The sequence below is a fragment of the Stenella coeruleoalba genome, assembly GCF_951394435.1.
Source record: "Stenella coeruleoalba genome assembly, chromosome: 13".
In the NCBI taxonomy this organism is placed as follows: Eukaryota; Metazoa; Chordata; class Mammalia; order Artiodactyla; family Delphinidae; genus Stenella; species Stenella coeruleoalba.
In genome coordinates this window covers 88,869,359-89,007,610 of record NC_137159.1, presented here as the reverse complement: position 1 = coordinate 89,007,610, position 138,252 = coordinate 88,869,359, and the positions used below count along the sequence as shown (strand labels likewise).

General features: G+C 55.5%; 2 protein-coding genes across 4 annotated transcripts; one reads left to right on the top strand and one right to left on the bottom strand.

Annotated features, from left to right (window-relative positions):
- Positions 1–7,051: 7,051 nt before the first annotated feature.
- TPO (thyroid peroxidase) lies at positions 7,052–44,900 on the top strand (the record flags this gene model as incomplete). Its single annotated transcript, XM_079940789.1, has 16 exons — positions 7,052–7,145; positions 12,306–12,390; positions 15,852–16,021; positions 18,473–18,605; positions 22,342–22,471; positions 23,965–24,171; positions 25,266–25,781; positions 29,650–29,902; positions 30,443–30,613; positions 31,999–32,236; positions 32,751–32,959; positions 33,546–33,716; positions 38,205–38,336; positions 39,063–39,162; positions 43,909–44,067; positions 44,639–44,900. The coding sequence occupies 16 exons, from the start codon at positions 7,052–7,054 to the stop codon at positions 44,898–44,900; spliced, it is 3,030 nt and encodes a 1,009-aa protein (XP_079796915.1).
- Positions 44,901–71,345: 26,445 nt separating this feature from the next.
- PXDN (peroxidasin) lies at positions 71,346–137,954 on the bottom strand. 3 transcript variants are annotated; one of them, XM_079940352.1, is made up of 23 exons: positions 137,587–137,954; positions 114,115–114,186; positions 112,819–112,890; positions 109,152–109,223; positions 105,835–105,906; positions 105,416–105,487; positions 103,021–103,190; positions 100,611–100,728; positions 98,551–98,720; positions 92,989–93,261; positions 91,770–91,886; positions 90,487–90,645; positions 89,641–89,753; positions 88,777–88,933; positions 86,076–86,184; positions 85,359–85,516; positions 82,814–84,317; positions 80,000–80,134; positions 79,486–79,694; positions 76,775–76,895; positions 76,470–76,602; positions 74,600–74,710; positions 71,346–74,051 (listed from the first exon to the last, which is right to left on the bottom strand). In XM_079940352.1, exons 1-23 carry the CDS (start codon positions 137,784–137,786, stop codon positions 73,932–73,934), a joined length of 4,437 nt encoding a protein of 1,478 aa, XP_079796478.1. In that variant the 5' UTR covers positions 137,787–137,954; the 3' UTR covers positions 71,346–73,931. The 3 variants fall into 3 exon arrangements, with proteins under 3 accessions (XP_079796478.1, XP_079796479.1, XP_079796480.1); XM_079940353.1 differs by lacking the exon at positions 109,152–109,223; XM_079940354.1 differs by lacking the exons at positions 85,359–85,516; positions 86,076–86,184.
- Positions 137,955–138,252: the final 298 nt, after the last annotated feature.

Genomic DNA, 138,252 nt, shown 5'->3' with positions numbered 1-138,252 from the left:
TACCCAACAGTAAATTAACACCACGGTAAGAGACAAGAATATTAAGTAATACATACTTTTCCTGAGAAAAAATGTTCTCCTAGAATAAACTGTTCCTTTAAAACTGGAACTCAAAGCGAATGCAAAGCAGAAAGAACACCCACGTGTTTCCTCCAGGGAACTCGATGTCCCGGTTTCCTCCAGGCAGGCGGTATTTTCTACCTTGACGCACACACACAGAGAACCTGCCTGCCCTGAGCACCGTCTTCGTCTCGGGTTTGGTGGGAGACTCACGAGCTCCACAAGAGTAAAATGTGCCTGCACGTGTGTGTACATGTGCATGTGTGTGCACAGATGTGTGTGCCTGCACGGGAGCCTACGTGTGTGTACACGTGTGAGTGTGCGTACGTGTGTGCTCTTCCCTGTGTGTGCTCTTCCCTGTGTGTGCCTGCACGGGAGCCTACGTGTGTGTGTACACGTGTGAGCGTGCATACGTGTGTGTGTACATGTGCATGTGTGTGCTCCTGCCTGTGTGTGCCTGCATGGGAGCCTACGTGTGTGTGTACACGTGTGAGTGTACGTGTGTGCATGTGTGAGTGCATTGCGTGGGTGTGTGTACACGTGTGTGTGCATACATGTGTGAGTGTGTGTACATGTGTGTATGGAGCAGGGGGAAGGCAATTTCAGAAATAAACATGGATTCTGTTTCCAGAACCTGGAGAGGTGACGCTGAGGACACAGCCCCACCCGTTCCCCGGGGCAGACTCTCGGTTTGAGGATCTTCTAACTGAGAAAGGAAAACAAACGTTGCCATCGGGTCCGATGTCGTGGAGCGGCTCGGACACCAAGGGGCTCACAGTCACAAAGCTGGCCCCGATCCACAGGGCTGGGCGCACCCTCCAGGTACGGTGACAGGCAGGTGACGGGAGAGGCTGGGGAGAGCGCGGGGGTCGGGCTCGGGGGCCCCTCCTGCCTCAGTGCCCGGAAGCTGACCCCTGGGGAGCCTGGCTTCTCCCTCTGAGCTTCCGGGACTCCGACGGCAGGGCTGGGATCCGATGCCCCCGACGCTCGCTCAGCCCTAAACTCTGACCCTTGCAGCCAGGGCTGTGGGCCGTCCCACTCCTGAGGCTGGAGGCTCAGCTGCTGCTTCCTTGGGCTTTTATTCTGGGAAGTTGGGCCTCTCCTGGGTCAGCAGACGCTATCAGCACTGAAACGGCCTCAGGTCATTGCTGACAGTGACCAGGGTCAGCAGTGACAGAGACAAGGTCAGCACTGACAGGGACGGAGGTCAGCGGTGACAGTGACCAGGGTCAGCAGGCACAGTGACAAAGGTCAGCACTGACAGGGACGGAGGTCAGCGGTGACAGTGACCAGGGTCAGCGCTGACAGGGACGGAGGTCAGCGGTGACAGTGACCAGGGTCAGCAGGCACGGTGACAAAGGTCAGCGCTGACAGGGACGGAGGTCAGCGGTGACAGTGGCCATGTTTGCTACAGCATGGTGTCTCTGTAGATTCTCTGAATTAGGCGATTATTACCACTTACCAGGAAAGTTACCCGCTTTTCCCACACGAAACCACAACCTGAAACGCGGGGCTTCCGGCTGGAGAGCCCTTTTCAGCCTGGACACCGTGGACTTTAGTTTCCATCCTTCATACAGCACTTGACCTTCTGTCCTTGTTAGCAAGCTTCTTACATTCAGAAAACTCATTTTGCAAAGTTATTAAATTGGTAGGGGGGCTCCTGGGTTACAGAAAACACGTACAGCTGCACCTGAAAACCAGAAATACTTGTGACTTGACTGTGCAAGTGTCTGAGAAGAAGAACCGCTCCATTATAATGTGCGAATTCGCCCAGCAGTCTAAGTGAAAATGTAAGTTTACTTCACGTTTCAATGAAACTGGTGATGCGTTCATTGTAGGTGTGAGTTTATTCAGGATTTTTATCGGCAAGAATCAAACATTCACACAGACTCTCTTCATGTCTTGGCAAGTCAGTCACTAATGACTAAACCTAAAGGAGAACTTTTTTAAAAATTCCTCTTATCTTTAACAAAAATATAAATAGAGAGGCCGCTTTCTAATCACGTGTCCTGGTGGCAACAACTGCGAGCCACACAAGTAAAATGAAAAGCCCGCTTACAGAGTCTCCCCTGTCCTACCCGTCCTCGGGCCTGGTGGGGACTCTGGCTGGTCCCCTGGGCCCTGCGCTGGGGGTGTCTCTCCTCGACCTGGACAGAGCATCCCCTTCCTTGTCCGAAAGGCAGAGAGCTTCGGTCCAGGTGCCCCCGCGTGCAGGGAGCGGGGCTGTGAGATCGCAGAGGCCTCCAGCATTTGGGCTCCAAGTCGGCCCAGCAAGGCCACCTCTGGGGACGGCTCAGCACCGATGTCCCCAGAGGAGAAGACCCTGCACAGCCGTGCCCGTCCCCCGCTCCCTGTGCCCCATGCCCCTCCATCCCGCTGGCGCCCAGGAGCACCCCGCACCTCCAGCGGGAACTGGGATCTGACGCCCGAGGGCACGGCTGCCACACCCGACTCGAACCCGGCCACCGGGCTCCACCCGGGGACGACGTCTCTGCAGTGACAGGGCTCCGGGCACTCGTCTCTCAGGGTGAATTCCAGATTCCTCCGGGGGCCGGTGGGGAGGGTCGGGGTTGGCGGGAGCGGGGAGCCCCAGGGCGAGCCTTTGCCCAGAGGCCCTGCTGAGCTAGCAACCCACAGAGCAAAGCACAGCAGGCAGGCGGGAGGGCCCTCGGGCGCTCGAATCGCAGAGCGCGGTGTCGAGGCAAGGCCCCAGCTGCCGTGGCCGAGCCTACACCTGTGGTCCCATCAGCTGAGTGGGCACTGAGCGCTTCTCCCACTCAGAGCCCTGGGCATGGACCGCTAGCCTCACCCAGAATGTAGACCAGCGATGTCCCCAGGCTGGCTCTGCCCACGTGGCCTGGGGGCCAGAGTCCGGGAGGCTCGAGTGACCCGAGAAGGACCACGCCGGCGTCCCACAGGATGCCACCATCACCGTGGGCGGGAGGGTCCACCTACCTACACGTGGCAGGAGGCCACGCACTTCCCCGGCACAGACCGCTCCCAAGAGTCGCACGTGAACTGGAATCGGAAGGCGCGGGGCCCGCGGACACACAGGTCTTCACACGGAGCCCATGTGGGCAGACCGGCCATGCGTGGTCGCTGGGTCCGGCTGCCTCTCGCACACGGCCGTGAGGGCGCATCTTCTCCTCGGCGGGTAGGAACGTGCACAGCGGCTCTGCTCCCTTTGGTGCTGGAGCGAGAGGACACTGGGCCCCTGCGCGGGGACCCAGCGGGAGGGGACTCGCTGCACCTCACTGCAGCCTGGATGGGCTGCACCACGCCCCCCCAAAGTTCACATGCCAAAACCCTGACCCCCAGAACCTCAGGACGTGTGTGCAGTTAGGGTCTTTAAGGAGGTAATGTGGGTAAAGTGAGCTCTTCAGAAGGGGCCCAGCCCAGGAGGACAGGTGTCCCTGTAGGAAGAGGAGGCCAGGACACAGACACGCAGACACGCAGAGGACAGTAGGGACACAGGGAAGACGCCGTCTCCAGCCCACGGGACACGCCCCAGCGCCCTGGGGTCCGGGAAGGAGGTGAGGCCACGTCTCACTCTGGACACGATGTTTTCAAAGGAGGCGGATCACGTGACCCCGTCTTCGTTTGGAAGGTCGTGGGCAGAGGGAACATCCAGATGTATTTAGTTGTCACCTCCCCCCATTTCATATGTGTTCAGGGGACGACCAAGAAGCATCCACTTCTCCAGGTGTAGAGATGGAGAGTCACACACAGCGTGCAGGGGACCCAGGTCCTGGGGCGACGGACGGCGGGGAACACAATTATTAATGTAGGACACATCCTTCAGAAGCTTCAGGACACACGTCCTGGGGCTTTCATTTCTGTGTACGTGAACATGGGCAAATCATATGCACCGTGACTTTTAAAATACCTTTAGAAAGACGGTCACATCAATAAATTCCCACAGTCCTCGTGACCGACTGGGATGTGTGCGTATGCGGTGAGGGGCTGTCAACGTCTCACTACCTGAAGCTGGAGACTGTTTTAGCAGAACATTGAAAGGGCACGTGCTCTGGGCCCTTCAAAGGCAGCTGGAAATGCAACGAATACCTCTCGAAAGTGCAACCCTGAGCTGGTTTTTCCAGACTGACCAAGCAGATAGGTTTCCTTGTGTAACTGTTACTTTAACAAAAGCCAAAATGTTTTCTTTCTTTCTTTTTGAAAAGGGCACAATTGCTTTTGAAAAGTCTCCCCAAAGATACCCTTTCCTAGGTTGTCTTTAAGCAGTTAGTTAAATGATACGGGTGTTTCAGGAGGGTCCTATCGTTTTTTGTCTGTAACTCGCCAAATATCAGTGTTCTTAACGCACAATATAAAACTGAGCTCGTCAGAACGTTTAATAAACCGGAAAAGCACATGCCGCCCTAACACCCGCTAACATTTCTATCACCCCTTGGAGCGATTCAAATTCACTAAAGGAAGAAGAATGATGCGACCTTCTTCTGTCTCTTCTGGAGGAAGAGGACCTTTGTTTGGGACCCTCCGCTTCGGGGCAGGGCTGGGAGCGCGGACAGTAAAAGCCTCAGCGCACCGGCAAGAGCGAAGCGTCAGCCCCAGGATTCCATCTCAGGCTGCTGTGTTTTGCTCAACCCTGTGCTATTCTGAGCCCTCGTGTGAGGACGTGGGGTGGGGACACCGGTGAGCTGGAACCTCTAGAAGGCTCAGTGGGACGTGGGTGCTTCATCCCCACAGGGCACCACGCAAACTCCAGGCTCTGACGCAAGTCACGGAACATCTTGGGCCCGGTCGTGGAGGGCGACTTGAGCACAAGGACCTGCTGTTCCTGGGCGCAGCCAGCCGGCACGAGATGCCCGTGGAAACAGTTACGTCAAGGCGCTGGCCTCTGAGGCTGTGTGCACAAGGCCACCCGTCTGAGCGTCTGCCCTGAGCCAGCCAAGGACTCAGAGGAACATCCGGTCTCCACTGGGACCGTCCTCACGTCCAGGGCCCTAAACACAGGCCGACAGCAGCTGGTGCCCCAGTAAAGAGACTCCTCTGCGTCCCTGTGTGCTCCCTGAACCATCCCGCGCGCCACATCCAGCTGCCTCATCTATGTTCACGACCCTCTTCAGGCAAATTCCACCCAAAGTTACGAAAGTGTGTTTCCAAATGCCCCCAGCTGGCTGGCTGGGCACAGCTCCAGTGCCTCAAGTCCAGCGTCCAAACCCCAACAGTCACCTCTGCTTCTCTCACCCGGTTCCCCAGAGTCAGAAGCGGGATCTGCACGACTTCAGGCCAGCAACTCAGCCTGGCGGGGCCCCGGCTCTGCCCCCTCCCTGCTCCCAGGGAAGCAAGTCACCAAGTCCCCGCTTTGCTGTGAAGGGGCCTGGAGTCTTGCCCTTCATCTCACTGTCTCAGCCTGTTCCCACCATTTCAGGGAGAAATTGCCATGACTGTTGACGATTGCCCACCTGCTTTTCTAACTCATTTACTGTGTTACTTTCAAACTGACCTTTCCTGTGCTAATCGTGACGTTCTAGTGCTTCAACTATGTCCTGATGTCCCGATGCCTCGCACACGTGTTAGCGTCTAACCTCAGCTTTCCTGGAGGGAGCGTATCCCCAGGTTTGAATAAGGCCCCAAGAAGAGAGTGAAAAAGAGCAGGAAGAAGAGGAGTGATTTTCCTGTAGAAGAAACCCAACACTCAGACGGGCAGTGGAGAGGTCCAGGAACCCCACGCTCTCCACAGACCCGGAGACGTGCTTCACGCCCTCTCAGAGACGGGATGCAGGGCATCGGCCGGGCTTCCTGGAGCCGCTGCCTCTGAAGATGAACCTGCTCTTTCTCATAAGGTGTTTAGCTCAGAGAAGCGAGAGAGAGGACAGTGCGAGCGTTACGAGGGGCCGGTTGCACTTGGTTTCTTCTTTCCCGACACATATGCCTTCTTTCCCTTTCTTCCTCATTCCAGGACCAGAGGTTCAACCTCACATGGACGCACACCTGGCCAGCACACGGCCTTCTGTGCAAACACAGAGGTAAACGTCCAGCCAACCCAGGAACGGGAGCCGGTCCAGCCCGGCGATGTGGGCGGGGAGTGGAGCCTGGAGCCTCCTTATAGCGGGAGGCCAGGCCCTGGGCAGCCGGGCACGTCCAGGGTCACCTGTCCTGCACACCTACCTCTGGCTGAGTGGAGGAGAGGGTCTGGCTGTGAAACGTTTTGGCTTTCCTTTTTCTGAGAGAAATCCATCACTGAAACTTGTAAAGCAGTTCAAGGGAGGCTGTTCTGCGGGCTCAGGGCACATCTGGGAGGCTGTCTGAGCAGAGCCGCGGGGCTGACGACGGTTAGGTTTCCTGTGACCTCAGTGCAGAGAGCGCGGCCGGCAGGTGCGGCCAGGGCGGTTCACAGGTCAGCAGGCCCTGACACGTACTCCACCCAGGATGCCCTGTCAGCCGCACCCCGTTTAACAAAGTTCGTGGTCCCAAGATAGCAGCAGAACATCCGAGGCTAGGAGAAGAAAAACTGGGAAAATGGAAATGATGGATTTGGAATTTTTGCTTTGTCTTAACAGCTCCGTAATTCTGAAATCAGTTTATAGGCAGGAAAAAGAATGTTGTAGGAAATCCCATGTGCATTTAGAAATTTTATTTACCTCTTTTCTAAAGGCTAAATTCCTTGTATTGTTCATTTTTTAAAATTCTACAGAGATGTGCTATGGGAAATAGATTTGTTTTATTCCCTGTAATTATCCCCAGAAGTTTTACGGCATTAGGGCATCACCATGAAATAAAACAGGTTGTCACTGAGCTATTCTGGTGACCACAGCTGCCCAAGAGGAGGGATCTGTTTTCAAATAGTTGGGCGGGTAAGGCCTGTCCACACCACAGACATGTGGGTCAGAACCCCCCAGCGCTCAGACCCAAGCTTCTGAGAGCAGCTGCCTCGCAGGGACTAGTGCGTGGAGGGTCGTCGGCAGGGACTCTAACTGAGCGGCTGACCGTGCCCTTGACCACCTGATGCTCTCAATTCCTCTTCAGGATGGGAGCTCGTGCCGTCCTGGGCACCACGCTGGCCGTGGCCTGTGCCGGAGCTGTCTTCTCTTTCATCCTGAGACACAAGGACCTCTTTTGGGGTGAGTAACAATAAATTATGGTCTTCTGAAATCATAACGTTATTGCTCCCAGCAACCAGAACAGGAAGCATCGTGGGTTCTCCAGAATCAGGTAAGACCTCTTCAGTGTCTCTTTCACTTTCCAAGAAAAGAACAATAATTCTTGAGTTTAGAAGGATTAGAATACAATTCTTTCTGAAAAATAACTGATTTTCCTATGATTACACAATAGAAAATTTCCATTTTTACCTACTCATATATTTGAAAAACATTTCTTTGGGCGTAGTTGTTTGTTCCTGTATCACAAAATCATTTTTCATTAAATCACTTCTGTGCTGTATTTTCTGGAATCAGGGTGCTACAATGTCAAATTCCGTTAAGAAAGGTATAGCTATGCTGTGGTTGAAATCATCACAGCTCAAACTCTGCTTCTGTTTTGAAAAAAAGGAAAAAAAGGTCCCAAACGCGGAGAAGGGATGTGACGGGAGCAGGGTGTCGGAGGGCGTTTCGAGGATGCTCTCTGATCGCCAGCCCCCCGGGCAGGCTCGCCCCTCTGGGCTCTTCAGGGCTGGACATTCTGCTCCCCGGCCTCTCCCCCGAGCCCCGAGCCCCTCGATCACCCTCCAGGCCTGATGGGCGGCCTGAGTCCACGCAGCCACGTCCACCCCAGGGTGTCTCCTGCTGAGAGCCGCGGAGTCTCCAGTTTCATTGAACACGGGGGCCTCAGGGCCACATGAGCAGTTGCACCAGAGTCCTTTGCAGACGCATATGCTCCTTAAGAAAATGGCCTGGGCACCAAGGCCATGAGGAGGCCGGGGTCAGGCTCTGTCCCCACCCACTACTGACTGGGCCATTCTCCTGTCTGTAAAATGGAGAAAACCGGAAGATTCTCCACCACAGCTCCATTTGCGAGTGTCAGTGAAGTACTGAGTGCCTCGTGCCTGGACAATACGAACTAGAGAAAACAGAAACCATTCCATTTAAATCCCCTCCAGCCATGTGGCCCCCTCCTCCCAGCCCAGCAAACCCATCGCAGCAAAGGGGTGCAGCAAACGCTTTGCGAACGGGTCACTGCATCTGATATTTACCACAGTCCTAGTTCTACAGAACCATAGTGACAGAGGTGTCGTGAGTAAAAGCCATTCAACAGAATACAAATCTATCTGCTCACTAGACTTTTTGGTTTTAGAAATCATATATTTTTTAAAAATTGGGAAAGTTGTATCTGCAGCTTTGCTAGAGCAATTTTTTACTGTTTCCCCATCTCTAAGAGGTTATTTTTTTCCTCAGACTTTCAGTATATATATAACTAATGCACAGTATAGCATCTGATAAAAACGCTGCAATTTGGAGCCTATTTTGAAGCTGGCTAATTACTTGTTTGCTTTGTAAATTAATTATTTAGAAAATATCCTTAGTCTTACAGTGTTTCACTTTTACAGCCTTTAATACAATGATTTTTTTTCCCAGTTGACAAGCCAATGGTCATTTTAAACAAAATAATTGCGCACTGGTTAACTTCCTTTTTTATTTAGTTATTTATTCATTTATAATTGAAGAAGAGCTGATTTACAATATCGTGTTAGCTTCAGGTACAGCAAAGTGATTTAGTCATACATATACACTGTTTCAGATTCTTTCCCCTTACAGTTTATCACAAAATACTGAGTATAGTTCCCTGTGTTATATACAGTAGGTCTTTGCTGGTTATCTATTTTATATATAGAAGTGTTGAACTTTCTTTGAAACATAACTTTTATCAGTCACATTTCTCTGTAGCCAAAATTTCAATGACGGTCCCACCAGACTTTTTGTCTGCGTTTGGGTTTATATCACTTGTGTTCACAGACTTTGTGACACGAGCTGCTGGATTGCTCCCTGTCACTTGTTCAGAACCGGCTGGGGGCCCCAGGCATGAGGACCAGGTCCGGGCTGGACCACAGACGTCCATCTCCACCTGCCAGTGGGGTCCAGTCACCCGTTCACAGCTTAGAAAGCAGAGGTCCCGAGGGTCTCAGAGACGGCAGAGCTGTGGCCATGCTCACCCTCACCTCCCAGGTCTGCACGTGGAAACAACACACACGTTTGAGCCTGGTTGATAAACACTCAGGAACATCTGAGTGAACACTCAGAGCTGTCCTTAGGTGTCACATCAGTTTGTGAACCGTAGGCAGGTTTGCACAGCAGGAGTTCAAGTCCTCTCGCAATAGCGCGTTTATCATGGAAAGCACGTGAGTTCATCACCTCACGGACTGGGGTTCGTTTCTTGTGTTTGTGCAAAGTCAAGATTTAAATGCAATCATCTGTGTGTTCCAAACATCATAGCTGTTACAAGAGAATCAGATGCAAATGAACAAGAGGCAGCAGAGGCGTTGCTGCAGATGGGGGATTTGGGAAGCCAGCCTGATGAGTGAATCTGTTTCACAAGGGAAGTTGGCAGACTTACTCCAGTTCATTGGGTTTCAGCAAACAGGTATCATTAAAGTCAGGACTAAACACAGAGCTCAGAGCAAAACCACGTCCTCGGAGTTAGTCGAGAGTACAGCTCAGAGAGGAAGAGTCCAGCACTCTTGCCTTGTTTTTTTAGTAGTCACTCTTTGGAAATAAGTGACTTCCTTCTTTCTGGCCTGTAGTGTTTTCTTGCATAACGGCTTCCTGAATTCCAGCTCTTTCCATATGAGATGCCCATGTACGGAGGGGACCTTCTAGGGGTAGCGCACCCCCTCGGGTGGTACCCGTCTTCAGAAGGCTGATGTCTCCAGATCAGACAATCAGGAAACTCCCTCGGATTTAGTTTTCAGACCTGAACAGAAGAGGTTAGGTTCCAGGTCTCCCAGTCTGTGGTCCTACGGTCGGATGCTGCGTCTCTGGACGCCACCCCGTGCCCCGGTAGCTGCTCAGCAGCAGCTGAAGGAGGTGATTGAAGAGCCAGGAAGGGAGATGAGCCTGACACCCCACACGGTGAGGAGGAGACGATACGGGTCACATCCACCCGCTACTGGCAGATGGCAGAGACTGGAGGCAATTCAAGACGAGAACTACACTTTTATGGGGAATTTTCAGCACAAAACTATATTTCTTATGCAATACCTGAAGAGATAATACTCTGCAAGCCTGTAACACTATCTTTAGGACCTCGGTAAACTACTTCATAGGAAGGAAAGACACTGGAGAATAAGTCAGATACAATCGATTACGCTTAAACGACAATGTGAATATCGCCAAGAAAAGGAAGGCTCTCTCTAGCAACTGTTAATTCCAAAGACAGTGGTGACAGACAAACAGTTTTCTTCTTACTGAACCCGTTCTCAAGTACTGCCAAGTGCCTGCGAAGAGCCAGCAGTGGATCTCATTGCAGGAGACCTAAGAGGCAGGGGGTCAGTGCATTCGGCCAACGCAGGGCCAGGCTGACCTCAGGAACGAAAATGTGGACGGAGGGTTTGGACGGAAACGAAAGGAAGTACATGAAGGTCACAGGGCCTTAAACCCCGAGCTTTCGTGGGGCTCCCAGTCCTGAGAGCTGAGTGAAATCCCCCCCAGCCCAGGGCAGGGGTCCCTGAAAAGGCCTCTCCTGCGGGTTCTGCAGCCCCAGGCTGGTGGCCCCTCTGGGGTCCCCCTGACTCCCCCGCTCTGCCCGCTTCCTGTGCCGCACGCCCACCATGTGCTTCAGACCCCATGGCAGGAACCCATGGCCGTGGTGGCCTGGACCCGGCCGAGCTGAGGCCGCTTCCGCCCCGTGTGCCCTCCACCAGCCCGGGGATGGAGGAGCGCAGGGGGCACAGAGGAAGGGCCAGAGGGAGTCACGCTGTGGAATGTGCGCTGATGGCTGGGGAAGGACACTGAGGGGCTGCAGGCGAAACCCGACGTCCTTCAAGGTGCCTTTGTGGGTCCACCGGGGGCGAGACCCCACGCTGGGCTCCTGGATGCAGGATGGACTCTGACAAGGTCTCCGCCTCCCAGGAACCTGCCGTCTGAATCCCCCAAACTTTTCTTACAGTTTCGAGTCCCTTTACTTCTTCTTGCAACAAAATCTTCCGTTAAATTTTAGGACAAGAGCTATCTGGTAACTTAATCCTCCTAAATTTGCTCAGGAATTTAATGTATTTTCTGGAATACGCTATGCCTATGGAATTCTAAAGATATGGAAATCTGCCATTTTGAAAATAGCTTTCTTTCTACTTAGATGTGTAACGTTCAAGAATATTCTGATATTCTATTTATTCTTAGAAATGGATGCATTTCCTTTGATGAAGTATTGATTACGCAAAAGGTAATTTAGTAACAGAAGTTACCTGTGTGCATTACTGGAAGGAGTTGCCTACTTTATGATATTCATTTGGAACCTCACGTTTTAACCCCAAGACGGAATCTTAAATTATTTTCTTAGTCTGTTTGGGCTGCGATCACAGAACCATGGACTGGGGGGCTTATACACAATAGGCCTCTGCTTCTCTCAGTCTGGAGGCCGGAAGTCCCAGATCAAGGCTCCAGCACCTTCAGATTCTGGTGAGGACGCTCCTCCTGGTTCACAGACGGGCTCTTCTCACTGTGTCCTCGCCTGGAGCAAGGGGCGGGAGCTCATGGGTTCCTTATACGAGGGCAGGTACCCCATCATGGGGACTCCATCCTCACGACCTCATCACCTCCCAGAGCCCCTCCTCCGGACGCTGTTCCATTGAGTGCTGGGATGCCAACACACAAATTCTGGGGAGACGCAAGCATTCGCACCACAGGGCTTGTTAAACATGCCGTGCACTGAAAACTAAGATAAAAAATAAGGGTCTTTTCACTGCAAACTGCTGTGGTTTATCAAACTGGAGTAGTTTATCTTCTCTTAAACGCACAAGTTAAAATAGGCAACTATTATTATGAACGTTCTATACCACTGGTTTAGGTAACGAAAACTCTCACGAAAGAAGTTATTCAGAATCCCTGGAGGTGGCCAGGGCAGGTGAGAAGTAGAAATGGCCGGGCTGCCCGCGTAAGATGGTGCTGCGTCCCTCCCCACCCCATCCCCAGGGTCTCCGCCAGCGAGGAACCAATACTCACGTAAGATGGGGAAATGGACCCAGGACCCCACGGAGGAGGGGCCCAGACGCCGCGTGGTTGTCACTGCATCCGGCTGCGCGTGGCGGGGAGTTTGTGAACTTTGCGTTTGACGGTGGGATGCTTCGTTCGTAGGAGAGACGGAGGAGTGTCGAGTCAGGGGCATCGTGGAGGCGAGCAAGCTGCTGGTGGACGAGGCCGTCTACTCCACGATGAGAAGGTACCGTCCCGGGAGTGGGAAGGAGGTGCGCCGGCTCCTGGGGCGTAGCGATTTGCCCATTGTCTTCTTCACAGTGTCCTCCACCTTACAAATTAGGGGCTGAGACTCACGTGAGCTTATTCTCGTTTCTGGGGTCACATGCAAACAAGCGAGAGGAACCGTATTCAAATTCTCTCTCTAGCAAAACAGAGCAAAGGGCAGTGATGCAGCCAGGGGTCAATATAGCCTGGTTCAAAAGACGGATGAGGGAGCCTGGCTCCTGCAGAACTGGCCTCAGACCCCGGGGGCAGGAGGGGTCCAGACACACGGCCCCAGCGTCCGGGCTCTGCGACACAGCTGTAACCTTACCTAGGAATTAAATCTGCCCCGCATTCCTTTTAAATCATTAAGAAACACCTTCATGTTAAATATAAAAGTGACATCAATATTAAGAATATTATAGTCTCACATTAGATGTTCGTAAAGCAAACACGACAAACACACAAGAACTTAAAAAGCAGGTTCTATCTTCACAAGTGTGTTAATTTACTGGAATCTGACTAATAATTATTTAAGGTCTCAAGATACAAAATATCACAAGGCAGAGGTCGGTTTACTTCAAATTTCTATTATTCCACCAGAAAAAGGCCCTATTTTCCATATTGGCTGCAACTAAGTTTTGCTTATTTTATAAAAACTTCAACCAAAGGGGAAAGAAAGAAGAAATCTCTTGAAGTCTGGCTCTGTTAGTGTGTCCACGACTATGATGTCAACTATAGGGGGAAGAGCTACTGACAACCGCTATGGAGAGAAGGCGCTGAGCCTCCTTGGACCCCCTGCAGCGAAGGCTGCACCGTCCTTTCCTGAGGTGACCTGCTTTCTCCCGAGGGGGAACTGACCTTTTGCAAAGCCTGTGGCCTGGGGGCTTCGTTTCATATGTAAATGTTGAAACAAAGGCTACTCGCTGACTGCGCTGCACAGTGGATTTTAGTAACAGCAGAAGAAAAACAGTAGAAACCTGGGAATGAGGCTGTGCCCACTGAGACCTGAGCAAACAGGGAGGTGAGTTCCAGGCCCGCACAGGCCCGCCTGCTGCCCTGGGGCTCCGGCCGGCCGCAGCCTGGGGAAGGGCCCGGGGGCTGGTGTGCGGTGGCCCAGGAAGATCCTGTCTGTTTTCTTATACACCAGCTCTCCTGAGAAGGGGCCCTGACTGCCTCCCTCCAGACGGCTCTCCAAGGGTGTCTACACAGCCAACAGCCTTGGAAGACAGTTTTGTTCACTGTCCGACGTGCGATTAAGGACTCCTTCCAGTAAAGGCCAGGCTTCCTGTCCTCCCAGAAAGACCCGGCTTCCTCTGCAGGACCAGAGCCCGCGGGCGCTGCCACCGTAACAGATCACCACAAACTCGGTGGCTACAACAACGTAATTTATTACCTTACCGTCCTGCGGGTTGAAGTCCAACACATACCTCACGGGCCCAAAACCACAGTGTCAGCAGAACCATGTTCTTCCTGGAACTTCAGGAACAAATGTGTTTCCTGCCTCTTCCACGTCCCCGAGGCCACCTACATCCCTTGGCTACTGGCCCCTTCCTCCGTCTTGGAGCTGTCACATCCATCTCCCGAGCTCCCTCCACTGTCACCTTCCCCTGCGGCTACCCTGGGCCCACCTGGGTCATCCAGGATGAGATCTGCTTTTATGATCAACTGAGTAGCAACCTGATTCCACCTGCAACTTAACTCCCTTTGCTGTAGAAGCGAACATGTTCACAGGCCTGAGGGTCAGAACTTGGATGTCTTTGGGGGCCAATGTCACATCTCCCGCGGCGTCCAGTGTGTGGAAACACACGCCAGCATGGGTGGGCAGCCCTGAGCAATGGCCTCATTCGTCTCTGAGCCTGGAGCCCGGGGTCTCTGAACCTGGTTCCCGTGGGAGCTTGTAAGGAAAAGCTCTGCCTCTCAAAGTTCACGGCCTCACAGTACCTTTGGAAAACACGCTGGCAAGCCCAGCCCGCTCCCACGTTAAGTTCTCTATCGTGTACGTCTATACGCGCCCTGGCTGGTGTCTAGCGTGCCGTGTGTGTAGGATCTTCGGTTCTCAACGCCGTCTCCGTCAGTCACGGGCTGTCATCCTGGTGCACCGCCTTCCCCATCTGTAAAATGGGCCCGCCAGCACTGGTCTCCTGCGCTTTGGTGAGCAGTAACTGCAGACGTGGGGCAATGTGGGTCAGTGCTCAGCCGGCACCTGCTCGCCACCTCCGCCCAGGGGGCGCCGCACATCCCAGGCGGTTAGTAACAAGGGAAACGTGTGAAGGATCCACGTGCTCAGAGCTGGCAGAACGACTGAAGCACAGCTGGGCCATTTCCCCAAGACCTCAGGGCTGTGAACCAGAAACCCAAGCAGCAGTGGTAGGGGGTGTCCTGCCCCGAGCTCTGCCCCCACGGCTCTCAGGTTAGGCTTAGAGCTGGTTCTCACACGGGCTCCTGGGGCCTCAGTGGTGCAACCCTGCAGGGGCCACCAGGTGACGGCAGCTTCCTGCACAGGCCACCTGGGTCCTGCCCCTCCAGGGGTCCCCGGGCCCTGAAATGCTGGTGGGCAGGTGGGTCCCCTGTGGTGGGAGATGCTGCAATCCCGAAGGCCGGGGACCCTCGTGAGAGGACAGAGGGATGGGAGGGTGAGGGGCGCCCACGGCAGGACTTGCAGTTCTCGCCGCCAGCAGCTCCGTCAGCTGCTCAGCTGTGCCGTGAGATGCGTGACTGACACGGACACAGCAGGGTCGCAGCCTCAGCACATCTGACCTGGGACCAGGACAGGCTGCTGGCTCTCCGAGCCCCATCCATCAGCTGGAACCCTCATGTCTAACTGGGTTGTTTTCTCAAGTTACAAAATCAATTTATTCATCCACAGTAATACTCTCAGTGAAACATTAATTAGCACTTAAAATACCCTTAAATAACACTAAAAATCAGGATTGCACAATAAGCTAGAAAAACTGTCAACATAAAAAGTGAGACGACCTTATCTCAACAAAAATTTAAACTATATTACAAAGTGACCAAGAAGAATGAATCAGCGGCACACACACAGATGAGCCATTGTCAAAAGGGTTCGAAACCAACTTAACTTAGTTTTCATGGCAATGTATGGTACAGGCATAGGCAACGTTAGCAAACCCACTCACTAACTGGACTTTGATGAGAAGGTTGGTCTCACACAGCTGTTATGAGGATCAAATGAGTTGGCTACGCATGTTTGTAAAAGACAAACATCGGTCATTCTCCTCACCTTTCAACACTGGAAGACTGTCTACACTGGGGTCCCATCCCTTCACCAACTCCCGCGGTCCTTGTGGACGGGGTCCTTGAATCCCCACCTGCCTGTCGCCGGGCAGGTACTAAGTAAAGGTGCATGTGATTGATTAGTAAGTAATTACCAAACACCATAAAAGAATAATTGACTTTACATCTCCTCTTTGTGCCCAGAAACCTCCACAAGAGAGAAATCATTTCTCCGTCACAGCTTCTGTCTTTTTCCAAACTCCCTGAGCCCAGCAGCCGCGCGGCGTCCCGGGCGGCGGACATCATGGAGGTGTCGGTGCAAGAGGCAATGAGGAGGGCTCACCTCGGGTCTGCACCGTCTGGGCCGCCCACAGGTGAGCACCCGGGGGAGGGGGCAGGTCAGGGCCGGGCAGGGCTGCGCAGGGGCCGGGGGAGTCCCCGCAGGGCGCGATGCCCACTCGTTCACAGGACAAATGAGCGGTTTTTAAGAGGCTCAGTAGCTTGGTTTTGTTAGTCTGGGGAATCACTGCTTCTCTGCTGTTCAGATGGGGTTTGGAGAAGCAGCTCGATAACCTAAGTGTCCCGCTCTGTGGTAAGAAATGATTGAGGGATACTTTCAAGGCCCCGACCGACCTGGTTAAAACCTGGGGAAACTCAGTTCTGTGGGACGCAGTGTGTTCCAGGGAGACAGGGACAGCAGCCCCGCTTCTCCTGAGAAAACTGCCTCAGGGTCCTGCTCAGGCCTCTGGGAGCACTGGCCGTCCACTCGGCTGGCCAGAGGCAAACCAGCAGACACGAGGGGCGAGCTGCATCCCATCAAAGGCTCTGATGATGTTAAGATACTGAGTGAAAGTGATTTCGATCATAGGCATATTTCTAAGTCCAGTGATGAGGAATTAAAAAACAAGATTATTTCTAATGAACTTATGGAGACTTTTTTCAGTGTGGTACCATGAGCTACTTGGTCTCTGAGTTTTTCCTCCCAATTAGCTGTAGATTAGTTTAATGCTGATTTACTTAGCTTTTAGAATGAGACAGACTGAGCTAAATCGGGATTAACCTGAATTCTCAGACACTAAACTTAGAAGTTAAGTTTCATCAACTTTATAGCAACCAAAGATCCATTTGAAATGTTTTTATTGAAGCAGCTGAAAACTGTCTCTAAGGACTGTTGGTCCGCGATCCTGTCTCGGTGCAGCTGGGACTCCGGGAGCAGCGACTGCAGTCAGAGGTCCCGCCGGCCTCGGGTTCACGGTGTACAGTCGCAAGGCCATTGCCCAAGTCTGCGGGTGTATTTGACTGATGGGTTTGGGCCAGGCTGTGGTGCAGAACTGAAGAACCCCATAGTCTAGGATGTTTTCTATTATTTCCACTATCAGCATAGCCAATCTAGAAATTTCAGAATTAGTAAAAGTGAAAGGATCCAAATGTTTCCCCATCAGTTCGTCACCAAACAGTATCTACAATCAAATGTTGGCACCCCTCCCCTAGGGATGTTTCCTGACATTGGTTTTGTATTAACATAGCTATGATCGTGGTTCTTTTTTTTTAAATAAATTTATTTATTTATTTATGGCTGCATTGGGTCTTCGTTGCTGGGCACAGGCTTTCTCTAGTTGCGGCGAGCGGGGACTACTCTTTGTTGCGGTGCGCGGGCTTCTCATTGTGGTGGCTTCTCTTGTTGCAGAGCACGGGCTTTAGGCACAAGGGCTCAGTAGTTGTGGCACACGGGCTCAGTAGTTGTGGCACACGGGCTCAGTAGTTGTGGCACACAGGCTCAGTAGTTGTGGCAAATGGGCTCAGTTGCTCCGTGGCATGTGAGATCTTCCCGGACCAGGCCTCAAACCCATGTCCCCTGCATTGGCAGGTAAATTCTTAACCACTGCACCACCAGGGAAGTCCCATTGTGGTTCTTTTCATGGACTTTGTCTGTTAGACTCTCGCATGTGCTTGAGCGTTTCCTGGTACAAAGCCTCACCTTGTTAAGGAATGTGTATTTCTCTATCGACTAAATAAAAATTGTAGTCTAAGCTTCATGTAACTGTCCACATACAGTCATTCCATAGAGGTTGTTCAGTGAACATTAATTAAGCTAGTTTTGTTTCTCTCTAATTTGAAAACGGGATGCGTGTCTTCCAGTGTTTTTCTATCTTGATTTCATCGGGATCTGGCCAGTTTTATGGCATTATCTTTGAAGATTTATACAAACCATCTTGGAGAGTAACCAGTGATTCCCTCTACCAACAGACAAGAAAGTGGTCCTTGCTTTGATTTGTCAAATAAACAGCAACAAAAATGGCAAAAAATAAGAGACTGTTTCCTGGGGCCCTAACCTAGAAAGATTTATGAGAAGGAACCAAACATCAACATGAAGGAGAAAAGAAGGGTTTTGTAGATGGACACGTGGATACTGTTAGGAAACTTGACTGAGGTAGGGTTTGCGGGGAGGATAAAGGCCAGGATTCGCCGTCTTCTGAGGTCAGGGCGTGGGCTCCCAGCCTCGGCCGAGCAGCATGGCAAACGCTGGAGATTCCGCGAGCGAGGCTGCGGATGCCTCCGAGAAGTGCTGACCTCTGGAGTCACGGCTCTCAGAACTGCTTTTCTGAAAGATCGCAAAGCAAAAATAAATTTTAAACCCCACATTCCTAGCAACGAGGACACTCAAGGGGGTTAAATGAGAGAGGATTGATTTCAAGGAGAAGGAAGGGCTTCCTGCAAAGAATGAGGAGGTTTCTGTGGGAATCCCGATCACATTAGAACATTTACCCTGTCAGGTAGGTTTGTTATTACAATCGAGAGCTGAAGTTTTGGTGTTTGTTCCTTAGATGTTTTATCAGAAGATCTACTGAAAACGATTGCAAACCTGTCCGGATGCCAGCCCTACATGCTTCCCCCCAGATGTCCAAACACCTGCCTGGCAAACAAGTACAGGCTCATCACGGGCGCCTGCAACAACAGGTAATTCCTCAGTGCCCTCGGTCTCACCTGTAAGTTGTATTGGAACATGACAGGCGTCATCAGGGCAGAGTCCCCATAGATTGTTTGAGGTTTCATTGAAGAAAGTGGACAATATTGACTCCATTATATTAAGAAGTGGTCAAGCCTCTTCCTTACGCCCATGTTTCCAATACTTCTGTGTGTATCTTTAATAAGACACAGATTTTAAAAGTCTTCAGCTCCCTGGCAACCAGGTACCACTTTTACCAGCAATGCTAATCATAAACTTCAGGTGTCCCTGAGGTCATCCCAACTTTCTTCCATTTCTTTTTCTGTGTATTTGCTGCCCACTCTCAACCACGGACTCAGGCCGTCTCATACTCTGATCGCTCTTTCCAGAAGGTCAGTCCATTCTGGCAACCCCCAAACATTCCAGGTGACCCCAACCACCTCTGGGCCCCCGGCGTCCCCAGGGCCCCGTGTGCCGTGTTCTGGGGAAACCGTACTTGCAGGTGGATGTGGGGTCATGGACGGAAGGACCAGGGTCAGGGGTCTCCTCTGCCCACGGCGCCCCTCCCGGCTCCGCTCTCTGCTGTCACCCCACCGCCCGCCGAGGAGGGGGCAGCCAACGCCCCCTGCTGACGGGCTCTGGGGGACGCACCTTCCAGGGAACTGTGGGTGGAGGCCGAGTCCCTTTTTTTCCTTCCGTGATGACGATTGAATCTTGTGTCACAGTATTTACAGCAACTAGATCCAAAGGACCAGCAGGGACTTCATACTTTTTTTCTGCCCCAAACATAGCATACCTGCTCAGAAAACTCAAGTGATACCACCCTGAAGCCTCGCTAACTGTTTTATAAATGAGGCACAAGGGCCGCTGAGTATCGGCCCCAAGGTGGCCGATTCTCTCTGCAGGCTCAGACTTGCTAGTTCAAAACCTGCCCACACCAACCTCAAATGTTCACACATCCACTTGTTATAAAAATAGCCCCCAGAGCAGATTTTCAGCTGCCTGGTGTCTGAGAGACAGCAGCTGGTGTTTCAAACAAATCCCAGTGACGTGGAGCCGCGGGGGGAGCAGACACCTGTCCCCCTCGTGAAACTCCCCTCCAGAGACGTGTCACCTGCTTGTCGTCAGCCTTGCGACCATTTCCAATGTGGTCGTCAATCCAGATCTACTAAAGGAAGCACGTGCTGGTGAAAGCTGACCTCTGGGGCCGCCGCGGTTATTCTGCTCCGGCCTAGCAGCATCGGAGAGCGATGCCGGAAGCCTGGAGGGGGCCCCGCCTGGTGGCTGCGAGGTCCCCACATGGTGCCCCTGGGTCCTGCCGAGCAGGCTGCGCTCTGACCCGACCAGAGGGTGAGACGGTCACAGAAACCATGTGATGTCCCGGGAGCTGCTGAAACATGACCGTCAATCAGAAAAAACCACAAACAAACAAACAAACAAACCAACCCAGTCCCCTGAGCAGTTAAATCAGCATTCTCGTTATTCTCAATTGAGTGAAAGAGCTTCACTTTATGGAACTTCAATAAAGACAGGCCAACTGAAACAGATCAGAACTCCGTATTAAAGCTGACTTACTGCAGCTGATTAAATGCATTACTGTCCCATATGGTTTTGCAAATTAAGCCCCTTTGGTTGTGCTGGAGACCAACGGAGTATTAAAACTAGAATGATCCCCACTTACTGTCCCTTCAGACGTGCAAAAGTAACCATCACCACCTACTGCTGCTCATCATTCCTGAGTGGCCCCTGGACACAGCGGCAGGGCTGGGAGTGAGCCACAGAGTCCCTTTTCTCCAGCGTCAGGGACCCCGGGGTGTCCCTGCCTGAACTGTGGGCTCTCGCCTCAAACAAGAGCTTAGACGGTTCTCGGCAGCCCGTGGTTCCTTTGCTTCTGGACAGAGCATCCAAACCAGCCCCATTTATACAAGAATGGTGGGCGGACGTTGTGTCTCCAATGGTACAAAATAATTTAGTGTCAAAACAAAGCAACTAATTCTTCAATATTTACATTTACAAATACTTTAAAAGTTTTAAAAATCCTTTAGCTTGCCATGATTCTTGTAGACTTCACTCCCTAAATGTTGTGTCTATGCATCAGATGCGGGAAAGAATATTAGAAAGCCTAGATCCCAACCTTTTCCAATTCAAATGCTTTTGCTACGTGACCTCAAAGAACCCAGCAAAGTTGTCTCCTGTCCACCTGCAAACTCCAGCCTCACTCCTTTCTTTCTGGAAGATTCTGCAACCACCAGACAAACACCCCCATGGCTATTATTGCTATAGGGATGTGTTGATAAAGGCCGAGGGGCCTTGGACACCACAACAATTTTGTACCCAAATAATCCATTTTTTAAAAACAGAACACATTTTTATCTAACACAAAATTCCCCTTTTTTTCTTTCGTCTTTGAACTAACATTTCCATTCTAATTTGTCTGATGGTTTTCTTCTAAATGTAGGATATTTTACGATTAAAGTATTTTATTTTCTCCTTTTACATAGTCCTTTACTTTTACGTATTCTCTCTAGGCTTTTTATTCTTGTATTTTCTAAATGTTACATAGTCATGTATTGATTTTATACATTTACATGCGTGATCACATACGTATATATTTACTACTCATATGTGATTTTCACAAGTACTAGTTACCTATCATTTGTCTCTCATTTCCTCATTGCTGGAAACATTTCTGGGACACACTGATTCCTATTGATACTGGTCCCTTTGACTTAGAGGCACCTGCATGACTCAAAAGTCATGCTCAAAAGTAGTCTGAAGGGCTTCCCTGATGGCGCAGTGGTTGGGAGTCCGCCTGCCGACACAGGGGACACGGGTTCGTGCCCCGGTCTGGGAGGATCCCACATGCCGCGGAGCGGCTGGGCCCGTGAGCCATGGCCGCTGAGCCCGCGTGTCCAGAGCCTGTGCTCCGCAACGGGAGAGACCACTGTAAGTAGGCTGTAAAATCAGAATGTCGTTAGACACAACTTTGCCTCATCAGATGCGCTTTATATTTTCGTCAAAATATATTTTGACCAATAGAATGAAACTGCAGATCACTTTGTTTATGGAAAACATTCCCATTTACCTTAATTGGCCGAGTCCATGCTCACTGTCAAATCCCTGAACCAAGTGAGACTTGTTGATACTTTCTCTCAGAAAAAGCTTGACTTATTTTTGATTCAAACAAATGTATTAATACAACCATCTCACTTCTGAATTTAGGACATTTCAGCAAGTTCCAAAGATTCCACTTTCTAGCACAATCTTTGTCCTAAAGGTAAATACAGGTGACAGGAAAGGGCATCCTGCCCAGGTGGTTGTAGGAGTTTTGACGGGAGCATGTTCAGCACGGCAGGGTTTCAGGTGTGACTCTGTCTGGAGCCCCAGGGAGGTGCCCATGGTGAGCTCCCGAGTGAGATGCAGCCTTCAGAGGAAAAGCAGGGAAACTGGGCGGCGAAGGTGGGAGACACACGGACGGGCAGGACGCCCCAGGTTCAGGTGCTGAGGAGGGAGGGCACGTGCATGCGGGCTTTGGGAGTCAGCTCCCTCAAGACCACCTGCGCCCTCACAGCCCGGGAAGCATCTCGGCACCACGGGGGCGTGTGGTCCCCACTGGACAGAAGGCTTCGCCCTCTACAATCACCCCAGGGGCGCCGGCTCCACTGTGTCCCTGGGGACAGTTCACTGCATCGGCCCTGCTGCTTCGTCCCTCCTCGACTCAAACACGGAGCCCCGCTGTCTCCACAGAGACCACCCTAGGTGGGGAGCCGCCAACACAGCCCTGGCCAGGTGGCTGCCCCCCGCCTACGAAGACGGCATCAGCGAACCCAGAGGCTGGAACCCACACTTCCTGTACAACGGGTTCCCCCTGCCCCCGGTGAGTGCCGCTGAAACTGGGCTGGAACTGTTTTCCCAGAACGGAGCAATCCTCCCCTCACCTTGGAGGGAGCCAGGCTTTGATGAGACCTCGCTCAGTCGGGCCGGCCCCTGGGCAGGCGCTTATATGATGGGCCTCCCAGCCCCTGTGGGGTGGAGAAGGGCTCCTCCCCTTACGGCTCGGACACTTGGCTCTGACAGATGAGAGCCACTCAGCCAGCGAGTGGAGCAACACAGAGTTAACCTTCATCCAGCTTTAGACTCTTTACAAATAGGTACAAGACTAGACACGTTCAGAGACACTTATAATTGATTACTTCACTCATTTAAGTGGCAAAGATGATAACTGCTACCTACTCCCAGAGGCAAATCCTTTGCCAACCAAACTCATACCTGATCTACTGAGCACTCGGGTCCAAAAATGCATCATTTGTCCCCAATTCGACTGCTTGCTTCAGTGAATAAACCGGGGGCAGCCACCCACATTCCTCAGCTTATCCCCCCTCCCGGAGCCAGCAAGGCTGCATCTCTCTGCGCCTCTTCCCTGAAGTTACATCTCTCCTGAGTCAGGGAAGGTCTCAGAGTCTAAGGACCCATGTTAGATCTGACCCCCTGGGAATCCAGGCTCACCCCCATCTCGAGGTCCTTAAAGTGACTACGTCTGCCAAGTCCCCTCTGCCATGTGATGTATTCACAGGCTCCAGGGATGGGGGAATGGACATCTGCAGGGGCCATTACCCTGCCTACCAGTCCCCCTCTGACCCCAGAAGTCATATCCATTCCACACGCAAACTGCATGTACCCCCATCCCAAGGCCCCCCAAAGTCTCAGCCCACCACAGCATCAACTCAAAATCCCAAACCTGATCTAAATTTCACCATTTTCAGACCCCCAAATCTCATCCTTTGAATAATCTGAATCAGGGATGGGGAAGCTCTGGGTGTGACCCCTCCGGGGGCAAAACTCCCCTCTTTTGGGGCCTATGAAACCAGAAAGCAAGCCTGCCCCCAAAATGCAATGGTGGGACGGGCATGGGATAACAGCTGAGCTGTAGACGTCCTGGTTCAGAAACAAAAACGTGGAAAGGAGAAAGTCACCGATCCCAAACAATTCTGACTCAGGCCAGGCAAAGGCCACCGGGCCTCAAGGCCTGGGAACAAGCCTCGGGCTCAGGGCTCTGCCCCTCTAGGCCCAGCATTAAATGGCACTAATCGCTAGATGACTCAGTGTAACCCCCACGACAGTCCCCAGAGGTCAGCATTTTTATGTTTGTTTACAAGTGAGGAAACTACGACTCGGCCCTAAATCACCACCCGTGCACGTCGGGGAGGAGAGCCGGGGGGCCCCCAGGGACCCCAGCCTGCCCCAGGAGCGCCAGCGTCCTGTGAATGAGCGCGGAGCCCTGAGCCCCCGGGCTAACCGCACCCCAGGGGTCTGCTTCCCCCCGCCCCGCAGGACGGCCTCCCACACGTGACAGCTGGTCTGTCTGCCCAGGTCCGGGAGGTGAGCAGGCAGGTCATCCACGTTTCCAACGAGGCTGTGACGGAGGACGCCCAGTACTCTGACCTGCTGATGGCGTGGGGCCAGTACACTGACCACGACCTGGCCTTCACGCCACAGAGCGCCAGCCACGCCGCCTTCGGGGGCGGGGCCGACTGCCAGCGGACCTGTGAGAACCGAAGCCCGTGTTTTCCCATACAGGTAGAATTTTTAAACTTCCTCATTTTTACTATGAAACTAAGAGGTGCTGTCTTCAGAACTCAGACACAAGTCACTTCCGGTCCTGTCCCCAGGGGGCAACAGCCATAATGAGTTTCCTGTGTTTCCTGCCAGACGTTGTCTGCACATATATGTGTGTAAGATCACGTGTGTGTGTGCTTATACCTTACAGTTTTTGTGTCCTACTGTGCGCACGTCCTGAACCTGGTATGGGTCACCTGGCAATAGTTCTTACACTCCTCTCTGTCTCATTAAAAGGACAGAGGCTGGGTTTCATGACCCTCCCTATCCCACCGCGTTTGCGTTTTGACCTGTTTAACCCGATTTCCTTACTGATGAGCACTGGAGTCGCCTCCAGTTTTGCTGCTGTTCCGCTGCCGCAAACAGCGAAGCAGAGAACGCGCTCTGACCTGAATCTCGGCCGCACGCGCGTGCCTAACAGACAAGCCACTGGGTATGCAACCGCTAGATTCAGAGCAGGCGCCGTGAACTTCCGACAGAGATTTTGCAGAACTGTTGTCTGTTAATATTGCTCTGGTTTTCCCTCCGACCTGCAACGTAAGAGACATACAGGCAGGGTTTTTAATTACTTCTCCTAAGAAAATATCTCCGAGGCTGGCAAGGGGCATTTTCCACCTAGGAGCAGAGACTGCTTGGGGCTGGGGTCTTCATTCACGTTTGTTCCAGAAACCTTGGCCGAGCAGCCAGGATTCCGCATGTGGCGCCCTGAGCTAGGAAGGCCGGACAGGCCGGAGGAGGGGCTTCCTGGTGGGCCAAGGAGAGCCAGCAGGCGGGGTACCCCTGGCGTCCGCAGAGGTGGCCCCAGGCGAGGCAGAACACACCAAAAGGAAGACCTGGGGGGCCGGGGGAAGTGGGCGCCACCACACGGCCGCATGAGTCAGAGCAAAGGCAATTCCGACCAGTCTAATCGCCCAGACCCCGGGAGGAGAAGGGCTGCCCGCGGAAGAGCGGACGGGACCCCTGGGGCGCTGGAGGGAGGTGGGCGGCCCGGGGCGCCTAGCGTCTCCGAGGAGGGGGCCCAGGACCCCAGCTGACCCGCCGTGCCCTTCCCGCAGCTCCAGGCCAACGCCTCGCCGGCCGCGGGCGCCACCTGTCTGCCCTTTTACCGCTCGTCACCCACCTGCGGCTCCGGGACCCAGGGCGCCTTCTTCGGCAACGTGTCCTGGGCGAACCCGCGCCAGCAGATGAACGGGCTGACCTCGTTCCTGGACGCGTCCACCGTGTACGGCAGCTCCCCGGCCTCCGAGCAGCGGCTGCGGAACTGGACCAGCGCCGAGGGGCTGCTGCTCGTCAACGCGCGCTACCGGGACGCCGGCCGCGCCTTCCTGCCCTTCGCGCCGCCGCCCGCGCCCCCGGCCTGCGCGTCCCGGCCCGGCGCCCCCGGGGCCCGCGCGCCCTGCTTCCTGGCCGGGGACGGCCGCGCCAGCGAGGTCCCCGCCCTGGCGGCCCTGCACACGCTGTGGCTGCGCGAGCACAACCGCCTGGCCGCCGCGCTCAAGGCCCTCAATGCGCACTGGAGCGCGGACACCGCCTACCAGGAGGCGCGCAAGGTGGTGGGCGCCCTGCACCAGGTGCGTGCAGGTGCCTCACGGGCGCCCCGCGAGGGTGGGTGCGGCGGTCTGGTGGGCCCCCCGCCTGGGCGCTCAGAGCCTTGTGGGTGGACGCCCTGCGTCGAGATTAACCTCTCTCCCGTCTGAAGCCCTGGGTCCCTGGCGGTCCCGTGGGAGCTTCTCGGCTGCTCAGGGGCTGGCGGCGATTATCCCACAGGAGGCTGACCGCAGTGGTAACAGGCACGGCTCCTCCGGCCTTCCCTGGATATCCAGACCGTTCTAAGCGCTCTGAGGGTTCTAACTCATGTAGTCCTCATGGCGACCCTTTCAGATGGGTGTCCACCAGTGATTTTGGTATTTTGATATTTTGGAGAGAATGAAAAGAAACACAATCTGTATGAGATCTGCAAATTAGCACGTTAAAGTAAGGATTTATTATGATATTTTTCATCTTGACTCAGAGGATACTGGGTGGAGTGTCAAGTTGGCCAATTATAATGGAGCGAAGTTGGAAAAATTCCTTACGTCCATCAAATAACCTCACTAAGTCCGCTGGTCTCACAGGGCTGTTATGAAGGTGGAGTGCCTTGTTTTAAACCAGTGGTTGCTAGTCATGTGTCTCTGATCTGGGCGCTACAGCAGGCCCTTGAGAGCATCCCTGTATACCCTCAGTGACCCTGTAAGTCCTGTTTTACAAAGGAGGAAGTTGGGTCTTGTCCGAGTTCTCACAGGGACCACATGATGGGATGGGCCATCCCCAGGCACTGCCTGTCCCTTGCCCACCTTTGGTCCACTGTGGCCCAGCCACCCAGGAGTTAGAGCAGAGGCTACAGAGCCCTGCTGTGCCCGGCGCCACCCCATAGATGTTGGTGGGTTAGGGGACTCGGACGTGGTCCAGGAGAGGCTGGGCAGCAGTTGGGGCTTGTGATTCCTCCGTCGAGGAAGGACGTCAGTGTTTTAATACCAGGGTGCTTTGGGTGAGCCCCGGCCCTGGACGAGTGGGCTTGTGGAGTGTGTGTGTGTGTGTGTGTGTGTGTGTGTGTGTCTGTGCACGCGTGTTTGCACGGCGCGGTGCGTAGACGGGTAGACTATAAGCCGGGCATCTGACACACAGTCTGCCTGCTGCCCGGATGAACACTGCAGCTCAGTGTAAACCAGCTGACAGATGTGAACACACAGGATTGATAAATAAAGAAGGAAAGAAAGGCACAGGGATCTGTGAAGGGGGGTTTGAGCAGCGTGGCCAGGAGTCTTGCGATGGTTTTCAGTAACAGTCAAGGACCTCATCCGTCAGCCCTCACCGGGCCCCCTTGAACAGAGCGGCCTGGCCAGTCAGGAAGCGTTAGGATGATGTCCCCACTTCCGAGCCGTCCTTCCCCCTCAGCAGGCTCACTGGTGAAATAAGTCCCGGGACCATGCCTCTTTCCGGCTTGCCGTCACCACCCACCTATGCTTTGTTTTGGTTCCCTCTGTGCCGCTCCCCCGAATGTAAGCTCTAGAGAGACAGAGATTCCCTATTGTTTAATGGCTTCCGGGCACCTGGACCCAGCCTGGCTCTAAGAGGTGCTTCACAATGTGAATTCAGGAGCGAAGACCAGGTCCCAGGGACAATCCCGGGAGTCCTGCCCTGCTGTCTCCCCGAGAGCCGGGATGTCCCTTAAACTTTCTTTAAACGCACAAGAGCTCAGTCGGCGCCGGGACCTGAGCTGAGTGGCTGGATCTCAGATCCACGTGGACCCTCCCGGAGAAAAGGCTCCATGACCACTGTGTGCCCCTGCAGCGGGGAAGGCGGGGTGGTTATCTGGGTGCACGCGGCCCTAGACTCCTACGTTAGAGGTGCTTGCATTCGAGAATTCTGAGAACCCCTGCTGGCCTGGAAATAGCGTCATGGGGCTCCTGTGCTTCTCAAATAGTGAGATAATAAGTACTGCCGTGGCCCTGAGAAGCGGCAGGGAGGGGCAGGGAGGAGTGCTTCGCTGGACCGTGACTGTCCCAGCGCACGCGGCGGGTGAGGAACCGCCACGAGGGTTTCAGCATCGTCCTGGCAATTCCAAAGGAGGGTTAGAGCCCCGCCGATCAGAGTGAAGCAGTGCTGCAGCCCTCGCCCTGGGGAGAGAGAGATCCAGGCTTTCTGGCAAAATCGCCTCCAGTTACATTTCAGATCAGATCGCGAGAGACTGGTGATGGGGGCTGTACTCCAAGGTCGAGCAGGGACGATGTGTGGGGTGGACTGCAGGGCGCCCTCCGCTCTCTGAAGCAGCTGCTTCGGGGGCGAGGGGAGCCTTGCCAGCCTGTGACGGCAGGCTCTGCGTCCTCCGGGATCACAAGTGGAGCCTGAGTTAGGGAGCGGGGGAGGGGCCACCACTAAACAGTTTCCACTTGAGCGTGAAGCTGTCTCGCCTCCCTGGCGGAGAAGAGAGAGGATCTCCCGTCTTCTGGGGGCAGAAGGGATCAGAGCCGAGCGCTGGTGGGAGTGGAAGTCGCTGCCGTGTCCCCTCGCGGGGTGGGGAGAAGGCATGGCTGCAGCCCCGACCGGTGGTGGGAAAAGCTGCAGCATCTGAGGTGGTGGCGGCTTCTGTGTGATCACGTCCTAACTCTGCCCGAATGCCAGTTGGGCACGTGCCAGGCCCCCGCTCCAGTCAGCCCGGGTCTCGGCGGGGACGGCACGCAGCGGTGCGAGGGGCTCCGTGGGCCCTTCACCTGGAGGTCGCGGCCTCCGCTGGCCTGGGAAGTACCGGCTTGTGCACTTAGAAGACACACTCGTCGTTTGGAAGGGATGGCCCACAAGGGCGCAGATGCTCTGTTGTCACCTTCATGTTGTTTCTGAGAATGGTACACGTTCCCTTCCTACACTCATAAGCTGAAATGTAAGACCTTTCCCTCCAGGACAGAATCTTTCCTACTGGTTTATATTCCTCATTTAGATGTGGCTTATGGGCCCAAATATTCTCTTAAATACCAGACAATTCAGAAGGGAAAAAAGGAATACCACAGGGATGTCGGCCCCTGCTTACATTTTAATTCGTGGAAGCCATTCCGACCGTATATGAGCTTTAGGTTGTGTATCATGTCCTTTGAACCTGGGGACAGGTGGTTATCCGTGCATGGATGTACACACTATACACTAGATATGCATCTTCTCCGTCTACTGTCTCTATATGATGCCATATGTCTGCTGCGTGTAAAGCCATGCAGGATCTAATATATCCATGTGCTCTATAGATAATACCATGTGTCTCACACATATAAACCCATGTGTATTGTTTATTCTCACAAAAACTCAAAGGAAGAGGTTTTTCCAGCAGAGGAAACAGGTTCAGAGAGGTCAGCCTCCCAGAGTCACGTAGCTGAGAAGCGGGGGCTATGGGGTTGCAGCTCACCTTGGTCCAAATCTTCAGCCTCTGATGCCCAGACCCAGCGAAGGGACTAGATTTCTGAGTTTTGCTTTAGGTCCTGGTGTTAACGGGGGGCTCGTGGGTGAAGTGGGAGTGAAGGGGGCTGATTGCTGGACAGAAACCTTGTCATGTTTCTGGAAGAGTGCAGGGGGGCAGCAGCCTCCTTGGTTCGTCTTCACGCACTGAGGGTCCCCCTCACTTTCCGTGGCCTGGACTGGCCTGGAGGGTGTCTGGGGGCATCTGACGTGCCCTGTACAACCCCGTAGAAGCCGAGAGCTCAGGACTTTCTTTGGAATAGGGGGTGTTCCTGTACCTGCTCCCCTGCTTCCCTGTGCCCCCAGGTGACAAGACCCCCAGTGACAGCTCTGGAGATGCAACGGCCCCCAGGCCTGTGCGGGAAGAAGCCCCCCAACCCGGCATCGCTCTGACTGTGAGCCCGCATCCAGCCAGGGGCTCCGCTGCCCCGGCTCCCACCCACTCTCCTTTCTCCGCAGATCATCACCCTGCGGGATTACGTCCCCAAAATCCTGGGCCCCGAGGCCTTCGGGCAGCACGTGGGCCCCTACAGGGGATACGACCCCGCCGTGGACCCTACGGTGTCCAACGTGTTCTCCACGGCCGCCTTCCGCTTTGGACACGCCACGGTGCACCCGCTGGTGCGGCGGCTGGACGCCCGCTTCCAGGAGCGCCTGGGGCTCCTGCCGCTGCGGGATGCCTTCTTCCGGCCCTGGCGGCTCCTTGAGGAAGGTGCGCATCCCTGGGCCACGCTTGGGAGGGGGAGCCAGGTGTGCGGTCACCTGCCCGCTGGCCGGAGGTGCTCGGGTCAGCAGCGGGCATGGAGAATATAAATGCATCCACAGAGGTTTGAAAAGTGATCCTGTTCATCAGACGCTTTCCCTGGGGTTTCTGAGTCTCCAGAACTCCCAGGGACGGCCCCGGGCTCCCTCAGCCAGGCTGGGGCTTGTTCACTGGTCTAGGCTTTAGACCCAGCAAACACCTCCTTCAACTGTGACGTTTCTGCTGCTGAAAAACAAGCACAAAACCTCCGCCCCTGAGGCTCCATCCTGGTTTCCTTCAGACACACGTCACGGTCCGGCCCGTTGGGGCTCTGACGGGGCGAATCCACCACGAGGCAGCACCCTAAGGGCCCAGGAAACTTGGGAAGCCCTGGAGGTGAATTCCTGAGATTATGGGAGGCTTTTGTTCAGAACCAGCATAGTTTACGATCTGTTCTGTTTCCCCGAGACTCACCTGAGAAAGTGCATCCCTCCTCTGTGCTGTTTCCAGGTGGTGTGGACCCCATCATGAGGGGCCTGCTGGCGACACCAGCCAAGCTACAGGTGCAAGACCAGCTGATGAACGAGGAGCTGACAGAGAGGCTCTTTGTGCTGTCGGACTCGGGGACCCTGGACCTGGCATCCATCAACCTTCAGAGGGGCCGGGACCACGGCCTGCCAGGTGGGCCCTCCCGGTTCCTTTCCTGCGGGAGCTGCCGGATGAGCTGCTGTTCTAATGTATCTCGGACCTACTGCCAACGTCTGAGAAACGGCTTTGAAAGCCTCTGTACCCTCGCATTCTAACTGGAAATAAGGGATCCTCTCCTCTAGCTCTGTTTAGTCTGAGCGCAAGCCCCCACCCCCAGATTTCTGTGTCCCGCTGCCTCAGCGCCCTGCGGGGAGCTGGCCCGGGCGCAATGCGTTTCCTTGTGTCCATGCGTTCATGCGGTACTTCCGTCGGGGGTCTGCTGTGTCTGAGGCCCCGGGCATAAAACGAGACCCAGTCTTGCCAAAAGGGCCGCGGGCGGCAGAGCACATAACCAGAGAGGAAATGACGGGGAGCCTTGGCGAGCTTCTGGTCAGACCCAGATGGCGTGTAAGGCGAGGGTTCACGCGCCATGAGGAGGGTTGGAGGTCTGGAGGAGGCGGGCCCCGAGAGCAGTGGGACGCGGAGGGAGAGGATGGGGGACCAGCGGTCCAGCAAGCCGGAGACCAGGAGGGAGCTGCAGCCCAGAGTCACACAGACGTGGTCCTTTCCGTGGCTCTGCCTGTGTGTGTGTGTGTGTGTGTGTGTGTGTGTGTGTGTGTGTGGTCTGTATGTCTGTGTGTGCGTGTCTGTGTGTATGTCTGTGTGCAGGCGTGTCTATGTCTGTGTGTGTCTGTGTGTATGTCTGTGTGTGCATGCGTGTCTATGTCTGTGTGTGCGTGTCTGTGCGTGTCTGTATGTCTGTGTGTCTGTGTGTGCGTCTGTATGTCTGTGCATCTGCATGTTTGTGTGTCTGTGTGTGTGTGGCTGTGCATGTGTGTGCCTGTGTGTGCCTGTGTCTGTGTGTGTGTGTGTGGCTGTGCGTGTGTGTGCCTGTGTCTGTGCGTGTGTGTGCCTGTGTGCCTGTGTCTGTGCGTGTGTGTGCCTGTGTGCCTGTGTGTGTGCGAGTGTGTGGCTGTGCGTGTGTGTGGCTGTGCGTGTGTGTGCCTGTGTGGAAGGAGGGGTGCTGGCGCCTGTGCTCCGGCCGCTCCCGTGGGAACGTGGATGCGGCAGGTGAGCGCTGGCCTCGCCGCTCAGCAGAGACGAGAAGTGGGTAACAGTGTGGCCCACTCGGGTGTGCAGGGTTCAGCCTGGTCCCCACGCATGCTGCCTGGCTGGTTTGTGAGCAAACTCTCCACAAGGCCCTGCCGCCCGTGCTGGAATATTCCGACAGGGAGGTCTGCAGGCCGTGGGGCGGCAAGGTGGATTTGAGGTGGGGACCCTGTGGCCAGAGCCCCAGGTGTCGATGGCCCACAGCTGGCGGGGCGGGTGGGGAACGTCCGGATCCCGAGTAGGGCGGCCTCGGCCCTCTCCCCGCACAGGTTACAATGAGTGGCGGGAATTCTGCGGCTTGTCCAGGCTGGAGACCCGGGCCGACCTGAGAGCCGCCACCAGCCACGGGAGCGTGGCCGACAAGATCCTGGACCTGTACGGGCACCCGGCTAACGTGGACGTGTGGCTCGGGGGCTTAGCCGAGAGAGTCCTCCCCGGGGCGCGGACCGGCCCGCTGTTTGCCTGCATCATCGGAAAGCAAATGAGGAACCTGAGGGACGGGGACCGGTAGGTGCCCGGGATAGGCGGGGACGCAGGGGCTGTTCGGTGCCGACGGCGTTCCCGCGCCGGAAGCGGGGCTTTATGTGGTGAGAGGAGCGCGCTGTGGCCTTCGGGTCAGCAGCTGTGGGCTTTGCCAGCGATGCAGCCTCTTGGGAGGACAGTGAGACAGTTTCCCAGAAGCTGAATTCCCCTGGCGATGGGGCCAGAGGAGAGCCTGCGGGGAGGGGGCCTCAGGGCACGTCCTGCAGGGCAGGCGCAGAGCCCTCCTGAAGGCTGGGCTCTGTCCTCATCACTCTTGTCGTAGAGGCAGCTCTGCACCCAGGGAAAATCAGTGCGGCCGAGCGGGTTAACTGGGTCCCGAAATGGAAAGAACGGTCCTCCCGGCGCCATCCGGGCCGCTCTCCTTCCCTGGCCGCGCCCGGCCTCCGGTGCCGCATGGCGTGGGCACAGAGGGTGGGCAGGAGTGGTCGGCGTGGCAGGGACTGGGCTCTCACGTGTCCTCACGTCTGTCCTCCTGGAGGTTCTGGTGGGAGAACCAGGCGGTGTTCACGGAAGCCCAGAGGCAGGAGCTGGGCCGGCACTCTCTGTCCCGCGTCATCTGCGACAACACCGGCCTCTCCCGCGTGCCACGCGATGCCTTCCGGGTCGGGACGTGGCCCCAGGAGTTCGAGTCGTGCGACAGCATCCCGGGGATGAACCTGGGCGCGTGGAGGGAGGCCCCGCCTCCAGGTAGCCGCGAACCGAGAGCGTCTCTCCTACAGGGTCAAGGACAGGGTCTCCCGGGGGTCACAGCTTCTGAGAGAAGCGGCTTCAAATCCCCTCGGGGGGAGGAAAGAGCCTCCCGTCCTGCTGGGTCCCGGGCGCGACCTCCTCGGCGGGGAAGGCGCAGGTCTGAGGCGAAGCCCCCCTCGGCCCCTCCTGGGGACCACACTGGCCTGCACCTGCCAGCTGAGCAACTGTGTCTCGGGTCCCAGCCTCGGGAGGGTCGGCCGACGGCGAGCTCCCCTGGGGTCAGAAGAGGAGAGGGGCTGAGATCCAGCCTGCCTTGTGCAGCGAGGACCGTGGCCGCCCTCAATTAAAGCGGTCTCGTCGTGGTGGGTGGGGAAGCCTGGTCACGGCTGAAACATGGGGAAGGGTTAGAGGCGTGACTTTGCCGCAGGGGGTCAGTGCTGAGAGGGGCCCGTGCTGTGCCCCACTGGAGGGAAGGAGATTGCTGACGTGAGCCCCTTGGGAGGCCAATCGGGGGATGCAGCCCCAGAGGAGGGCGAAGAAAGGGGTCCGGCACTGACTGTATGTACCTGTCAACCTGGCCCAGAGGATGCCTGTGGCTTCCCGGACAAAGTGGAGGACGGGGACTTCCTGCTGTGTGAGGAGTCCGGAAGGCGTGTGCTGGTGTTTTCCTGTCGCCATGGATTCCAGCTCCACGGGCCGGAGGAAGTCGCCTGCACCCGCCGAGGATGGGATTCCCGGCCCCCGGTCTGTAAAGGTCAGTCGTTAGCAGGTGTCTTTTCGCGACTTGACCCTGGAGTCTGCATTTTTCAAATACAAGTTAAGAATAAATGTCCTTGAAAAATAAATAACCTTAAAAATTGTGAATCACTATACTGCACACCTGTAACTTATGTAATACCGTATAGCAACTCTCCTTCAATTTAAAGAAAAACTGGAAGGAAACCCCAAATGAAAACATACATAAATGTCATTCAACCAAAGGTGTCTCCAAGTATAATCATCTTCCAGGGACTCTCTGCGTGGAGATAAATTATCCCCTCCATGTGGCCCATGTTCCTAAGTCGATGTCTTTCTAGAAAATGAAGCACCCAGACGGTCGCCTCACGACACGCCTGCGGGGTGACCCGGGAAGGACGGGGGGGAGGAAGAGGCTAGAGCTTCAGGGAGGCCTGTAGGAAGGGGCTCACAGAGCCAGTGCTCCAATGAAACACGAGTGTTTCCACAGGAGGCGTCAGTAGAGCAGGCCCCCCACCTGTGGTGGCCCGTTTCCAGGGAGACCTCACCCTCCTCCCTGCTCTGGGCCCCAGTCTGCCTACACCTGGGAGGACCCGGAACCGGGACCAGGCAAGCAGAAGCAGGAAGCCTCCCTCGTCCCCTGGGAGAAGCTCCCTCACGTTTCCCTCTAAGCTGCACGAGGAAGACCCTAGAGGAGCAGGAGACGGACTCATGCAAGAATCGGGCTGGTTTACAAGAAATGAAAACAAGGCCCAACTTGTTCAGTTCTACAGTTTCGATTTGGGAAGATGAAACAATTCCAGAGATGGAGGGCGGTCATAGCTGACGACCACGTGATCGTACTTAATGCGACCAAAAGGCACACTGACGAATAATTAAGCTGGTACATTTCATGTTGTGTATGTTTCACCACAGTAACAAAGTTTTCACTTCAATTCTGGGGACTCCAAAATGGGTCCTGGAAAGTTACAGAGGCCACACCCGCCTCTAGACTCCGAAGAGTACAGGAAAAGCCCAGGAGAGGCGGAGCCCCAGGACCCTCAGGACTCAGCCCGGGGCACCAGGTTCAGGAAGGTCCCGGCCGCTCCCTCCAGGTGAGGGGGAAGGACAAGGAGGCAAAGAAGGAGGGGCTCCAGGGCGACGTCCAGGCCACCACTTGGAGGAGGGCGGATGGCACAGGGAGCTCATCGGGAAAGTGAGGGTTTGAGGGAATCTACGGCCAAAACCAGCACGCTGGGCCGAGAGCCCTGGTTAGACGGTAGGGCAGCCTTCACGCACCCAGGTCTGCACCCGGAGGACATGCGCTGCAGCCGAGCGGGCACCTCCCACATCTCCTTGGGGTTTGGGCGTGAACGACGGTGGACTTGAAGGAGAGGGGGCCGGGCCAGGCCGCGCAGAGAGTCACGTTCCAGGAGCCTCCCGTGACAGGAGCCCGACCGTCCTGGACCGCGGTGGCGTCCGGACGCGCCTCTTCTGTCCGTCAACCGCCTCTTTTATTGCTGCCTATTCTTATGTTCTGTAGACGGTCCCGCAGGAGTAAAAGTAGGACAAATCTGGAAGCTTTTAGTGCTGTTTCCACTTAGCGCTGGTGCGGAATTAAAACATCCCTGTCACCCAGGGCTGTGGTCCTGGTGTCGGCAGGGCAAGGACACGAGCCCGAGGCGGGCGGTGGGGGTGGGTGAGAGCCCCGCGTGCTCCAGGTGTAAACGTCACATGTGTGCCTTCCGTCTTTACTGAAAAAACCCCTGGACCTTTTATGCTGCATCATGCTGGCTACTTGTTTTAGCTATTTATGACCCCGAAGCTCTATTCCTAGGGGTCTACAAGGTACAAATAATAAAGGAGAAAAGCTTAGAACCAGAGAGTAAAGGAGGGGCAGTGCCACGGGCTCACCTGCTGCCCCTGGTTACGCTCCGACGCCCAGCTCAGACTCTCCCCGAGGGAGGCCTTCTGCACCCCAGCGATGGTCCGAACGACGCCAGCATCGCTCTTCTACTCCCAACGTCCTCCCACCTCCCAGTCAGCTCCCCCACCTCCTGTCTTTTTCTAACGTAATTTTTCATACTAACAGCTAACTGCGCCCTGAAAGCATGTGCCAGGCACGTGTCAGCACATCACTAAGTAAAACGGCGACTTACAGAGCTGTGTGGGTAGCGAGAACCCACTTTCCAACAAGCAGGGGGTCCTATTTATTTCGACATTGATAAGCGTCCCATGGAGACAGGAGCTCCTTAAGCTCGGTCACGTGGGCACAGCGAGATAGGGCCAGGGAGGAGGGTACTGACTCTGTTTATAGAACCCTGTGTTTTTGTGTGGACACATCGATAATTAGGGCAGAATATCTTTAGCGTAAGTGTATGACAGGAAGCAGGACGAGGGCTCGCTCCTTTACACAGATATTTTTCGCCTCATCTATGCTCTACTAGAAGTTTCTAAGCCAAGAATTGCGAGAAAAAATGGCTCTGGACGCAGCAGGGAGGGAACTTCACTGCCGCTGTGAATTGATGAGACGGAAGGGCTGCAGCCCGTCCTCAGCGCAATCGCTTACCTGCACGCCCATGGCTGCAGAAAGGGCAGCAAGAGCGTTTAACTGAACATCCAATCCACAAACTCTGAGGAGACTCGTTCTCTCTTCTCTGCTCAAATCCTGCTTAGCCCCCAAAATCATCACATTAAAAAACATAATTAGCAAATGAGTGTAATGAGTCTCTTTCGAGGGCTTTGAAGCCGTGAATCCAGAAGGATAAAAAGCAATGTGTCCGTGGCTTTTCGCTGCAGTTATTGCGAGAGGTTCTGTAATAAGTGAGCACAAATACATGTTCCTGCACCTACAGGGAGCGTGAGGCTTGCTGTCGGCACACATGTGCTTAGGGAAATGGAACACCGTGCAGATGTTTGTAGCTGGGCCCGGGGGTGTGGTCTTCAGCTCTCCTTGGGAGGTAACCCGTCCCGGTAGGAGCAGCCATGGCCACGGTGCAGACTGACGTGGGGATCTGGGGGCACACAGGCTTGAGACGGCCCTCACCACCCGTGTGGGGCTGCCACACGTTCTGGGTGGACTCCCCGGACCAGGAGACAGACCCTACAGTCCCCGCTCTGGCTTCTGATGGGAAGAACCTGACCGTGGAGTGAAAGGGGTTGAATTCTGTCCCCCCAGAGGTATGTTGAAGTCCTAGACCTCAGGACCTCAGATGTGGCCTTATTAGGAGTAGGGTCTTTGCAGGTGCAGTGCAATTCCAATGAGGCCATCAGGGTGGGCCCTGGTCCAGGAGGACTGGTGTCCCTCCAGGAGGAGGACAGGCACAGAGGGAAGACGGCCCAGTGAGGACGGAGGATGGGAGAGAGGCAGCCAGGCTGAGGAAGCCGAGACGGCCAGCAGCCCCGGGAGCCGGGAGAGGCCGGGAGCGATGCTTCCCTCCGAGTGTGCTCGGGGCCGCGTCTGCACTTCAGGCCTCCAGAGCCAGGAGAGGAGGAGCCTGCCTTGTTTTACGCACCTACCTGCAGTCCAGTGTCCAGGATGGAGTGAGGGGCTCGGCCGGCAGCAGAGGCTGAGCCCACGTTCACTTCATTCCCTCAGAACAAGGGCCACCTGCGAGGACACACGCGCGTGACGTTTGCTAATGTGATGTGGTTGGACAGCATGTATTCAGGACATATTTCTTCTTTTGACATTCTGCTGCTTCCTTCCTGAAATTGGCCAGAAAAGATAGCGTGTTATTTGGAAACAGGAACCTGGGGTCCGGTCGTGGTTATGGGTTCCGACAGAAGGAGACCGCGGGGGCCGCACATGCTCCTTGTCTGGGGGGACTCACCACACCCACCTGCTCTGCGGACCTGGGTGTCAGGTCCCGGCTCCCGGCGGCACGGCCGGTGTTCTTCCAACGGTGGGTGGAGGCCCAGGCCCAGAGCCGGCTGTGTGGCTGGAGGCTGTCCGCTCGGGGTGGGCGGACTCGCTCCCACCGGCCCTCACCCGCCTCCTTCCCACCCACTCTCGAGTCCCGCCCGGGGTGGAGTCCTCCTCAGTGTGGAAAGCACCAGCGGCCTCCAGGGGAGCCACGTGCCCGCGTCTGAGCGAGGCTGCCGGCCTGTGTGGCCTGAACCTCCGGGGACCTGCCTCACCCTCGGGCCCTCGCAGCACCTGGCAGAATTTGAACGAACAGAACTGAGTCTGGATCGGCACCGGCACCAGAGGGATTGCGGGCTCAAGGCGGCCACTGGGGCCGGGCCAGGAGAAGCAGTCAGGCCAGCGGGGCAGAGGGTGGCCACGGGCCGGGCTGTCTCCTGAGCGGCCGAAGGGCCGCTGTGAGCAGAAGTGGGGCGGGAGGGAAATGCCCGTGGGACATCAGGGGACGTTCTCTTTTCAAAGGTGCAGGGATCCAGGGGAGACGCGGCCCCGACATGGGGTGATGTCCCTCTGCCTCCTGGACACGGGACAGAGCTGGGGAGGGACCGGGCTCGTGGGGAAGGGAAGCAGGAGGCTGTCCCTGACCTCTCATCGTGTGTGCAGACATCAACGAGTGTGAAGACGTGATGGAACCCCCGTGCCACGCGTCCGCCCGGTGCAAGAACACCAAGGGCGGCTTCCAGTGCGAGTGCACCAACCCCTACGTGCTTGGCGAGGACGGCAGGACCTGCGTGGGTGAGACCACGGCCCTCGGGCATCCAGGCTGGGAGGGGGTGTCGACATACAGGCAGGGATGACCGAAGGGTCACCCTCCGGCCATGTGTGTCCGCGCTGCCGCGGCCTCTGATGCTGGGTGAGAGCAGGGAGCCAGCCGGTTCGTACTTGAGGCTAGATCGTGTCTGAGACACAGGACCACTGTGAAACCCTGGGCGGGGCGGGCTGGCTCCAGACCCTCAGCTAGTTTCACCCCCCCGTGAATTATCTCCGGGAGGGAAGCACGAAGTTTGATCCCCATGTGCAGAACAGAGAGGGTAAGTGGCTTGCTCAGGGTCACACAGCCACTCAGCTGCAAATCTAGGAATCATAACTTGGCTTCCAGCTCCTGTAAGAAAAATTATAAGAAAAGAATACTAAGAAATCTATTTCATAAGCGGTCATAAGAAAAATTATGCACTGGGACCTGTTACAATGGCAAGACATTTTATTAAAGCTCCTGCAGTAGGAAAAGGAGAGCTCAGTAAGAGCAGAGCTCAACTCCAAGTACAGCAAAGACAGCAGGGGATGGACAGCCCACGGGGCAGAGCAAGGAGGTCCGTGGAAGGAAAATTACCCAGAGGAACTTGGTTTCCTGGGTCAGGGATGCTCGGGCTGCGGCTGGGGGTGGGGCTGGGGTTTGGGAGGGTGCACTGGCCGCTGCCCTCAGCCGGGCAGGCTCACCGGCTGGCTCTGTCCTTGCTCCAGACTCCGGGAGGCTCCCGCGGGCGTCCATGGTCTCCATCGTGCTGGGTGCCGTGCTCATCTGTGGCCTGGCAGGCCTCACCTGGATGGTGGTTTGCAGGTGGTAAGTCCCCGCTTTTCAGCAGCTTCCGCTCCTATGGGCCCGGCTGGAGATGCTGCTTCTTTATTTTTCTGGAACCAGTAGAGAGCACCGGCGTCCAAACCCACCTGTCTCCAGAGCTACTTTGTTCAGTGTTAGCCTTTCTGGCTCTTTCATTCTGCTCCAGATAATGAAAGTGGGGTGACCGTTCGTACACATTAGAGGGTATTGAACATCTGTGGGTAGAGATTCGGGGATATTGGATTCTTGGTCACATTAAATGATTGTATTGAAAGTCTCTTTCGTTAGGAATAAAGGTTCTTACAAAGGTTTCTCAGAGAAAAAAGGTCGTCCCTGGATAAAAACCTTACTCTTCATTTCTCTCCCCTCCCTCAAGAGCAAACTCTGGGGAAACTGGGAAAGTGAAAGGTGAACTTTTATGTTAAAAACGGCACAGCCGTTGACTTTGGCGGCCGGATCTGCTTGTTTCTGGGGGTGAGAGCCGAGCCAGGGCTCCGTCCCCACCCTTCGCTGCTGCTTCTCATCTGCCAGGTCTTAGGAATCAGACCCGGCGCCGCTCGGTGTTCAAATGTGTGCAGTTAATAGAGACCACGTGGAAGCCACTGTGGGCCAGCAGCAGACCCAGGCCCCGTCCTCTCTGGCCTCTGAGCTGGGCTGACCTTCCGGACACCCTCGGGCCGCTTCCCCTCTGCCCAGCTGCAGAATCCCTGGTTCTGTGACTCAGGCGCAGCGCCGGCCCCGCACCCATCCTCGCGTCACCCTGACCCTCTGCTCCCGGGTGGCCTTTGGTTCACGTCCCATCTTCCTGGTGAGCTCAACGCTTCACACCCCCTGTCTAGAGTTTCTAGAGACCCCTTGGCACGTTCAGAACCCCCAGCTGCTGGACCCCAAAGGGAACTTCCCCCCATGGAGTTGCTCATCTTACCGGAATGGGTTTCTAATAGAACCCTGGACCTCAGCGATCAGGTCTCAGGACTGACCTCACGCCTTGTGGTCAATAATTGAGTCTCATCAGTAATTGAGGGTCACGGCCTTTTCGTTTATTCCGAGGACCTGGAAGGGGGACCCCTGTGTCTGTGACCCCCGGTCCTACCCTGCCCCCTGCCAAGATGCAGTAGGAAATCCAGGTCCGTTTCTCTCCCACTCCAGGATGCTCTCTGCCGCCCAGACTTCAGAGGACACAGGGCTGTGGCCTCCAGGTGAATGACAGTTAGGTGACACACTTGCTAATGGACTCACAGCTTCTAACTGCGCTAATATCTTTCATAGCTCAGATGCCGCGGAGAAATCGTTTCTCCAAATCACAAGCTTGTAGAACAGCCACAAGCCACGTGTCAGATACACTGAGGAATTTTAGTCGCTGTCTTAGTCTTCCTCTCCATGGCGAGTACTCATTATGGGCTGACGGTGTCCCCAAAACTCATGTGTTCAAGTCCTAACCTCTACTATCTTGGAATGTGACCTTATCTGGAAACAGGGTCATTGCAGATGAAATTGGTTAAGATGAGATCGTGCTGGAGCAGGTGGGTCCGAACCCTACAGGCCTGGTGTCCTTATAGAAGGGGAGTTGGGACACAGGTGCACGGGGAAAGGCCAGTGAGCATGGAGACAGACACCTGCGTGATGCACCTAGAGCCAAGGCTCACCCAGGCCCGTCAGCGGAGCAGCAGGAGGGAGCAGGGGACCGCGCAGCCTCAGAGGAGCCAGCCCTGCCCACACCTGGGGCTCACGTCTAGACCCCCAGCTGTGAGACAGCAGATGCTTACTGTTCACACCCTCCAGCCCCAGCACCCCCCAGACACCGAGACACCTGCCATCGGGCCTCCTCTGGTCCTCAGGGTCGACTTTGGCTTGGGGTGATTCATCCTCAGGACTGTTATTTTGACTAATCACTGATTTGTTTACACCTGCCTTGTCCTCAAGACCCCGCTGCTCCCCTGCGCTGGGAGAAGATGACTTACAGTGACTGCAAATGGCGTCTGGAGTTTTAGATGAGGGTGGTGTCAGAAAATATCCCCTATGTTTTCAGAATTACTTGGCCTTAAAAGCTTAGACATTATCGATAATTAAAACCCTTAGGTAGGGCTTCCCTGGTGGCGCAGTGGTTGAGAGTCCGCCTGCCGATGCAGGGGACACGGGTTCGTGCTCCGGTCCGGGAGGATCCCACATGCCGCGGAGCAGCTGGGCTCCTGAGCCATGGCCGCTGAGCCTGCGCGTCCGGAGCCTGTGCTCCGCAACGGGAGAGGCCACGACAGTGAGAGGCCCGCGTACCGCAAAAAAAACAACAAAAAACCCCTTAGGTAACCATGAAATCAATTAAGCAATAAAAATGAGATGGGCCGTAGGTGAGCACCCCCAGACTAGCTGGGTTCTATCGTCACATCTACCAAACGCTCCCATGGTGAAAAGCTGGTGTTACCATAACTTAGTATTCGGATGCGATTTTGTATTTGTAGACATCTCTATGAAACATCAATCACCTTATTATTAGGAAAAGTTATGCCTCTAGCCCACACACTCAAGAAAAATAGCTGTTTTCTTTCAGATTGACAGCCACAGATTAAATGAACACCTATCTGAGGAAGTTTGGGAGGGAAACATCTACCACCCTTGATTGTAGACTCTGGAGGCTGAAAAATACGCCCCGACACCACTTTGGTTGCAAAGTACCACTTACCTGAATGACCTGTGAACCCTGCGGGGGGAGGGGAGGCCGATGGCAGGGAGGGGGAGGGGTGGGCCTTCTTTATGGGGCCACACGGGGGCCTGTCTGCACAAGCCCCTGAGTCACTGCAGCTCCCTGCAACGCTGCGTCCTCAGAGCCTGGTGGAAGGAGCCTAAACCTACAGGCCCCCTGGGTGTCTGCACGCTGCTGCCCCGAGGATTCCAAACCTGATCATTCCAGCCACGAGGATGCCAGTGGGAGACTGACGGGAGAGACAGAGGCAAACAGAGAGAGACACAGAGACAGAGAGACAGAGACAAATAGACAGAAACACAGAGAGAGACAGAGACACAGAGAGATAGAGAGACATACACAGAGAGACAGAGACAGAGAGAGGCCGAATGGTGGACACGTGTCAGGTGCTCCGTGGGCCTTGACCTGCATTCCGTGCTGATTCTCTCGCCCCCCCTTATGCCTCCCCTACTATTTTGGGTCTAAGGCTATATATTTTGGAGCAACAACTATTAACATAAGTATTTCAATCAGAAATATACCAACATTGACGTGTTTTCACTGAAAGACTGATCCAGAGTTAGCCCCATTAAACCAACTCCTCAGGCAGCTTTCTTTACGCAATTAAAATACACGCCAGTTTGACGTTGTTTGTCTCACTGAAATTATATCCACCAAGATAAATCCTTTTCTGTGCAACTTTTACACTAAAAACTTGATTCATGGCCCACATCCATTTCGCTCGTTGGTCTCCAGCCCAGGAGAGCTTCCTCTGCACAGTTACTTCTGCGGGTCTGAACTTCTCGGGTCAACCCTTTCGGTCTAAATTTCATCCACACTGTGTTTACCTGTCGGTCATTAGTCAGTGGAGACTGTGAGGTGTACATGTCAGTTCCTGCGATGGGCTCTTGTTTTATCGTTTGTCCCAAGCGTAAGCTTTGGCCGTCAATTTCAGCATCTGAGGTGAGAGTCTTCAGTTTCCCTTTGTTTACGTTCCATTATCCTGTGCCTTTGGTAGATTGCAGCTGCATTCTGCACTGTTTATTTCTACCGGAAGTATGATTGCAACTTGGGGAAAGAGGGTGAGTTGGCATTATTTCCCACTTATCCCTGAGAGGTGATGGTCCCCCAGGCGGTGTGGCCTCTCCTCTGCCCGAGGCCAACCTTCCGTCCGCACCGCGGGTCTGTGCGTGTCCTCCCGCACCTCCCCTTCTCTTGATGACGGGATGACCTGCTTGGGACAGACCCACGGGGAGGTCGGCCTTACCTGCTCTACCACCCGGAGCCCAGAGCTGGCGAAACAATACATATATTTTTCACTGCCATAAGAGTGGCTGCAGGTCAGACGGCTGAACCTGGAACGCAGAGTCCTGTTGCTTTTGTTGCTGTTGATTTTTTTTGCTCTCTTTCAGTTTCTCTTTAAGGAAAACATAGAGTTGCGCCTCTTGCATTGAGGGGCTGAGGGAGGCAGTTTCAGCAACTATCCCGTCCCGCCGTCCAGAGCGCGTGACTCGGGGTCCCGTGCCCTGTGGGGTGCCATCTCAGTCCCCTGTGCTCCTTCCCTGCTGTACCCTCACAGGACTCCGGTTCCCGAGGCCGGGCTCCCGACATGAGACCTGGTTTCTTCAACTCTCAGTCTCTTTACCCCTACCGTCCCCTCCCTCAGAACCCCTGCAGAGGTGAAGGTCGATGGCCTGCACCACGTTAGTTGTCCTTATATCCTGGGACATGTTTTTAAAAGTCCCCCATATCTCAGTATTAGATTGTGTCTTAGAAACAGTCAGATCGAAGCCACTTTCACGCTATGACCTTCGCTGTCATCTCCGTCGTTTACTCCTGGGGAGGTGACGAGTTCTATGAGGCAGAGTCTCAGCAAATACCCCAGCAGGGGGTAAGCATCTCCCTCCAGCTGTGCTCCATGGGATTTTCAGTTTTGTTTCTAAACCGAGGTGTTTTCTTGAATCTGCAGCATTTCTTTGTCTTTGCGGGAGCGAGCTGGTGACCCTCTGAGGTCACATGGCTTGGGGCTCCCTCTGTTTCTTGTAAGCGATGACAGCAGTGTGTGTCCACAGGACACATGCCGACCCTGAATCCTCGCTGCCGATCCTGGAGGGAGAGGGAGAAGGGACTTCCCAGCTGGGACACGGGAAACCCCAGGACGTGAGCTCTCCACAGCACCACCCTCCTGCTGGGGACTCAGAGCAGGTGGGTCCACACCTGGCCTTCCTGAGGTTTGCAGTGTCAGACGTTCCCCTTAAGACCCCGGAAGTCCCTGGGAATGCCGGGCTGCTGGCGCTCAGCGGGGATGCCTCCTGCATTTCTATTTGGCGCTGTGTCCCATCCCTTTTGCACCTTCCCGCTGCGTGTTTCCCTCTCCTACAAACTGTATTTACAGGAGAATGCTAATTTGTCAAAATGTTAACCTACTTTTTAAAAAGTAAAGACAAATTGGAATCAGTGAGCCAGGGTGAAAGGAATGAAAATGCTTTTCATTTGTACGAAGGGCTTCAACCCCAAGACTAACTGTGGGGCATCCGTGCAGCACGTCTGAAGTACGGGCTGGGGTGATGGGAGAGGAGCCAGGGCTGAAAGAAAATACTGACTTTTGAAATGTGCTTTTTTTAGAAAATGGAGTAATTATAATCCGCGTGAAAGACTCAGGCTAAACTCGCTTTTCACTATCTTTATGCACATGACCCCAAGCGGCGTTATATTAAGAAGTTACTGCTGCTCCCTGGGGCCTGCCTGAGATTCAGGGCTGGGTGGGATTTAGAGCTAAAATGATCCTCTCCTTGGAGGCAGAGTGGAATCAGCCTTGGCACCTGCCTCCCAAGCGTGGAACCAAAACTACGGCACCCGGAGTGAGGCGGCGCCACCGACATGCCCAGACCAGGCCTCTGCGGCCACGCCGGGGACCGCGTACCCGCCGGACACCTCAGCAGCCGCCGCGGCCGGGGCCGGGGCGAGGCCTCCTGTCGGTCTGAAGCTCGTGGCGGCTGCTCTCCTGCAGGACCCGGCCTGTGGAGCCCGAGTCCTTCTCCGCAAGCAGGAGCTGCACGTGTGATGCGTGCACAGCTCTTGGAGCCCGAGCCAGACACCGCTCTCGTCTGTCTCGATTTCCAAGGACGGGGACCGGTGGAAGCGGCAGGACGCCCGCGCGCTGCCCGGCGCCTCATCAGGACACGCTGACCCAGCGTGGACGAATAAACCCCACCACCTTGCGGTCGTCTGGCTCTGTTTGCAAAAGCTGCCTGACTGTTTCCTCCTGGGGGGCTTGCCATGAGGACGTATTTACATGTTACACGTATTTATAAACCTGTCCCTCCAACGAAAGGAATGGAAGATTATTTTCACCACCCTCACATCCCAGGCTCACTTTTTCTCCAGTTTTAATGTTGCCTCTTATCCTGTGATTCCTTTTCCCCCCGAGTTTCCTACCCACTCAGCCAGCTTCTCAGCTGACTCAGGATGGACAGTGCGAGCCCAGCTCATCTGTCTCTGCGGATGCCTGAGCCTGCGTCCCGCCCCTCCTCCTGGGAGCAGAACTCGAGATTTCCTGGAAGGACTGTGATTCTGAGGACGGAACAGGGTCTAAGTGGCTTGTCTCCTCATCTGGGAATCTGCCGCCGGATTTAGAACCGAGGTCTCCATTCCCAGCCGCTGCCACCTCCCATTTCCAGGCCCCGTTTCTGCCCCTCTATCCCTCTCCCTCGCTTGGGTACCTTAGCCTGATTATCCTCTGAGGGACCCCCTCCGGGCTCGCGGGCAGTCCTGGGGGAGCTATTAGTCACATCAACCCATAAAGCAGTCGTCACTGGGCCCCTGTTTCACACGTGAAGTCGCGAGCCCAGGGAGGCCATGCAGCCATAGCGACAGCTCTGAGGTGGGGCGGGGCTTGGCCGCAGTGGCCCCCGCCTGTGCTGGCCCTTCCCTCACCCAGGACGCAGGGAACCCTCCTCCTTCCTCCTGGGGCGTCCGTGCCCTGCACCTGCTGTGTTCCAAGACCACGTGGTAGGTAGGGATTGACAGATGAGAGCCTACCGCCCGGCTCTGCGCCAGCAGGGAGGGAAACCGCCAGGGGAACTGAAGGTCTGCTCTGCACGCTTACACAGGTGTTACGTGGAGAGACAGGTTTTACCGTTCGTCACCTAAAAATACTGCTTCTCGTAGGTCCTGGGCCATCCTGTTCTGTGTTCCCAAGTTCTTATCATTGCTAATATAAAACCCGTTAAAGACTTGATTGGACCAGTATGGGAGACGCTCTAACCACCCTCCCATCGCGCCCCTGGGAGATGAAGCCGGTTTCTGCGCCGGAGATTCTTCCATCAGAGGGGCCGTAGCGAAATAACACGCATTGTAGGTCACTGCGCCGCTACGGGAAAGGAAGCGCGGCAGCTCTGAGTCGCTGAATGATTTCTGCTGAGGAGACACAGGGACGGCACTAGCTGGTTGGCAGACGGCTCTGTTCTCCCCTGGAGCCTCGAGCTGACATCACCACCAGGAACCACCGGTCGGCTCGGCTCCGGGTAGCTCTCAGCCTCTGGCCTCTGGGACCCTGTTTAGTTCCTATGTGTCTGTTGGGTCCCGTGTGCTGCAGACGGCCCCTGAGCTGCGTTAACGACCAGCTGGCTGGAAGGAACAGTCCCGTCTCCTACGAGTCCTGGGTCAGTTGTCTCACCGGCTCCGGGTCCGGACGGGCCTCAGCGCCCAGCTCGCCCGGTGTTCGCACCTGTCACTGTCCATCTGCACCGAATCCTCACTCCCCCTGAGGTCAGCTTGTTACGGTATTAGTTATTCTGCTGCTGTAATAATTCCGGTCCATCTGCTGTCAGGATTGGCACTAATTTGCCCAGGTTTCGTACCCTCTGAAAGTCTAACCCAGGAGACTGTGCCCTTGGCCTTGGGGTCTAGGACTCGACCGGCTCCCGGCCCAGGCCCATCTGTGTCTACTGTGCCTCCTGTTCTTACTATTTCTGTGGGGAATTCACACGAGACGACCTGCAAACTGGCGGTGGACGTAGCTCGCCCTTGGGACACTCAGCACTGCGCGATGCTTACCCTGGACGTCACCCCAGCATCGCGCAATGCTTACCCTGGGCGTCACCCCAGCATTGCGCGATGCTTACCCTGGGCGTCACCCCAGCATCGCACGATGCTTACCTGGACGTCACCCCAAAGATCACTTGGTGCAGCATTTCTTTGTCTTTGCGGGGAGCGAGCTGGTGACCCTCTGAGGTCACATGGCTTGGGGCTCCCTCTGTTTCTTGTAAGCAGAAGACGGCAGACGGCCATCGGTAAATGGAAGTAGCTGAGTCCCAGGCGATAGAGGTGAATCGCTCGGCATCACACAGCAAATCACAGTCAAGGAGAGACGGAACACGGCTCACAGCTGCCCTTGGCGATGGAGCCGCTGGCGGCTGCCACGGGATGCAGGGCCCGTCGTCTCTGCCCCAAACCCAGAGGCTGTGCGTTGTGTTCATGGCATCTTCTTCCTCCTCGTTAAACCGTCTGCTATTCACGACTCATCTGGTCAGGCTGACGAGAACTGAGCCTCGCCCGGGCCTCAGAGCATCAGTCTCGCCTCGAGGCAGCCCCGAGCGGACAACAACCCAGGACTGACGCCGAGGCCTCTCCTTTACGGAGGTGGAGGGGCCGGTTCCGCGGGCGCACAGCACCGTCTTCTGGGAAGCGGGGGCGTCGCCGATTTGCGGCTGCTCTTTCCGCCGGGCACCTTCTCTTCTGCTGAGAGGACTCTGTCTCTGGTTCCAGGGCACCGACCTGTGCCTCATACACGGGCAGCCTCTGCTTCACCTGCTTCCTCTCCTGAGAGCTGAGTATCACCACCGTATGCATCACTCGGCCGTGACCCTGAGGGGCCCGGTCCTCTGCGGCTCACGGGGCTCTGGGACCAGCTCGCAGAGGCGGAAGCGTCCTCCTAGTAGCAGCCGCTCCGCACCTCCCAGGGGCCCAAGACCCCAAACGCGCTCAGCAGACCCTCCCTCAGCACTCAGTAACCCGAACTCACAGAGCCCCTGCCCGGGGTGGTCGCGGGGGATGGCCCCGGGCATCACGTCCTTAGAGCAGATCCTTGGTTTCCCTGCACGTTCCTTCTATCCCTGGCAGAATCCGGGCGTTGACTTGGGGCGGAAGCCACAGGGGCGCAGGTGCCCTGGGTGGGTCAGGCAGGGGCAGGGCTCACCTGGCAGGAGAGGACCAGCCAGCTGGGGTGAAGAGCTCAGGTCCCCATCCGGAAGGCTAAACCCCCAGGGCCACAGCCAGCACCCGCGCCGGGAAGGGGAAGAGGGGCCTGGGGCCCTGAGCACTCAGACAGGATGCAGAGGCGCATCCCGGAGCAAAGAGCCCAGCGTGACCTGCACCACCAGCCCCTCTCCTGCACGTGCAAAGAAGAGAATGCGCCGGCTCCATCACGTGTAAGATCAGGGAAGGTTAATTCCCAGGTCGGGTCCTGCCCAGGTTTGACCCCCAGGCCTCCCCAGTGGACATCGTTATTACATAAGCAGAGCTAAAATGTTAAATCTAGAGCAAAACAGTAACCAACTAATAAAACATTTAAACTATCAGGCAAACAGAAAGGTCTTCGGTGTGACTTAGCTTTAGCAAAATTGTTGATAGATTTTTAGATCTTTTTTTTTTCTGACTCCTCTTAGGGCCTAACTGCTAAATGTTGTTTGAACAGATTATTCTTTAAAATAGTTTTTAATTTGTTTTTAATCTGTAAAAAGAACATTCTCTGTCAGTGCGGTGACAAAAATAGTCCAAACTAAAAATAAAGCTCTATCCCCAAAATTGTATAATTCTTTCACAACAAAGTACATCTGACAGTTTTCATCTCTGTTGAATTGTCACGACTTTCGGGGAAGGAAAAGTACACTGTGTCAAGCAGTCTTTCATTTCAAAGGAATGAAAATTACTTTGTACCTTCTATACTTCCACAAACTACTTTTTTACCTATTTCCATTAATTTACTTAGATTAATGCAAAAAGCCAGGAAAAATAATTTACCCTTGAATGAGTCTTGTCTGCCTGGGTGATTCCTATGCAATTAGAAGATGGGGAATGATGCACTTTCCTCAAATTATTGCGAAATATCACAGTCTCCTCCTCTTAGCCTATCAGTAGGCAGGAGGAAATACAAAATACTCTACAGCTTGGGGAAGTTTTAACATCTGACTTTTAAATGGAAATGCACCCAGTCACCCCATAACCTGCATGTGACGACACACGTCCATGAGCCGCGGGCTCTGAGCAGACCTCCTGCCGGCCTGTGCCCACCCGCCTGGGTCCCCGGATCCCGGGGCTTCTGTACGAGACCAGACCCGGGCTCCACAAAGAAGGAAGCTTAGAGCAGCTGCTTTTACCAAGGCCACCACCACCTCGGGGTGTCTGGAGAGTCTGCAGGGCCTGGAGGGCCACGGTGATCGGGGGGGATGCTGGTGGCTTTGAGGGACAGAGCCCGGGGGTCCGACGTCCTGGCTGCTCCGGCAGCCCCAGCCGTGGAAGAACTGGCCCAGCTCCCACAGGGCTTCTGGCCGTCCCACCGGACCCTGATACAGGAAAAGCACTTCACACCCGTTTCTGGTGTTCTGATGGTCTTAATGTAACCTGAAACACAAACATATTTTTGGCACAATTTTAACTGCAATGAACTTTAAGGGATGATGTCATCATGCAAACCATGATGACGTTTCTTCAGAACTTTGCCAAAAGGTCTCCATAGTTTCAAAAACTATGGAGACTCTCCAAAACTCTGCTCAAGTCACTCATTCAAAATACTTGTATTCGAGGTGATGGCATTTGTACTTGTACGAATATATGTTTATCGTTTTAAGACGTGGGATCGAAATAAAAAGCATTGACAACATCCAGCTGAACATTGTTCTACTATTTTCAGTCTTAATAAATCCCTTCCTTTTTTCTCTTTATATTACATTTAGGCCACTATCCTGATTTTTCATTGTATGTGCAGGTAAGTTCTATTAGTTGTAAAACCCATCCCGGGATAGTAAGGAAGCGCCAGAAAACACCCTTTGCAACAAGGGAGGAGTGAAGACTTTGGGCTCAAAAGTTTTGTCTTAAAATTCTCACTAACAGTATTTCCACCCTCGGAATGCGCTGTGACGGCGGGACGGGAGTGGGTGGTGGGATGCGTCCGGGGGTCACGAAAGCAAGGCTGGAGCTGAGGGTGGACCGGCTTCCTGGGTATTGTTTCTTCTTCTCCAAAAGCTTTTGGCCTTGAACGCGAAGGAAAACATTTACCGAGAAAGGCCTTGGCAAGGGAGCTTTCCAAGGAAGCAGGACATGGTGAGAGTGTGTTCCGATTCCCCAGCTGGAAGTTCTGTTTTAAATCCAAGGAACCAGAATATTCCAGGTGGATACCCTGTGAGAAATCAGGACGTACAGTAACAACACTGACATCTCCCATTAGCTAACGGGCCTCAGTTTTAAGTTCTCACCGTGGGAGCCAAGGTGGCTTTGGAGAACTTCCTGAAGAGCAGCCTGAGAGCGGGGGGGTTGGGAGGAGAGGCCTGTCTGATGTGCGCTGGGGAGGCCGGCAGGCCGCCTCGGCGTCACCTCCCACCCCACGCAGCTCTGCAGTCCTTGCGCCGGTGACCGGCCAGGCACACGAAGCGCCGCAGCACGGCGGCAAGGGCCCCGCTTGCTCCCCGGAGGGCCCGGGAGGAGTGAGACTCGGACAGCAGAGAGGAAGGAAGAGCTCTCCAGGGACGCTGGCGTAGGAGTGACAGTGCAGGGGCCGCAGGCTGGGCCTGACCCGCTGTACAGACGCCCCGCTGCCTCCCGAGAGTCCCCTGCCCCTCGCCAGGCTCCTGCTGCCCCTTCCTCTTCTTGTGCCAATCCTGGCTCCGTCCTCCTGTGCCCTCTCCCTGCACACGGCTACTCCTGCCCACTGCCTTAAATACCAACAGCCTCAAGTTTAAATTTCCTGCCCAAACGTCCCCCCATTCATCTAATTGTCCCCCGAATCCCCCCGTGACTGTCTCCCACGAGGACCAGGCGGGATGTTTCATTCCCCCTAAACACAGCCCCCCCGTCCTCCTGGTACCAAGCGCAAGCTTGTACTGCTCGCCGCATGACGGGCCAACAAATCAACATACGAGGGGAAGAGGAAGGAACAGTGACTGTATTCGGAATCCAGTGGACCAAGAAGGTGGTGGGCTAATGTCCTAAAGAAGCGTGTTAACTCGGGGTCGAACTCAGGCTCTTTTACGCCAAGGGAAAGGGGAAGCAGGGGGTTCAGCGTTGAAGGTGAAGGTGGGCTGCAGACTTTGGAGCCCCAGCCTTCAAGGAAGCACAACATGCTTGCTCTTCTGCTTGTCCCGTGAGCCGGATCACGAGGTCCTGCAAAACCTCAAGGTGTCAGCAGTTATTTTTCCTTTACCACTCTTATCCCTGCAAGGTTTCCAGGCTGAAAGTGAACGTTATCTACAGTGAGTTTCAGCCGTCACTAGCCTGGGACGTGGGATGGAACTTTCTTTGGGAAGCGTTACGCGCTTTCTGGGCACAAGCAATGTTTCTCTGATGTTTAGCTCCTGACGTGTGGGGCTTGAGTGACCCAATACAGGGGCCGAAGAATGAGGGAGGCGGTTCCAACGTGGTGTTAGTTCCCTTCCTCTCTGTTCGCCTCCCCCCCGCTCTCCCTCCCACCCAGGCCCCCAGGGACCCCGCGGGCGTGCCCACCACGAGGGCGCGCTGCCCCCGACTCGCCCCGCGAGCACGGCCCCGCCGGGAACATGGCGCCCCGACCTCGGGAGCGGCACACACCGCACCTTAGAGGGAATGTTCTCATAGAGGTTCCTGTGGGAGTCGCTGAGAGTTTATTTCACTGTAAACATTTTCAAAGTTGTTTTTAATCGGTAATAAACTCCAGGAGCCATTTTACCTGAAGGTCTGAAGAGAAAATGAAATGCTGAAATACCCTAAGTGTCCCCTTCTGCACAAAGCTCTCCTGGCCCCCTGCCCCCCCGCCCCTCCCCCCCCGTTCCCGGGGACCAATCTGAAGGGCCGATACGCTCACCTTGGTCGGACACTAAGCTCATGAGACTAAAAAGAAAAAAATACAGTAGATACACAACAGAACTGAAACTGGGTAACAAGCTGCGTCAAAACATCCAAGGATGGAGGTGGGGGGGTGTCTCCCCTGGGGATGGGACACCCACGGGACGCAGGGTAGCCTGCCCACGGCTCACAGAGCCACCACATCTGCACGAAAGTGAAGTATCTGTGATTCGCTCTCAAGCCCAGCATCCCGTCAGCACTGGAATCCGTACGTCTTCACGATGAGGAGGTCGGCGTGAGCCGCCCGGGCCTGTATCCCTCCCGGTGCCAGAGGAGCAGGCGTGCGGCGGCATTTCCAAGCTGGAGCCGCCGGCCCCGGGCTCAGCACAGCTGCCGTGAGCGTCCAGCGGCGCCGCGGCCCGCTCGGCCTGCGAGGAGGGAGGCAGCAGTCACAGCCTCTCACATCGGGCCGTGCGGCTCCGGTAAATCACCTCGACACTCACGTCTGAGCGTCAGACGAGGTGTCCGTCCCCGAAGCCGGTAAGTGGCCACCAGCGGGCGGCGTGGCCGGGGCCTCACGTAAGGGCAGGGCCGGCAGCTCAGCCTCTTTCTGTGCGTCCTGTCCTTGTGTCCGTCCACATCTGCCCTTGGGCCGTCCACACACCTCCCAGCTCCCTGCACCCACTCCCCTGCGGTGCTGTCTCCAGGAGCCTAAGCTGTGTGTCCGTGGGGACGAGGCTGTGTCCCAGCTCGGCTCCAGGAAGCTCCCGTTCGCACTGCTTCGGGAAGAACCGATGTCCCGTTGGGTCAAGGGCAGAAATGCGTCCACAGACATGCTGGGCACCGGGCCCTGTGAAACCCCGCCGGACTGAGCACGTTCAAGCCCAGGATCCGGGCGACTTTCTGACGACCCGCTCTGTCCGGGCCCCTCTGTCTGGTGTGTCTCCTTCTCTTCCTCCCTGGAGGCCCCCTGTCCGTCCTTCAAGAATCAGATCACACGTCACCTCTTCTTCTCTGGACCCCATACAGAGCTCAGATCGGCTGTGGGAATGAGCAGAGGAACTTGGGTCTGAAAGGCCCTGCGTGTTCACTCAGCGTCAGCTGCCCCTCCTTCGGAGAAGCTCCCTGGAGGGTTAGTACGGAGCGTGGCTTCTGGCTAGAGGCTCATCCTGCCCTCACCATGCCTCCCCCCACCATCCTGCAGCCCCGTTCTCTCCCGACGGCCCAGGCCCGCTTGTCACCGGAAACCACAGCCCACGCCCCGTCCCCAAATGACACGACGTGCACTTGATTCCATGGCTGCGGCGCAAATCACCCCAAAGCTTCAGGATGCAAAATACCCAGTGTGTGTCCCGGCGACCTGTGGGTGAACTGCGTCACGGGGCAGGAAGGGGGCTTGCCTCTGCTCCGCCTGGCTTGCAAATGCTGTGCCCCTGTGGTTGGCATCCATCCGGCAGGGGTGGGCTGGAGGGGCACCAACTTCTCTCAAATGTAGGGAATTTGTGTGCTGCTTGAAAGCAGGCTGAGATCAGCAAACTCCACAAATCAGGACGCAGGCGAGCCCAGCACGGGCGGGGAGCATCCGTCTGTGGCGGCAGCCCCGGCTCCGCAGCTGTGGCCGGCGGTTCGCTTTCCCGGGTGTGGTTTGCGTGCTAATAACCCCGGCACGGGCTGCTGTGCGGGGGCGGATTCCACGCCGTGTGACACAGGCTGGCAGGTTTGGCCGTGCCCACCGGCGGTGTCCCCGTCACCCCAGAAGCACCACACTCTGGTCTGTCTGGTGGGAAACCAGAAACCTTCCCCAAACACCGGCCCCACTGTTCAAATAAAAACCTAAGCGGGGAACCTATTTTCTCAGAGGGCGGAGAACGCTCCTCGGGAATTTTCCGCAGACCTAAGGAAGTGGGTTCCTTCCAGGCTCTGGAACTCATCTTGGGGCCAGGAAGGGACGCTTCGAGCCCAGCTTGCCTGGTGGAATGCAGACCGGCTCCATGGGCGCCACAGGGCAAGAAGGTGAGGCCAGCATGGGGGACACAGCCTCTCCGAGGGACCCGCCGTCCAGAGGCCTCTCCCCTGGCCTGGCCCGGCGATGGGCGGGTCAGGGCCCAGCCCCATGTGGTCAGAGGCGGGCGAGACAGGATGTTCTAAATTCCAGCAGAGAGAAGGCAAGCGGGTCCTCTGGACGTGAGCAGGCGGCTCTGGGGGGCACAGCCCTCACGTGCCACTGTGTCCCCTGGTCACTTCCCCACCCGGGCCTCAGTGGACCACCCCTCCTCCCAGGCAACTTGCAGGCAGTCATCCTGTGTCACGCCTGTAACACGGCGGGACCCCTGCCCTCCAGCCAGAAGGGCCTTCCCTCCCCCATCCAGCAGGGGCCAGGCCCACGCCCACAGTCCAGCCTCCTCTGCCCGGCAGCCGGCCGCGTCCCTGGAACTGGACGGCAGTCTCCAGCTTGTCTCTTTGCTGAGGTACAAACCTAAATCAATGTGCATTTGGGTCGCTAATCACTCGGGGAAAATGTCACGATTTATGAAAAATAATTTCCTTCAAAAACATTAATTGCTAGTACCGACCACAGAAAGCCAGAGAAAGTGCAGGAGGCTAAGGCAGCGATGATTTGCAGCCAGAAAAAGGTGGTTTTGGAAAAATAGGAAGGTGGAATGTTGAGTTTGACAGAGAGAAGGAAAAGCAATTTTGTGAAAATGTTTCATCATGAGCTCCAGCCGGAATTTGTTTTTGAAGATTTATAAATGACTTTACTCTCATGTTACAGAACCATCTGGGGGCTGAGAGGGTGACTTAAATTTGTGGTTGTGTGTTACTGAATTTTATGGGAAAATTACACGGTCTGGTGGAATCTGAGTCTCAGAAGATCTCCTCCAGTGACGGGGATCCTGGCGTCCTCGGATCACCCTCCAGGCCCCAGGCTCGCGGCCGGCTTGTCGCTGATGGGCGGCCGGGCCCCTGGGGAGACCCCAGGTTGCATCACGCTCTGAGTCCTGCCCGAGGTCTGCTTGGTGAGGCCCCTCCAGCAGACCAGGGACCTCAGGAGCTGCTTCCGTCCAGCTGTCACTGCACAGGCCTCGGTACAGACAGACGGACCTGATTCACCAGCGTCCGTGGGAACCAGGAAACGTGAAGCCCGTGGGCTGGCCAGGTATGCAGAGTGGCCCCAGCATGAACAGCTTTGGGGACGTCACACAAGGATTAAAGGAGACAATTAAGTGACGCCAACAAACTTTATCCAACGCGGCACGAAGCGGCCAGTTTCCTTTGGGAGAACTGACAGTGGGGGGAAGGGAGGGCAGGAAGCTTTTGTAGGACGAAGAGTAAAGAGCAGGAAGAGGAACAGAAACCCTCCGAGTGTCTAGGGCCACCGTCTGCCTTATTTGGGGTGAGACGGCCCAGAGCCGGCCTGGCGGTTGGGTCTGGCTGACCAGGGACGCTGGGCTTCTGGGCAGCGGAGCCTTTACGGGAGCACGGACGTCACCAAAGGGTCCCATGGGAACGGCTCCAGCAGGGGCCTAGGAGGTTATTTCAAGACAGAGAGCTTGCCATTTCACCCCAAAAGGTCCGCAGAGCTCCAGCAGGTTCTGAGAAGGAAAGCAGGGGAGGCTGAGGCTTTAAAGGAGCTTTCTGTGCGCCGCGAGGAGGCCTGAACTGCGGGCGGGCAGAAGGCGCGCGGCTGGGTACCTGGGGATACCCGGGGGCACGGTGGGATGGCTGCTCACTCACTTACCCGCCTGTTATCGAAGGGCAAGTTCAAAGCAGGTTTCCCTGAGCACCGATCTGATCGCTGAGCCTTGAGACCTTGTGTGGGGTGCAGACACTGCCCCCTCCAACCGCCTGGGTCATTCCTAGGTTCAATGTGGGACTGCAGTAATGGTGATGATAATAATAAATTTGAAAAGATACCTGCACCCCAATGTTCACTGCAGCACTATTCACAATTGCCAGGACATAGAAGCACCCTAAGTGTCCACCTACGGATGGATAAAGAAGATGTGGTGCATATATACAACAGAATACTACTCAGCCACAAAAAAGAAGGAAATAATGCCTTTTGTAGCAACACGGATGGACCTAGAGATTACCATACTAAGTGAAGTCAGACAGAGAAAGACAAATATCATATGATATCACTTACATGAGGAATCTAAAAAATAGTACAAATGAACTTATTTATAAAGTAGAAACAGACTTACAGACATAGAAAACCAATTTATGGGACTTCCCTGGTGGCACAGTGGTTAAGGATCTGCTGCCAATGCAAGGGACATGGGTTCGAGCCCTGGTCCCGGAAGATCCCACGTGCCGTGGAGCAAGTAAGCCCGTGCACCACAACTACTGAGCCCACGTGCCACAACTACTGAAGCCCACGTGCCTAGAGCCTGTGCTCTGCAACAAGAGAAGCCACTGCAATGAGAAGCCCGTGCACTGCAACGAACAGTAGCCCCCGCTCGCCACAACTAGAGAAAGCCCGTGCTCAGCAAAGAAGACCCAACGCAGCCAAAAATAAATAAGTAATTAATTAAAGGAAAAAAAAAGAAATCAAATTTATGGTTACCAAAGGGGATAGCGAGGGAGGGGTGGGGGAGATAAATTAGGAGTTTGGGATTAACAGATATAAAATACTAAATATAAAATAGATAAACAGTAAGGACCTACTGCATAGCACAGGGAAATGTATTCAATATCTTGTAATAATCTATAGTGGAAAGGAATAAAAAAACGAATATATATCTCCATATATATATATATATACATATATATGAATAACCAAATCACTTTGCTGTACCTGAAAGTAACACAATACTGTAAATCGACTCTACTTCAATAAAACATTAATTAATTAGTAGTAACGACAACACACTGGGGTATCCTACGGCGACTCGAACTGCAGGTGGATCCAAGACACTGGTGGGCTTGTAATTGTTTCTCATCTCTTCGTTCTACAAAGGCCTCAGATGCTGAATACAAACTCATTCAAATCTCTCTACAGTCGACTCTGCGCTGTAAAAATCCTTCTTGAGAAAATAGAGTTGCCTAAACCTGCCATGTGAAATACTTTTGCTGGCAGCATTTAAATGCACTTTCCTCCAGCCCCCAAACTGGGAAAACAATTTTTGTTTGGAAACGCTTGGGATGCCACCGTTGGGGAGAGCAGTCTTTCTCAGGGTTTGCGGTCTCACCGCAGGAGTGCTTCCATATGTGCGCTGAGCTTCCACCGTTTCGTCTTTTCCAGCCAAAATGTTTGCATTTCCTGCTCCGACACAGAGTATGACGAGCGGGGAGGTGGCCGGTCCACCCCAGGGAGCTTGGGAAGCCGTCACACCTGCGGCTCTGTGGACGCCTGCTGGACAGGCCGGGAGGAGAGTGGAAAGATGCTGGGTCGCGTCCAGGGAGCTCAGCTGCTGCATTTAGCAAAGACCTCCTGGACCCGCTTCCTCGGAGGCGTTCCTGTTCGCTGCTCCCCCTCAGACGTTAGGGAGCTCGTGGTCCCCCCAAAGGCGAAACGTTCTTCTGCGGAAGCCCCTTCGACAGCTCCCACCAGGCAGTGAGTCAGGGGTCTGTGATCAGAGCTGCCAGGACGCCGACACCGAGGCTCCAACAGATGAAGCACGAGGTTGGAGAACCGCACGCACGCGCTCCGCTCCCGAGGGTCACAGGAGACAGGACGCGCCCGGAAGGAGAAGCGCCGCCTCTGTCCACGTGACCACCCCGCCCCGCTTCCCGGGCTCCTCCTTAACCGCAGACTCCAGGTCTGCAAACATCCTATTCGCTGAGAGGCATTCGTGACCCCAAATGGACGCTCACAGTATCTCGAGGGCACCGATGGGCACCACAGAGCAGCACCCGTTCCCAGCTGGGGTGCAAGCCCAGCCTCTGCTCCAGCTCGTCCCGTGCACAAGGGTCTCCGTCACGGCCCAGCTGGCGCTGCGTTGTCTTTTTGTGCTTTGGGTGGTGATTTCTCTATTGAAAGTGGCCCCAGGCAGAGTGTGGCAGAGCTGCCTGGGGCCTGGGGGCCGGGAGGCTGTGGGATCCCTCAGGGAGAAAACACACGTATCAGCTGAGCATCCTTCAGGTACCAGCGCTGCCGCTGGCGCAGGGTTCACGGTTAAGGAACCAACCATCTGTACGAAATACGGTGTCACGACACAGAAACGCACAGAAAACAGGTTGGGCGCTCATCTGTTGATGAAAGGCGACCGCAGGCTGGCCCCAAGTCAGCTGGAGCGGGAGTGCCAACTACTGTTTCATCACCTGGAGGGCCGTGGTTGTGTTTCTCCAGCACTTGGCCTGAACTCAGAAGCACGTCAGCCCTGACGCCGGCCTGGGGACTCCAGCCGGCGCCCAGCAGCTCCGAGGGTCTGTGCGTTTGTCTTCACAGACCGCTGCCCTGCAGGCGGTCCCCCTGGGGGTGTCCAGAGTGTGCCGCTTATGCTGTTCTGACGGTCGTTCACAATCGCACGACTTGGAAAATTACCAAGTTATTAAGTTTCTAGAAGATTATATAAGAGAATATCTTAACTTTCCTTAAGATTTCTTCATGAGGACCCAAAAAGCCCATACAGGAAAAGACTGATGAGTAGGACTTGATTAAAATGAAGAATAAACGTAAGTATGAAGTATATTAATGTACAGTAAGTACACGTATTAAATATATTAAGAATATATTGAGAGCAGGAAAGGCAGGAGGTAAGAGAAGAGGAGGTTTCTGTGCAGCCCTGGGGTCGCTGGCTGCTTCCTTGGTTCCCCCGTGACCCCGGGGAGGACCTGCAGCCTCAGCGGCGGGTCCTGGCTGAGCTGACAGGGCAGCTGTGTTAACCTGAAGTGGTGTCAGACCCCACGTCTCCACCACGGCTGCATCTCCAGGAGCGCGGCACACGTGAACGCCCGCTTTCCCGCACCCATCTCCCTTCTCCCCTCCCTCGCTTCTCTTTTTAAAAAAAGCTTCCCACCAATTCCCTTGTGACTGAACTCCCGGCTGGGATTAGGATTCCTGCCCAGTTTCAGAGCGAAGAGCCCTCAGCTACATCCTCCTCCAAATCCTCTAACTCAACAAGATCTCAGCACAAGCCCGCTTCATTAGAGCAGGAGCCAGTCACTCACTCCTGCGCCCCGTGAGAGGAGCAGTAACGCAGGGACCCTCGGCCGCTCCGCCCCACAGCATCTGGTCTATACTTGCAGCTTGGTTTCTTTCTTTTTTTTTTTTTTGCGGTACGCGGGCCTCTCACTGCCGTGGTCTCTCCCGTTGCGGAGCACAGGCTCCGGACGCGCAGGCTCAGCGGCCATGGCTCACGGGCCCAGCCGCTCCGCTGCATGTGGGATCCTCCCGGACCGGGACACGAACCCGCGTCCCCTGCACCGGCAGGCGGGCTCTCAACCACTGCGCCACCAGGGAAGCCCGGCAGCTTGATTTTTACATTTTCTCCCGTGTACACAACGCTGGCGATCCGGCAGCCGTCCTAACAAAATCGTCCTTGTTTCTTCTGGCCTCTCTCCTAAGAGACCATGACTGGAGGGTGGAAAGTTCGTACCCGGGAGGACATTCCTGATAGAACCCCAAGAAAACACAGGAAACATGATTTTACCATGTATTTCTTTGTGATGAAATTGTCCTCCCAGGTCTGGCAGTTGGAATACAGCCGCGAAGAGTGTCATCTTTAGGGAGAACTCAGCTCTTCCCCGCTTTACCAGAAACCAGAGCTCAACCCCCATTCAGTCCCACCAGACGGGGTGTAGGGAGCAAAACCTGCCACCCCAAATGTCGTTGGCCTGTGGATTATTCTGAGCTGAAAACAGTCAAGGCACAAAAGACCCAGGAAGAAACTTTGAGGTTCCCCCTTTGCTGCCTGAAGAATTTAGACAGAGCGCCTGTGACAGGGACAGAGCATCGCCAGACATGCCTGCAGGGGTGGTGGAGAAACCCTCAGAGACCAGAGTCACCCTGTGTCCTGCTGTCTGCCTGGCCCGGCGAATGTGTGCTTGTCCGTCTCCCTGTGAATTACCTTCCTCCCCTTTCGAGTCCCAAACCCCCAACACCCTCTTTTGTCTTTGGTTGAAGATGGTGTGTTAAGGGAGGGTTTGGGCCATTTTGGTGAGCGACTCAGTTTTCCTGGGGGTCTCCCATGCATTCGTGTTATTAAAACTTGGATTTTCTCCTGTTAATCTGTCTCATGTCAGTTTAATTCTTAGACCAGCCAGAAGAACCTAGGAAGGCAGAGGGACACGTCTTCCTCCCTGGCAGGTGCTAAGGCGGGAAGTGCTCTGGAGCAGAGCGCCGTGCCCCCTCTCCCTGGGGCCCCGTGGTCACCCTGTTATCTGGGTCGGGCACATGTTGGCTGGAATGGAAGTGGACAGAGCCTGGCTGGCCACCATGCAAGTGTCATCAGCCCAGGTTCTCTTCCGCCGTCTGGCCCTGCGTGTCCTCTGTGCAGGGGGCCGGGTGAGAAGCACGGGGCCAGCCGCTCTCATAACCCTCCGGCGCCACCTCCTGGTACGCGGCGTCCACACACACTGCCTGCCGCTCCTGCCGGAGACCAGGTCTGGCTACTCAGCAGCCCGTGTTGGGCCCTGTACCCCTGAGTCACCAGTATCATGCAAACAGAGGCCAAATGACCTTTTGGGGGATGCTTGTCCCATGGCATACCCCAAATTCTTCTGTACTGCAGTTCACGGGAAAGCTCCGCCCCCTGGGCCTGGGGTCAAGGACATCCCCGGGCGCTTGGTGAACCACAGTAATGGTGACTGTATGACTGCGCCTGGCCGGCCTTTCAGACAAGAGAGGCTGTCACCTCCGGATACGGCAGGGGACATCCCACAAGTTCCGAGCCAACGTGGGGCTGAGCCTCGCGCGCGGCTTTCCTCCTTGTGCCTGCGGCTCCTCACGTGGGCTCAGAGCACTTCTTAGGCTGTAAGCAACTCCCCCCACCAGCTTCGGAGACTGGGGACAGACCATCCCTTCCGGCCCCAGGCCGGGTGGGCACAGTGACAAGTGTGAGTCCCGAGGCTCCAGAGGGGAGGGGCCCAGCCAACCCCGCTTCGAACACTTAGAGAGCATTTCTGCCTCCGCCCGAACTGGGACAGACGCTTCGCTCAGGGGCACAGGTCGCTGGCTTCCCCGGTCGGCTCACGGGACACGCCGTCTCCTCCCAGCGCCCCTGACCACACCCACTTCACCTGCCCCATTATCCTTTACTCACTCTTCTGCCTCATGTAGCTGGGCTGGGCGCCCCAGCTGCTCTGGCCACCCTGTCCCCCTGGAAACCTACCCAGCAGAGAGCAAAACAACCGGCTTTTTTGAAAGAGGAGCTTGGCCGGGAGGGGCGGCTCCGCCTGGACCCTGAGATGCTCCGGGGACGCTCGCCCTCGGGGGCCGAGTTATTCGGAGGTGCCGACGCTTTCTCTCCGCAGCTCGTGGCAGAGTCGGGGAGGCACGGCTGCCCGCGGGCAGGTCAACTAACTGGGAGCTGGTGCCTCTGTGCCCATAGCGAAGCCACTGTCCCCCCACACACAGATTTTCTCACGGGGACCCATTTTACACGGCAGGACGGCAGGACGCCCACGTCCCCAAACAGCCCTCGGTGTCTTCCCAAGACCACAGTGGGTCCCGGCCCTGCGCTCTGGGCCAACGCTCTTCTCCGCGGCCCCAGAGAAGGTCCTGGAGAGCAGACATCGTCCACCTGTGTCCTCGGTGCCTGGACTCCACTGAAACACCGGGTCCTGCTCAGGTGGCCCAGGATACCTTGGGGGTCCCTGGTCACAGGTGGGAGCCGAGGCCAGAGAAGCCCATCCCCCCGGGCCCTGCCCAGCGTCTCCTACACCATGGGGTGCACGGGTTTTGGTGCTGCCTTTGGTCTGGTGAGGGGTCCCCTTCCCAGGCCAGGCACAGAAGACGGCCTGCTTCCCCAGCACGTCCAAGTGCAGCCATGTGGGTGGATATGGGCTGACCAGGCAGGAGGGGCTGTGACCACAGATGTGCTCAGACCAGCCGGTGACCCGGGGCCCAGGGGAGAGCAGAGGCCCAGAGTCCTGGGGAGGCCGTCCAGCTCCTGCCTCTCCCCAGGCAGGGCCCCTGCAGGAGGTGGCTGTGCTTCTAGGGCCCGGCCGGTCAACGTGAGAGCAGAACCGATGGAAGAGACGCCACCTCGTCCGGTGGGCACAGCCAACGGAGTCTCTGCCTCAGGTGAGCCCCTTCCCACACCGTGGCCCAGAGCAGCTTGGGGGTGCCGGCCACGCAGCTCACGGCCCCGGGGAGGAAGGGCTCGGGGCTTCACAGCCACCGAAAGTTTTACAGGGAGATTCACCCCAATTCCTGTGCCGAGAATTCTGAGGCCGGCTCCGGGGGCGATGAGAAGCCTACCTTTCACCCTCACAAAGGCTTATTGAGAACTGGCCGCGTCCCAGGTGCCGTGTAAGTACTAGAGATTCCGGGTGGACAATTTCAGCTCTTATTAGAGGATAACTATCAGACAAAAATATAGACAAAAACTATTTGTGGCAACTTTTCCTTTTTTCTTGCTGATAGAGCGTCTAATTCCATAGGTAGCCATGTGCCCATCTGAAAACTGACACTTCTCAGCCCATGCTGCAGGCGGGAGCGGCCGTGAGCCACAGTGCTGGCCAGAGGTGGAAGTCGAGTCCTTGGGGGGGTTTCCGTGGAATGTCTTCAAGTGGGTCTAATCCAACCGGCAGCCTCCCATTTGCCCTTGGCCCTTGCTTCTTCCTGCTGCTCGGAACACGTGACAATGGCAGCAGCCCCAGTAGCCACTCTGAGCGCGTGAGGACAAGGGCCCCACGACGCGATGGCCAAGCAGAAAGGTGGGCCCTACACTGCCCACCACCAGACGTCCTGATTTATGAGAGAAAAGCAAATTCCTGTCTCTTTGAAGTGACTCTTATGTAGGTTTTCTGCTGTCATAATCCACTCTCACTGGGAACCCAGCAGGTGGACTCCATCACCAAGGCAACACAAGAAAACAAATGAATCGGGGAGACGTTCAGGTCGACCTAAGTGCCCTGAAGAACACTGACAAGGAGACGAGGCCCAGTGGCAGGAGGAAGATGCTCTGGATCCAGAGGTCGGGGAGGGTCGAGCTGGGCTGCTCGGGACGCACAGGACCCGCCACACAGGCTGGCTTTCCAGGCAGAGGCTGCGGCACACCCGACATTTGAGTCGCAGAAGGCAGCCCGTCCAGCTGGAGGAGGCGGGGCGGGAGGCAGTGTGGACGGACGGCACTGAGGGGCCGGGGTGCGGCGCATGGCGTTGGGAAGGGCAGGGGGTGAGCGAGAGCCCTGCAAGGCCGGGCTTCCAGATCACAGGGCAGAGCTCAGAGCGGAGCGCTCCCCGGAGGTCGCTGGACAGAGTTTGGGGCAGATCGGGGGATCTGCCCCGGGTCTCTGCCTTCTGCCCAGGACACTGGGGGCTGCTCTGGGCTGGGCAGCGTGGCCAGCAGCACCCTGCCCCCCCCCAGATGCCCCTGTCGTCCCCAGGCATCGCCCGTGTTCCAAGGTTCAGAACCAGTGCTCTACTGTCCCGTACGGAGGGGACAGGGTGCAGGAGGGCAGAGTGGAAGGGGGAGACAGGAAAGGAGGGCATGAGGGTCCCCAGGATGCAGTGGGGACAGGCCACATGCCTGGAAAACCTCTGGCAGACATGCTGGTGGTTGAATGGCCCCCGCCGGGCACAAGAAGGACTCTGCTGGCCTGACTTGTGTATGTACCGGGACAATCGAATGTCCTGGACACACAGGACCCCAGCTCCACCCCATGGAGGGGCCAGGACCACGGGGAGGGCTTTCTGTGAGAGCTGCCAGACAGGACTCAGAGGACAGAGGACGGCATGGCTGGGGAGTGACCTCCGCCGGTGATATTGGTCTTTAATCTGCTGCTGTGGGTGCCGGACAAGGGCCCCAAGAGTGCAGAGCGTCACTTGTGGACTCAGGCCTGGAAAGAGGCTGCGGACAGTGGTACTGTCGCTGGGAAGGGGAAGCTGGGGGCACAGCGGGAGGATCCGATGCTTCCCGGGGACTGCTCTCAGATGTCCTGGTGGAGACCAGGCAGGCAGGCGACCTGAAGCCTGGGGATGGCTCTGAGCTCCAGAAACACTTGCAGGAGACTCGGGGGAGGTCAGATGTGTCTCCAGGAACTCTCACCTTCAAACAAGGAAACCTGTCTTGGCCGACACTGTGAGGGACCAAGGCTCTGTCCAGCTTGTTGGTTTTTCTGCTGCAGGTACTTTAGGACGTAGGGACACCGCACACGGGGGGAGAATCCAGCAAACGCTACCCCTGGCCCGACGGCCACTCTGTCCGAAGCAGAGTCTCTCGTGGCTCCCTGGCCTGGCAGCAGAAATTCCTGCTGACTCCTGCTGGATGAAGGCCTCAGGCTGGGAGAGAGTATGGACCAGAACCTTGGGGGGTGAGATGACAAAGCACCTGGAAAGGACCTGGCCCAGACAGCACACACCAGCGACTCTGGGATTGATTTTAAGCACCAATTGTTCCAGCTTTTGCCAAACACAAGGAACCCTTCCAAGAGCCCTAGTGCACAGCCTCCCAACAGAAACAGCACTGCAGGTCCAGCCAACCCTGGCTGGAAGATTCTAGAAGACCTGGGTGGGACCAAAGCCATCCACTCCCAGTTTACGGACAATTCATATTGCTAACATTTTCCTGAGCATAAGTAATTACAATAATTCCAGGAAACCAGAATTCCAGGAAGGCACTTAGGGCAAATCTGGGGGAAACATCTTAAGCTTTGTAAGAGTCACTGACAGTTGCCCTAAAAGACGGAAAAATACAAAAGGTGGAGGGAAGATAATAAACGGATGAAGTCTGAGTAGTTGTTACTTGTCCTGATAACAGACAACTGTTCACATGGTTACTTTCCTGTAAAGGACCTGTGCTCCCTTGGGGTTAAAGGTGCGACTGGCCCACGAGGGACCCTGACACAACTGTGATGGGGGACTTGCAGTCCTGGCTCCTCTGAGTGTGACCGGCATGCCCACCACCTTCCTGAAGACCCCGTCTTGCTGCGAGGGGGGCTCACCCTCCAGGAGGTGGTTTGGGCTTGAGCGGCCATGTCCTCACAGCCCACGGACACAGCCCCAGAGGTGGGCACTGCCCCAGACACCCGATCACCACTGTTCACCGGGCTGTGAATGGGGGTCCTTGTCTTTCTGGGGGTGAAGCAGCTGATGCGACCCTGGATGCCACCAAGATCCAGGTCTTCCACTGAAAGGTTACAGCAGCCTTGAGAGGGAAGCGGAGATAGGAGCTCACACGGGGGTCCTGCTTCCTTGGGGCGCAGGTACACCCACGTTACCATGTGCCTCGCCAGCAAAGCTCACATTCTCTCTGGGGGTTGAGCTACGTTTTTGTCATTGGCAACAAGAGTTCTGACGGATCTAAGTTGTAATTCTGGGACTCGGCGATTCATCTTTCGAATTTCAGCCAGAGGGTGTCAGCTCAGCCTTTGAAGATGTCTCCTCGGTGACAGCAAAACTCAGTGTCTGTCTCCAGGGCTGGAAGGAGAGAAGAAACCCACACGTAATGCTGTCTTACTTTATGAGGAAGGTGTTCTTTCTCCTGTCTTACATGAAGAGAAAGGGAACCCAGATAGGTCAGGCAACTTGTCAAAAGTCAGGCAGGTGGCACGTAGGTGTCAGGGGAACTCAAAGCACTGGTTTCCACCCCAGCACGCCGACTCGTACAGTGACCAAGAAGGAAAGCAAAGAGATCTCTTCGAGCCCAGAGATGAAAGGGTGGCCCTTACATCACCCTAACTGCAGCTACAGCAGGAAGACGTCCCCAAGAGCCGCTCTACGACCCCACGAGGCTGCAGCCATGCCAGCAGGCGGGTGAGTCATATGCGGGAGAAGGATCCAGAAGCCGACAGCACCTGGGCTCACACGGGCCCCTCGGGGCCCTGGGGCCTCGTCCAGGGCCAGGAGGGGTGAGGGAGCGGGTCGCAGAGTCAGACGAGACCGAGACGTGGCCAGCTCAGCATTCAGTTCTCCCCACTCGCTGACCAGGGTCCAGCTGCTTCCCCAGATTCCACAGCTGTGGCAAGTCTGCACACCCGTGCTGCTCTGGACATCCGCTCAGGGCCTGGACTCTAGGACAGTGAGACGTGTGCCTGGTTGCCCACTGCGTAGATCGGAATTTAGAGTGGACTAATTAATTTATAGGGTATAGAACAGAAAATTGGGTTTATATGGCTTTTCCTAGGCCTCAGAATGGTATGTTTAAGAGGAAATAGATAACGGGGGGGGGGCTGTTTTGACTCATTTTTATGAAAACCAGAGAAACCCCTGCATGACTTTCCTGGCGTTTCTCTCTTCTCCAGGGTTCTGTCTCCACTGCTGAGAGAAAGCAGGGGAGGAAGCCCATTCCCATCGGTTCAATAAAGGGCAGTGAGCCCCACCCATCTTGAGGAGGCCGGTGGCAGAATGGGGACAGAGGCGGAAGGTCACCATCACGCCCTCAGGACGGCGGCTGGTGGCCAGCAGCGAGGCTGCCCTCACCGTGCTGTGGTCACGCAGCAGCGGGCAGCCCTGTACCTGCTCCCCGCACCCCCAGACCCACGCCTCAAACGCTGTACCAGCGACTTCGCTGTCTCACCTGTCTCTTCAGATACGCTATCTGCAAAAATAAGATTATTACAATCAGCCTCCAAGTAAAGATCTCCACCTTGAAGAGCGACGGGGCCGCTGCCAATGAGACGTGAGCACCAGATCAGCAATGACCGTTTAAAATTTAATTTTTATTTTATATAGGGGTGTAGTTGATTTACAGTAATAGTTTCAGATACAGCAGTGATTCAGTTTTATATATATATATATGTATATATATACATCTCTTCTTTGCCCATATAGGTTATTACAGAATACTGAGTACAGTTCCCTGTGCTATACAGTAGGTCCCTGTTGGATCTCTATTTTATATATGTTTTATATACTATATATTTTATATATAGTAGTGTGTATATGTTAATCCAAGACTTCTGATTTATCGCTCCCCCAACCTTTCTCCCCTTTGATAACCGTAAGTAAGTTTATTCTCTATGTCTGTGAGTCTGTTTTTGTTTTGTAAATGAGCTCATTTGTATCACAGTTTCGATTCCACACATAAGTGAGATCCTATGGTATTTGTCTTCCTCTTGCTGACTCACTTCACTCGGGATGACAATCTCTACACCCATCCATGTTGTTGCGAATGGCATTATTTCATTTTTTAATGGCTGAGTAATATTCTCTTGTATGTACGCACCAAGTAAGAATTCATGGAGATAAAGGTAAGAAGGGGTCACTAAGGAGTCTGTAACATGGCCAGGACGTAAGAGCTGAGCGCAGGAATGATAACGGGTGAGTCCGCAGAGCAGCTCAGGCCGACGGGCGCCCCGCTCCCACTGGTACTTTCTCGGAGGTCGGCCGCCAGGGGCTCAGGTGGTCAGCAGTGGGCAGCGGGTGCATGAGAATAGTTCACGTAAGGAGGATAAGGACAAGGGCAGACACAAAAGCAGGAAAGGGGCACGGGGCAGGGCGGCGGGCTTCAGTCACACGGGAAGGAGGCTGGGGGCTGAGGCTGTGTCCAGGTGTATCCCGGCCTCTGCAAGACCTTGGGTGTCAGCCGTCGGCCTCTCGTTTCACAATATTCTGAGTCCAGTGAGGGAGTTTCTCATGCAAACTCTGTTGCCTTTAAATTCACGCAGAGCGTATGAAGCATTTCAGCACCCTCTTCCTCCTTCCTGTCGGCATGAAAACACAAGTCACTGCTTATTGTTATTTTGAGAACTAAATGTGGAACCTGGGGGATCGGAGACGTCTCCAGGAGCACAGCTGTGCCCAAGTGGCCAGAAAGAGAACCGCACTCCTACGGCACTTGTGTTAGAGCCTGGTTCTGCGCTAGGCACTTGATATGAACCCCCCAGCCGTCTGCACAGCAGGAACAGGCGGTGTGAATTAAAGTACACACACGCACACGCACACACGCGCACACACGCATACGCACACACAGTACGCACACGCACACACACGCGCACACACACACACGCGCGCACGCACACACGTGCACGCACACACACACGCGCACGCACACACGCACGTGCGGCCCCGAGCGCAGCGTCTCCGTAAGCGAATGAAAGCGTGGTTAGGCTTGTAGTTCAGCACCAACAGGAAATCATCCTTCAAGCGTTCAGATTCCCGAAGTTACAGAATGTCGCCCCCCATGTGAGGAACATTCAATGAATTAGGCATTTCTAGCAGCACCTTGGCTGAAGTATAGCATGAATCAAAGTGTTAATTCAACGTAGGTGTTCATTTTCTCTTAGTTTGGTGAAATGAGAAAAGTACTGGCCTCAGTCAGAAGAAGTGGGTTTGAGCCTTGGGGCCACGGGCAGCAGAGGCGAGACCCAGCCCGGCTGAGATGTTCCGCGGACACACGGCCAAGGCGGCACCAGCATCCCGTCCCCTCTCACTTTACTCACGCTGAATCACGATTACAAGAAATGGTGACCGTGGCTATTCTCTGAGTTAATTTCTGGTGCCGTAATTTTTAAAGAACACAAACACCAATGTTTTCCAGGGACTTCCTGTGAGAACAGCTGCAAATTAAGTCATCCAGCAGAGGCTCTGTTTGTGTACCCTGATTTGTTTTGCTCAAAGATAAAACAACAGGAGAATTCGTCTGGGTGCCAGGAAGGATGAAGCTAATGGGAAAAGCATGTAACAATGACGTCATGCAGCTCCGAAGTTTAGGGCTTTCAATCGAGGGTTAATAACCATTACAGAGAGATTCGATTTTGATAAAACACATCAAAAATAACATTTTCCATGATACTTAAGATTATGCTCAATGTTGGAAAAGGAAAGAAGGTTATAATGAAAATCAGAAGATTCCTACCCTTCTCCTTTCTCAAACCTCCCGCACAGAAAAGCCACACCAGACTCACTGTTCTACCCTTGAACAGTCCCTGCAAGCGACAAAGGGACAGTCCCCTCCCTCCCCAGTAACACCAAAGTGTCCATAAAGAAGCTATTTCTGAAAAACGGGGCTTCCTGGCAGAACCGACTAGACCAGCATCAGGCTGATGTTCAGAGTTATAATGGGAAAAAAGCCTGACTTCGAGATCCCTCTGTTAAGTTAGGGAAACGTTTACGGCAGGAGGTAAGGCTGCCGTGGGAAAGACCACGGAGACGTTCTGGCGGGCTTCCTTCCTCTGGAGACCCCGTCTCTGGAGAAAGAAATCCAGACACTGAAAGAGCAAATGAGCCTGAGCTATTTTTCACAAATCCCACAAACATTGAAAGAGGCACCACTAGAGCCTCTGGAACCTTCCAACTTCAAACATGCTGCTTCCCTGTCAACGCCTCCAGGTTTTGGGTCTGAGAGTATCTGTTACCATTAGCATAAAAGGCGGCAAATCCACAACTAGAAGCTTTCAAGCATGAAACCTTAACACTCAATACCTGAGGAAGCAGGAACGTGGTCTGCTCGGGGCCTTTGCCAAAGTAGCCGCTTAAAGAAAACAGGACGGCAGCCCAAAGGGCCGCACAGCGGGAAGGAGCCTTTTCAGAGGAGCCTACGGGACAGCACAGACACAGGCTTGGGATAAGCTGGCTGCAGGGGGCCCCAGGGCTGCCCTCCACTTGCGGGTGGCCTGGTGCAGGTGCCCCGCCTCTGGGCCCATTTCCCCTCTTCTGCAATTACAGGACAACCCATTTAGCTGTTCAGGCCGAGACTCCCAACCGTCCATGGTGGGCATTTGGGACATGCAAGGCTCTGGTGGCTTCGGGGACAGAGGACTCCGCACCCCGATTGCTGACGTGCTCGTCCTGCTCCCCCATCTGTCTCCAAGGTTCTAGGGTCTCATGGCTACAGCTGCGCATGGTGATGCGGTGGTGAAACCAGAAGAAACACACTCAGGTGACTTCCTGAAACTGTCAGAAAAGACTTTTTTCTAAAAAATGCTTTTGGGTCATTCTCTAAGCACAAGGAAGAATCTTTCTTTTTTTTTAAAAACATCTTTATTGGAGTATAATTGCTTTACAATGGTGTGTTAGTTTCTGCTTTATGACAAAGTGAATCAGCTGTACACACACGTATAAGGAAGAACCTTTTGGCAAATCACTTGGCAAACAAAACACAACTATTTATGTCACTGAGCACATAATTTTGCCCACAGGAAACAGGTGTGAATATTTTAAGAAGGCACAAGGAATGTTTCCATACATTCTCCTCATTTTTCCTTTAAATAAGACTTTAGTTTTTTAAGGGCAGTTTTAGGCTTACAACAAAATTGAGAGGAAGGTACATATATCTCCCTGCTCCCCAACTGTTAAAACTGCTTAATTTTTAAATATCTAATGACTTCAGATTTTTATTATGAAATAAAATACACAAAAAATTACCTAAAAGTAAACTGGCAGCTTAATAAATTATTGTAAAGAAACTCATGAAAACCACCAAGATCAAGAAATTAGGTTTTACCATAATTATCTCAGAATCCCTCTCTTGATTGTTTTTATATCGATCTCTCTCATTTTCTTTTTTTCTGAAGTTTATTTTTTTATACACAACGTTCTTATTAGTTATCTGTTTTATATATAATAGCGTATACATGTCAATCCCAATCTCCCAGTTCATCCCCCCCCCACTACCCTCCCCCGCCCCGCTTTCTACCCTTGGTGTCCATGTTTGTTCTCTACATGCGTCTCTATTTCTGCCCTGCAAGCCGGTTCATCTGTACCATTTCTCCTCTCCTCATTTTCTAAAGCAAGACACAAACGCTTTTGCCAACTTTACATCGTCCACTTCGTTTCAATTGAAATGGCACAGGGTGCTGGGCGCTGTGTTGACCTGGGTCAACCTCTGACCAGGAAAGCGCCTCATTTAATTTGTCTTTTGTTGACCGAGGGGTGGAGAGCAGGTGAGCTGCAGGTGGGCCAGGTGAGATGAACCTCTGCACCTCGGGCCCCAGCCTCTGGCAGAGGCGGCCTCCAGCCGAGTGGGATGGACTGTGGACCCTGGGTCCCCTGGGGAGGGGGTCGGGGCACCGTGCCTGCTGAGAATCTGGCCGAAGGGGGACTGCTCTCTCCCACCCCCCACCTCAGACTGATGGTCCTTCCATGGGCCAGGGGGCCACCATCCATCCCAGGTGCGGTCAGCACGCCAGGTGTGGCCGGCACACAGCACAGGTGCTGGTCTTGGGGGAGGGAGAGGAAGTCCAGGCAGGCCTGTTTCCGGGTCCACAGCCTGGCCTCCACATCGTCCAGTCTTTCTATCAACCTGCGGCCCACACGCCCTTCTGCAGCCACTCTACCTGGGTACCTGCTTCCCGAGCTCCAGCTCATGGGGTCCTCAAGCACCCAACACTACGTGGAGAAGCTTATTCACGTTACACAAAAACGTACGTAACACGACATCCGTCACTCGAAGAAAAGACAGCTGCTCGAGTCGTTTCGCGCAATCCCTCACCTTCCCGTGACCAGGGCGAGCTCCCCAGGACAGCATCAGAGGACAGGCTCAGTATTGCCTGCAGTGAGGCAGGGTCGTGAAAGTTCAAGTGTCTCATCACAAAGTTTGAACTGATTTGGCAAATTCAAAAACTTCAGTACTGAATTTTTCCCTTTCAAGTTTCTTCTTGTGATAACTCCGTAACGAGCCACGATTTTTCCAGCTCCTGCAAAGACACCCTCACATCCCTCCAGGTCCCTCAGGACGGCACCCTCTCTCCTGCCTGGACCCAGGGCACCAGGGGCTGGAAAGCTGTCACACGGTCACATGTTTCTGGCCACAGAGCCAGAAACCTCGGGGGTGGGGTAGGGGCTGGAGGTTTCTCCTGGGAGCTCACCCCCAACCTGCCCGAAATTCACAACACGGAGGTCAGCTCTGTCCACAGGACAGCATCCCAGCCACGGGGGAGGACAGCCTCCATTTAACTAATCCCCTTGTTTTTCTTCCTTTTTCACTTTTTTCTATGAATGGTGGTCCATGCAGAGACCCTGGGCTCCCCCGGGGACCCACCTCTGGGATCGGCTCATGAAAAGAAGAACACCCATTCTCCGTTTGAAAATGTGGCCCATTTATTGGAACTGAAAGGCATCGTTACATAGTGCAAACGGCTCTTTGGTGACGGACTGATTACAATGAACAGAAGAAAGGCACTTGCTCCTGGCAAAGGGTTAGAAAAGTCAGGGAATATGTACACGCAGCTCCCCACGGGGCTGGAGGCGTGTCCAGGCCCCTCCCACCACCTCATCAAATGGCCGATTCTGCAGACGTTCCAACTGCAACCGCAACCGCAGAACTTCTCTGTGAATCACAGTCAGCCTCCCGTCGGGCTAGACAACGCCGTGCTAGGCTGCCTGTCTAAACCCACCCTCTGCGTGAAACCACAGATAACCCCCCCGGGCACCTTCAGACACCAAAACACTCCAGAAGGCGGGATTTTATACCTGAGCAACTTACACAGCCATCAACTTTCAGACAAAGTTATCCATTTTCTGCTTAGAGAGACTGGTTCCAAGATTTGGTTATTTATTCAGTGTGAGTTATTAGTTCAGAAGAAGTCCCGTGCCTGTGAAACACTGGAGTTTTTACTGATCACTTAGTGATGTGTGAGGACAGACTTCAAGCCGACCGTGTGTAAGCTGCTGTCGAGTCCTCGGGCTGGAATGTTAGCAGGGCAGGCACTGGGGTCTCCTGTGGCCGGGAAGGCGGCCTGTGCTGGGCCGAAACCAGGCTTTCAAACTGCCCACTACCTGCTGGATGCTGGCGGGAGCCCTGCCTCCCCTCCCCCACCCCGTGATGAGCTCCACACGGGCCACAGGCTTTGGCCCCTCGGACCGAGACGGCCGGGGTCCTCGAGGGTCTCCTGTGGGAAGGGCAGGTGGGCGCTGTATCCGCGCCCAGCACAGGACCCGGTTCGCTGTGGACACTCAGGTCTGCGGAACTGAGCAGGACGTCCAGGGACATGTTTCTCAGAACACAGACCACTTTGTATTTGGAACAAGACGGGAGGTTTTTGGTCAGTTAAAAAGACGGAGACCATGAGGTATGGAAGTTGCTTTTCACTGAATCCTACGAGAACTTGTGCAGAGTGGAAATGGTTTTTCTGATGCATCTAAAACTAAGGCACGGGCGAAATTTCATCAAACATCACACGCTGTGAAAACGGAAACGAGGTACAGGGATTGGTCGTTTTTCTTCAATGCACTCACACAACCTGAAGTTAGAAAGGTCCCAACATTCGAACTCCTCCCGTTGGAAGAAGAATCTAGAGCACTGTGGCCCTCCCGTGGGCTCTGGTGGGACAGAGCACGCGCTGGCCACGGCTAACGCTGGCCGCGCAGGTCAGTAGGTACCGTGGCGTGGAGCGGAGGGTTTTCACATCTGGTCCACACCAGCCAGCGTGCGTGCAAGTTACAGGTGAACGCAGACCTGTTCTAAACGCGGCTGAAAAACCTTCCAATCCCGGGCGAAGGAGTCGGGAGCCGCAGGATGGGCTGCTGCTCCAGGCGGCGGGGTCGTCCGCCCTGTGGGTCCAGGTGATGCCCTGGGAGCTGCCAAGGGCCGGGGCTGGGGGGATGTGCTCACTGCCCAGACCAGTCACCCAACACGCTCCGCAGACACTGCTCCGTGTGCCAGAGACTGAGTTTCTTTCCAATCCCGTGTCCCTCCTCTGGCGGCTCCACTCTGCAAGCTCCTGGTACCAGAACCAGGCGGGACTAACTTTCAGTTGAGAAGAAACGGTGACATTAGGTGAAATCAAGTTAGGAGCCTCAATGATTTAATCGTGCAATTTAATAGTAGCACCAATTTTTCATTTAGAAAAAATTAAATAAAAACCTGAGAAGTCTAACATGAAGTTAGGACACGTGTCTGCTCCGTGGTCTGTTGGCGAGCACTCCGGCCTGAGCCCCCTGGGCGAGTTCCGACACGGCTCCGTGCCGTGGCCCCGAGACGTCCCGGCCTCGCTGTGCCCTGTCCCCTGCACTGCCCGCTCCGGCCTCGCTCTCCAGGGGACGAGGGGGAAGCTCAGGGCTCAGAGGCACTCAGGGCTTCTTCCCCATGGAGTCTCCCGGGCAGACAGGACAGCAGGCCCCGCCGACCCTCACGGGTGCTGGACAATCGGCCGGCTGGCAAGTCTCCACGAAGCAGGTGACCTGCCCGTCCTGGAGGAGAGACGGCGCCCGAGCCCGTAAGTCCTGGGGACCCGGCCCCTGTATCTCACCCCACCCCCAGCTCTGACCTCCCACTGGGGACCCCGGGATCACGTCCCTGGGTGTCAACCAGGAAGAGGTCCGGCTAGAGAGGAGCTGGGAGGACAGGGCTCTGCCCAAACCTGATAACCACCAGGGACACCGGACGGACCCCTGCTCCTCCAGGGCCAGGGGACGAAGTCCCCTCCCCATGTGCACCGACCCGCCGCCGCCCTCCCGTCCTGGCTCCCAGCCCCGCCCCAAAACTCCCGCCCAGCCTGGGCAGCGGCCAGGCCCCTCTCCCCTGCGGCCACCACTGCCCCCTCGGTCCACTTGCTCCAGGACCGAGAACAGTGTGGACAGCCCCGCGCTGACCAGGGGCAGTGATGTCCGTGTCGACCTTCAGCAACGGCTCTGGGGGAAGAGCCCTGAGTTCTCAAGGGACGTGGGAGGGGACCCCACAGCTGAGCTCCCTGACGGCCCTGCTGCCTGCCCGGGTCCCCCGCGGCACCCACACTCACGCGGCATTCACAGACGGTGCAGGGATCCCGTTTCCATGTGGTGCCGTCCGCGCGCGAGCTGCCGTCTGCATCCACGCACTCGGTGCTGAGCCGAGACTCGAGTTTCTTTATCTGCGGCAAAGCAGAAGCGCTGGTCACCGGGACGCAGCGGGCAGCTTGGGTACCGCGCACCTGCTCCCTCACTTGAAACGATGCCTCACGACGAACGGGGACCGAGGTGAATGTCTAAAGCACTTTCCTGGAACCTCAGATTTACTCGTTAGGCAGCTGGTAGCTGTTTGTCCAAAAGCTCCATGACAACAGCCTGACCTCCGCCGTGTCTGAGGCCAGAAGTGCGGGGACTGTAAGGACGGTGAGTAGTCGGTAAAGAAGAGAAGAGAAACCTTAGAAAGAAGCAGAGAGAATGCCGACACAGGACTGGGTGACGAGAGCATTCTGCACCAGCTTCTCAAAGGAGCTCTGGGCTGTGACCGGCTGCTGACCCCGACGCACACCGGCCCCAGCTTGGGGCCACCCTCTTGCTGGGAGGGAGGCGCTGACGGGGTGGCGGGGGCTGGAAACGCTGGGGCCTCTGCACCGTGGAGGGTCCGGCAGCCCCGGCCCATTTCCCTCTGGGATACGTGAGAAGAAAGCAAACTTCCACCTCGTTTATTTAGCCCACCATCGTTCGGGTTTTCCGAGTCTCAGCTGACTCATGAACGAGGTGTGGGACGGGCACCGCCGGGCGTGGGGTGGCCAGCCTCTCACCGCCCCGTCCTGCATCCCCGTCTGGTCAGCCTGACCCATGTGTGCAGAGCGACCGGGCCTCTCTGCCGCTCCCTGTGGACTCTCAGGGATCAGGGGTCAGCCGTCTGGCCCTGGACTCTCATCCGAGGGTGCAGCCCCACCCTGGGCACGCTGTGCGGCTAGCTCAGGGTCTGCTTGGGTTTTCTGTCTCCAGCTCCAGGCAAAGGGCTTCTTGTCCGGGCCCTGAACCCAGCGGGAGGCCAGCTGGGGCAGGCCAGTCCTCCCCCTGCCCAGCCCCCAACCGTGGCGAGTCTGTCAGCACCTGAGGCTGTCAACTCTGTCCCCAGACCCCTAGGCGGGAGGAGAAGCTACAGGGCAAGCACAGAGCAGACGCAGGGCAGCCGGTGCACTTCTCCCCGGAAGATACAAACGTCTTCCAAGCCCGCGGACTGAGACCCTCAAAAGCAGGACGTGGCCTGCACCACAGATCCCCCACTCGCAGGCCTGTCTCTGGAATGTTCCACAGCATCAGAAGCCCTTCTCACTGGGACCCTCTGCATGCATCCCATTAACCTGAGATCTCACTCTTCACTCCCACTTAGGTGACATCACGCTGAGACCCCCGCGCAGACACGGCAGGGGCGGGGTGCGGAGGTCTGCAAACCCTGCAGACCCCCAGGGAAGAGCCCCGGAGTACAGATGTGCCGGTGCCCTTCCAGCGCCCAAGGGGACCCGACCTCCACCAAAACCTCCTGATCCCCCCGGGAGCAGAGGCTTAACAGTCATCCCTGAAGAGGAGGCTTTGGGCAGGACTTGAGGTTTGAATTCTGCGTGGCCCTGACCCGGAGCCCCTCACAGCCAGCGTTCGGAGGGAACCCGCGCCCCTCACCCAACGCGCCAGTGGGCAGCCCACGGCCGAGGGTCCCCGGTCCCAGGAGGTCCAAGGGCAGCTCAATGCGGCCCAGCTGGAGCCAAGCCAGAAAGAAGGGCAGAGACAAAAGTGACCTCCCTGGAGGCTCCCGGGCCGAGGACCAGGGGTATGTGGGCAGCACCTTCCCTTCACCGTCACGGGAGAAACGCACACTGGGCCCAAGGGTGGAGAGGGGCCGGGCAGGCCGGGGAGGTGAGGATGGGGGCGCCCAACCTGCTTCCTGAGGTCCCTGATGGTCTTCTGCATCTCCAGGACAAACTCCCGGAAGTCGCTGGTCCCTGCTACTGGTGGGCGCTCAAAGGCGGTGGCCGAGGCGTTACTGGGCCTCGTCCCGGGCATCCCGGCGCTGCTTGGGAGAAGCAAGGGAGACTCAGGACACAGCCAAGGGTGTGCGGCTCCCAGGCCCGAGGGCGGGGCGCGTGGAGCGGCTGCATGGGTGCCCTTGAGGCACCCCCCCCACACCCAAGGGCCAGCTGGCAGGGTGCACGGTCCCAGGTCCCGGCGGGGCTCGGCCGTACCTTGGCATCTTCCCAGGCCCCGCATCCGTGGCTGGCTCGTCCTCCCGGTAGCTGAATTCAAGGGACCGCCTGCCTCGGAAGTGGTAGGAAAACGCGTTGAACTGTCCCCGGGTTCTGCAGTCTGCGGGCAAAGCGCAGACACGTTAGGGTCTCGAGTCCCACGAAGGGGACGTTAAGAACAGCTCGGCAAGTATCACTGTCCTTCCCGCAGGACACGCGGGGCGCTGAGGTCGGCAGCGCTGGAGGCACTGTCCCCACTCCCCTTCCCCTCCCCACCCCAGGTGAGCGGCCTGGAGCCCCCCGACCCCCAGTGCTGCCCCCCGACGACACCCTCCTCCGGGTGGGGCACGCGCCTGCTGTGCTGCCCACACGGGAGTGGTTGGCACTGTTTCAGTAACTTCTACAGTGACCTCAAAAGCGTGTGCATGTGTGTGTCTTCCTCTCCGTGACTCATCAGTCCTCACAGAGAGGCTGAAATTCCTAACTTTGGTCAAGAGAAAAAGACACGCATCCTCCCAAGGGCAGTTTCTTAGGTTTCTCACGTGTGCAGGTTTCGTACTTGGATTAAACAAATACACAATTAAGAGATGAAGGTTAAAGAAGTTTGGGTTAAGTGAGTCTTTTTTTTGCAGTACGCGGGCCTCTCACTGCTGTGGCCTCTCCCGTTGCGGAGCACAGGCTCCGGACGCGCAGGCTCAGCGGCCATGGCTCACGGGCCCAGCCGCTCTGCGGCATGTGGGATCCTCCTGGACCGGGGCACGAACCTGTGTCCCCTACATCGGCAGGCAGACTCTCAACCACTGCGCCACTGGGGAAGCCTGTAAGTGAGTCTTTTATAAACACTGAGGTGTCGATAACAGCTACCGACATTTGGTTCTGTCAAACCATAACTCTTTTTTTTCCACCACTTTTTAGATATGGCTTCTGGACTAAAATAAAAACAGATAAAGTTTATAGAGCATTCTTTAAGTTTTGTCAGCTGAGGGCTATGCCTGCTATTTCTAAGAGGAAAAGAATCCAGAAGAAAGGATGCTGGAAACTGTACCAGTGCCTAAGCCTCTGACTGTCCAGCGGAAGCAAGAAAAGGCTCTGGAACGAGGCACAGACGACGGAGCCTGGATCCAAGACTCAGGCTCTAGCTCTGGGCTGTGGCACACAGGACAGAGCCTGGATCCAAGACTCGGGCTCTCAGAGGACTTCGGGTTTCTGCAGCAAAACCCAGAAAACCTGTCTCTGTTCCTTTCTAAGCAGCTACAGGGAATCTATCTGGCAAAGTTATCAGAAAATGAAGATTCTGTATCTGAAAAGAAAGACTGGCTTTTTCCAATGATTTTCAAAGAGAACAACCGTCTGCAAACACAAGAATCAAATTCTCTGCCATGTGTGTGGAAAACTGTTGTGACCTTAATATACTAGTCAGAATATTTTTTTAAAAAAGCGAAAAAAAACACCAAGTTCCCAACAGCTATAAAAATCAGAAATTAATGCTTTGGAAACTTGGGCATGTAGCGAGCAAAATTTTAATTTTTATGTGAATTCTCCTACAACGTTGCAAATCGTATTCATTATATATATATATTTAACGTGTTATGTACCCCATGTATTAGTTACGTACATCATACGTACGCGCAGAGAGAAGCCACAGACACAGAATCACAGCAGACACACTCACTCACTCACAACGTGCATCGACCCAGATTTCAATACTTACTAAGGAAAATAACAGCTCATTAAAATTAACTACTAGGGAGAACAACCTGGCCAGGGCTATTCCTGCGGAAGTAACGAGGTGCGAAAGAAAACCGGTTTCTGCACCTGGTGTCCATCGCCAGCCGAAGGCGGAGGGCCGGGGGCCGGGGCTCTGGGCCCTCCTTGCCCACCTCACCTGCAGGGGCTCTGTGGCCCGTGGTGTTGCCCCAGGCTCGGGGCCCCATTTCCTCACCACAAGAGCGGGGTTACCCAGAATGGGTCCTCAATGTTCCCCCCATTGCAATGTTCCCTGGGTCTCTGATCACAGTTGGAATGAAACCAAAATTATGTTCAAATGAGAACGTGCCGTCGAGGTTAGCTACGACCCGGCTCGGGAATGCTGCGTAGGAGCCGCCTGGACGGCGCATCCAGAAACAGCCGCGGCGGCAGGACAGGCAGCGCCGCCTTCACGGGCTCCCAGGTGCCTGGGTGAGGCCGCCACGCAGCTGCCTGTCACACTCTCCACTTCCTCAGGAGGGGATTTATGGCACGTTTCTCTGCTTACACAAGCTCTTCTGGACACTGAGAACACACAGCACGCAGTTTTAAAATTAAATTTGATGTCTGGCAAGCTTTGCGATCTGTTTCTTGTTCATATTTTATCTGCGGGGACAGACAGGCAGGCTATGAAATGCAGACGTGTGATAGGTTTTAAAGAAAAGCTGGGAGCTAAGCTCATTAAACTTTTGCTGTCTGTTTCTTTTACCTAGTGGTTCTCATTGCTAACTCCTATCTCTTGGCATTACAAATTCTTCAAAACCATGACTTTAGTTATCCTCGGGTTCCACAGTACTGCTCGGTATGGACACTCCAGAATTTACAGTGACCCCTAGAGCCGCCCGTTTCGTGTTCTCACTGCTGTGCCGATTCCAGCCCGTGCGTTAGCGGGCATTAAGCTTCCACCCAAACTGTCGGTGAAGGAGGACGGACCCCGGTGAGCAGCAGGGCCCCGGGACGCCCACCTTCACAGCAGTCTTGCCACACGCGGAGGTCCAGCCGGGGGATCTCGTCACAGCTGCTGTACCCGTGGGGGAACTCGGCCACTCGGAACACGTCCCTCTGCACACGCGTGATGTTGTCTGAATTGTCGCACACGATCCGGGCCAGCGACGTCTGCTTGATCTGCGTGAGCTGGGCGGGGGTGAAGACCCCCGGGTTCTCATACCACAACCTGCGTTCCCCAGAACGAGAGCAAAGCTCAGGGAAAACACGACACGGAAAAGCCCAGGGGGCTGGTCAAAATATTCCCCACACTCAGTTTCGCCAGTGATGAGACGTAAGTGGCTCAATTAGGTTATCACTTAAAAATGGACTCAAACGTTACTGTGAGCCACTCAAAAAACGAAGACCAAGAAACCTGCACTAACGTCAGCAGGGGCAGCTCCTCTGATGGACCAGCACAGGCCACCTTCCAGAAACACTGCCGGCACACGGCCACCTACCGAATTACCTGGCGGCAGGTGCATCTGCATTTACCTGTCCCCGTCCCGCAGGCGCTTGAACTGCGTGCTCAGCAGACACATCAAGGTAGGCCCCAGGCGGCTGCCGGGGACCAGGTCCTCCACCATGAGGGCGGGAAACAGGTCGATGTTGAGCGGGGAGCCGTACAACCTACGAGACCAAGCAGAGCCTTCAATTCACTGAGCAAAGCCGTACCTGGTGAAGAGCACAGCAACTAGCGGAAGATAAAACCCTCGTGGCTTCTTTATCATTATTTGACGTTATTCAGGTCTTCACTTAGTAAAATCCACTTATTTCTTTAAAGCGTCTATCCATTATGTTTTAAAGAGGTGTTCCTATTTCCCGTTTATATACGCATGATAAAATACACACACGGATATATTTATTATACAAACCTTAGAGAAGCCAAGAAAACACAAGGAAGGAAATTAAAACCACACCTTTCCTGCCTATTTAGAGACAACTTGACATTTACTGGAAACCCTTCCAGTGTTTTTGTCATTGATACATACGAAGAATAAGCTACATACACAGCTAAAGACACGTTTTCAAAACAATACTGGGATCCTGCCGTACACTGAAAACACACTTGCTGTGAAGAAACTACTCACTAAGTAGGAATCGCACAAAAGACTAAGACAGCAAGGTCTGAATGTCCAAGAACAAACTTTTTCATCAAATTCTTCCAATTCCTTAGAAATAAATGCTTCCAAGCAAAGAGCTGACAACTTCTCTAACATCATTCTTATCTGATCTCTCCCGACACCCTGGGCAGACGCTAATGGCTTCGTTCCAGCTGCCACCCAAAGCTCCACTGGGCCTTTTAAGTTCATCCTGTAACCGAGACGCCTTTTCCACCTGCTTGGACTAGGGGTGCTGACTGCGGACAGGGCCGTGCGGGCCGTCCTCAGCGCTCCCCCTCTCAGGAGCAGGGTGAGCGCGAAGCTGCCGGAAGGGCATTCAGTCCGAGGACACGCCATCCTCGCTCTCCCCAAGTTCAAGGACGTTCACACTGAACTTTATACAAGTTCGAGGACGTTCACACTGAACTTTAGTTCAGATGGAAACACAGTCAGAAAGAGCCTTGCGAGTTTGGTTCTCCGCCTGCAGGGGCTTTTCCCAAAGGAGACACCCCGTTCCTGGGCAGGGCCCCCTTCCGTCTGCCCCCCACCCCTGGGTGACTGGCCACACAGGTGGGCCCCGCAGACCCCAGACCGAAGCAGGGCACCCTCCTGCTCACAGCCCCCCAGAACAGGCCACACTTCCCCCTCGCTGTGCACCCAGAAATGGACAGATCTGATCGGATGCCACTAACAGGTGCGAGCACACGCCCCCTTAAGCCCCGTCTAAAAGCCTCTCTTCCCTGACAGCGTCACTGTCCCACAGCTGGGACGCACTGTCCTGTGTTGTCACTCTGCCCGGGCACCTGTCTCATCCCCACTCGGTGAGTCAGGCCTGACGCAGAAGCGGGTAAGCGCGCGACTCTCCTGGGGGTGGATCACACTGACCGCCTCCCCAGGGTCCCTGGAACTCGAGGTCCAGGGCCCCCAGCCCCCAGCAGTGCTGAGCTGGGGAGCAGATGGCTTTGACGGACGCTGGGCAAAGGAAAGGAACACCAGGAAAGTGATCTCGTCAGTCTGGACAAGAACAACGGAGGATATTCAAGCATAAAGAACACAGACAGTCCACACACCCTAGCTGAGCAGCCCGTGCCACAAAGGTCTCTGTACCGGGGCAGCGTGCGTTTACGTAGCGGGCAACCTGACACTGTTATGTAAACAAACACCGGAACATCTTCAACTGTAGAGCGTGACGCTCACTTAGTCACAACCTGCGATAAACTACGAGTAAGAGTCATTTTCTCCGGAAGGCGCAGGCCAGGCCCTAAAGAACACGCCTGAACCGCAGTGTCAAGCGTGTGACCGAAGCATCAGCGATTTACCTCCTAGTGAGCAGGAGCGTCCAGAAAACGACCCACGTGGGCCTTTACAGAGAAGCATTTTTCCTTTTCAAAGCCGTTCTTTCAAATAGGAAAACATACTGTAAGTACACAGTGACCAGCGGGCTACAGGGGACCCTTGTGGGAAAACTCTAGTGAGTGGTTATTTCCATTAAAGACCCCCCCAGAGAGACTAGAACAATTAACGAGAAAAACAGGACTTAAGGAGCCAGGGCAGCCTGGACACGAGGGGTGGGGGCGGGGGAGTCGTGAGGACCCTGTCTGAGCAGCGATCTGGACGCAGAGATCCCGGGGAGGAGGCAGCCGCTACAGGCAGGAAGCCCCGTCCCGCCAGACGCCGGCCCCTCGTGGCCTGACAGGGCCGGCCCTGGCCTCTGCGGGCCCACGGAGGAGGGGCTGCCCGGGGGTCTCCAGGGGCCCTGCCCCGCGCGCTGGGCGTCCTCCACTTCCGTGCCCCCGGCCCAGTGAGCCCTCTCCCAGGAGCGGGGAGGCTGCTGCCTGTGACGGACAGGGGTGCAGGGGACGGGCGAGGGGCCCGGGTCTGGGGGATAGCGGGTTTAGGGAGAGGACTCCGGACAAAGCCTCATAGCTGGGGGCCCGCCCGTCCTGCGGCGCCAAGGGCTGGCGCTCCGGCTCCCAAGACTGCAGCAGGGTCTCTTCCCCGAAGCGCCCGCGGGCCAGTCTCGTCCTGCCCGACGATCTCATCCCTCCACACCCCTCCCATCAGGCCCGCCGGACAGGGCCCCTCATCTCTGAAGTCAAGCCTCAACCTGCCCCCTCCCCGTCTCCACGTGCCCCCCACCCCCAAGGCTGCACAGAGACTCAAATCCAGGGGCCACGACCCCCTTGGGCTGTCCCCCCACACCCACCGTTGCAGCTTCTCCCGGATCTCGGGGCTCCTGATCTCGTTCTTCAGGTCCTCGAAGGTGTGGGCGGCCGACAGGTTGCAGTAGACGCGGTAGTCGTGGTAGGGCGGGATGCCGTGGTCGCGGCCGCGCTGGATGTTGATGGCGGCCAGGTCCAGCGCTACCGTGTGCGCCATGGAGAAGAGGCGCTCGGTGAGCTCCGTGTTGAGCAGCTGGGACGGCACGCGCATCTTGCCCGGCACGCCGAACAGGCCACGGAGCAGCGGGTCGATGCCGCCCTCGTTCACGATGCGGAACGGGGAGAAGAAGGCCTTGTGCAGCGGCACATGGCCGTGCGCCACGGGCTGGAAGTTCTCGTCCAACCGCTGTAGCAGCGGGTTGACCAGCGTGTGCCCGAACCGGAAGGCGGCCGTGGCGAAGGCGTTGGAGATGCCGGCGTTGGCGCCCGGATCGTAACCACGGTACTCGCCCAGCATCTTCATGCCCACCTCGCCCAGCACCTTGGGCAGCCAGTGCCGGTAGGTGATGTGCTGCACCTGCGCCCCTACCACCTTGCGGGCCTCGTGGTAGACGGTGTCGCCATCCCAGTGCGGGTTCAGCGCCAGCAGCTCGGTGGCCACGCGGTTGTGCTCGCGGAACCACAGCGTGTGCATGCTGGTCAGGCCGAGCTGCTCGTTGGCGCGGTGGTCGCCAGCCAGGAAGCAGGGGATGGGGCTCTCGTTCTCGTCGCGCATGCACTCGGTGGGCGGCCCGGCCGCGAAGGGCAGCAGCGGCTTGCCCGAGCGCTGCACGATGCCCTGGCGCAGCAGGCCCCGCTGGCTGGCCAGGTCGCGGATGGCGCGGGCCTCGTGCTCGGAGCTGCCGTAGACGTTGGAGGCGTCGATGTACGAGGTGAGCTGGTTGATCTGCTCGCGGGGGTACACGGAGTTCATGAGCAGCGACGTCATGCCGCTGCCGCACACCGGGCTGGAGCGCACGAAGAACATGCAGCGCGCCCCGCTGCGCGCGCGCGGGTCATCAGGGGGGATGGCCACCGAGAAGCAGGGCGGGTCGCTGCTACACGTGGAGCTGCAGTGCTGCCCGTCGGAGAAGCGGGCCTGGCTCAGGGCCACCACCGTGGAGTCCAGGTCGTGGTCCAGGAACTGGCCCCACTGCATGAGCATGTGGGTGAACTGCTCGTCCGGGGTGATGGCCTCGGTGCCGATGAGGGCCGTGGACACCAGGCGGGGCATGGGCAGCGGGTGCCCGTGGTAGTGCCGGCCCGGGTCGATGCCACGGGGCGTGTTGAAGCCGTTCTCGTACACGGCCTTGAGCAGGCGCTCGAAGGCGGTCAGCGAGGCGCCCCACATCGGGTGCTGCAGGTTGTTGCAGGTGCCGTCGTGCGTCCGGTACTTCTGGTGGAAGCACATATCCGAGCAGTTGTTGACACGCCTGTGGGCCGTGCAGCCCGACAGGTTGGCGATCAGGCTCAGGTACTGCGGGGACACGAGGTCGTTGTAGTGGTAACCTGGACAGAAGGTGGAGACACGCCTCAGCAGCCCGGGCACCGGGCGGGCACGAGCGCTGTCCCGGGGCCCCTGCCAGCTGGGCCTGCCGGACCAAACAGCAGCGCCGGGACCCGGCAGAGAGCAAGCAGGGCGGTGAGGAAGCTCCCACAGGGAAGCCTGGGAAGGACCTGGCACACCAGCTCCCGCTCCACGCTCCCCCAGACCCGGCGCCTGGGGCTCCACACGCAGGGCCCACGCTCCCCACGTGGCCGCGGGGTGGTCACCACGCATCTCGCTTCTCCCTTCGGGACCCACACCCATGTACGTTTAAAGAAGACAGGTGGCAGCTCGCCTCTGCAGAGGACAGCGTCCCAAGCACCCCCATAGGGAAGCAGTAAAGAGACGGAGGTGACATTTCCCAGGCTGGGGGAGCAGCAGTCAGACACGCAAGCGCTGGAGGCCTGCACGAGAGAGGAGCTTTGCAGGGACAGGACACTGGGCTGCCGTCGCCACCTGGCGGCGGGCTCAGACCCGAGAGCCTGGCATCTCCCGCTTCCCCAGAGAGAAGCGCGAGGCTGGCACGCCTGCTCTGTCACAGCCACCCTGAGAAGTCCTGAACGGCTGAAGGGTCAGCAAGGAAAACGCTTCCTCCTAAACACTGTCTGGGCGCTAATCCCCCTCCGGCCCTGCAGAGGCTCGGGCGGGGCCCTGCAGCGGGCAGAGGAGCGGGTGGCTTCACCCTCGCCATCTGCGCGGCACCTGCTGGGGCTCCATCAGCGTCCTCTCTAACAGCCCCAACCTGGACCCACGGCCTCCGAGGGGCTCTCCTTGGTCCAGAGGCCCCGATGGTCAGAGCCCGGGGGCCAGGACAGCACGACCACCCGTGCTGAGCACATGTCAGGTCACCGCTGGGTCTCCCATCAGACCTGGGGAGCCACAGGACTGTCCCAGCTCAAGGCCACCCGCACGTGACCGTGATCATCACAGACCCCGGACCCGACAGGCTGGACGTCGTCATGGGGAAGGGATCTGCGGGGTGTGGACCCCGCCTGGGTACTGACTCGTTCCGTTCAGGTCCACCATCAGGCCGTGCTGCACGTGCTCCTGAATCAGCTGCAGCGCCCGCTCGAATATCTCCCCGGCCCGGGCCTGCTCCACAGTGTAGGGGTCCCGTGGGTACCGGAACAAGGCCAGCAGGTCGTTCGGGGAGCGGGGCCGGCTAGCGGGTGTTCGGGAAGAAAAGGGAAGAACGGAACAGATGACTGAGAACAAAGGTCACTCGCGCCCAAAGGAGAATTATCGCTCTTAAATACTTCTGTGGCTACGTTTCTACAGACACAAGGTATCGTACCTTACTCATCCCAAGCGGAAGGCAACAAAACAAACGAACAAAACCAAAAGACACTAAAAACAAATAATTAATTACGTCAGTAGAAAAAAACACCAATATACTATCTCAGTTCAAATGCAGAAAAAACACGCTAGAATTGCCAAGATGAACAAATGCACGAAGGGCTTAGGAAATACTTTGTTTTTGCCAAGTCACTGAGTAACAAGCCAAAATAATGAGTCAAAAAATGGTTTAAATGTTCTATTTGTGAATCATAGTTCAGTTTCTACTTGGAAAGGAGCATCTTTCTGTTATCTTAACCCCCAGCAAAGTTAACACCAACACTGTTTATTGATTTTCAAATTAAAACCGTGTTTTGTTCCCATCAAACCGGTGAAAACTGCGTCCGAGAATCACCCTCTGAAGCCCCGCCCGCCTTTGCAAATACCTGTCAAACAAGTGCGTCCGCGTGGAGTTTATGGCTCTGTCCACCGTCGCGATTGCTTCAACAATGGATGAGGCTACAAATGGGTCCCCGTTCCTACTGACATCGGGAACTAGGAAATGCGAGGTCGCAAGTCACCGGAAAACGTGCACACAAGTGAGTCAGAGAATAATGTCTAGCCTCTACGTCACTTAGACTGAGGCATACTTTTCTCCAATGTTATTTCTACTTTTCACACCGAACCTTAAGTTATGTCATCACAAATTCTACGAGAAGCTGTTTTCAAACTGTATGGAAGTTGCAGACGCTTAATTTTTTAAATCATGGGATGCCCCATAAAAGGACAAGGTAGTTGTAACTTAAAACACTGAAGTTCTTCTACCAAAGCATCGCCCAACAGGGGAGGCGCTGACTCAGGCCCACCCGCCAGAGCAGCTGCCCTGCTGGGCGGCGAGTGTGGTGCTTTAATTTCCGGTGGATTCTGTGTTCCTCCCATCAGAGGTCAACCTGCCTGGGTGCTGGATCTCTGCCCGCCCACCCTCCCGAGCCTCTGCTCTCCCTTCACCGTATCCCCCAAAGGAAGGATCAGACGTTCTTACACCCAGCATGTGTGCATGTGGGCACGCACACATGACCACATGTGCACACGCATACGTGGCCATATATGCACACACAACTATACACGCGTGCACGTATGTTCACGCGCACTCAGGCACACTCGGACACACCTGACACCTCTGAAGCTACGGCTCCCTTTCTACTTTCCTCTTTTCATTCCTTTTTCACTTAATACTGACATTTTTCTAGCGTTTAGAGTTGCTAAATAAAATAACCTTGTTCCAACCAATCTTTTATCTTTATTTTTCAAAATGTCTCATGCCAGGTCACCAACAGCATGCATTTTAATAAACGGTATCCTTTGCCTTCAAAATACTCGACCTTCTAGAAAACCTGACACGGCTGATAATGTCCTTATTGAAATGTTGCCTTCACTTGGTTCTGGGATACACACCCCTCCCTCCTGGAATACATCCCCCTCCAGACTGGGACATATGCCCTCCTGACACCGATCTCAAACAGAGCCCCAATTTACTAATTTTTAGAAGCTAGTATTTTTATGTCATGTGTTAGACAAACGGACAGAACAATCTTACGTAATTGTATTACCCTAATATTTCATTACTACCAATGATTTAAACTGACTTTGTTTTTCTTCAAGCAACGATCACAGAAAAATCATCCCAAAACACTTACTTATATGCCTTAGAAAAGGGGTAACGGAAATTCACTAAAATGTTCCGGGTGGTTATTTTTGGGGAGTGGGATTATGGGTGGGAGATTATTTTTAAACTTCATGTGTAACTAATTCATGTTAAAGTAACATTATTTTTCAAGTATAAAAACAAACATTAATTGAGAAAACACTGTTTCTAAGTCAGGAGATTCACCGATTTAATTATAATCACTTCACACTCTAATATAATGGAAAATAAGGTCATTTAACATTTCCCCCCTCAAAAAAAAGGTTTCCAGTTTCGCCTTTACTGCTGTCTGCAGGTGCCCACAGGCTCCAGGCACCGTGCAGGGAGTGTGGAGTATGGGGTGTGAGGTGTGGGCATATAAATTAACCAGACCCAGGCAGGTCTGAGGCTCACCAGTCCTCGGGGAAGGCAGATTAGGTGATTAAAGTGGAAAAGGCAAAAACGCACATGCAGGTGGAGGATGTTTCCTGCGGGAGGAACTGGGGGATCGTCCAGAGGAGGGGCCTGGGTGTGGAGGTTCTGTTACCCGAGAACTCAGGCTTTCTGTGCCGGGGGGTGGCAGGTGAAAGCGGGGCACAGAGAGAGCTGGAGACAAAGTGCAGGTCTGGGTCGAACTGTAAGACTTTATGCAGGGACTTCCCTGGTGGAGCGGTGGTTAAAAGACTCCACACTCCCAATGCAGGGGGCCCGGGTTCAATCCCTCGTCAGGGAACTAGATCCCACACGCACGCTGCAACTGAGAGTTCGCGTGCCGCAACCAAGGAGCGCGAGCTGCAACTAAGACCCAGCGCAACCAAATAAATGAATAAAATATTTTTTTAAAAAGACTTTAAGCCAAGCTACAGGCTGTGCATTTTACCCTGTTGGCCCAGAACACATGGAGTGTCAGAAAGGTGGAGGTGACACCTGGATGGACCAGGTGGGGGGGCTGGAGGGGATGCCCTGGGTGAGCTCTGCAGGCCGGCACAGAGCCGGGGTCCACCTGGCTCTAGGGACACCAACCAGATCCAGGGAAGGGAACGGTCCTTGATTATCTGGGGGTTTAAAATGAAGACTCAATACACGCCAGGACCGCACAAGGCCACACACACCCAGAACAGAGAGAAACAGAGTGAAGGGGCCGGGATTCTTTCACAGCAGTGACTACGTCTGTGCTTTGCCACATGGCGACCGTAAATGACATGCTGTAGAATTTGAGGGGGTTTGGGTGACCACTAAACCAACCAGGAAACCCAGAGCGAGGCAAGATCGCCAAGGGCACGACCACATCGGCCTGCAGCGCCTACAGCAGCAGGAGGAAGGACGGCTGTGCCTCTCTGGACCCCGCCCACCTCCCTGCAAGGTTGGGCTGTGCTGTCTTCAGATAACGCCCAAACCCCCAAGCTCCCTGCTCTCCTCGGTCGCCTCCGACCGCGCGGGGAGCGTCGGTGCTGCGGGCTCACCGTGCACGCTGAGCACCGTGCTGACCGCCGCCTGCCCGATCGTGTTCCGGGCTGAGCACTCGTAGCGGCCGGCGTCCGCAGGCCCCACGTCGTGGATGGTCAGGAAGCCCTCGGGGCTAATGTGGAATTTCCCGCTTTCTGTCACCTGGACCCCATCCTGCAGCAAGATAAATGGAAGAAACGGTGGGGTCAGACTGCGGAGCAGAGGCATCTGCCCTGGAGAGGAGCACCACCTGCCAGGACCTCGCTCATGGGTCCATCACGGTGGCTGTGCTGAGACCCGCCGACGCTGGCAGGAGCTCGCCCGACGCCAATTCAAGGGGATGAACTTCTCCCACCTGCTCGCAAAGGACCCAGAAGAACTTAAGACCTCACTCTGGGACGTCCCTGGACCTCTGGGGTGCGCGTGCCGGGGCGTGGCCACAGACGGCAACCTTCCTGGGCGTGTACGGGGGTGGGTGGTGCGGGAGAAGCCAGGATGCCTGAGCCACACCCAGCGAGGCCGAGGCTGCAGGGCCCTGCGACCCCGCACCTCCCTCGCGGGGCGCCACTGCACGACCTCCAGTGCATGACCTCCAGGGACAAGTTCCATATTAAAACGCTTGCTTGCAATGAAACACTGATATTCATTTCTTTACTGGGCTTAATAAGAACAACAGAGAGAAATGAAACAACAGGAACCTTCTCTAGTGATTACGGGACCAAGGATCCAACAAAAGGGTTTTCTTTGCTTTTGTCACCAAAAAGGACTCGTAAAGGAGCACGTCCAAAGTCTGTCTCATTTTGTTTACACCACGGCTGCCTTCCAGCTACGGGGGGTCTGGAGAAGCAGCGGGCAGGGGAGCCACACGCCGCAGCCCTTACCTTGTTCCAGGTGATGGCGGGCTCAGGCTCCCCCTGAGAGCTGCACGGCAGCTGCACGCTGCTGCCCACCTCCACCGTCGTGTCACTGGGGATGCTGGTGAACACCGGGGTGACTGCAAGGCAAGGGACACGGGCTGACACACGTGGAGAACCCGGGAGACTCCTGATTTGTTCCAAAAGCTTCAGGCGAGCAGAGGCCCCGCCTTCGGTCCGGGCAGGCCCAGGGCACGGAGCGCTCCCGCTGCAGCTGCCGGAGCCCAGGAGCCGGACGGGACCGAGGGACGGTCCAGGGCTGCCAGCCTCCACCTGCGCGGCAGCATCTGGTCTGTCCGCACGGCTCCGGTGTGCTTGGGGCGGCCTGGGGCTGCCAAGTCCAAGCCCCCCCCACCCCTCAAGAGCTGGTGACGGGAGAAAGCAGGGGACCAGCTGATGACCTCACCCACGGGCCGCCCACTGTCCTGCCTGCTCAGCACCGGAGCAGACCCAGGCCCCGACCCCCAGGGACCCTCTGCAGGCAGCCCCCCTCCGCGCCCACCCCCCAGGCCATCACCCCTCCTGCTTTCCTCTCCCGGCTCTCCACAGGGACCCGGGGCCAGCAGGAGGCAGAACCTCGCGTCCAGGAGGACATGGGGGCCTGTTCCCGGGTCAGCCGGTGCTGCTGGGTCCGGGGCCACCTTGCTCACCCCCAGGGAAGGCAGGGATGACACAGTGACATAACGTGACCCGTGTCCCACATGCTGCACTGTCCTCACTGCCGACACGGGAGAGACAGGCTACGACGACGGCCTCGGGATGCGCGTCTGGGGGACGGTCCGTCGCAGGGAGGGGTGCGGGACCACTGCCTACCTCGGGCCTGGACTGTCAGGTGCGCGGTGACACTCTGGGAGCCGATGATGTTGACGGCCTGGCACTCGTACTGGCCCTGGTCGTGCAGGGCGACGTCCGAGATCCGAAGGGTCCCTGACGACAGGACCAGGTGCCGTCTGTCCACCGACAGCTGGCTCCCTGCAAGGTGGGGATGCACTCTCAGTGCCAGGGATACACGGACACAAGCCTGGCCTTAGAGGTGGGAGACGGGAGCCTCAGGGTCAGGCAGAACCCTCGCTGAGGGACAAAGGGGTCGCAGAGCTCGTCTTCCCCAGATCTGGCCTGGAGTCACCGTCCCGGCCTTTGTCACACACCTGTGCGTGTGCGACAGTTCAGGGACAAATAGCACACAGACCCGGCCCCCCCGAGACTCTCCAGAGAAGGAGCAAGGGGCAGGGACCAGGGGGTCGAGGGCTAAGTAAGCAAGAGCCGGGGTGGTGTGCAGACTCGGAGACAGGGGGAGGCCGGTCCCAGGCTGGGCACAGAGGGATGGGGGTGGAAAGGGGACGAGGGATGGGAAGGCATCGCGGGCTGGGAAGGGGATGGGGCTGGTGCTGCTTGAAGACAAGCAGCTCCCCAAGTAGGAACGAGCCTCTCCTCCCGAAAACATGGAGCTCTCCTCTCGTCCAGGTTGCTCCCAGGATCCCTGGAAATGGCCCCTCAGGGGCGGAAGGGACGGTAGTGCCCTTTGGTCCAGCGCTAGTCACCCCCTCGATTCCAGAGCAGACCCTGATGGTCCACCAACGTGGGCACCTGCCTCTCCGCAGCCTTCCCGGCCAGGCTGCTGTCACCCCCCTGGGGTGATGGGCTGGGCCTTCCCCACATTGTGCGCCCAGCAGCTTCCCAGCTAGAGAAATCGGCTGAGGTCCCACCCAAGGAGTTAACGTGGTCAAGTCACAACACCTCTTGGGGAGCAGCAAGAGAACTCTGGGAATTCAAGTGAGAAAGTCATATATACGGCACATGTGTTCTACCACCAGTTTCTAGAAGGTTCTATCTGCACATTAGTAACTCTGCTCCAGAGGCTAATTCGGTGCACACTGAAGGCGGGACCCAGACTACTCGGGAGGAGACGGGCCCGACATCCAGGCCCTCGGTGCGGACAGGTCTCCTGTCCTGTGTGTGCGGGGGTGGCCCGTGACATTACGTGCCCGCAGCTCTGGGTCACGCCGGGTTCAGCCAGCGCCGGCCTGCCCGGGGGGTCCGAGTCCCAGGAAGGGAAGGACGGAGGGAGTGGGTCACCGTCCTGCCCGACACCTCACCTCCTTTCGTCCAGGCAATGACCGGCTGTGGGTAGCCCTTCGCCTCGCAGTGGAACTCAACTGTCTGACCCTCGATGACAGCTCTGTCCTGGGGCGTCACGGTGAACTGAGGAAGCGCTTCCGGAGGGAAAGACGTTGGAAACGCAACATTTAGGAGACAGCTTTGGGTGAAAACGCCATTTTGAAGGCACACCGCCCGCCCTCCAAGAGTCCCACCAGGACCCCGACTGTGGGTGCAGCACCCCGAGCAGAGGAAGATGCCGGAAAGTGAAAAGGAAGAAACCAAACGCTGGCGATTCTCAGCGTCACACTGACAAGCGTGCAGAAGACTCTTAATCTAACAGCACTGAGGCTACAACACAGAACACAGGTAACGACCCCCTTCAGCTCCTGGAAGGGGCCTGACCTGAAGAGATTCACCTCACTCCTCAACCTAAACTAGTATTTGCAAATGGTATAAAATGTCATCTAGTGCAACTGTGCATAGTGACAGGAGTTACTTTATTATTACTGGGTGGAAAAAATTACAGAGTAATATATGCAATATAATTCCATTTTTATAAAAGCAACCACCACAATCAAAAAAGGTAAAAACCAGTGACATGACTGCTTGGTCAGAGGTGCAAAGAAAGGGCCAGAGGACGGATTAAGGACCAACTTTTAGTGACGTGGCTTCCACTGGGGACAGAGGAAGCGGAGTGGGGGACAAAGGAAGCCGGTGGGGACAGAGGAGAAGGAAAGACCTCATTCTCTGCATTTCACACTTCTGTGTTGTCCCAGCGCTTCTTAACCAAAGTCCCGCTGGGCAATTTATTTGAAAACTAATAAACTCATTACAGAGTCAATTAAGGAATTTGGAAACACACAGCATTAAGTCTTAAAACTATACATATTCTCAGACCCTATGTCCAAAAATTGACCCTAAGGAAATTCCAAGACGTGTGTAAGACATACTGATTCCGTACACGCAGGCCTTGGTGAATTGGCATGCGTGCCCACATTCGCGTGGGGAACACAGCAGAAAACTAAAGCTCTGACCACCTAAAGCCTGCACTTGGAAAATAAACATATCACCAAGTCCCACCGAAGGTCAGATGTGATAGGAGAGGATGAAGCAGGACCCGGGACTGGAAGACCAGGCGGAGCCCGCGGAGGGGCTGGCTTGAGGGCAAGCCAGGGAGGCTGCGGGGAGCCGGGGCCTCTGCGTGGACGCTCTCACCTTGGACGATGATGAAAGCTGTGGCGTGGATGCTGTCCACGGTGTTGGAGGCGAAGCAGGTGTACTCGCCACTGTCCTCCCGTTCCACGTTCTGGATGTAGAGGCCGCCGGACGGCGTGATGCTCACCCGCGGGTCAGCGGGCAGGGGGGTCCGGTCGCCTCTGGTCCAGGTGATCCTTGGCGGGGGGTGGCCCGTGGCGCTGCACTCCAGGGTCACACTTTCCCCCACCAGCACCTCCGTGTTCTGGGGTTGGATTACAAAAGCAGGGCGAGCTGTCACAGGAAACACAGATTCAGAATTAAAATCCTCCAGTGTAGCAAATGTTTTTGCTTGGCGTTTCTATTTTCATGCTATTCATTCTAGCTATTAAAGTCTAAAATAAGTAAAACAGAAACAACACAATTGCACACTTTGTCTCCTTTCCTTTTTCAAGAAATGTGCAGACCGCAAAGAGGGTCCGTGGCCTCAGGTCAAACCACCATCAGCAGCCCTGACTGACTGATTCCTTCTTCAGACATGGACCAAACTCTGCAGAAGTCTTACTTTTTTTAAATTCTAAATGTATATGTCAGTCTTTTCAGTAAACCTTGCTAGTAGTTCTTACTGGTTATAGAACATTGTTTTTAAAGGGTATTTAGAACATATAGAAATAACAAATTTCCCTCATTGAAAGAAAAATACAAATTAATACTCTAAAGAGATGGTTATAATGATGATTACAATGAGATGATTTTTCAACTCTAAATCCAGAAAAAAAACCCCACACACTTATCACTGAGCTTCTGTGTCGAGCACGTGAAGAAACAGAACTCTCACACGGGGGTAGCACAAGTTGCCACGGTCCACCTGGACAGAAACATGGCCACATACATCAAAACTAAAAATGCCTTCACCCTTCTACCCAGAAATTACTCTGCTAGGAATGTACCCCACAGATACCTGTTGGCCAAAAAGTTCGTTCGGGTCTTTCCATGTTACAGAAAAACCCAAACGAAATTTTTGGCCAACCCAATATTTTTTACTGGCTTGTAAAACAATATATGTACAAAAAGGGGTTTTTATTACTGTGTTGTTTCTTCAGGCTGACATCCTGACCCACAATTTTCCAATCCAAAAATAAAATATTTTTTCATAACTTCTTTCCTTGGTCTCTCTAGCACGAGGCTACTCACAATCTCCATTTATTCCGCTTACTGTGAACATCCGCTCAGTTTGCTACAGGATTTTATATACTGATTGGGTGGGGCATTGTCCAAGATTCTGTGATGGTTCAAGTCAGTAAATGGATTACGTATCATGTGGCCCTTCTGAAAAAAACCCCCAAGTTTCCACATTTCAAACCACCTCTGGCCCAAAGGGTTTTGGATAAAGAGAGGAGACCCGTGACATGTACCCCAAAGGGAACGGGTTACACAGATGTTTCGTCTGGATAATGGGATTCCATGCCACCACCCATAAAAAGGGCAAGAGTAAGGAAGTCCCTCATATGTTGAAATGAAAGGTCTCTAACATCCAGTAAGTAAGAAGTAGCCCTGGCCTTGCAGGCACTGGCAGTATTTTCTAGAAGGAGGTTGGATGGAGGTGGGAATTACGTGGACCAGGGAAGGAGACAGGAAAGAGACTTCTCTACATCTTTTCTTGTTTGTTCATTTTTATTTTTTATTTTTAAACTACTTTATTTTTTTCTTCCAGTTTTATTAAGATATAATTGACACACAGCACTGTATACGTTTAAGGTGTACAGCATAATGATTTGACCTACATCAGTGGTTTGAATTACAGTAGTTACCAAAAGAAGTTTAGTGAATATCCATCACCTCCTACAGATACAAAAGAAAAGAAAAAGGAAAAATATTTCTTCCTCGTGAGGAGAGCTCTTCGGATACTTTTGCTTATTTTTAAACCCCACTTATCACACATCTAAGTAACAGTGGATCATAGAAAACACAGAAGTGACATTTAATGTTAGCGTTTCCAGAGGATGGCAAACTGGAGATGTGGAGCCACGCACAGGGGCAAGAACCAAAGGCGAAGCCCATCTAGAGGCATTGGCACGGCCCTGCAATTGTACATGTGGCTTGTAGGACCCTTAGGAGATGGAAAGATGAGGACACCCCAGGATGAGAGCCAGACAGAAAACTCTAGGACGGGTCCCCAAAATGCTCCACCATCAGTACGAGAAAGAGAAAGTCAGCTCCTACCCCCAGCCCCCCGCAGGGACCTCTGCTGAGTAGAAGGGAGAAATAAACCTCATGTCAGCCTTTATCAACCCAAAGTGGGCCGTCATATAGGCCTGCTGTCTACTTCACACTACGTTAGGCAGAAGGAAAGTGATCTCAGTGGAAGAGCTGAGATGCAGGAAGAAATAAAAAGAACTGGAAGTGATAATTACACGGTACAGCTAGACAAACATTAACAGTACAACATAACAACCTTTTATACATTAAAAAAACAGAACTCAGCCTAGAAACTAAGGTGGGTAGTTATATTTGAGACAAACGTAAAGACAGTAACTGTAAACGCTGATAATTTAAGAATGCACTTGAAATTTCTCTAGAATAATCACTTACAGAAAAGAAATAAGGTATATAACTTCCAAACTAGAAGTAGGAAATAGAAGATGAAAAAAAAATATTTCAAAACAAGGCAAGAAACATAGAAAAGGTTGGATAAATTGTCCAAAATAAGAGGCAGAATTTATAAATCTGAATTGCTAACCACAATAAATGTATATGGACTCGTTTTTAAAGTCAGTGTGAGTTTTTTAAAAAAACTCTAGCTCTATGCTGTTTACAACAAACACCCAAAATATACTAATATAGAAAAAGCTTCAGAAATAGAGTCACAGGGCTTCCCTGGTGACGCAGTGGTTGAGAATCTGCCTGCCAATGCAGGGGACGCGGGTTCGAGCCCCAGTCTGGGAAGATCCCACATGCCGCGGAGCAACTGGGCCCGTGAGCCACAACTACTGAGCCTGCGCATCTGGAGCCTGTGCTCCGCAACAAGAGAGGCCGCGATAGTGAGAGGCCCGCGCACTGCGATGAAGAGTGACCCCCACTTGCCACAACTAGAGAAAGCCCTCGCACAGAAGCGAAGACCCAACACAGCCATAAATAAATAAATAAATAAATAAAATAAAATAAACCCCAAAAACCTGTAGGTTATTAAAAAAAAAGAAAGAAATAGAGTCACAGATATAAAAAACAAACTTGTGGTTACCAAGGGGGAAGGGAGGGGGAGGGATAAATTAGGACATTGGGACTGACATATACACACTACTATATATAAAACAGATAACTAATAAGAACCTGCTGTACAGCACAGGCAACTCTTTTCAATACTCTGTAATGACCTATATGGGAAAAAAAAATCTAAAAAAGAGTGGATATATGTATAGGTATAACTGATTCACTTTGCTGTACATCTGAAACTACTGCATTGTAAATCGACTATACTCCAGTAAAAATTTTAAAAAAAACGTAAAAAAGAAAGGTTCAGAGCAAAATGATGGGAAAAGTATAGCTGACAAACACTAATCAAAAGAAGTAGGTTGCATCCATATAAAATCAAACTAACCTTAAGGCAAAAAGCATTAATAATCAAAAGTTTAGTTCATGAGGAAGACTAAAAACTGCAAACTTATATGCCCCTAATAATAGCTTCAAAACAGATAGAGTACATTTAGCCCTTTGCGACTCATGGAGACTTACAAATGGGTCCATTATCATTACCTACGTCACGGTGTTGGCAAACCTCTGTAAAGGGCCACAGAGCATACTGTGTGGGCTTTTCAGGCCTAAATCTTTGCATGTGATTATGTTCCAATAAAACTTAATTAACAGACATTGAAATTTGAACTTCATATAATTATCATGTATCCTAAAATATTACTCTTAAGTTGTTCACATAAAAATGTAAGACTTTTTTTTTTTTGCGGTACACGGGCCTCTCTCTGTTGCGGCCTCTCCTGTTGTGGAGCACAGGCTCCGAACGTGCAGGCCCAGCGGCCATGGCTCACGGGCCCAGCCGCTCCGCCGCATGTGGGATCCTCCCGGACCAGGGCACGAACCCGTGTCCCCTGCATCGGCAGGCGGACCCTCAACCACTGCACCACCAGGGAAGCCCAAGACACATTTTTACTTCAAAGATCTTGGAAAAACAGGCAGTGGTCCAGGTTTGGCAGCCCCTAGTCTAGGCTGGCAGGCTGCCACTGGCTGACCCACTCACTCTGCAGTGACATTCCAGTCACGGACTGTAGGAGACCCTCCCTGTGCATTTTAGGGAGCAGTGCCAACATGCACAGACTAGTGCACTAAAGAAGGCTCTCGTGCCCGAGAGAGAAACAAAAATTCAGATCAAAAGGGGTTAGATTTGGAACTCTCCGGCCACAGAGAGATTTTAATATTCCCAGCTAGGAATCAATTATTCCGCTAACACAGCAACTTTGCTAAGGAAATGCACTGTTTATGCTCTATTACTCCCTTTTGTCCTCTGACATATACCTACAGAACTGCACCACTCTGTTCAGTATTTTGTGGGTTTCCCTGTGCCTGACAAATGAAGTGCAAGCCCCTTCTGTGACCGGGAGCTCTAACGTGTCTGTGGTACGTTCACAGCCATGTGACTTTCCAAAGATGCTGGGCGCCGTGTCCCACTCGGGGAACATGGGGTTAAAGGGCTTTGATGTGGCTGCGATGTATGCGCTGCACTCCCCCGAAGGGAAACCCGACAGCTGGGAGTCTCACTCATCAGTAAACCTTGACTGTGCCTATGCTGGGGTGAACCAAGTGATACAAAGGTCTCGTACTAGGAATCTAATCAAAGAAACCCACAAACCACTTATCTTGGGATTGAGGGTACTGCAATGCCCTGAACGATAAACCATGAGGGAAACACAGACCCTGGCCCACCTACACGACAATGACACAGGCCCATGGAGGCGGCCTGGCCACCTGTGCTCTTCCAGCAGCCATGGGGGATCAGGCCCACCCTGGGCTCTGCTCCAAGGGCCACAGCTCCTCTTCTGACCAAGGCTCCAAAAGTCAACACTTCGACAAGGGCGGGGTCTGTAACCTGGTGGGACCCAGGCCACAAGGCCACAGCCGTGCTGCCTTTGGCTCAATCTTTTCAGTTCAGGTGCCAATATTTTAGACCTGGGAATTCTGCATACAAATTCAGATTTCTGGCTTCTTTTAAAACAGCCAAAGCCCTTAGCACAAGAGAGAGCCCACTGCCAACAAGTGAGAGGAGCCCCTGGGACCAGCGTGAGTGGGAGGTGTCGGGGGACGGGGCACGTGTCTGCCCAGGTGTCCACAGCTCCTCCGCACTGTGCTCCCAGCAGCGCCTGTCTCTACTGTCCACTCTGAGTGGCCGTCCTGGATTAGCGGTTGATGGTGGACCAGGGCAATGGTTGGGGGTCACCTATGACCCTGAGCTGACCCTGCTGTAGCAGCTTAAACGGGAGACCTCGGTGTTTGTCTTTTACCACCAGGTGCAAACAAAGAAGGGAGTGGACCGGGAAGAAGGTGGGCTCTAAGTGTCTGAGTGAGCACTCAACGTACCTGGAGACCCGAAGTACCTGAGGGTCACCTCCTGCGTCTTTACCTCTCCGGCCACGTTTTTCGCCATGCACTGGTAGATGCCCTGGTCTGTCTCCCGCGTGTTCTGGATCATCAGGGTCCCATCATCCAACAGGTTCAAGCGGGAGTCCGTCTTCATGCTCAGCTCGTTACTGGAAAGACAGACCTGGCAGGCTCAGGCTCTGAAGCAAGGAAACACCTGGTCCCCCGCGGCGGGCTTCTGTCCGGCGCGGAGGCCCCAGCCTGGAGGCATGCAGCACCTGGAGATGCGGGGCCTTAACTCGCCTTCCTGGAAACTCTCCTTCCCAGCAGCCTGACTTACCGGCATTTCTGGAAAAAGTGTTCATGCACTGTGTTTATTTGCATCTGTGATTAACTCACATATTCACTTTTATCATTTACATGTTCAACCTACAAATGTTTCAAAGTGGTCCTCGTTCCAAAGGGAAAAAATGAACAGAGTGGAAAAAATTCGCAGGAAAACTTTCCCTTCGTTTCTGGCAAATCCATTCGAGGCAAAGGGGTAGAAACATTTAAGTTATTAAAAGTGGAAGATTACAAACGTCCCCAGAACAACACCGCCACTGTTCGAGGGATTTCCCAGGACCCCTCTCAGAATCCAGGTGCCCACAGGCTACAGACCCGGCCGCGGGAGGCGCTGTCCGGTTCCCCGCCCCCCTCCCGCATGCTGTGCTCCACCTGCACCAACCACGCCGCCAAAACCGGCCTCTCCGTCCTTCACGAGCACTTCCGGACGGAGGCAACAGGCCCCTCAGGCCCCATGCGTGAGGCTCTTCCTGACGTGGCCCAGTTTTCTCCACAGACGCCGTGAGCCCCGGGGGAGGCTGGGCTGCTGCAGATGGGCCCCGGGGCGCAGCCGTGCACCAGACGCCGGCCTGGGGCCTTGGGTCTCCCTCTGCCGTGACTGGCTCTGCGATGCTAACTCTTAGCATCAAAGTGTTGACTTACAAACGTGGGTGTGACCACTCACGAATGCAGGTGTGCTGGCCTTGAGCGAATCTGTGCTTCTCTGCCTTTTGAACGCACACTCCCCAAAGGAAGCTCTCCCGTGTTCGCTCTGTAATTTACCTCTTGCCACCCTCAGAGCTGTCCCAGATCCCAAGGCACTGGGGACAGGCCAGCATCTCACGTTCCCCACACAGCTCTGGCCCCGAGCCCAGCGTCAGCTGCGCTAGGTCGACGACAAAGTCAGGCCTAGAACCACTCCATGCCTCCGTGGCAGGTGCATCTCGGGTGACCCCCCAGGCTCGCTGCCCTGTTCTCCTGTGCAAACACCGCTGGACTCGAGAGCTGGTGTCAGGGGCCCATCTCCTCTCACCATCGCGACTAAACCCAGCCAGGGGCTCTACGGGCCACACTGAACCCACAGGAGGCTCTGTTGGTGAGTGAGCGCAGGCGGGGTGCTAGCGTTTACAGCAAGCAAGGGGGCAACGACGACAACGTGGCCTCCCGCGGAGGTTTCCTGCCCAGGACTCGGTTCAAAGCGGATGCGTGCAGGTGCCGCCCTTCAACCCAGACGACCCTTGGTGGTCTGACCCCCGGGCCCCGCGGGGATCTGACCACACCCCCCCATACCAAGATGCTTGTGGACAGAAGGCGAGGCCTGGGTTTCCGGAGACTAATCAGGTGCACAGGAGCGAAGTGCGTGCGTTCACCTCACAGGGTCTCCCTGAAGATGCCACCCACAGGGAGGGCCCTCCCTCACCTCCTTGGGACGCAGGGACCTCAGCCCCGGTTCCGTCCCCTTCCTCTCCCCGGACGGGGGTAACTGCCCCTTCCGTGATGACCGGCCTCGCTGACCCGGACCAAGCCCGGCAGAGGGTGACTCGGGCCGTGCGCCTCGCAGAGGCCGGGATGTGCCCGGCGGCGACTTCAAAGCAGGAAGGTTGCCCAGAAAGCACTCCCTCCTCCTTGCTCTCCTTCCAGGGAGGAGGGTCAGGGCGGGCGGACTGGCCGTGGCTCACGGGCAGCTGCATGCAATGGGACCCGGCGCCCCCGGCGGCCCGTCCGGAGCCACTTACTTGTTTCGGAGCCAGATGATCTCGGGCTTGGGGTTGCCCTCAGCCCTGCAGGTGAAGAAGACGGTGTTGCCCAGGGTGACGTCTGCGTCCTGCGGCTCCGACGTGATCCGCGGCCTTTCTGCACCAAAAAGGAAAGCAGGCCTTCCTGGTCTTAAACCGTCACGTGACAAGAACCTAGAGCAAATCCCTTCTGTTCGAGACAAAACCACTCCCACGAGAACGGCGGGGGGCATCTCCACGGAGAAGACGGTGTTAGAGCCGAATTACACAGCATTGCCAGCATCTGAGGTCCACCCGCTGAGAACCCTGGCAACCGGTGGCGCTGAGCCTCTGACAGACAGAGCACCGGCTGACGACCTCAGTGGGCGCTCCCCCCGAGAGCCGGACACTCGTGAGCCAACAGTTTTAGGGAATGAAAGGACAGACAGTGGCACTTTTCAGCTGAAGCCGCCACGAAGGCAGAGGCAGTGCAGGTGCGGCCAGGGGCTCCCAACCGCGGGACCATCTCAGTGTGGGGTTCCCACTGCAGTCCCTACGGCCACCCAGTCACTGAGCACAGAGAGGCATCCCTCCTGCACTCCAGCTGCTGGGTGACTGTCCTCTGTGTCCTCACAGCAGGCTGGACTGGTCACCTACTAACCAGGAAACTCAGACAGCTGACCCCTCTCAGCCCAGATGTATTCACTGACCTGCCACGTGCAAATGCGTGTGCTCCTGTGTGTGTACATGCGTGCACGTGCCTGCAAGTGTGTGCACAGTGCCTTCACAACACCTGGCATCTTAAACAGCCACAAAAGGCCGTCTGCGTGTCTATTACTGCACAGCGTCAACAGGAAACCCCTCGGACTCACCGCCGGCCACATTAACCCCCCGAGGCCGCGCTGCTCCCGTTTCCACTCCCAGGCGCCCTGCTCCCCATGCCAGTCTGGACACTGCGGCTCCCTCTGCTGTAGCCGAAGGACCCCCAGCCCCACCGCTCATCCCTGGTGCCACACTCGCCCACTCGCCATCCTCTCTGACGTGCTGAATTCGGGAACGTGGAGAAAGCTCTGCTTCTCCATTCTGTCTCCAGGAAGAGGCAATGGTGCTGAAGGAGCTGGAGGAAGGACCACCCTCTTGAGCGCCCCCCCAGTGACCCTGAGTGACCGGCAGCAACCGAGGACCTGCCAGGACACTGAGGGCAGAGGCATCGTCCCCAGGCGTCCCGCAAGGCCCCGGGAGTTCAGAAAGTTCAAGGCACCACCGCCTCGGTCACCCCAGCCTGGCCCCTGTTGACAAGGTCGGAGCTGGGCTGGGGTGGGGTTGAGGAAGGAAGGTCCGCTCCTCCCCCAGAAGAGAGGTGGGCAGAACCCAGGCCGACTCAGGAGGGCAGCCCCAAGGTGGGCACAGGGAAGTGAACCTGTCGTGACCCCCGAGCAGGTCCAGAGGGCAGAGGGAGCAACCTCCCCCTCTCCACCCGTCCTTTGCCCAGGAAGCTGACCCTAAGGAGACAGTCTGGAGAACGGGGTGCACACAGCCCAGCACTGCTGCCCACCCTGAGGGACCCCTGCCAGCAGAGCAGCCCTTACAAAGATGCGGGCACGACGCGCGGAGGCCACAGGGTGGCCCTGGGACTGAAGTCAGCCACCTGCACACACTAGAGGCAAAGGAGCCTGACTGTACGGGGATCGCTCGTAAAGTGTTACAAACAGCGACGAGTGAAGTTACATAACTGCGGGGGGGGGGGGGGGTTACTGTGAAATGGAGTGACCTTCAAAGTAATTAATTTTGTTTTCAATATTTGAAAATAATAACGATGCTCTGGAGAACCTAATTTTAGCACCACCTCCCCCCACCCCCGCAAAAGTGCTAAACTTAAAAGAAAAGCTGGATTCCTTGGGCGTTTGTTTATCAGGAAGATTCGTCCGGCGAGATTTGGCTTCACTCCTTTTCTTGTGTTTCTTCGTGAGGCACTGCGTACGCGCAAGCGGTGCACAGGTGCGACAAGCCAGACAAACTCGGCCTACGGCCACTGGGCGTGGCCACCACCCAGATCCAGACCCAGGAGGCTGCCGGCTCCCAGCCAGCAGCCCTGCGCCCTCCCCCAGAAACCGCCCCCGCCCCCGCCCCCCAGCCCCCCGTGGGTCCTGCCGGCCAGGCAGCTGCAGCCTCTAAAGGCAGAGGCCTGGAAGGAGCAACAGGTAGTGGTGCATTTCAGGTGCCTATTTTTTTTGCAGGGAAACCTGAAAATTAAACCCAAGTTTATTACCAGACAGTTTCTTACAGGTACTACAGAGACGGGCTTTGTAAAGCAGGGTCCGGTCAGGCCCCACCCAGACCTGATCTGTGGGTCAGCCAGTGACAGCTGGAGACAGGGCTGCACACGCTATGCCCTCTGGACACCAATGCGGGCTTGGGTCCCGGGACTCACCACAGTCCAGCTCCTCCGGGGTGATGGCGGCCACCGACCGCCCCTGGATGCGCCTGGGGTATTCACAGGTGGCCGCTGCCTGCGCATTCCCCGACCGGGCGTAGCTCTTCAGCAAGTCCGCCAGCCACAGGATCTCACAGTCACAGTGAAGCGCGTTGGAGTCCAGACGCCTACGAGGAGGAAGCCGCCGCCAGTGAGACGGGGGATGGGCAAGGGCTGACCCGGGCCAGGGAGACCCGAACTGACCAGCAGGGACGGGGCCCGCAGACAACACAATCTGACCCGGTCCTGCCCGACCAAGGGACCCAGCAGAGATCCACACTCGGCAGAAGGAAGAGCCCGAGAGCGGGGGAAACCCGAGTGACGCAAATAAAGGGTGGGGAAAGGAGTAATCAAATACTGTCTATTTTAGGTTCAAGACCAAGGGACAGACACGTGCGGGACGAGTCCGGGAAGTTGCATGAAAAGCACAAGACAGGAGCCTTCGTAAAATCAGTAATGCAGAAATCCCCACCACCCGGAACTACTCCCGAACTCTCACCACCACTGGCGCTGCGCCATCATGTACTACCTCACTTAACCCTTAAATACGCCCTAAAGGACAGTCAGCCCACAGGGCGCAAACCTCAGCTGCTGAACTAAGTGCCGGGAGAAAGTGCCCCACGGGGCTGGACACATCCGTCCCAGCAAGCGGAACAGGCAGGGTGTCATCTCCTCCCTCGGAAACGATGACCATTTATGCAGCAAAGCACGAGGTAAGGAGTGTAACGGGGGGACGTGAACCAAGAGCGAGGAGGTGGCAGCAGGACCGGCCCCGTTCAGAGGGAGCTCCCCGGGATCAGAGCCGAGGGGCTGCCCTCGGGCGTCCACTGAGCTCACACCTGCCGGCCAGTGCTCCCCAGGGAGGCGGGCCCGTGACGGCCCACCTCCCACTTGCATTTCTCCAGGATGCTGGCTCGGAGGGGGCAGCAGGCAGAACTGGCCCTCTGTCTGGACAGCCAGCTCCGATGAGCACGTCCCGCGGAATCCATAGGGTTCAACGCAGACATGACAGAACCTCCCCCCCGCCGATTCCTCAGGTCAGCAGGCCGTGGGGGACCTAGAACCTTTCCGGCACCCGCTGACCCCAGAGCCCCTCTGAATAAACGGCAGGACCTCTGTGCTCAGGACAGGCCCTAGTGACAGTGGAGGAGCAGGTGTGTGACCCTGGCCAGCGGCCCCTGGGCCGAGCGGCCAGAGCAGGAAGCCCCCGACTGCACGCTCCCCTCTGCCGTCTGGTGGGGAGGGGGAGGTTCACTGGGGCCGAGAAACCTAGGGTTTCACAGGCCGAGCAGATACAGAGGGCAGTGCTAGACCATCAAAGGGCCAAAAAGGAGGCAGAGACGGAGAAGGACCTTTCCAGCCTTCTGTAGACTCGGGTGACCCTTTCCAGCCTTCTGTAGACTCGGGTGACCCTTTCCAGCCTTCTGTAGACTCGGGTGACCCTTTCCAGCCTTCTGTAGACTCAGGTGACCCTTTCCAGCCTTCTGTAGACTCGGGTGACCCTTTCCAGCCTTCTGTAGACTCGGGTGACCCTTTCCAGCCTTCTGTAGACTCAGGTGACCCTTTCCAGCCTTCTGTAGACTCGGGTGACCCCCACGTGCCCTGAGCTCGTCTTGGCAACTCCTGGCAATTTCTTTCCTACCCTCTCTCATCTACCAAACAGGCAGTGTTTCTCACCTGCCACCCTAGAATGCAGTTTTTAGTTTGGCTAGGGATTTCTTTATCCTATAAAGAAAAAAATCGTAAATAGTGAGGAAACTGTGTCTTACTTAACTCAAGAGAGAAACAAAGGCCACTCTGGGCCCAGGCCTGGTAATCTGACTTTTCTATCTCTTTCTTAAGTCCAGTTCATTGTACACTCTCAGTAATACCTAACTGAAAAACAATGGCCTTGAAGAGCTCGGAGAAAAACACACAAAAGATGTCAGATAGCTTTCTCCATCAGCTATTATAAGAAATTACTCAGTGTAAAGATAAATTATTTTTGGAGACCTAAGAATGGACAGAATTCAGTTATGTGCATGCCTAAATAAAAGGAATGCAATACAGTTGGGATTAATTCTAGGCCAATTTTATTTCCACCAGTACAATGTGTAACATGGAATTAAAGATTAATTTGAGGAATTTAAAATTGATTTTTAAAAACGTCTTCCTGTTGCCACATTCCTCCAAGCCAGCTCGGTCTTGGTTCGGCGTTCTGACGGCTTAATCCACCCTCCCTCCCTAATTCATATCCAGGCTGTGATGAACTCTGCTTTGAAATACCCAGTAAAAGGGGTCAGGTAAATGCATATGACGTGGAGAAATTATTAGTCTTTGCTGAAAAGACAGCATAAAGGGTTATCATACTTACAATCTTTTCATAGATTCCAAGTGATTAAATGTTCCCGGAACCAAATGTGTAATTCGGTTGTTATGTAAAAACCTGTTGAAAGAGGTGATAAACGACAGCAATGCTTTAAAATACTTTCCTAGACGTGCAGACAAGTGTAGAAGCAGGTAAATAACTCAGCTTTCAGAGAACATCCCCGTGACCGCCTTTGTTTCGTATACATGAATTTGAGAACAATGTTCTTTAGTACAGAAATAACTACATTGTTTTCTATTTTATCACTATTCCCACTTCTGCACTGTTAGAGGAGAGCACAGATTTCCTACTGAGACGTTTCCCGGTTGCTTGAACAGACAGAGGTGTTCTTTCTGTTACGGGAAATGGACAGAGCCACGGGCTCCAGGACCCGCAGGGAAAGAGGGGCAACCAACACCACTTACAGCCTCTCCAGCTTCGGCAAATGCTGAAATGACTCTGGGTCCAACGTTTCTATCTGATTAAAGTGCAGGTATCTAGAGGAGTTTTTAAACATGGGAAAAAGAAACAAATTTTAAACCATTTTATACTTTTTATAGATCTATAGGGTTTTGCTGAAAACATTTGTTCTCTAAGTCATTTCAAATACACACGTCAATAGATAACTCTCTAGATCTCCTACATTGTATGGAAAACAAACGCAGTCATCAAATAGGAAGATTAAAGACAACAGAAAACTGGGTGCAGACTTTAAATGATTGACTGGACAATACGACTAAGGGTCAAGCACACCGACCGGGCTTCCTCCCCACCCAGCGGGGAAAGCCAGGGACACTCAGCTCTCCAAATACATGGACCTTTCTAGAAAAAAATCAACATGATCTTCATTACACCACACACGCAGGTACGTGAATGCCTTCATTCCAATCTTTTAATTTACAAACGGATTCAGGAGACTTACACTTCAAGGTGACATTGGGTATATTGTTTTTCAGCTACAGAAACAGCAACTACAGAAGAAACCTGGCCCTGAGTTAAGCGAAATAATGTATTTCCTCAAATGTCCTCTAATTACATCGACCATCCAGAGCTTATACTTCCGTTTCTTTCCGCTTATACTTCTTTCTTGCCGTAAGTTACACATTTTTTTGTAAAACTAATTTCTTCTCATTGTCTTGCATACCGCCTTTCCCACTTTGAAAATTGGTGGGCTTTTGCCTTAGAAATACACGGAAGCCCCCTCTAATCGGTGCCCGTGCACCTGCCACACAGGTGTGTGGAGCCCCTCCTGCCACACAGGGACCTGGCCCGACACGCCAGGCTGTGTCTTCACGAGACGCTGGGACCAGCAGGGTCACAGCACAAACCCACGCAAAGGAGAGCTCTCTCCACACTCCCTCCACCAGGTACAGCCTTTCACTGACTTTCTGAAATGATGGAACCTCAGGGTCCCTCGCCCTGTCCTGTCGGTGTCCGGCCTGCCCTGGGCCAGCTCGCCGGGAGAACCACCGTGGTGACCACGCGGCCTCAGAGCTGCCCACCGTCCTCTGCGGGCAGGCAGCCTGGTGGGGGCTGGGACTGTGCCCACCGCCCTCCCTGCGAGGGTGGGGGCCTGAGGGCAGGATGGCGGGGGCAGAAACGCCCCATCCTGACTCTGCAGGACATGCACTTCCAGCGGCCACCGTGGAGCAGCCTGGGGCCACGCCATCAAGCACAGACACGGGGAGCAGACGCGCTCAGCCGCGCTGCTCCGGAGACCGCGGGCCGGCCGGCCGGGTCCGGGGCGAAGCCAAGGGAGGGAGAGAAGGGAAGACACGCCGGTCCCAACCTGATGCTCCTTAAAAATCCACGTGCCGACAGCCAGGGGGAGGCTGACCGGACGCGGGTGCTGCCTTGAGGGGCTCAGGGTTCACAGGCTCCCTGGGCTGTGGCCCCTCTACCGATGGTGGAGGAAAACGGGCCGAAGGCAGGAAGGGAGCCCCCAGCGCCGCCCACGGTCCCCGCCCCTGCCCGCGGCCAGCCTCTCAGGGAGCCCAGGTGAGCCTGCTGGACGGGGTGGGTCTCACGCGCGGCCTAAGGAGCCTGTCAGCGCCTCCGGATTAGAGACCAGAGCTAAGGACACACTTCGGGCAGCCAGCCGGCCCAAGGCTGCAGCCCGTCACCAAGTGCCCTGCTCTGCATCTGCGCCTGTTCCAGGAGTCTTCCCCCAGCCCTGGGGCAGGGGGTGTCCACGCACGGCCGGTTGCTGAGGCTCTGTCCCAATCGATTTCGCTCAAATAAACTCTAAACATTTGTATAAGCCTCCGCTTATCTTTTAAGGCCTGTGAGAGCCGACGTGCTGGGCAGACACGGGGCTCGGGACCAGCCTCCCCACATGTGCCAGCTCTGGGCATGGGGGGCCCCGCAAGGATGGGGACCCGAAGCGCTCTGCACGCGGCGGGGGCAGATCTGAGCGCGCTCCTAGGGGAACGCTCCCCTCCCCCTCACAGTGCCTCCCTGAGGGGCGGGGACGGGTCCCAATCTCCCTTCATCCCTAAGTCTCAGCAGCAGAGACCCCTCCCTCCCAGCGCCTAATCCTGGGTTTGGAGGCAGCCTGTCTCAGGATGCTGTCCCGAACCCCTAGGACCTTGGTCACCAACTCCCACTCGGCGCTCCGTGGATGCCATTCCCCTTCCCTCCTCATTTCTCCCAGACTTTGCCTCTGTTTTCCTCAAAAATAACCCCGCTCACCCCCTCCCAAGGCTCGATGGGCCTCACTTAGTTCCACACCTGACAGCACGTGTAAATCCCAGCCCCAGATCCATTAAAACTGAGTCAGATGCAGAAACGTGTTCCGGGGACCCTCCCTCCACCTGGAGGCTCTCCAGATACTCCCACGGGTTTCTGTGATGATCTGATCCCTGTGTCATTCTCCCTGAAGCCGAGGTGCACAGCCCCTCATATACAGCTTCTTTCTAAATCCAGTCCACGGCGAGCACGGCAGGCTCGGGAAAGTGGCTCTCAGCTGGATAAACAAACGGGTATCTAAAAACAAGAGCCCTGCGTGTGCTTCGGAAGCTCCTGGTTCAGGTGAGGCCTCCCCAGCTCTGCCTCAAGGCCTCTGGAGATGTTTCCATGTCCGGCCAACTGACAAAACACGAACCACATCCTCAGCTGCAGCACCCCCGTGAACAGACTACCTGACACGGGATGACTCCAGTCCATTGACGGACGGGTGACCGGCCAGGCAAACAGTCAGAAAATGCCTCTGACCAGGAATTCTACTTCAAATGGGCATGCTGACCTCACAGCAAAGTAGGACTTCCTTCACACGCAGCCCAAGAAACAACATCCAGCGTACTCTAACTGGAAACACATGGAAAAGTTTATTTTCTCCAAAATAATGACCTCGTGAATGACGCAAGTAAACCGGACGTGCAGATTCACAAACAGGAAATACTGTACGAGGAAAACAACTTCCTGGTCCCCGAAAGACCTCTACTTGCTCAGATCTGTTTACAAGTCTATCTTGTTAAACTGGAAGCACCATGGGGACAGGGGTCAACCGGTGTTACTGGTCCTTGCCCCAGGAATGCAGGGCACAGGGTGTGGGGTGGCTGCCCAGATGGGCGGGGTCAGCAGGAGGGAGGGACCACGGCTTTGTCATCTGCATGCACACAGCCCTACGCCCCCGGAGCACAGACATGCATCGTGCAAACAGCAGACTTGGCCTAGTTTTCCCTGCAAGAGGCAAAGGGCAGGTGAAATCTGAGACACCGCAGAGCAGAGGAGAGGCACTTACAGTTGCTCTAGAGAGGCAAGTCCCTTAAACGCTTGCCTGCCAACTGACTGGATCTCATTCTTGTACAGATAGCTGAAACAAGAAACACGGGAGGATTAGCACACGCACGCCAGGCCGTAACTCAGGGTGGAAGGAAGAATTCAGTTGGCACGTGGAGACAGTTTTCAAATTCATGATCGTATTAGGATACAAACAGAACGTTTACACAGTAGGTACGGTTCCTCCAAGGAGGCTCCCCTTCCCCTTTCTAAGGAAAACCTCCAACCGGAGATGATCAGACCACCGCCACGTCTTCAGGAAACTCACAGATTCTTGGAGGACAGCTTATGAGCAGCTGACAAAGCATTTGCTTCGAAGCCTGAAGAAAATAAAATCATTTCCCGAAAAACAGGTCAAATGCATTGAATATAGGCTCCTGTAACTGATAGTTTCAAAATGCCCAGAGATAATCTGGGGAACAGAAATTACGGACTAAATTACGAGGACTACATATTCTGTTTTCCACTCAGAATCCCGTTCTCCTGCAACAGAAGCAACCAAGGCTGAGCAGAAGGGGCACCCGAGGGGCCCACTGCCTGTTCCTCATGGCCTGTACGCTAATGGTGCTTATGTTTCTAAAGGGTTAAATATTTCGAAACTCATGAAAATCACGTGAAATTCACATTTCAGTGTCCGAAAATACAGTTCTGTTGGCACACGGCCGTGCCGACTCATTTACTGTGCTCTACGGCTGACTTTGTGCCCCATGGAAACACAGACGTATGGTCCTCAGAGCCTCACGCGTGTACTGCCCCGTCCTTTCCAGAAGAAGCTGGCCAGCTCCTGAAGGAACCCATCAAGGGTGAAGACTTTCACGCCAAAGTATCCAATTCCACCAGAAACACAAAACCACGTGTGTGGGGTCCACCCATCTGTCCTGGACTTCAGAACACATGTCTACCGCGGCCGTCTGGATCAGACGTGGAGACACCTGCCCCGGGCATTTCTCCATGGGTGATGTGGGCAGAGGGACGGATCCAAATCCACACCTTTCCTACAGTGTAACTCAGGCAGATCCTTCTCCACACACTGGATGCCCGGTGGCTGGGCCCTCACCTACCTACCCACTTAATAAACGACACCGCTTTGTCTCAACGCTTGTAACGTCGCCTACTTCATTTCCAGGACATGCGTTTTACTTAATAATATTTGGTGCACGGCCCAGTCTAACAGGACCTGCTGTGCTGCCTTCAATCGCTGCAATCCTTCCAGGCGTTTTCCCTTCTCTCTCTGTGCAAATCTGCTGAGGCGATTTCAGCAAGAACTGCAGGCCTTAACACAAACCAGCCAGAATTCCCCCTGAAACTGAGGCCCAGTGCCTGAAAGAGGCCTGGCACAGACATTCCTCCTCCAGGCTGCCGGGTCTGAGCCCTTGAACGGCCACCTACTAGCTGTGTGTCTTGAATAAGAATTAACGTTCTCTGCCTCAGTTTCTCCGCATGTAAGATGCAGTGAATAGCAGGACCTCACAGGATGACTGAAATTCAACCAATATATAGAGAGCTTTCGAACAGGGCCTCACACGTGCAACTCCTGTCCAGGTGTGAGCTGTTTCTCCTACTGCTAACCCTATAGGAGGGGAGTCTGAACAAAGGTTTCTGTGCCTGTCTCTTAAACACACACAAGCAAAACAAAGTATCAATACGGACATCACCTTGCATGCACTTCAAGAAGATGAGAGTAAAGGAATCCTGTCAAAGAGTACATGCAGTTGAACCAAGCTAGGACGTATGAATGCATGCTGGTAAGGACACTGGAGCGTAATCTGTTTTCCTAAGAATAACTCGGTATTGATCATGATCTAACAGTAAATCATACATAATTTTCTACTTCATCAGAGAGTTGACCCTTTGAATATAGTTCCAACTACCTGAAGGGTGAATTTTCATCATCCGGAAAGCTTAATGAAGGCAAAGGTATTCCTTACCAGAAGCCACTGGGGCTCCAACACGTAAGGACACTCCACCTCCAAAGATACACTTGGCACTGATTAGACACACACCAGGCTGCAATAATCAGTAAGCTGTGGGAGCCTTCTTAAACATTGAAGATGCATACCGCACGGTCTCCTAAGTCAGTGCCTGTCAGGATGGACCCTCCCGACGTGGTCTGGGAAGTCGGAGGAGAAGGCTGGGTCACGGGACACCTTCCCGCCACAGCTGCATCCCTGTCCTGGTGTCTGTTCTCACAGCGGTCCATCCCCCCCCCCCGCCCCCCCCACCACTGCTCAGCCCATCCCGGTGACCCTGGAACCTACCGCGTGGGTGTCTCGGATGAGTTCAGGTGCGAGGGGGAAGGGTTGGCACGTGGATGCCTTGACAGGAAGCCCGTCAACAGACGAGGTTTAAAAGTATTATTTTTAAAAACTGTCCTAAGTGAAAAATGAAGTATCCCTAACTACTAGGGTAAATGATAAGTTGCTCTTACGTAATTCAAACCAAAAAAATAAAAAATAAAGTAAAAAAATTTTTTCTTAGAAACAGACTAAACATGCACACACGCACTGCAAATACTGGCTCTCAGTTAACGGACTCTGCTTCTAAGAAATCCAGGCTTTCTTCTGGAGCTTACACAGCACTTAAAATCAAAAACCAAAACAAAACGTAAGTAAATAAATGAAAAGACCTTTCCCTCATTTCAAAAATGAGCAACAAAGCTTAGTGTGAACATTGTTAATGAAAAATTAATGTACTGCATCGAAAGTGATGGAGAAAAGTGTGTAGACACGACACTTTCAGATTCTTTGTGGACGAAGATGTATTTAATAAAGAGTTAATGTTATCTCTTGCTCATAACCACTGTCTCACCTAAACTCAACAGGACTTGGAGACATCCAGGTTCGCTTAAGCCACACGTTTCCCCCCAAATCACTGATACCAATCCCTCATTAAAATGGGTCTAGCTGAACAGTCCTAAAATGAAGAGTAATTTCCTCAAAGCACATGATACTTACTTCTAATCTGTTAGAACCAGCAATGTATTCAGTGTTTTGTTAAAGTTTCCAACTTCAAAATAAGTGCCTGTGAAGGTATTGAACCAGGCGAGGTCACTTTCTAACTGCAAAAGTGACTTCAACAAGCAGATGTTTTAAATGCTAATAAACTCATTAATTCAAATCAATTTTTAAAGGTAGAATAAAATTTAACTACATAAAAATAAGAGGTGAAATCACTTGGCGGAAGACAGGGAAAATTAGCAGGAATTAGTGACATTCCAGAGGGATCTGTCATTCCCATCTCACATCTCGCCCACCCTGAAAGCTCAGATCCCACAAAGTATGTCAGCTGTTCACACTGGCGGCTGAACATAACTTACCACCTTCCATCTCAAGAAGCGTCATTATTACCCGAGGATGATTTTCAGAGGCTATAGTTTTTAATTTTATTCAACCTATTCTACTTAAGGCTTAGCAGATAAACACTAGAAATCACATAAGGTAGCACTTTATACTGATAACGACTCACTTTAAAAGTCCCAACCAAAGTTTCACTCACCTTTCGGAAATAAAACCTCTTTTTCACATGACTGTATTTACAATAATTCATGAACAGTACAATATTTAGCTCAGTGAGGAAACAGTCCGAATACAGGTAACAGACTCTGGTGTAAAGAACTGGTCATGACTTACAGGTATTTTAGATTCTCCAAGTCTTCAAATGACCCACCAGGTATACTCTTGATCTGATTATTGTTGAGAAGCCTGTGAAAGAAAGTCTCAGTAAGAATTTAAAAAACAACACGCTTCTGAATCGTGTTACGATTAAGCCACAGACCTAATACCGACGTTCGCTAAATGCAAATGAACACAAGCAAATTAACACAAATTAAATTGTGTGTGTTAACACAAATTAACACAATGCAAATTAACACAGCACTGCTGGTGCTGGATGCTCCCGGCTGCAGGTTTCCTCAGGGCGCTGGTCCATAGCAGCGCACACTGCTGCAGCTCTGCGTACAGCGGAGAAGCAATCCCCTCTCTCCTGCACAGAGACGTCTCTTCCGTCTCCCCGCCAGCCAGCTGGGAGGCCCTCGCGGAGGTGCAGGGTGTCCCGGAGGTGGGTATCTCACCGTGGAGCTTTCCTTTTCACAGGGAGGGAGCTGGGCCCGAGCCACCCGTGTCCCCCCCCCCGCCCCCCCACAAGGCTTACACAGCAGTGGTGAACGTTCCTGACCCCCAGGGCCTGCACAGAACAGTCACCTCCTGGGGCAGAAGGGCCAGAACCCGGCTCCGCCCACGGCATTCAGCACAGCCCATGGCAGCCTGGAGTTGGGGTCTAAACCCTGGGACACAGCTGGACAGCACCCCAACCCCACCAGGGCCCGTACTAGCTCAGAGGAGGGCCATCCCCTCGACCCTGCAGTGGAAGACGTGACCAGCACAGGCCTGGATCACACCCAGAGGATGGACAGGTTCACAGAGGTCAGATGAGACACACGGGGACAAAGGCCATGACGGCTGCCAATCCTGGGACCCAGTCCTGGCATCTTAACGAGCAAATCCCTCTGTCAGGCTCCACGGCAAAACTTCTCAGCCATGCCCACCCACAGCGGGCAATGGGGTCGACGTCCCTCAGCCTTCGGGATGTATCCCCAGGGGAAAGGTGTGATGATTTCTCAGAGCCCAGCCTCGGGATGTACCCACAGGGAAAGGTGTGATAATTTTTTTTTTTTTTCGGTACGTGGGCCTCTCACTGCTGTGGCCTCTCCCGCTGCGGAGCACAGGCTCCGGACACGCAGGCTCAGCGGCCATGGCTCACAGGCCCAGCCGCTCCGCGGCATGTGGGATCTTCCCGGACCGGGGCACGAACCCGCGTCCCCTGCATCGGCAGGCAGACCCTTAACCACTGCGCCACCAGGGAAGCCCCTGGTGTGATAATTTTGATATCTCTTTTCTACCGGCTCCCAGTACAATGTTTGGACTTACAATGTGTTCAAGTTTCTCAGCCCCCTGAAGGCCCCCGGCTGGATCTCTCTGATTCTGTTAAAGCGAAGATCCCTGTGAAGAGACAAGAAATGCATTTACGGAGAGAAATCTGCAATTGTCACTAGTTGTGTGTCATCTTTAAACATTCAGTTTCCAAGCAGCAATAAGGCATTTAAGAAACTAAACCTCCCTGTTCATTCCTTGAATGCATCAACCCTGGGCCAAGGCTAACAAAGACATGAATATTTGTCTGAATGACAGGTGGACGCTCTCACCTCACAGAGTTTGTTTAAACAATAATTATGGGGAGGTAACAGGTTCCTTGGTCACCCATCCATCCGTCTCCGCCAGCCCACGGGAACGCTCAGGACTCAGTGTTAAGACAACACACAGGACGGATTTGCAGGGCCTCACGAAGGGAGTCACCCCTGGAGCAGGCGTGGAGACACTGGGGTTCCCTCCGGTAACCTCTGAGCTGGAACTCACTCCCCCAGTAAGGACATTTAGCCCGAACGCTCAGAGCCACAAAGCTCATTCAGCGTGCGAGCTGGAAAAACAAGGCTCTTTCACGTGTGCATCTTAACACGGTAGATAAAATTAAATGCACAAGTAGAAGAGTGGACGGAGGGAGGGCCTGAGCAGCCCAGGAGAGACCAGAGCCTGAGGCAGCAGGAGACGCGCGGACACGGCGCAGGCCTGCGGGGCTCAGGCCGGGGCCAGGAGTGCCGGGACAGAAGGCCTGCTGAGATGCCCGCTCCCACCCTCCCCCAGCTTGACTTAAAATCTATCAGTTGACCAAGTACGAAAGTCACTGACAACTAAACACAAAGACCCCTTTCTTGACCAAAGAATCTTAGAAAATTTAAAATTCCTTCCTCACAGGCTGCACCCCTTCCATCACAGCCCAACAGGGATCATGACGGGCTGAACTGTGTCCCCACCAGTTCACATGTTGAAGCCGGACTCCCAGGACCTCAGAACGTGATCTTATTTGGGGATAGAGTCCTTCCCGAGGTGACCAAGTTCCAGTGAGGTCACAGGGGTGGCCCTGGTCCAAGACGGCCGGTGTCCTTGTAAAAAGGGGAGAATTGGAGACGGCACACGGGGGAAGGCCAAGGACCGCGGCAAACGTCCAGAGCCGGGCGGCGGACGGCGAGGCGGCACGGCCTGGCTCAGAAGCCCCCTCGCAGCCACAGAAGGAGCCCGCCCTGCCAGCTGACCTTGGATGTCCAGCCTCTGGGACTCGGGGAGAACAGACTCCTGTCCTGTCGGAGGTGCTTCGATAGGGCGGCCACAGGAAACCCCCACGGGCATCCTGGTCCAGGTCACGCGTGGACAGCTCTCCTACGATACTTACTGAGCCCTTTCGGTGTTCATCACCTTTTCAGGAATCTGACTATGCTGACCTGATTCAACAGCTCTCACTGATGACAGAACTGGTCTGAGTTTGCGGTGGAGGCTTCTCGGAAAGCGCTTGTCCACCCTTGAGTGCAAGGCACGGCCTCCGGGCATTTGCTGCCTCGCTCTGGGTCAAGTCCTCGGGACCCAGGCAAACGGTCAGCACCTGACCCTCACCCGGGTTCACTCTCTTTCGAGACCCTGTTGCCCACCAGCATGCTCCCCCAGGACCCCTCCTCCCCTGCACAGACAGGCTTGTTTTCTAATAAAGAGTAATTTACGTACACACTCAGAACAGAGCGTGCGGCCCCCTTGGGGGGGAGCTGGGAAGGGGAGGGCAGATGGGGCCAGCGCCCCTGGGGACCCTAACACTCCCCGCACTTCCTGCTTTCTTCTCAGCTTCAGAGGGCTAAGGTGGCCCCGTCAGCGTCTGGTTCTGTCCCCCAAGAGCTTAACCCTGGTCCTTCAAGCCCCCCTCATGCCCCGATCCTAGCGCACCGCCAGGCCCGTCCACGTTCCCCAGACAAGGTGCAACATCAAGTCCACCTTCTCTCCTCTACCACCAATGCTTGGCCAGGCCCGGCCATGTCTGCAAACCCGGCCTCACTCTTGGACTGGACGCCGTCCATGACTGCCCAGCCCACTGCTCCCATCACTGTAACAAAACTCCTGACCGGGACTGCGGCGGCCTTTCCGGTGGGCCCCGTCCACCCCTCCTAATGCTTCAGGCCCATGGGCAGCCTGCATGGAGGACCCAGGTCCCCCGACCAGGGATGCAGCCTGCAGACCTCTAAGTGGACCGTGTGCCCAACCCACTGCCAGCACTGGGTGAGGGGCCTTTCAGGGCAGCCACGTGCACCTCCACGTGGCCCACACGGTGCATCATAGCCAGATAGAACTTTCGTTTCCATTTCCTGCAACACATAAACGGTTCCAAAGCATTATCACTAATAAGTAATTAACTGTTCATCGAGGCGCGTCTGGAGGCCACATCCCTGACCCTCACAGCTTCCCCTCCTCCCCGGTCGCTCTTTGGGGTTACTCTACCTCACCCTTCCACTGTTTCCTTTGGAAAATCTAAGCAAATAGAAGGTGTGTCTATTTCCCTCCCTTGCACAAAAGGCAGCTCCCTGTGAACACGCTTCTCCTCCCGGGATAAACTGCGGAGCTTCCCGCAGTCGTGTGTGGACATGCCCGCACCTCCTTCCGGGCAGCGACCGTGGCCCGTGCTCGGGCCACCTGGGAGGGCCGCTCCGAGCCGTCACGGGCAGTACCCGGGACTGGCTCTCTGGACCCATCAATTCACACTGTCGCTGAGGTATTCCCGGAATCGATTCCTAGAAAGGTGTGGCTGGGCCGAAGGATAAACAGGCGTCATGACAGCTGACATCTCTGGGCTTGCTAAGTGCCCATCACTTCCATAAACACACGCGGTCCACACACGCCACACGCTGTGGGAGCCCGGTGTCGCGCGGGAGCGGGTGACCTGCGGGAACCAGGCCCGGGCACTGCCTTTCATCCTCTGCTCCCAGCATGCGGCTGAGCAGTGAGGGCTCCAGGAGGACAAAGCAGCCCAAGGGCGACTGCACGTCCAGACCAGGCGGGCAGGCCCCCCAGAGCCCAGGGGCTGGTGCAGCCCTCGAGCAGGCGGAGGCTAAGGGCAGGCTGTGCACAGCGGCAGGGAGGGGCACAGTCGGCGGGGGCGGCCCCAGGCCGAGAGGCGTGGCCACCGCTGATGGGAGGGGCCTGGAGGAGTAAAGTGACGGTAGGCGGTCCGGGGACAGACCGAGGGCCCAGCGGCAGGCACACGCACCACGCTTCCGCGCTCACGTCCACCTGCCTAAGCACTGGGAGCCCTCGCCAACCACATCGCTAAGGGCTGACTCGGGTGCGTCCGTCAGAAACACGCGCCCAAGCACGGGGTCTCCCAGGCCAGGTCTGAGCGGCGCGGATGTCAGTGGGACCGGACCTCACCCCGCCTATGCCTGCCAGCTATGCTAGGAAGGCAAGGCCGACGCCCCTCTTTCCGGGCAGACCCCAGAGCAGTGTCTGCAGGGAGCAGCCTTGAAGGATGGGTAATGCCACCTCCAGTCACCCTAATACTTGCCCACCGCTCCCCCTAAAAGGGTGGCCTCCCCAAGGTCAGTGCTTCTCTCCTCCGAGGGACGTGAGGGCTCAGGAACCAATGCCCTTGTCTTTGACCCCAGGCCCCAGGAAGGAGAGAGAGCCTGAACGTCACCCCCTCGACGGGAGCTGTGTCTCTAGGTGGTAAAGTGACGGGTCAGGCGTTTCTGGCATCGCGTGCTTCACTGCAGAGTTGGGTTCACCTGCGTTCATGACACTTAACCACAGGACCCACTTTTAGTCCCCCCCCAAAATCCTGTACTGATGCTGCTGATTTTTAAAATATAATTTAACTCAGGGCCTCCCTGGTGGCTCAGTGGTTAAGAATCCACCTGCCAATGCAGGAGACACGGGTTCGAGCCCTGGTCCGGGAAGATCCCACGTGCCACGGAGCAACTAAGTCCGTGCGCCACAACTACTGAGCCTGTGCTCTAGAGCCCGCGAGCCACAACTATTGAGCCTGCGAGCCACAACTACTGAAGCCCGTGCTCCGCCACAAGAGGAGCCACCGCAGTGAGAAGCCCGCGCACCGCAACGAAGAGCAGCCCCCGCTCGCCGCAACTAGAGAAAGCCCGCGCGCAGCAACGAAGACCCAACACAGCCAAGATAAATAAATAAATAAAATAAATTTAAATATATGTGTGTGTATATATATATAATTTAACTCAATTCAGTATTTACTGAGTAGCTTTGAAAAAACAGGGGTCATGGCTAGAAATCACAGAAGGTTGAGACACTATGATACATGTATTTTTATTGGTTTTCATCTCTTCCTCCTTTCACATAAAACAATAGAAGAAATAGCTAAAGGAAGGAGGGGGAAAGGAAACAGGACAGATGGAGAAGCAGACGCTGGCGGCGGGACACAGGTCTGGCTCAGAGTATCCCAGCCGCCAGTGCAGAGACAGCCTGATCAAGTACAGGATCATGAGCTCCAAAGAGCCCTCGGCACGCTGCCCGGGAGAAGTGAAGCTTTACCGACGCTAAGACACAGGCAAAGCTTCTCACAAACACTGGGCACGCAGGTGTACCTCCCAAGCACAAGCCTCGTGACTGGCTCTGCGTGTGTGCTGCCCCCTCCCCGTACGCACTGGCAGGACTTCAGCGTGTGATGCGGGCGAGCAGTTACAGAACTTCATCCTGTCCATCCAAGGGCATCCTTCCGGCCTCCGAGGCCTCCCTGGACCCTGATTTGTATCAAGGACTCACTAATCCTCCCAGGAGTGTGTCACCTACAGGTGTCATAGGCACACACTCTCCTTCTTCACTCAAATTACTGAAATTAAAAAACAAAACAAAACAGGGGCTTCCCTGGTGGTCCAGCCGTTAAGAATTCGCCTTCCAACGCAGGGGACGCGGGTTCGATCCATGATCGAGGAACTAAGATCCCACGTGCCGCGGGGCAACTAAGCCCGTGCGCCACAACTACTGAGCCCGCGTGCCACAGCTAGAGAGAAGCCCGCACGCTGCAACTAAGACTCGATGCAGCCAAATAAATATAAAAAATTAATTAATTAAAAAACGAAACAAAAAACCAAAACCAGAAATGTAGGTCAGCAAAGGAAAAAGCAGCGTCCGATGGTGAAGAGCACGTGGGTCCTGGTCAGTTGGGGAGAGGCCACACGGGGCCAGGTATCCTGGACGAGGGACAGTGACAGAACCTGCACTTGCACCCATCGCAGGGCGACAGCCCTGCTCCAGCGGGACCCAGGGCCTGGACACGCCATCTCTGCATGTGCAGGGTGCTCCCGGACACCGGACGGTCCAGCGTCCACTTCAACAACATGACAGCCCATCCCTCCCGAGGGCCCAGGGTGACCACGCGTCCTGGCTGCCCCTCAGCCCCACACCTGTTAAAAAGCGCTTTACTTTCAGGAGTGGAGCCGTCAGGGGCCAGGAAGTCCTCGCTGCCCAGGTTCCGCCCCTCGTCCTTCTTGCCGTGGCAAGAGGTGACCCACAGGCGGCCTGAAGGGACGAGCTCAGAAGAGTCACAGAGGCCAGCGGTTGACCCGCCACCGTGGCAAAAGGCCAGGTTGCTGGGTCTGCTTTTTCCTCCCACTGTGCTGTGGACTCTGTAAAACACAGAAAACGTTATGTCGTCCGACGTGGCAGCAGAGCCCAGTTGCCAGGAAAACGCCTGTACTTATCAGTGACAGAGCGGCCCTGTGCGATCAGTTGTGCAGACGGCACTCCGGGCCTGGCTTCTTCGGATGACGTCCAGGGCACCAGAGAACAGGCGGGCCCTCCCCACACAGGAGCCTCAGGGCGCAGGGAGAGGGGCCCCGGCGGAATCGTGCGCCCCCCGAGGGCTGGCGCTCCCGTCGAGGGGAGCTGGCATCGGGGTCTCTAGAGAACTTCCCTCTGGAGCCCTCCCAGGAGGTGGGTAATGTGCAGGCCCCTGGGTGCCAGGGGTGCCGGGGGTGCCCGAGGGGCGAGTCCTTGATTCTCCAGAAACAGCTCTGAATTTCCTGCTGCGTCTGCTCTTCATCCAGACCTCAGGTCCCAGAAAAAGGCCACACGGACAGAGGAGGGACGCGGGTGCTTGCGACACAATCGCTATGTGCTTCATCTTTTCGTCGTCTCCCCTTCCAGGATGTAAGCACGTGGAACCAGGGGCCCACCTCTTGGCTCGAGAGAACGGAACCTGCTTGGAGGGGTTCCCTCAGTGCTGCTGACGGACGGACCCGGGACGGGCCCTGAGCCGCTGCCGTCTCCGGGCCAACGGGTCCTCCTGCGCGGCCACCTCCCACTCCTGGGGAGGGGGACTAAAACACGGCTCGGGGGTCGGCAGCCCTTCACACGGGGCAGGGGACACACTCCGAGGGGCAGCAGCGTCCAAACTCTGCTCAGCGTCCTGAAGGTGGGGCCTGAATTAGGTCAACTCTTCCACAACCTTCTGATCAACTCGGTAAAGTCTGGTTCACTGAGTCATGTGTATGAATAAAGAGAAAATGGGAAGGCAAAAAAAAAAGCCATTGTTTTCTCCTGATAGAGAATTTTTAAAACACTGAATGGTTCAAAGCCCAGGACAGAAAACTACTTCAAAAGAAAATGGACTTTAGGAAATAAACCAAGGTATTGATTCATCCAAAGAAAGCACACATGGAAGAGCGTTTGCTCCGGTTTTGGTTTTACGTTTCGTACAGCTAAAAAGAGAGGTGAGGAAGAGCTCAGAGTGTTTTGCCAACTGGGAGTGAGAAGTGAGCTCCCACCTCGGAGAGGACCCTGGTTTCCACCTGATGGCCCGCACAGACCGCGGAACAGCCAACATGTCCGTCACCCTGAAAGCATCCCTGCGTCACTGCTGCTGACAACCGAGGGCAGTTCAGTGCTGGAGGGGGGAGCTCTGTGGACAGCCCTCAGCAAACAGCATTCAAGAGATGCACTGCCCCTGCAACCTCTCCAGCCCGCCAGGAGTCAGCAGGGACGCTGCTCATTTGAGGACGATACGGTTCATCGCCTCGCCACTGCACTTGGACCGTTGGGTCATTTGTTAAGAACCTCCTTGGTGTCACCATCGCTGGGCCCCCAGGGAGCACTCGAGGGGCCCAACTCCAGCCCAGATCCCATCCCTCCCCTCCCAGAACCATGGAAGGTCCCAGAGGAAGGCACAGCTGGCTGTGCTCCAAGACTGGCCACGTGGGCCCAGGCAGTGACCCTGTCCCCTAAAAGGCCGGGCAGAAAGATGGTGGGATTCCGTCCCACGCGGTCTCCATGGCAACCTCTCCACTCCGTTGTCACGGCTACGTAGCCGAAGGCGGTGCCACAGCAAGGGACCTGTCTGATCATGCGCAGCTGTGATCACACCTGAGGTTTGAAACTCAAAAACCTACGACATCAGGAAGCACTACCTTCTGTTTTCAACTATTTAAAAATGTAAAATGCAGAGTTCACAGGCGCTGGCTGCTCCAGGTCTGGACAAGGGTAGGGTGAGGCAGGTGTCTGCCCACCGTCCCAGGAGATTGACTGTTCCTGGGCCTCCGTGTCAGGGGCATCGTTCTGGGCCACGTGCAATGTAAAGCCTGCCCCCCACCGCCCCGCACCGCCTCACGAATGAACAAAATGTATCTACTGGTTCACGCACTGCAGGCTGCGTCCTCTGGGAAAAACGCCCAAACTTCTCCCATGGCTGTTTAAAAACTGAAATCAGCGTTTTTCTTGCTTTCCAGACCAAAAAATGGCCATAGCTGTGTACCAAAGACTTCTCTCTCCCAAGGCCCCTTCACGGCATCCCAGGACGCCCCCACACAGGGGGCGAAGCCGAAGACAGCAGTGCAATTAGGGCAAAAGGCCCCCCTCTGTCTCTCAAGCAAACGCGGAGCCGAAACAGCAGCCTGGACGAGCGTGAAATCCGTTCTGCCCAGCGCGGCGCGTCAGTGAAAACACGGTGGCCTGACGCCCTTCTAGAGAGCAACAGCCCAGGAAGCAGTGCGCACACACGCCAGCAGAACCCGGCCCAGGCGTGGGAAACGGAGCTCCGCTTCTGCCGGGGGACAGGAGCAGGTGCGGGTGAGCGCGTCTCCGCGTGGGCGGGGTCTCTGCAACACCGCAGCTCCCCTGTCCCCCGCAAGGGGTCTCGGGGTCTCTGCCAGGCCCGGCTTCGCGCTCCAGCCCGTGGAAGCCCGAGGGGCTGCAGGGGTGAAGACACGGGCCTGGGCCCTGGTCTCGCCCTGAGCGGCCACCGCGAGCCTTGCGCCCATCCAAGGGGCCCCGAAAGCCTTCCGTCCAGGTCTCACGTGGGACATGGGAGGAATCTGTGCATGTGTGCCCACGTGTGTCCACAGACACACCTCCTCCAGGACAGGGCGCCCCGAGAGCTGCTCTGCGTAGGTGGATCAGTTTCCGAGTCGGGCACCAGGCAGGTCCAGATTCAAATCCCTGCTCTGCTCTTCCCTGGCTGTGCAATCCTGGACAAATGCCTTGACTTCTCTGATCCTTCCTCAGTTTGCTCATCTGCAGGATAAGGGGATGATGTCCCTGCCTCTCCTGTGAGGACCACATGAACCGAGACCAGTGAAGCAGGAAATGGGCCGGGGACAGGACCAGAGAGGCGGCAGCGGGCGGGGGTGGTGGGCACAGGTCACAGGTGCACCGAGTGCGCGGCAGCCCGGAAAGGGATGGGCCACCTCCCGCTGGCGTGCGCGGTGAGCCTTCATCTCACACTCAGAGGAGAGGTTCAGAGAAGGCAGTTAACTGGCCTGAAACCACACAGCCCACCTGGGCAGCCTACAGGGGGGCCTGGGGCCTCATCCTCCGCGCCAAAAGCGTGTCCCCGAGACCCCCCTTCCCCAGGCACAGTCCCACCAGCCCCCATCAGTGTGACCTGAAGACATCAGAGCAGCACCCAGCTTCCACCTGGTGAAGATGCAGGTGCGGCTGGAAAGACTGGTGTGATTTCAGCACAGCATTTCTCTGGGGCGCCGAAGCCATCCCAAGTCCATGTCCAGAAACCCGGCCACGTGAGACTTCCCTCCCACTGCCCATCCCCCAGCAGGTCTCTACCCAGCGCGGAGTCCACAGCGCGTTCCCAGGTCCGACACCCCCGGATCCGCACAAACACTTTCCTCCGCGGCAGGTGGATCCAACCAGTCTCAGCGGCTTTCCTGACTGGTAACCACACCAGCAAGAACAAGGGATGCTGGACACCACGGGGAAGACTCCACGGGCCAGCTCCGGAGACTCGCCTCATTTACCTGATGGTGAAACTGCTGACATGGGCAAGTCCTATTTGCAGCGGGGTCTCATGCAGAAGGAATCACAGAATTAGAACAGCAGCCCGGCTGGACAGGCAGGTCAGGAACCACCAGAAGAGACGCCAAAGCACCTGCTGACGGGCCTGGCCTCCCCCTGGCTCCGCACGCGCTCAAGGCACCATCCACGCGCATGGACCCCGACCCCGCGCCCTGCAGGGCTGGTCAGACTAAATGGACGGACACCGGCGGCCCAGCATGTCCACGGCTGCCACCTGCTGCCCGGTCCTGGCTCCGCCCCTGACCTGCCACCTGCCGGGCACAGACATCAGCCCACAGCCGTGCTGTGGCCTCACCTGGAAACCAGATGCTCAGTGAGTCAGGACGGAGACCGCGTGCCTGGAAGACGGCCACCTCGGGGTGAGCGGGGAGAGGCACACAGGGACCCACTGACACCACCCCTGGGTCACCAAGGTGATCCGGGCACAGAGGAAAGCTCACAGACGGAGAAGCAGATGGGACAGGTGGGGGGGGGGCAGGGTGCACACAGGCACACAGGTGTTCTCCTCGCGGAGGGTCAGGAGATCAGTAATACAGAAGTAAGTCCACGGACGCCCTGGGAAGAGACAAAGTTTCTACGCCCCAAGGGTTACGGGATGCAGGATAGAAAGTATTTTTCTTTTCCCTACCGTGTTAAAAAATCTTAAATGAACGATCACGCTTATATAATAGCTCATAACTAAAAGATGGTTTTTTTCCTTTCCTTGTTAAATATAATTTTAAACAAAGTAATCAAGTTTTGGGCTCAAGCAATAAAAACTCATTCAACAACTTGCAGCCTCAACCAGGAACAGGGGCGCCACACCCACTGGCTCTTCTCTGAGTCTTTCTCCCGGGCCAGAGGTGCCTTCACAGGCGTCCAGGCGTCCGCGCTCCAGCCACCCCCCTGCCCCACCTCCGCCCTCTCTGCTTCACTGGAGCTCTGAGCCTCTAATGGGCTTTCATGGCTGCCCTGGACCCTCACAGCACAGCCTGCCAGCCTCAGCTCCACCGCTGACTGTTTATTCCCTTAGTATTTTCTAGTTCCTGTTCCCCAGAGAGACATGTGTCTGAGCTAAGCCTGATCACAAGTAACCGGCCAGCACGTGGACTGACTGTCTTGGATCTGGTATCCACCTGGATCCAACCAGTTATGGCTAAGAGAACCAGGGTCACGCGACACTCGACACGGACCGGCATCAGTCAGGGTTCCCTGGAGAAACAGAACCAACAGGACGTGTGTGTGTGTGTGTGTGGGTGGGTGGGGGGGTGCGCTTGTACAGAGAGAGACTGAGATTGGTTTCTGTCAAGGAAAGACTTATTGTGGAGGCCGGCAGGTCCACAGTTTGCAGGTGAGCCTGCAGGATGGATCCCCAGGGAAGGGCCGCCGTCTGCTCCCAGGGCCATGTCCTGCTTTTCTTCTCTTAAGTCTTTCCACTGATGGGGTGAGGCCCACCTGTGCCGTGGAGGGCCATCTGCTTACTTACTGACTTAAGTGTTCATCTCCTCTAAAAACACCTCCACAGAAACCTCTAGAATAACGTTTGACCAAATATCTGGGCACTGTGTCCCAGCCAAGTTGACACATAAAACTAACCACCACAGACACCCAAGCGTGCTGAGATGTACCCTACTTGTTACAACAAATATTATAATTTACACAATTGAATGGGCTGAGTTTGTTCTTACAGAGACAGACAGAGCTTACTCTTTGAGTTCAGCAAAATAAACGGATAAATCATGTTATCCCACTGGGCGTTCGTCCAAGACTTAGCCAACTGGCAAGCGGACAGTCACAGAACCCAGCAGACACCAAGCCCAGGAAGTAGATTTCAGGCTCTACCAACAGATTGATTTTTGCCTGTTGCTTTTCTAACAGCCTCGAATCAGACTGCGCTGTAGTTACCACCACGGAGGAAATGGATCAAAAACAGAATCAACAAATACTGATACCAAATAGTTACCCCCCACCAAGACGCTCCGGGAGCATCTAACCGAGGAGGCTTCCTACACACACAGATCTTGAGTTTTTAGGAAGACGGGACGTGCAAGCCAAGTTCATTACTGAATGAGAACACATTTCTAGGGTGTAAGTGATGTGGTTTCATCAACCAGGACGAAAGAAGTGGGGGGCAAATAATAAGCCCCAAGGAACTTAAAGCGGATGGTCAGAGGCGAGCCCTCAGGAAAGGTTCCGAGGGGAGGGGACACGAAACGGAGCCTTGTGACGGGAGGAAAGGTGGTCGAGGTGGTCCTTAGCCGACCACCTTAGCCGAGGTGGTCCCTCCTGAAAGTTCCACTCCGCTTTCATTAAGGGGATCCCACGCTGCCAGCCTGACCCGCCTCGCCGGCCTCTCCTTGGCAGGGATGCTGGCGCAGTCCTCTCCCTGTGCCCTGATGTCCAGACTTCTTATGGTCTCACAGTCCTTCTCCAGTGAGAAATCGAGACGCCCTAATGCAGCGCCCACCGCATGTAATGCACTGGGTTCTCTCCAGCACCCAGGTACTAGTCCAGCAGGATCCTTGAAAGAACTGAGAAAGTAATCACTCTAATCATTTTCTGTTGGGCTTCCTTCTCTCACAACCCAGCTGAGAAAGGCTGCTAGACACGGAACTCTGAGAAACCACAGAAAATGGGAAGAAGGCTTCTCTAAGACTAGGGAAAATAACTAGGAAGTTGGATTTTAAGCCAGTGCATTCTGAGTTTAGGAGGAAAGAGGCTTGGGTCTAAGAAAGTTCTTCCCAGGCGACCTCCTTTCTATAACGACCCCCTCCCCTTGCTGGGCTTCCGACCCCACCCCTGAACCACGGGGGTGGGACGGATTGGGGACAGGTCTGCATCAGGATAGAGGCGCACAGCCTACACACAGACTCTGCCTCATGGCAGTGGGGTCTACGCATCTCAGCACCAGTGCCTGACACTTACCAAGGACACCAGAATGAGGGGGGGAGGGACAAACAGACAGGCAGATGGATGGATGGATGAATGGATGAAGCCGTAGGTGGTTATGGAAGGATAGATGCATGAATGGATGAATGGGTGGACAGATGGAAAGGCAGATGGATGGATGGATGGATAGATGGATGGACGGACAGATGGACGGACAGATGGAAGGGCAGATGGAAGGGCAGATGGATGGATGGATGGATAGATGGATGGACGGACAGATGGACGGACAGATGGAAGGGCAGATGGATGGATGGACGGACAGATGGACAGACAGATGGAAGGACAGATGGAAGGGCAGATGGATGGATGGATGGATGGATGGATGGATGGATAGATGGATGGACGGACAGATGGACGGACAGATGGAAGGGCAGATGGATGGATGGATGGGCGGAGAGATGCGTGGGTGAGTGGATGGAAGGGGTGACACAGGCATTGACCTAAGAAAATTACACATCAAAATAACACGCGCAAGGAAACAAATGCTCAGGATTAATATTTGGCCACCCGCTGCCATGCCAATACCAACATCCCGCGTGTCTGAATAAGTAACAACGATGACTAACTACACCCGCTTTAATTGCTATTTTTAAAAGCTGAAGTGCTGCTTAGCTGGTTATGGACTTTTAGAAATATTGTTTCACTCCAGGAAGTGACAAGCCTAATCTAGGCTCTTCCCCTAAAGGAAGCCGTGACCAGGAAAAGAAGCACAAATGTAACCAGCGCTGCAGATGGGTGCAGCCCGCATTCCTCGGGCGAACGTCTCCCTCTCTCGCACTTGTCTGCAATCTCATTTCTTTCTGAGTAAAGAAATCTCCCGCCTGAGGGCTGTGTTGGCCTCACTTTTCCCCACAGAAGGGAACATATCAATCCAAACGTTGCAGGGGCAAAATCTTCCCATCTTTACCAATCCCAGCCTTTCATTTATTTAGAGTGACTCTGAATTTCCACTCACATCCTTAATTCTTAGCAAGTAATTAACATTAGATCTGGCAGGAACGGCATTTTAGAAAAGTTGGGAAAGGCAGGAACTCGATTACGGAGCGTTTCCTGGGTCCCATGAAAGGCACCTTCTGGGTGCAACATCACAAGGGGAGTTTAGACGCTTCTTGAACACTTGGGTTTGGCCTGGGAGAGAGAACGCCTATCTAAGAAGCACTGAAAACGAGCCTGGTGGTATTTCCTGTTTGCATCGCAAGTATCTGCTTCAATTAAAGGAGCCCCGGCGTCCTAGCTCTCTCCCGCTGCCTGTCTTCCCTCCCCTGGACTCCTCTGGTTCACGTCCGGGTCAATAAACCCAGATGTGATGATAACAATAGCTTCCCCAGCAGAGCATCGACCAGGCAGGCTGTGTCAGGAGTTACACACGCATCCCCTTCCTCATGCCCGGGACGCCCCTGCAGGTGGGAAACCGAGGCTTCAAGGGGTGAGAACCCTGCCTAGGGGTGCCCATCGGGAAAGCTGGGAACCAGCGCCCCGGCGGGGGCCGACCACACCCTGAGCTGCAGCCTGGCTGGACGAGCTCTCCTTCCCCCTCAGTGGGACGGGCATCTCCCACAAGGTCAGCCTCCGTCATCAACACCGTGGCTCTTACTGGCTCTGTCTCCGTGCCCAGGAGACCACAGCTTGGCCAAACCGAAGGCAGCCTTGTCCATTTCCACGCCCGGCACCTTGCCTGCAATATCTCCACGCAGGTTCCTCCTGGCATTTCGCAAATAATAATTAACGACTTTGAACTTGACAGAACCTCAAAGGCAAGATACTTTCTCCCCAGAGAAGATTAGGCAGAGACTGCTGAAGGTTAGAAGTGTCCTGCTGCTCTGGGGGGAACTGCCCGGCTCCTAACCAGCCACGTAAACCCTGAGACCCCACTCCGAGGAAGGTCTGGGGTGAGCGAGGGGAGACCTTGCGGGGCAGGCAGCGCGACGAGGCCCCTCCCCAGTCCCCACGCCCTGAGGTCACAGCGTCTCCACCTGGAAAACGGGAGGACGCCATCCCGCCCCATCGCTCAAGGATTCCGGATTCGAGAATTTTCCCAAAGTCGATCCTCGTGGTGTCTCTGTCACCATCGAGGACGGGCACAGAGATGACGATGATGTGTCCAGTGTCCTTTTCAGGGTCTATTTGGTGCCACGTTGCTCGCATTTTTGTGCCTTTTGTTGGTGACTCTGCTGTTTAAAACTGCCCCCGAGTGCGGTGCCGACGGGCGTCCGGTCACGGGGAAAACACGTGTGTGTGGGGTCGGCTTCCTCCGGGCACGAGTCTGTGCTGCCCTGAGCTCCACGTTGATGAACCAACAACAGACGTCAAGTAAGGCGTCTGTCAACAGAAGCTCACAAAGCCGGGTTGTGCCTCCATCGATGGATGACAACAGTGCCGTGACCTGCGCCGGGCTGGACGCTGACCCTGCGTCTCTTGGAAGCAAGGGTCCTGGGTCACTAACTCAGAATTCGCAGAGACTACGTAGAACACAGCCCTGCGAATAACGAGAATCAACCTTAAACTTCGCCTCCGCTGACAGAGATGGTGCTGAGCTGGGGCTCTCCCAGCCCCTCCCACCTCAGATCTCGGGGCCCGGCGGAGACATCCAACCACAGGGCAGAGACCACACAGGAAACTGGCCACAGACGGGGTGGCCGGGACCCAACATAAGCCAGGCTGCGCTGCAGCCTGGGGAGGGGCCACACAGGAGCTGGCACAGTCCTCAGGACGTGCTGGCATCAAAGCCCCCAGAGAGAAAACCCGGGACCACCATCGACGTGCGGCTGCCGAGGGAGGGCGCACAGGTGCGCGTGCCACGTCTCCACGGTCAGGCGTGAGGGGCGCCCTCGGGGCCGTGCGCCCGCATCCTGCAGACGATCCACAGAACGCAGCAGACGTAGACGGCTGACAGACAGATGGAGCGGCAGACACGGACAGACATGGAGACACCCCAGCATTCCGTGTCCACGTGCGCTCACATGACTGTTCGTGTATCTGAGGGAAAGCCCGGCAGGTTAACAGTTTCCTCTAATGATAGAAATGTGAGTCATTTATTATGGTGTTTTTATTTGTATTTTCACATTTTTCTGCCATGAACATGTACAGCTTGCATAAAAATATTTAAAAATATGTTGGAAAAGAAGAGTAAACAGGACAGGGCACTGGAGTGGGCGAGGGGCAGGCTCCACAACCTCCTGCTTGCAGCTGCTGGGGAGACGCTGCCCCCCACCTACCCCCCCCCGGGGGCGGAAAGGCTGTCCCTCCAGCCAAACTCCACCCACGATGACCACCCCTCCAGGGCCTGAGAGAAGGCAGCCGGCAAATTTCCAAAAACCCAGCGTAAACCCAAATATGCCTCGTCCCGGCAGAAAATCTGGAGTCAAGCGCTTGGCTTCTAAGAAACCCAACTGTGATCTACGGGTTACCGCCACGGGCGGTTCAACACCTGCCACGATAATCACGCGGCGCAGCTCTCTGTTGAGGAGGAATGAACAAAATTCTTGTTAGAAGAAGGAGCTTCTAGTTTTTAAGCTCTGCTTACCCATGATGGCCCCTGCTACAGCCCACAGTGGGACCCAAACTAACGGGGGGCTGGAGCAGGGGGCCGCCATATGGCACAGGACACGGGAAGCAGGGCCAACACTTCGCAGCCATCTCTGTTCTGCACGTGAGGGGCCAGAGGTGCCCACGTGCAGCAGCAGCGCCTGGAGAGGACACAGTGAAGGCAGCACGGCAGCCACGCACCGCCCGTCCAGCACGTCCGACACTCCCAGTGCAGTTTTCCTTCCCGGGAAGGCCCTAAACAACGTGCCAGAGACCGCCAGGCACCAGGTGGGGACAGGAGACCAGTGCCCCCCAGGCAATGTGTGCACAAGTGGTGTGTCCCCTCGGGGCCGTCGAAGCCCTGGACCCTCCTCTCGCTCACTCCCCCCTCCGCTTCCCTGACAGCCTGGAGGGCCAGGGACCAGGACAGCAGAGCTACAGGGTGGACAGAGCCTGGGTCCCCAGGTCACTGGTAGAGCACCGTTACCTTAAAGGGCCAGACAGGAAAGGTACTGTCATGTCACAGCTACCCAGCTCTGCCTTGGCGTCAGAAGCAGCCGCAGCCACAGGTGGGTGAAGGGCGTGGCACCCAGGCCACGGCCCTGCTGGCCGGGGTCTGCAGGCCCCGGGCTGAGCGCAGAGCCTCCAGTGACAGCTGCCCAGCGAGGACATCTGCCCTGGGTTCTGTGTGAGGGAAGCAGGAGCTCACACTGCTTTAAGCCGCCGAGACCCTGCGACCATTTATCATGCAGCTGCAGTTGAACCCCCCCTGCCCGACACAACAGCCTTCCAAAGGCAAACGGGGAGCAGCGGGTTGGACGGTTTTTAGTTTGGGGCGTGTGAAAGCATTATGCTACTTGTTACTTTCTTCATAAGCCACACTGCTATAAAGCTGCAGAAGAATTTAATGAAGGTTTTACAGAATTACAAGAAGAGATGGGATAACAGGGGCCAGACCTCCTCCCGTCTGAAACAACCAAAAGCTGACAAAATACATGAAACAACTGTTTTCAAGATACCGCGCAGGGGTCAGCAATGGACAGGATCCCCGAGGGAGTGAAAACGAAGGAGGTGAGCACAGAACCGCCCCAGGTTGCTGCCCAAGGGACGGCGAGAACCCACAGGACGCAGACAGGACAGCTAGAGCTCCAGGGACAGAAACAGGACACCAGGGAGCCTGGAGCGTCAAGCGCTCAGCGCAGCCGTGCGTGTGAGGGCAATAAAGCTCAGAGCAGAGATCAGCAAAACAGAGAAAGGAAAAACCAAAGAGAAAGATCCATGCGTCCGAAAGCTGGGTTTCTGCTAAGGTCAATACAACGGAAAAACGTCTAGGCGACCGATCAGGAGAAAACGGGAGAGCAGACACGCGTTTCCGACACCAGGAACCAGAGAACGGACGTCCCTACACATCTTCAGACGTTCAGAGGGTAACGGGGAACTTCACGATGGACGGCTGTCCCAGGATCGTGCGACGTGGCCGAGCTCCCAGCTCCCAGGGCTCACTCAGGAAGAAACTGTCCCCAACAGCCCTGTGTTTACTGAAGAGTTTGAGATCACAGTTTAAAACCCTCGCAGGAAGCCCAGCCCAGCCCAGGGGCTTCCCTGGGAAGCTGGAGCAGACCTCTAAGCGGCACTAAGCCGCGTGCCCCCTGCTCTCCCCTCACACCCGCTCTGGGAGGCAAGGTCTGCCCTGATACGCAAAGCAGACAAAGACATTCCAGGACAGGAGAACAAAGCCCAGAGCCCCTGGTGAGCACAGATGCAGTCATGCCCAGTGAGGCAGAACTCGGGACGAAGGGCTGCCAGGGGCGCGGACCCCGCGGGTGAGGACGCTCCTGACTGTGGCGACGGCTGCACAGACCGGACACAGCACGGTCCCCCGAGCGCGCACCGCGAACACGAACTCCTGCTGTCCTGCCAGCGGAATCCCCACGAGGCTTCCGATTTTCCTCAGGGAAAATTCATCCAGACAGAGGTCGGAAAAGGGAATCGTCGCTGGTTAAGCTTCCACCACGGACCTGACCGTAGAACAGAAGGGGACGAGCCTGCGGGCTGCCCGTGGGCCTCTGAGCTCCGTGGGCTGGGTGACAGCAGCCTGTACGCACCCAGCCGCCCTCCCGAGCTCCCCTGGGGCTGGGCATCCAGACGCCAGCAGGCACCATCCCTCTGCAATGAGCTGGTCATCCGGTGGGCACCCAGCTCCGAACAGACCACCCTTCAAGGGAGGCTGACGGAAGCCAGACAAGGCCAAGGAGAGCCCTGGGGACACAGCGTCAGATCACTGCCCACCCAGGGTCTGCGGGGGAAGTTCTCTGCAGTCTGCGTCCCCTCGGAGAGAAAGGCAACAGTGTCCAGAAAAAAGAAACTGATCAAATCAGCAGGGGTAACTGACCCTGTACCCGAGCCAGGAAAAGGGGAGCTGAGAATTAAGTCCTGAAACAACTAACACGTTCTGACTTCAACTTTTTGCCAGTTTTGATTCAGTCACATGAGTCATCGTTGGACTGAGCGAGCCCGGGATTTGCTAAGTTTTCTGTGGGCTGGGAGCATCTGAAGAGAAACCAAGGGACCAGGAGAGGAACACGTGGGGTTTCTATTTTTCAAAATTAACTTCAAGGTAAAGAAAACATGAACCACTGGACTTACCAATTTAGAAAGATCCTAAGTTACCGAAGATGTTATTTTAAACACCAAAAGGCATCCCCTCACCCAGTGACACACGTGGGCTGAGTTTTGTGCAGGTGCTACATGAGACACGTAGTTACCAGTTCAAGTTCAAGGCCGACCCCAGGGAGCTGCCGGCCAGCAGAGACATACAGTAACACACGAAATGTCCCAATTGACTATTTAAGCATCAAATTCAGTGATGTTTAACTGCGTTTCAATTGAATTCACCCAAAACTGTATTTGCAAACAAACCATTTGCTCGTGTACCCCCAAAAGCACATGGAACTGTCACAATTCAAATGCTCGTTAAACCGGACGCTAAGCTGAGAGACCTGACGTCTCGGGCACTGAAGGCCGGCAGCGCCCCACCGGTGCACACTGGTGGAGGGAGACGGGAGGCTGGGCCCAACTCTAGCCCTGGGCGCTGCCCTCAGAGCTTGGCCGGGACCCCGAGGCCCCCATTCCCTCACCACGGCACCTACTCCAGTTTCTTCCTGTTGGCAAGTGCCCAGGAAAGAGCTCGGCATCTCCAGCCAACGAGACAGAACCTCGGACTCAGCCGGTGGGAACCAGCACAGGCGCACGGACCTTCCAGCGCTCACCCATTTGTCAAACAGATGACGGGCCCAGCTCCGGAGACTGGGATGCTGTCGCTGTTCTGTTGACACCTGACCGTGGCACCTGTCCAGCCTGCCCCCCTGCCACCTCTTCTAATAAAATGCCCGCCTTCCCCCAGGCAAGGAGCCCTCCCCCGCTTCCAGGCCACGCGTCCTCAGGCAGGGCAGGTCCTGTCCTTAGCTCCAGGGGCCGCCAGGCCCGGGCCTGGTGGGTATGACCGCCCGCTACCCAGGGTGTGCTGGGGACAGACAGCGGGTCTGTTCACACGATTCCCAGAACTCGGGCTTGTGACCGAGACTCACCTCCTGCACTTAGGCCATCGGAAGGGAAGCCGACGACAGCTGCCGGGCGTCACCAGCAGGGAAGCTGAGTCATAGCACTGAGGAGGCGGCCGGGGACGCACAGAGGGGAGGGGACCGCGTCCAGGCTGTGGTGTCCACACCCTGGACAAAGCGGAGCTGCCCCCGGATTCGCAGTCACAGGGCCCCATGTGCTTTCTTTTTACAACGACTTCCTTGACTCACTAATAACACAGTGAGGGGTGGGGGTGGGGGGGCTACTAGCTGCCCTGCTGCAGTTTCCAAGGAAGCTTTTCCAGATGCAGCTTCCAAAGGCATGTTTTCAAGAGTAAAGCTGTGTCCAAACTGAGCACGGCCCCAGGACCACTCCCTGATGGCTGACGTCACACACAGCATCCCAGGTGGCCTCTGGAAGCTTCCTCGGGTCACCGAGGTCTCCTCTCTGCGCACAGCACGCTGGGCGTTCTTAAAGCCGTGGGCTCGGGACGCCACCATTTTGGAAAAATAAATTACCAACATTCAGATACTTGAAAAATGTCCCTCTGGGCTGCTGTGAGAATGAAGACTTCGACTTCATCCCAACAGGGGTCTAAGAGCAGAACCTGCTCAGGTAAGCCACGGGCTGCAGCTTCAGGCCCGTTGTCACGGCCTGCACGGTGTCCTGCAGAGACCGACGGCCAGAGGCTGCTTTGCTGACCTCGTGAGGCCTCGCCCAGGGGAGGAGAGGCCAGCCCTGCCTGGAGGCCGAACGCGTCCCCGCAGGACGGGTGGCGGGAGAGAGGGAACTCCCTGAACCCCAGGAAGACAGGGGAGGGGACGTGCAGCTGACAGCCTGCCCACCTCCCGGCCCAGGAATGCTCCCTTGCTCCAGCCACCTGGAGGCCATAGGCCTCACCTGGGCGCACAGGGAAGCGGTGGGAAGTTGGATCCTCCCGTCGGCCGGCTTCCAGGAGCCCCAGTGGAGGCTGGTAAGGGGAGACGCTGTGCCTTGGGGGGCTAGTCCCCAGGGAGCACCAAGACCTACTCCGAGTATGGGAATATGACCCCAAAGACGGGTGGTCACTCGCCCAGACCTCCAGAGGCACTGGCGCCCAGGGCTGGCCTCCTGCAGGCCCCCTCGGCCAGACACACCTGGATGGCCAGTTGCCCTCATCACAGGGCTGCAGGGCCTCCCTCCCCAGCACCCCAGGGGACCCGGGACCCTGAGCGGCGGGAACCGGAAGCTGGCCCAGGCCCAAACACACGGGTCAGCAGACGTCGAGGGATCTGAGGACAGCTGCCCGGCAGGCTGACCACGAGCCCAGGGGAGGAGCTCTCGCCAGCCCCCGGCCCCGGGCGCCCTCCGACGCCAGGGCTTCCTGTCACATGGACGGCGGCTTTGGAGCTGCCTGGACCGTGGGGTGGGAGCCAGCTTTAAGGAGGCGACCCCACGACCGCACAGACGAGGCCACGGAGAGAAGGACGGGGTCGGGGGTGGGGCGCGGAGGGCTCGCGAGGACTCATGAGGCGGGCGGTGTAGAACGTGTCCTCCCGAGAGGTCCCAGCGGAGGACGGAACCGGGCCAAGTAGACGGCACACTGCTTAGGTTTTAGCGCTAGCTGTTTCATCATCACCGTGACAAACGTCTCCCATAGTGCTGAGCAGAGTAAGATACTCAAAAACTAAACAAGTGTTTCTACAAAAGCTGAGCTGAGCTGAGTACCACACCCGCTGGGGAAGGGACCCGCTGCAGCCCCGGAGCCCGAGGGCTCCAGATCCCAGGGCGGCTAGAACGCCGCTTTCTACTTTCCAGGGTCAAACCGGAATCCCAGGACACTCTCGGACCATGATTTCTGAAGCCCAACCACGCGGCAAAACAGTCCACTCTCGGGCCCCACCTGGACACACCCTAAAACGCCCCGAGCAGGACACAAGTCTGACATGCCCAGAGATTCCCACTCAGTCTTTCTGGGGGGGCCGAGGGGAGGGTCCCGAAAGCAAAGGGATGAAGTGATGGCTGGACGGCCCAGTTAAGTCTGGGGCCGGGTCTTCACTTACCCTCACATCTTTCAAGTCCCCAGTTGCCACCAAATCATTTTTTAAAAATAGAAAACGGCAGCAGATGCATGAGAGCAGAGACCTGGGAGAAAAGCTGCAAGTGAACACTGAATGTTCCTGCACAAGTGGAACTTGTGACATGACAGCACCCCAACGAGCAGCCCCCCAGGAACGCGCCAGACCGGACCCCGCAGCCCACAGGCGGCAACATGGCGCCCCCAAGCTGGTCTCTGTCTCATCATCACCGCCCCCCTGTGTCCCCAGCTCCGGGCCCCCAGTTGGGCCCCCTCCCACCAGGACTCAGCTCTTCCCCTGTCCCTGGTGCACACCGGCAGCGATGGGAGCTTCCTCCCCCTGCGCCCGTGTCTACGCAGCTGTCAGCTGGGTCTGTGTCCATGTCAGCGATAATCTGCTTGGTTCTGTGAGGGATCTGGTCAGCTTTGCACGCCCTGCCCCCTCACAGAATCAACGAGACCACGCAAGGTCATTTCAAAGCATCTTTAAAAACTATAAAACCCCGCGAAAGCATAAGGCACAGGAGGATTTCTGGAAATCTTGCCAGTTACCTATCACGTCACTTTCCCTGCCTACCCTCAGCTGTTTTACAAAACCCTATGAGGTTCTGTGGAGAATCTCACCGCCCGCAGGACGCTGGTGGCTCCGTTTCTGTTCTACAACAACCACATTTTAAAATATTGTTCTTTTTAAAAAGCCATTAAGATGTGAGGGCAGAGCCCAGTACGAGTATTAGACTTCGGCCAGATGTGAAAAATGGCTTCAGGGTCCAGGTTTTTTCCACTGACTCACTGAAGAATTAAACGACTGCCTCCAGGACACCCTCACTTGGCCGGTTACGGGCCCCCTCCTCAGCGCCTGATGCCCTCCTGCTGGCCCGCCTCGGCTGGCTGGCCGGCCCTCCACACGGGAAGGAAGCCCGTGCCTGTCTCTCTCGGAGGAGCGGTTTCCAGGCTGCGAGGGGAGTCCCGCCGAGGACCCCGAAGGAAGCTGCCAGTATAGCCGGCGGCCGCTAGGAGAGTGGTCTGTCCGTGCACTTTGTTTTAAAAGTAGGAACACTGACCGCCCACTTCCTGAATAGTCCACTCAATATTTTACAACTTTCGCAGGCTCTTCGCGGTGCCAAAGTACTCTAGCTCAGCCGAGAAAAGTGGAAACTATTTTTGGCATTCAGAGGAGCAGCGGTAGGACGCTGAACACAGTCAGCGCCTGGAACGCAGGCTGCCTTTACAGATTTTGAAACTTTCTAATCAGAGGCGCAGCCAAATAGGCCTGCTGCACTCGGCGGCACCCGGGGCCGGGATCCTCTAGGGAGGGCGGGGGTCGGCCGGCGAGGGCGCGATGCGTCCTGCCAACCGGAGCGCCGGGTCTCCGACGGCACCACCAGGGCGCGCCCCGGCTGGAGATGAGGGCGGGGACGTGCCCCGGGAGCAAACCCGCTTGGACCCCGACTGTATCCACCCCCGGGCCGCCCGCGCTGCCCCGCAACTCGGGGACCCGCACCGCGGCGCCTCCCGGAACTCGGCCAGGCTAGCTCACGGCGCAGAGAAAGCCCCAGAGAACCGTGCGCCCCACGGGCCCCGGAACAACCCGGGCAGGAGGCTCTCGGCGCCCCGGCAGATGCGGGGACGTGAGGTCACGGAGGGTGCGCCACGGAGGGCCCCTCCCCGCCCCAGAGCCGGGAGAGGGGTGCCGCGCTCGGGGAGGAGGGGAAAACGGGGAGCGGGAACCGCCGAGTAGAAGGAGGGGGGAAGAGGGGGAGGGAAGAGGAAGGGGGAGGAGAGGAAGCCGGAGAAGGGGGAAGCCGGGCCCCAGGAGAAGAGGGGGCCGGAGAGCGACGGGAGGGGGAGGAAGGCGAGCGGAGGAGGGGAGCCAGCAGGACCGGGCCGGGCAGGGCGGAGGGTTTTCCCCGGCGGCTGCAGACAACTTTCCCGTCCCTCGGGGATGCCGAGCTCCGAACAAAGGCGGCTCCGGAGGCGGCGCGCGCTGCGCTCAGGTCCGCCCCCCTCCCGGCCACGGAGGACAAAGGCGCTGCCGCGCGACCCTCCCCCCGGCCCCCGGGACCCGGCCGCCCCGCGCGCCCACGTCCCCCGCGCCCCGCCGGACTCACAGGATGGAGGTCTGCGGCGCCACGGCGGGCACGGCCTCCAGCAGCAGATGCATGCAGCGCACCGTGGTGCGGAAGCACAGGCAGCGGCTCGGACACCCGTTGCCCTGCTTGGGGGCGACCGCGGCCAGTGCCCCCCAGCACGAGCACAGCACGAGCGCCAGCAAGCAGGGGCGCGCGGGGCGCGCGTCGCGCACGGCCATGGCCCACGGCGCGCAGGACGCTTGGACTCTGCGACCGACCGCGAGGGCCCGGCGTGTCCAGCGCCGCCGGCTGCGGCCCACGTCCCAGCTGCGCGCGGGGGGCGGGGGGCGCCAGCTGTGCACATGCGCGCGGCTCCTCCCCGCCCGCCCCCTCCTCCCCAAGGGCCGGGGCGGGGCGAGGACCTCCTGCCGGGCGTCGGGCCGCGGCGCTGCCCCGGGTGCGGAGCTCAGGTTGGGCCCCCGGGTTCCAGTCCCAGGTCTGCGCCCACGACCGGAGGCCTCGGCCAAGTTGCTCCGCCTCGCCTAGCCGCCGTTTCCACATGTGTGCAGTAGGGGTGGAGGTTGTTTTATAACACGCGTTCGCAGTGCTTAGCAAGCTGCAGTCAGGATTCCAAGCGCTTGCTGGAGCCCTCTCTCTGTCTCTCAGTCTCCCTCCCTCCCTCCCTCCCTCCCTCTCCCTCCCTCC

Excerpts from the sequence above, each read along its gene's own strand:
- PXDN (XM_079940352.1), bottom strand. The coding sequence starts at position 137,786 with ATGGCCGTGCGCGACGCGCGCCCCGCGCGCCCCTGCTTGCTGGCGCTC. Across the intron at positions 100,729-103,020 it reads CCCGGAGGAGCTGGACTGTG|AAAGGCCGCGGATCACGTCG; the intron begins GTGAGTCCCGGG and ends TTTTTGGTGCAG. Across the intron at positions 90,646-91,769 it reads CATTGCCTGGACGAAAGGAG|GGAGCCAGCTGTCGGTGGAC; the intron begins GTGAGGTGTCGG and ends CCCACCTTGCAG.